The 144,179-nt window shown below is 41.0% G+C and overlaps 1 protein-coding gene across 2 annotated transcripts; it reads right to left on the bottom strand.

Moving 5' to 3' along the window:
• Positions 1-18,149: 18,149 nt before the first annotated feature.
• On the bottom strand, positions 18,150-115,105 carry MPPED2 (metallophosphoesterase domain containing 2). Of its 2 annotated transcripts, none has more exons than XM_054171731.1 (7): positions 114,858-115,105; positions 109,539-109,780; positions 83,499-83,680; positions 64,951-65,176; positions 24,560-24,675; positions 21,571-21,684; positions 18,150-18,366 (listed from the first exon to the last, which is right to left on the bottom strand). In XM_054171731.1, exons 2-7 carry the CDS (start codon positions 109,664-109,666, stop codon positions 18,248-18,250), a joined length of 885 nt encoding a protein of 294 aa, XP_054027706.1. In that variant the 5' UTR covers positions 109,667-109,780; positions 114,858-115,105; the 3' UTR covers positions 18,150-18,247. The 2 variants fall into 2 exon arrangements, with proteins under 2 accessions (XP_054027706.1, XP_054027704.1); XM_054171729.1 differs by having other exon boundaries at positions 114,844-115,105.
• Between the last annotated feature and the right edge of the window lie 29,074 nt (positions 115,106-144,179).

Genomic DNA, 144,179 nt, shown 5'->3' on the forward strand with positions numbered 1-144,179 from the left:
TGGGAATACTGCAGGAAGGAATTTAGACTCATCAGTAACACTTACATTTGCTTGAGAAATATGCTTGCTGGAAAGAGCAGGGGGCAAAGTCAAGCCTGCTTCCCTGTGCTTAGCACTGGCACAAAGCATGTCTGGGAGCCCTGGGGAGGGAAATGAGCCACTCAGGATTTTGGTCCATCTTCTGAGAGTCTGAAATAAGAAAATGGGGCTTCTAAGCAAATTATGGACAGCATTTGATGGGGAGGGACTGCGAGTCTGGGTCTTCATGCAGTTCTGAAGACGATTGAAAGACATTGCAACCACAGGCAGTGATGAGAAAAGCAAGTGAAAAAAGGATTGGTGATGCTGGGTAGCTCTGCTTTCCTGCTTCCTAGGATTTATGTACTTATGGATGAATTTAATACTTGGTGATCAAAAGAGTTCAAATAGTGGTTGTATTAATGATTTCAGCACAACCCCTAAATCCCAGGATGGCAGTAGAAATCTTCAGCTTGGTCTTAATCTTCTGACACTCTTTATTAAAAGCTAAATTAGGTGCTGTTGCCTTATGATAAAGCAGCTTACAGGAATGTGAACTGCAGTATTGTCACTGCAGTGTGCGTACACCCTCCGCTCTGATCTCAAGTTCTAGTCAGACCAGCTAGATCTTTTCCCAAAACAAGCTACTGAAGGGAAAATCTCCCTTTTGGCTTCTGCTGTTGTTGAGAATTGGATAATTCTCACTTGGGTCTCTTTGACTCTGGCTCCAAGTTTGCAGAGTGATGCACATTATTGCCTATGTTTGTCAGGGTCTACCACTGCTACAGATATCCCCAGACAGAAGAGCCCAAGTCCATACAGGCTGTTTTGGCCCACAATTGCCACTCTTCTTCCTGTTTTTCCAATATATATTTGGTACCTGTTAAAGATCTCTGCAGGGCTCCCAGCAAAATTATTATGCGTTTTGCAGCAAAGACCTACCTTATTCTGGAGCTCAGGACAGTGTGATCTGTGTTTTGTGGACAAGGAAATATTAGTATGCCTCAAAGAAATGTGAGAATCATCTCATCATTCCTCTTTTTCTCTTCCTCCCACCTGTTCCCTAAAGTATATTGATCTTTGATGGGCTTGTTTTCTTGAGTCAATATGGGATGGAAATAGGTGATACTTGAAGCTGTTCTCAAACCTCAAGATAGTTTATTCTGGGCTTTGTTACCTCAATCCCAAAGACAACTCAGTTTCTAAGGTAGGCATAGTCTTACCTGCTAATTAAGGGTAATTTCATCCCCAAAGACCACAACTGTCAGCCCTAATCTTAATTTTTGAGCTATAAAATACCGTAAGATCTGATTCTGAGTGCCTTGACAGGGACTTTGGGGTTGACATGCTATTGTACTCCCACACATTGCTCTCTCAGGGGGGCTGATAAAGACACTCCTCTTGCAGAATCAGAGGGTAATACTGAAGGCAGATAAAAACATTTTTGTAGTTTGTTCATCTTCCTTACACTGGATGTCCCAGAACTGGATGCAGTATTGCAGATGTGGTCTAACAAGTGCCAAGGATACTTCATCTACTGGCTGTACTCTAACACGGTCCTGCTGATGTTGGGGTCCTTATCTGCTCATGTTCAGCTCACTGCCTCACCCATCACTTTTCAGCATGGCTGCTGCCTGGTACTATATCACAGGGTTAGTCCCTCCAAAGTGCAGGACTTTGTGCGTGTCCTTGCTCAGTTTTGTAGGGTTCTTGTTGGCACTCTATCCAGTCTGCTTCCATCCTTCTGAAACCCTCCAAGGTCTTTGGATCAAAGGTGAAATGCTAATGCAGTCTCAGTGTTCCCACATATGCTGTGAGGAATGCAGGATGTTATACTGGCAGTTCCTATTTCTTAAAATGTGTCTAGGATATATCCAGACAAGAAAAAAAAAGGAAGGAATGGGGTCCACAGACACAGCATATCTCTCCATGCCCTGACACCCTCCCAACCTGAGGTTAGTTGAATCCCTATTCAGTATAAGACATGTGGCAATATCTCTATGTTGTGGCCTTCAGAGAATGCAAGGTTTAAGACTTGAGGGAAAGACATCCATAAATTCTCTGAGTGATGAATGGTTGGCAGTTTCATTTGAGTACTTTCTGCTACAGATGTTTAACATTTTTTATTCCAAGGGCATATGCTGGAGAACAGAACAAGGAGAGGTCTTCATCTGAATATTTACATCTCTAGTATGAAGCAGGCATAGTCTCTGAGGGCCAGCAGAGCAAAAGCAGTTGCACATGGAGCATCCAAGTCAGGAAGAAGAATGGAAACACAACTGGATTATGCTCTTGACAGAAGTCTGACAATAACGTGACGTGCTTAGCTGGGCAAGGTGGAAGATGCGATGTTCCCAGCTGGCAACTGCTGGTGACTTAATACTCCCAGACGGAGGCTGGGGGCGAGATGATATCCCCAGTTGGTTGCCAAGGCTTGCCTCAGTGCATTCCCATTTGTACATGTAGCTTCTCAACACAATGAGAAGGGTGGGTGAAGTGTAATAAAGCAGCTGGTCTATTAGAAGCTAAGCTTCGTGGAGAACAGCACAAACATGCAGAATCCCCTTAATCTTAAACTTTATTACCCTAGATAATAGGCTTTGGTAGTGACAACAATCAGCTGAAATGCAGAATTGTCTTGGCTCCTGCAGCACCTGCCATGTCAGTCAGTCAAAAGCCATCTTCTGCTGCACAACAGAGTGGCTGCTTGGTACAAACAAGGCATAAGTTTTGTTTGTTTCCTTTGAAAAGGGAAGGGAAAGCTGGGCATCCCCCCTTTGCAGATTTTAGTGTGCACTCTGAACCTGCTGTAGGGGAAAGGCTAAAGCCATATGAAAGCCTGCTTGCTTGCTTTACCTCCAAGGAGCCAGAGAAAGGCATCTTTTGTCCACTGAAGCCCACTTGAAAGAGTAGGGCTTGTTATTCCTGCTCTGAATTAGGTCAAGCTTCCCAATACTCACCCAGCAACGAGAAAGGGAAATATCAGGAAACCTGCTCACAAAATCTTTATCTGTGTCATTTGTGCCTGACATAATTAAATTAATTTCCTATCAGAGACAGTACAATTCAGACAAAGCATCTCTCATTCTCTTTTTGGTGGAAAGCTTGGACCCTAAAGCCAAATGCACACATGAGATACCCACTCCTCTAAGTGCGCAGAAAAAGACCTTGCAGTTTGTCTTGGCTTTATGAAGTTTTCAATGTTCGTTTTGTTTGGGTTTTGTTTTGTTTTGAATTAAGTTTTAGTCACAGTCCTAGAATCAAAAGATGGGGGGGGGGGGGGAGGGAAAGGAAATCTGCTTACCATAAGCTGTTCTTTGGTTAGAATGTCTAGGTTTAATGTCTAGTATTTTACTACCTCCTCCTCTGAAGAAAGTGATGAGTTGAGAATAAAAAGAAATAAATGGAACCCATCAGTGTATTTTGACTTGCAGAACTACAGAAAGACAATAGAAGGTGCAGTGAAACCTGCCTGAAGGTAGAAGCAATCAAACCTGAAGCAAGGCAGCAATGACCTGCCAGCTGCACACAGTGAGTGGTGGAAAACCATCATCACAGGAGAGCAGAAGCCATCAAGCAAACTGGCAGACAAGAAGTGAGAAACAAGGAAGCCTGAAAGAGGAGCTTAATACCATCTCAGCAGAGCTTTAGAAGAAACAGTGCTTCGAGTCTGACTTAACCTTACCTGAGTTGAATTTGGAACTCACATCTGGTCCGAGCAATCTGAGAACTCCCACTAGCTCACAAGCTTTATCTCCCTCCTGCCTCAGAGGGACCAAACTCCCTTCCTTCGGCTGGTTCCAATTCCCCTGGCAGACGCAACCGAGACACCTCAGCTTCCTCTGTGATGCTGTATTGATTTCTGGCAGTCTCTCTTTCCCCAAGGAATTGATTTCACTAGATCAAATTAAGAACAATCTGAGCATTTAATGGGGCTCCTTCAATACGATGAAGTTTGATTGCTTGAAGTTGAAGTTCATGATAATTATTTATGCTGACGGCAGCCTCAGAGCCAATAAAGACTGACCTGTGCCTGAGGGCCTCAGTCTCTCCATCAGGGAATGAATTTGATCCTGCTGTGCTCACCCAATACACATACATTTTGTTATTAAATATGGCAATGATGACCAGAGAATAAAATGTATTTCCACCAAAAGCCAGTATCAGAATTCCAGCTTTGTTTCTATTCTGTTACCAAATTAAAGTCTTGTGCCTGACTAGCAGCAGCTAGTCAGCTTCATAAAGTCATAGAATCATGTGGTTACATGGGACCTCCAAAGGTCATCTAGTCAAATCCCCCTGCTAGCAATCAGGGACATCCCCAACTAGATCAGATTGCTCAGAGCCCCATCAAATCTGACCTTGAACATCTCCAGGGATGGGGCCTGGACCTCCCTCCTGGGCAACCTGTTTTCTAGTTTAAAATCATTGCCCCTTGTTCTAGTGCTACATGCCTTTGTAAACAGTCCCTCCCCAGCTTTCTTGTAGGCTTCTTTCCCTTGAGCAGCCAGCCCAGATCCCTGCTCCTTCAGTCACATTCTTCTCCCCAGTGCAGATTTCTTCCTCTGTGCAAGTTCTTGGTATTAAATCTTTCAAATGCAGGAATGGCTGCCCTGCCACACACAGTAATTCACCAGTCAAGGAACGGAATAGAAAAACGACTCTCTTAGCTGGTCTAAATGTAAAAATGATGTTATTTAAGAAAAGAGTTTGTGTAATAGTTAGAAAATGTGAAAACTAAAACGAATCTGCATGGAGGCAGCAGGCTCTCCCTGGGACAAGACCACAGCAGTGCCACACATGCTGGAGCAGCATGACTCCAAACCCACTGCTTTGGCCAGGCAGAAAAGGTGCAGTCATAAGCAGGCAGCTGATGAAAGGGTGATAAAGCACATTTGAGAGGTTCCCTCAGATGGTTCTGTTTGTTTCCTGGTTTGGCTTTCAGTTGCTGTAACTTTGTATATATTTTGGTTAAGCTATTTTAAACCCTGTCAAAGGAGACCTTGTCTCAGCAGGTTGCTCTGAAACCTAACAAAATCCTTGAGGGGCCAGGCAAAAGGAGGAATGGAGCTGCCCCCCAGTACTGGTCAGGATTTGCATTTGGGGAGGGAAGTTGGACACTTGCAGCAAGGAGGGGATTTTTGGCAGTAGGGCTTGGCCCAATTAAAGCAAAGGGTTCAAACCTGCTTCTCATTTAAAGGTAAATTAAAAAGTAGAAGGAATTAGTTCGGGAGGCAATAGAAAGCTGCTCTGCTCTGCTGAGCTGCCCAGGCCAGTCACAGCCCTGCTGTTAAGTTCTTCAATAACACTGAACTTGGGGTGACCCTCACAGACAAGAATTGCTTTAGCATAGGTTTGACAACAGCAGCAAGAAACTCTCCAAAAATAAGCACAAGCTTTAAATAAATGTCACCCGTGGAGACCTGCTCATGTAAAGAATCCTGTGCATCTCCCGTGTTTTCCATGATTAGCATCACAGCTCTTGGCAGCTTGAAAAATGACAGTTTTCAAGGGATTTCCAATGCTCCCTGCTCCAGTTTCTAACTTGGCAGGGAGCCAGCCAGGACAGACAACAGGTGGCCTTCAAAGAAACCTCACAGGGCAGCTCTGGGCCAGCATCTCTGCTCATTCACCCCAGTGTCTAGCTTGTTTAAAGGTGGCAGATGAAGCCAAATGGAATTGCAGTGCCTGGAATAAACATCTTTTCTTGCCTTGAAGCTGTAACATGATTCATTTAAGATAGCTACAGCATACCTTGCAATGCTGAGTACCCAAAAGCCCACCAAAAACTCAGTTCATTACCCTTGTGAGGGGAGAATGAGACAACTTTCTGCTCGTCAGCAGGAAAAGGGGAAATCTCAGCTGCAAGTGCTGGAAGAATTACATGTTCTTGAAGAGGTGCCCACAAGACACATACAGTGTTCAGAGTTCCAGAGCACTTTTAGAGGATTTTCCATTACAATTAACCACCTGGAAATTAGCCCTTATCCTGCTATGGTGTTAAGAATAGGATAGGATAGGATAGGATAGGATAGGATAGGATAGGATAGGATAGGATAGGATAGGATAGGATAGGATAGGATAGACCAGACCAGACCAGGTTGGAAGAGACCTTCAAGATGATCGCGTCCAACCTATCATCCAACACCACCTAATCAACTAAACCATGGCACCAAGCACCCCATCAAGTCCCCTCCTAAACACCTCCAATGATGGTGACTCTACCACCTCCCCGGGCAGCCCATTCCAATGGGCAATCACTCTCTCTGTGTAGAACTTCCTCCTAACCTCCAGCCTAAACCTCCCCTAGTGCAGCCTGAGACTGTGTCCTCGTGTTCTGGTGCTGGCTGCCCGCCTCTCTACAACCTCCCTTCAGGTAGTTGTAGAGAGCAAGAAGGTCTCCCCTGAGCCTCCTCTTCTCCTGGCTAAACCACCCCAGCTCCCTCAGCCTCTCCTCACAGGGCCTGTGCTCCAAACCCCTCACCAGATTTGTTGCCCTTCTCTGGACACCTTCCAGCATCTCAACATCTTTCCTAAGCTGAGGGGCCCAGAACTGGACACAGTGACACAACCCTTGCTGCTGCGCTGAATCTGAGATCCAGAAATCCCCAACATTCACTGGATTTGATGGGAAGTAATTCTTCTTTTGGTAGGGAAGAAGAAAGCCTTTTATTTAAACAGGCTGAACTTTGCTTCTCCTAGCTCATTCAGTGGCAGCCTACAAAGGAATCCTCTCAAAGGCTGAGGACCAGGAGCTGGTGAAGGCTGTCAGCTGTGCTGTGTGGACCACAGGATGACTTTTGATTTGGTGGGTAATGGAGAGTGGCTCTTTCGAAGGACATTTCTCAGCTGACAGGTTGACATCTTGCAGGCAGCTGTCTCACAATATGAACTACTGACAGTTAGAATGTGCCTGTCCACCTTGCATACCTCCTCTTTAATTAGTGTTTTAGAGACTGGTATGTTTTAAAAGGGCTGCTTTGGCCATTGGAGATGAACAATAAGCACATACATGGAATTGCACGTGGCAGGCAGTGAGCAGTCCAGGCTCCTGTGGTTTATCCTCATAGGAAGACTTCAAGTATTTGAAGAATTAGTATCAAGTTTCAACAAATATATAGAAAAAAAAAATGTTTGAGCTTTAAATACCAGTTGGTTCCAGAGAAAGCAGACATGCTTTCTCTGCATACTGTTGTCTGTAAACTGGGTTCTCCCCCCCATACACCCCCTCTCTCAGACAAAAGTTAGTTAGATCCCAACTGTAAACTGAAATACTCACCTGAAAGCAGATACTCACATAACCCAGGTAATCCTAACACAGCACTTTCTCCTGTGACAAACTAGAGAACTGACTTCTCAGAAACATAAAAAGGAAAAAGTCTACATTCTTCACTTGTTTCCTGATTAAATACACTTCTGCTCTACCATCACTGATGGGGTCAGTTTGGTCCAGTGACTTTTGATGAGACAAAGTGGTGGGCTTGCTGTTGGCTTTTTTTAAGTGCCTACATCTTAGGAAAAAAATTGGCTATATCAGCTCACTGAATAACAAAACTCGTGAAATTGCTTATTTTAGTCATTATTTGAACTAGTAGCAATTATGCCTGTAATAGGAAAAATGAGGTTTTAATGCTGATTAATGAAACTGCTAAACTGTCAAGACTACTATGGGTCTCTGGAGACTGTCCCCTAAAATAGTTGCCATCGTATGTGTAATATGGCTTTTTTTGTAGGACCAGATGTGAAGCATATGGTGACCTATTACAGTAGGGATGAGCCATAAGTCCTGTTTGAATTATACTGGGCAAACTACCCAAATGGAAAGATAACATCCAGTAATTATTATAGGATCAGAGCAGCTTTTTAGAGTGTATGGGACGATGATGGACTTGGGAAGTTGCCTAGCTCTGTTAATCGTTCCTGCCTGAGAAGAGTAACACTTACTCTTCTATACTTATTCATATCCTAGAGGAACACCATGCTGCTAGCTGTGCAAACATACTGTAAAATACACTGTGACTTCCTACCACTTGTCCACTCTCCTGCCCATTTCAGGTACCCACTATTCCCACTGCTGAAAGGAAGTCCTGTGGGGTGGTGAGTGCTGGTGAGGGAAGCCTGTGGTGCTCCCCATGATAGCTGGCAGGAGCAAACCTCGGAGGCACTGCAGCAGAGGAGGAAATGTGCTGTGTGACTGAAAGGATACTCTGCTGTCCAGATCACAAAGCAGGCAGGAACGAAAAGCCTATGCAATGATGCTCATTGATCTTCTATGGTGAGACTTCACCTGGAGCACTGTGTCCAGTTCTGGAGCCCCTATTACAGGAAGGCTCTGGACGTGCTGGAATGTGTAGAGAGAAGGACCATGGGGATGATTAGAGGGCTGGAGCACCTCTCCTATGAGGACAGACTGAGAGAGTTGGGGCTGTTCAGTCTGCAGAAGGCTCCAAGGAGACCAAATTGTGGCCTTCCAGTATCTTAAGGGGGGCTACAAGAAAGCTGTCAGGTAGTGACAGGACTAGGGGAAATGGAACAAAAAAACTGAAGAGAGTAGATTCAGATTGGATGTTAGGAAAAAAATTCTTCACCATAAGGGTGGTGAGACACTGGAAGAGGTTGCCCAGGGAAGTGGTGGAAGCCACATCCCTGGAGGTTTTCAAGGCCAGGCTGGATGTGGCTCTGAGGAACCTGACCTAGTGTGAGGTATCCCTGCCCATGGCAGGGGGTTTGGAACTAGATGATCCTTGAGGTCCCTTCCAACCCTAGCCCTAACCCTAACCCTATGATTCTGTGACACAGTCATAGTAATACTGGGCACGTTTTACTTCTTTCTGGCTATTAAATCACTTGGGCAGGGTCCTCACTCACAGTAAATTGGTAAGTGGCTGCACTGAGCTCCGGAGGGCTGTCAGGAGAGTGCTCGTGCACCGCACTGGGAGGGATGAGGGCAATATTCTTTTCTGACCAACCATACCCATTAATTTGATTGCTATCCAATGCTGTACTCAGTCTTCAGCATGTTGGCAGGTACTAGCCACACAGAATATAATGGACTGCTTTTCAGGTTTGCTGCTGCCATGTTGTATTACTCCTTGGTATGAGTCTGCCAATTTATGAACAGTTTAACCTATTTACTCATGTGTAAATGAACAGTGGTTGAAGATTAGAGAGGCTTCATTTGCTATGAAGAGCCACTATCTTGTCTCAAAGGAGAAAGAACCAGCTGATGAGAGGTCATCTACTTCCTGCCATGGATGTAGCAAATCATCATCACAGTGTCAGCCTACACTTAGAGTAACAAATACACAACAGCAGGGCTATACACTGAGTTTGAGAGGCCAGAACACTGTAGAGAGCTATTTCAGTAACTGAGTATGTGAATAAATATGCAGGATGATTCAAATTCTCACACACTTGCATTGTGTTTCATATCCATTTCTGCAATCACTGCTGTCTGGCCAAGCTTACTTTGGACAAGATGTTCCTGTTGAATGTTTGTTTGGAGGAAGGAGTAAATTTTGTGTTATCTCCTCCTAAACACATTTCCAGTATTTTTTCTATCACCATATTCTTGGGCTTTAAGATTGTTCCATCAGATTAAAGTCCTCTCCTTATAACCTGTGAATTTTTGCTGTTTCACAGCACCCAGTCCTACATCCCTAACTCACACAAGCAGCATCACCAGCTTCATAAAAATCAGAGCTACAGAAATGCTGAAACCGTTTCCTGCGATTCTGTAACCATACAAGGCTGATCTATTGCAGAAAAAGTCCTCTTCAAATGGTCTGGCAACAGAAACTGAGGTATTTTCTTCATATGGCCAAGCTTTCTGTGACAAATAATGCTACCACAGGTTAACTGGCATTTATACAGATATTCAGGCCTGTAAATTATACTAGTGAAAGCCACAGCTACAGCCAGGGTTGTCTGCATATGGTTACTACACTCCAGACAGATAATTCCTTCCTTGGAAAAGTCTGCTTTCATAGTAACCTGGTTACAAAGCAGTCTCTCAAGTGCCACTGTGTGGGTAAAGCACATCACAGACAGAAGGTAATGACTGCTGACACCAGAGCAGCTTGCCTCTTGTTCCATATAAAAGCCAGCAAACTCTAAATCATCAGTGCAACCATGCTGCTTACCTGCCCCCATTGTCCAAGTACCTCTTTGCAGCAGAGAGCTAAATCTATCAGAACATAGTGTAAGGAAAAAAAAAATTACTGCATGGCATATAGAAGCCTGACTGGCTGGGCTGAAAAAAATTAAACAGAGATTAAGATCTCAACAAAGAGCACTTCCTCCCCAAGGATTAGTGAACTACTTCACACACACAAAACCAACAACCAAACAACACTCCACCCTCCAGCCCAAACAACGGCAAAAAAAGCTGAGGTGGGATGCTCCTGTCCTGGGCACTTTGGCACACAGCCTGGCAAGCTTTGTCAGAAGGGAGAGTTCAGTAAGCAAGTCACCAAATTCTGTTTGTCTAACACTTGCCTGCTCACTTAAGCCTGGAACATCCAGTATAGCTGTAGAATGCCCTGTCTAGTAGCTATTTGTTAGCACTGGCTCCATTTCACAGCTCGAATGTGAGAAGTTTTGAGGGCTTTTCCTCTGTTTTGATTCTCCCAGTTAGGAAAGTGGCTCATTCTCGTTGTAAGATCTTCCCAGATCAAAAGCTGTGGGGAACCAAGCAGCAGTGAGATGTCAGAGCAGGAAATAAGAGTTCATTTCACTCATTTGTCACAGCTGTGACTGTAGCTGATGGCCTTGATTTTTGTCTCATGGCTGTTCCAACTATAAAAATACCAGTTGCTGGCAATTTGCTTTCTCCAGTTACTTGACTTGAGCTACACACTAAAAGGACTCTTACCAAGTTGGACAGGCAGCATCAAGAAGGTCTTAGCCTTGCTGTGGAGTGCCACTCTCATGCAAATGAGAGCTTTTCCAAGCAGGTATTTGCATAGCCAATTGTTTGCTCTAAGAGTGAATGCTAACTGCAACTATCCACTGTGCTCGAGTCTAACTGCTAACTGGAGTAGATCCAAAGGAATGCTGGAACAACAGGTAAGATGTTTTATATAGGACATGTCACGAAACTGGAAGGTTTCTTTTTTATAACATACTTCTAGATACCATAAGGACATTAAAGTATTGGGGTATCCAATAGGAGTTGGATGTTCCTGGAACTGTAAAGTTATATGAAAAACTGCCTTCAGCTTGATAGTAGAAACCCAAATCAAAAATTAGAATAAACCACTTGAATTTCATTTTAAGCTGATACTAGCTATTGAATTTCAAAGTTTTATAGCTGGTATAACTGATTATGAATAATGAGCCTATGTATGTTGTCCACAGTAAATTCAACAGCACTTTGTATGAGAAGTTGTTCTGTTGATTAGGAGACCTTAATCAATACAATGTAGCTCCTCTTAGGAACCACTACTCTTCCAGCCTGAGCTGGGCTTGAGCCAGGTGCCTTGCAGTGTCAATACAATGCTCAAATATGCTGTCTCCAAAATTCTCTAGATACCTCATAACATGAAGCCAATAACAAGGTGGTGCTGCTGGCAGAGCTCCAGTCCGTATCTTACAGTAATGTAAAGATTTTGTACCTGCTTCAAACCTTTTAAAGAATCTATGACAGTGATCATCTTCAGAGTTTGGACTAAGCTTATTCATCACTTACTTGCCTGCTGAAGAAAAAAATAAATAAATATGTACTTTTAAGATGACTGAAAAAGCTTTGGCTGTGTGTTCTAGCAGAAATTGCTTGTTCTGTTACCAAGAGCTTGATTTTATCTGTTTATCCTATTCCAATTTAATTAAACATGCAGGAATTAGCTTTGATTTTTGTTTTCTGTCTATCTGGAAGTATTCCCTGGCACAAGCCAGCACCTGTGTTCCAGGATCCCGGGATGATTTTCTTGGGGTAACAAAGGAATTGTTTTCTCCATCTATTTGAGAAGGAAAGCTGTAATTAAAAAGCTATTAACATTTCTCAGGAAATGCAGATTCAGTTCTTAGGATTGTGAGATCTCCTGTGTGATCAGTCAGTCACCTTTCAATATGTTCACTCAAGAGACTCCCTTTCTCCTATCTGTTCAGTTTCCTGTCCCTTTGGACTCAGCTTCACATGAGAGATCCCTTGTTTTGTGCATCATGAGCTCCAGAACCGACCACATCCGTGATGACTTTGTGCAGTATTATCTATATTGACAATTAATCACCAAAAAGTTACACTCTTCCTCCAAGTGCTGTGCCTCTCAGCAGCCTGAAATACTCACATGGCAGGGATGTTGAAAATGCTTGTACACAGTATGCAGAAAACCTTCAATCTGTTGTGCTGTTCCTTCTCTGACACTCCCATCACTGAAAGCCCTTGCAACAGAATGATGTTTGAGACACAGTAGTAGTAACAGCAATACAAAAATATTTTTTAATGGGATTTGAGGAAGACTTTAAATCTTCATTTTATACTTTCAAGTCTACTTTTGAATCTTTTGTAGTTTATCTAAATTCCTAGGGCTTTTGCAGTCCTAGCTCTTCAGTTCATAAAGCTGACAAGTCCTATTGTACCCTTGGGCCATCTACCCTGATAAATACTGCCCCCTGTTTGAGGACGAGATGAATGCAAGCCATTCATTCAGTTATCCTAAACTGAGATACATGTTTTTGTTAGCCCCTCCCTCATGAATGTAAACCTTAGGAACAAAGTAAGTTACTAAATTGTGTAATGACAATTGCAGGGAAGTGCTGCCCCCAAAAAATATTTAAGGACTCCTCTTTCTTATGTGTAATTAACAAATCCCAAATTGAGCCTGAGGAAACCTTCCTCAGAAAAAACCTAGCAGTAAACTAAAATGAGATGTGTCCTTATAACCATATCCTAATTGAATCACTACCAAACTGGCTGGCTCAGGCTGAAGATAGAGGTATGGAAAGCCATAACTAGATGGTGGGGGGGGGGGGGGGGGAGAAATCAATATGGATGACTGAAAACTGATTTAGTGCACTAAGCTCACTCAGACTTCTCCTGCATTTCCTCTTGATTAGGCTGACAGGAACTGAAGGTGAAAATGTTAAAACATGACTTTAGTCTTCCATGCCACGCTCAGGCTGCACTCATTTATTAGAGTCCCTTTCTTTGTGCTTCTGTAGGTCAAGTGCTCTGACGGCAGGGACTTCCTGCAAAAGTGCATAGGGTGTCCCACAAGGGCTGAGAGCTGATGTGATTGTCCAAGCCTTACCATAAGATGATGTGATCTGAGTAACATGTGAATGCAAAGTAGCAATGATGATGGTGCACAAAAGACTGGTTACTACAAATGAGGAATCTGCAAAGAAGATGGGATCTACAACTCAAAGAAGAGAAAGACAAAAATGCACAGCTTTGTGTTGCAGGCTTTGCTCCCTGCAGTTTTTACAATGCATTGCTTTTTCCAGTAAGAAGTTACCATGCTGGGCAGGGGAATTCAGGATCCCTGCCTGCCTATAACTGCTAAAAAAAAATCAAGTTCAAAACAAAACAAAACAAACCCCAAGAGGTGGAGGAGAAAAGGAAGGATGAAAATTCCAGAAATGTAATTCACTAAGGTGTGGTCAAACATAAGGTCTCAAAGAAATCCCCTGGATCAATTTAACACAGAAGGACAAGAGGGTTTGGAAGTCACCCTGTGACTAAATTACAGATAGTTTCCAGGAGTTTCCTTAATAAAATTTGTCTAGGGAGAAAATATTGGTGTCAGTGAGGGGAAAAAAATCTGATTCACGGAAAATGGAAAAGAGAAAGGCAGCTTCAACCAGGAGTTAGTCATCGATCTATTTCTTAGACAGAGTCTTGGCAACACCCATTCTCGTGGTAGAACTTGCCTGGAGTAGACCAGATTGATTTGACAGTCTCTTAGCCTAATAAATGCTTGACCTCAAGGTCTGCTGAATTCACTAAATTCACTATGCAGAGAGAATTGGGAACCAATCACCTCTGGGGAACATCCTGTTGTGCAGCCCTCCCCTGATAAAGGCCTTGACTGCTTTCAGCCTTATCGAGACGACTAGATGAGAGCTGCTCTCAGAAGAAGAAAGGTTAATCGACTATGCTGCTGTTAATCAATCACTTGGAAAGATTCAGCACTTACAATAGGTAGGTCCCTCTTCCTGCCAAGAGGTTCTTGCATGTTAACCAGGGACCATCTCCTCCAGTTTGAAGGATGAGTAATAGACAGAAACACAATCCAAATAGATGCCAGGTGTCTGAGCCAAAGCCAGCTGAAGTCAATGAAAGACTCCCAGTGAGTTCAATGGGCTTGGATCAGACACTGGAGGAAGACTTATTATCCAAGGTATATTCTGCATATAGAGATTGAGTTACATGTAGTAGTGAAAGATCCTTGAAAAAGGCAGATTCATCACACTTCTGCCTCCCTGAGAAATCAAACTTCTTCAAACCATACTGTGTCCCATTTACCCTGATTGCTAGCTACAGCTGACATCCAGCAAAGGCAAACTACCTGCCTGTGACAGCACAGACAGACATGTGCGCACTGCACAATCTCTACAAAGAAAAGAAAGAAAAAATACCAAGCTGCTTAATGTTTTCCTGGCCTTTTTGTAATTGCCTCTAGCCAAAATGATAGCTTTCTCAGAAGAGGAAAAGCTAGATCAGTTTCTGAAAGGACAAAGGAAAATTGAGGGAATCGAATTAAAAGATCTTGCCATGGACAAGCTCAGCGTCAAACAACCGGTTGTATGCAAGGTGATGCTGAGAGCTAGAGAGAAAAGAAATACAGCAGAAAACACCCACTTAGAAAGTACTTCTAAAGAGCAGGTATTTCTCTAAATTAACAGCTGTATTCAGCTGATCACAAAGTGCTGACTATCCTTGATGTCTGTCCAGCAGGGAGTCTCAGCCTCTTCTTACAGATCCAAGCCCTCACATCCCTTTGCAGAACCACTCAATAACATACCTGCCTCACCACACAGCCAAAAAAGCCATATGGCAAACAGCTGAACCCAAAAGATACACACCTTTAGGACAGTTACAGATACCAGCTTACTGCAGTCTGGTCCAGGCTTCTGCTTCTTCGAGGCATTGTATCTGGTATTTTCCCACCACCAGTCTTACCCAATGCAGACTCCTGGCTGAGTTTACGCCAGCCTTTGCTCAACTGGCTTAATATGCTGCCAGAATGTTTCAGGCTGCTCAAAACCTAGAATAAAGCTGCTGATTTGAAATTTTACTTTAGGAATAACCCAGTTTTCCCTAGAGGCAAATACCCAAGAATGACAGACTGGTGCCATGAACTGTACCTGGGAAGAGGCTAGTGAAGAGGCACCAGGTTCTTCAAAAGGCTGGAAAGCAACCCAGATGCAGTGGCTATTCTCTGCTCACCTGGAGGTTCACAGCACTATAAGGCATCCCAGGCAATGGCTACTTCCTCCTTATGCAGTGATAACAAGCAGGGATCAGTGAAAGAGAATGCTCTAAGGTGCACTGTGTCTGTGATTTCTGTGTGCTCCAAGAAAATGCTCTGAGGAAGGACAGAGATCTTAAATGTAGTCATGTTCTTCACCATTAAACAGCTGTGGATGCCAAAACCAATTCCTTAATCTTCCCATTGCTGGCTGAAAAAAAAAAAAATCCCTAGGAGATATTGCTGCATCTACATACAGAAGGACTGATACTTGGTGACATTTTTCCCTTTGGCTCAATTGATAAAATAACCATCACTGCAAGCAAAGCAGGGCAGGTATCACTAGAGCGAAGGTGCCTGTCTGCTGTGTAGGCAAACCTGACAAGCAATTCCACAAACAAAACTAGAACTTGATTTAAGAGGTTCAGCAGCTTCCTCCTTAAAGGAGGTTTTGGTATAGCAGCCTTATAAATGTGGAAGTTCCAGCCAGGCTCCATAGCTATGTGTAACATGCATCAAAGCCACAAGCAGCAGTCCTCTAGGCAGCACTCTAAGAGCCTAGAATTTGTTATCAATAACCTTTCTAGCAAAATAAAGTTAACAACCTGCTAAGATAAATGGGACTACTCTGTGGCTATCCAGGTCTTGTTTCATGTTACTGCAGATGCAGATTCATGAAAACAGTCTTACCTCTTCATGTCTGAAACTGGATTTTCACAGCCATCACTCATATTTTTGAGCAAGACTCTGTTATTATGTACTTAACTGTATTGCAGCGATGCCAGCAGGTCCTGCTGTGTTTGCCATTCTACTGGCATACACTGATCCCACACTCCCCTGCAATTCTCTTGCCAGTGGTGGATCCTGCTGTGGCCACCAAACTGAGAAGAGATCCAGATAAAAAGTGATATATTTCATCTATGACTATTCATTTCTTAACCCATAGTGGATGAGCACAAGACACCTGCAGCTCGATACTAATGACCAAGAGAGGAAGTAAAAAGGTTACTGCCTAATCAATTTTCCTCATGTCATCTGGAATAGTATCCTACAAGGCTTAACTGCACAAACTTGGTTGCACTGAATCACAAGATCTGAAGACAAAATCTCTTCTGTCTAAAAGGAACACAAAAGATGGATGACAGAGAAACGGAAGGAAAAGTCCATTGAGTGCTTTATCGACCCCACTCGCATCTTATGAACAGCAAGCAATAAAAGTTTATTGAGAAATAGAAAGTTCTTACTTACCCTTATCATTGCCCTGCCTCCCCCCACCCCACCCTGTTAATGGCAGAGGAAAAGAAAACAAAGGCAAAATCCCCTCAAACCACATATTTAAAAATCTTGCAATTTTATTTGCATATAAAGGCCACTAGATATAATATCACAATAAATTTAAAGAAAACAACTGCTTCTCTAAATTCCATTAACAAGGTAACATAAAACAGAACAAAGCTCAACAGCATTTACAGTGGTAGAACAGAAATAGCTACCTGCAACAATATTTTGTGCTAGCGAGATTGCATTTACACACAGTGCAAAATAAGAAAAAGGAAATAATAACAATAATAATAATAATAATAAAAAAAAGACAGGAAGAATATTTAAATATAAAGGACAACTAAGCCTTATTTTAGTTAGGCTTGATTGTATCCATTTGACTCTATACATGCCTGGACTACGACAAAGATTTAACTCGGGCTCTTGAAGGCCTCGAGCAGTTGGAAAACGTGTCACATCCCTTCATAATTTAGATGTGTTGGTACAGCATAATTTTGCAGATGCTATACTGGCAATATTAAATCCTAGCTTACTTATAATGCACAAAAAATACATATATATATAAATTCATATTTAAAAGGAGTCCACATTTACATTTTTTTTTTCTTCTTCTTCTTTTTCTTTTTCATTTTCTTTTTTTTTTACTGCATGAAATACCTGCTCTTTGCAGCTTTCACCCCCAGTCTTTTAAAGCTAAAATAATTTAAAAACAAACAACAGAAGGCAGAGATCACATACAGGCTGTGGCTATTCTACATCAGTCTTTAACATAATGATGCAGGGAGAGGCAAACACCTCAGAGGTCTGCTCTCCCCTTGACGCATTCCGCTGTTAAGAGAAACAAGTCCCAGCACGCACGCACACACACACACACACACATATCAAGAGGTAAATGGACCCCAAAATATTGTTTGTGCTATTAAAAAGAAATTAAAAAAAAAAACAACAAAGAAATTGAGATAAATGGAGCTGAAAAGCTAACATCTAGACCTAGGGAAAAAGAAGACACTTAAAAAAACCCGCCGACAATAACGTAAGTTGTGCAAATTTGGGTGGTTTTAAATGCTGCCTATTTTTTTTCATTCTTTAGCTTATAATATAATATTAAAATAAGGTCTCTCACTTATTAAAAGAAAGCTTGGCTGTCCTTTTGAGAACACTATAACAATTTACAATGGCAAATTTATTGAGAAGAAGAACAACAACAACCAAAAAAAAACCTGCATTTTACAAATTCACAATGCTTCATCAATTTAAAATGAATGCTGCACAACCTCTAACTTTTCTCTTTTTTTGTTGTTTTGTGTTTTGTTTTTTTTTTTTTTGCCTTTTGTACCAGCAATTTACAAAAAAACAATCCCAACCTCCCCCAAAACCCACCCCAAACCAAAAAAAAGCCACCCCACCCCCACGGTTCCCCTCACATTCCCCCTCCCCCACCCGATTTTGAAATAAACATGTAAGAGAATGTAGGTTTTAGAATTAGAAAATGGCAGTTTATGGACCTTCCCCGGTTCCAAATGTGCAGTAGTGCTTCATGATCCTTGAGGGGTTGGAAGGTCAAATATAATTGGAGGGTTGGTTGGTTGGAAGCTGACTGTACACGTTGAAGCGTTGATGTAGGTTGTGTAACCGTCTGTCATGATGCCGTAACCTGTAGGGAGAATGTATCACACTTACTGGAACACAAACAGACGACACCGCCCCTGGGCAGCTGCACTGAGAGCTCCCTTCTGGGATCAATGCTTTTGGAGTCAAATTAAACTAATCCCCTCAAAATGATACAAGCTCTTGAGAGTTGCTGAAAAGGCTTGGAAAAAAAAAGAAGATAATAAAAAGTACTATGTCCTGTAGCTGAAATAATAACTGATGCTTTGGGTTTGTGCACAAACTTCTTGTCCCACCCCATGGAAAATCCTCTGTTGCAATTGGATACAGCAGAAACAGAGGCGAAACCACTTCTAATTCCTTGCTTCATGAGCTGTGGTTTGCATGCCTGTAATGCCTGTCATAAAAAAAAGGCTAAATAGGAGAAAAGCTTTAGTTTGGTTTTGCCTACAAAAACTCCTCTCTGGGCAATGAACCAAACCTGGTGAGCTTCCCCTCTGCTAACCCAAATCATATTACAGTAAGGGTTGGAAGGGACCTCTGGTGATCACCAAGTCCAAACCCCCTGCCAAAGCAGGATCATGTAGGGCAGGTCACACAGGAATGCTCCTCATCATAGGACTCCCAAGCTGGTGTTCAAAATGGGCATAGAATAGAATAGAATAGAATAGAAGTAGTAGAATAGAATTAATCAGGTTGGAAAAGACCTTTGAGATCATCCACATCCAGCCTAAACCTCCCCTGGTGCAGCTTGAGATTGTGTCCTCTTGTTCTGGTGCTGGGTGCCTGGGAGAAGAGACCAGCCCCTGCCTGTCTACAACCTCCCTTCAGGTAGTTGTAGACAGCAATAAGGTCTCCCCTGAGCCTCCTCTTCTCCAGGCTAAGCAACCCCAGCTCACTCAGCCTCTCCTCACAGGGCTTGTGCTCCAAACCCCTCACCAACTTTGTTGCCCTTCTCTGGACACATTCCGGCAAGTCACCATCTTTCCTAAACTGAGGGGCCCAGAACTGGACACAGGACTCAAGGTGCGGCCTAACCAGTCCAGTGTACAGGGGCAGAATGACCTCTCTGCTTCTGCTGGCCACCCTGTTCCTGATATAGGCCAGGATGCCACCGGCCTTCTTGGCCCCCTGGGCACACTGCAGGCTCATGTTCAGCCTACTGTCAACCAGTACCCCCAGGTCCCCCTCTGCCTAGCTGCTCTCCAGCCACTCTGACCCCAGCCTGTAGCACTGCATGGGGTTGCTGTGGCCAATTTTGGGCTAGTGGAGAAAGCTACAGCAACCCATGGACTGAGCCACACCTGATAACTTCACTCAGCAAATGTGATGTGACAAATGTCTGGTAACTGAAGCACTTTTCAGCTGACATCCACTAAAAGCTAACAAAGTAGTTAAAAAAAAAACAAAAAAAAAAAATCAAGGAAGAGTTTGGCACCAAGAGTTTGTAAAAAATAAAACCCCAAAATAAAAAGATAAGCAGTTTCATGGAGCAAGAGAACTTCCCATCTCAAACCCAGAGGGGGAAAATGTTTCTTTTAAACCATTATGATACAGTACAGATCACTGCTCCCTGAAAGCTACGATAAACACAGCTACCCACAGTGTCTATCAGAAAGAATAATCACTTCAGAATTGCTGCACTGTCCACCTCTATTACTTTATTTATTTAGACTGGCAATTTTGATTTAGATCATCTCATGGTGGGAAAACTCTTGTTTGTGGTCGTTCTTGCTTATCAACTGGGGAAAAAAAAGCCTGCATCACCAAAATGTGTGTATTGCCTCTGTTGATTTAATGGGATGTGGTACATGTTCAGCTCAGCTGGAGTTGGATGAGAATTAATTGCACTGTAAGATGATGCTCTTAACACTGGGCTATTTCTTTCTGTACTGAAACAAGCTGTCCTTATGCTTTCTGTGGAAGAATTACACTTTTAGTCGCCTTGTAAGAATTTATTTGAACAGGCACTTTTGATGCATGCTGCCACCTTCCTATGAGATTTAGATCTAAGGTGCTGCATATGGTTCCCTGGTGCTTTCCCATAATAATGATCTTGTACATTAAAGTACTTTCCTCTCCCATGACTTAACACTGTTACAACGAGCAGTTTCCTCACCCAATGTGCCTACAAAGGCTGCAGAAAATATACATGTTTTAGCTGGAAGTCTTGCTGTATTCACTCACTCTAAATGGGCAAGGATGAGTACTCATACAAAACATCCCATTTTTTCCTGGGTGCATTAAAAGACTGCTATTCATGCCACAATAATTAAGGTCATCAGTATTTCAAACTCTTATTTACAGATAGCAGGCATGAAACTCATTGTGTGAAGTCACAAGGGCTTCCAAAAAACCAACACCACTAGCTGAGAAAGCGAGCTTTTTTTCACTTTTTCTTTAAGAAGTCCTCCAAATCTTGAAAGCCTATGGAGAACCTAGTTAGGATTAATGGAGAAACCTCCAGGGGAGACAATATAAAGCATTTAATGTGTAATTTTGAGTTCCAGGGTCACAAAGTCCTACATTCTCTCTCAGGCAGAACTCCTGGTGTATGCCTCTCAGCCACATGAAAGCTACAAAACTGTATTAAATATTTAAGTAGCTCCAAAATGTATTTAATATCTCAGTCCTCTCCACTGCCACAAACTGAGCTTATTGTTTCTGAAGGCTCACACTCTGCCTGACCTGGTACTGACACTGGGGAAATCTGAACTATGAGACTGCTGGAAGGTAACATATACAGTACAATCTGTGTTACAGAATGCTTTTAGAAACGTATGCAAAGTGAGTTCTGGCAATCTCCCTTCCCCATGTCTGACTCAAGATGCCCTCCTTTCCTTACACACTGAGGGAGATGAGCTGAGACAGTAAGTTGTCTTCCATTTTCTTTTTTTTTTCTAGCACCTTTCTTGGCTCCCATGCTTGGAATAATGGGGATAAGTTTCATTTTGGCTTGCAAGTGTGGGAAATCTCATCTGTTTCTCTAACTAAGTTTGTCAGAATTTGAACTGCTTTGAAATAACCTGTGTAGAACAACCTTTGCACAGTGAAGGATGTAGGTGGCTAAATGCAGCACACGTTTCTGAAACAGACTGTGTTAATTCTGGTGCATGCAGTCACTTCCCTCAATTCCCTCCTCACTTGAGACCAATATGCCATTATCCAAACTTTGCAACGCACCACCAGAATGTGCTGCTTTGAAATCAGCCTGAGATCAAAGAGAGGAGGGAGTAGTGCTGCTCCTTACCTTCATGAATCCCCCCGAAGACATGGAGTTTCGGCCTTACTCGCCTCTGCACCGTGTTCAACAGCTCCACACAACCCACTCTCTGCAGCTCCTTTGGAACCCAGTCTCGAAAACCTGGAAGGCAAAATGCAATCAATACTCTTAATTTTCTCTATTCAGGCAAGGTTTCACGTAGTCTTTCAGGAAGTAATAATTCACAGAAAGTTTATTACATTATCTGTAGTCATAACCTCTCCATTAAAGCACACAATGGCTTTTAAGAAATGCTTCACTGTCACTTAGTCTTCCTTAAGATTTCCTCCCTCCCTCTGCATTAATGTTTTTCTGGATGTGATTTGTTTTGTTAAACTGTAGGTTTAAACTCATCTTCCACCTTGAAACCCTGGGACATTTATTCCCAGCACTGCCGCCAATTTTTCTTCCAGCAGTCAGCTTCCCAATCCTGCTTACTCCAGAAATGAAACACCTCAGGAGGACCAGCTGGTCTATGACCTGATACCTCTGCCACCCCAAAGATTTTTTTTTTAGAGGACACAGTCTCAAGCTGCACCAGGGGAGGTTCGGACTGGATGTTAGGAAGAAGTTTTTCACAGAGAGAGTGATTGCCCATTGGAATGCGCTGCCTGGGGAGGTGGTGGAGTCACCATCACTGGGGGTGTTTAGGAGGAGATTTGATGGGGTGCTTGGTGCCATGGTTAATTATTAGGTGGTGTTGGATGATGGGTTGGACACGATGATCTTGAAGGTCTCTTCCAACCTGGTTTGTTCTATTCTATGTTCTATTCTATTTAAAATAGTCTCCCACAACTTCCAGAGGACCACGGTCTGCAAGTGTCAGCTTAATTCTGAGCCCTCGGTCACCACCAACAAGCGATGTAGCAAAACAGCTTCCACTAAACTAGTGCTAACTGACTGTGCTGCCACTCAGTCCTAGGGATAATAGGGGAAAATGCACAAAACTTGACATCACTTATTACAGAAGCATGCTGCCAGGACTAGTGCTGATGAGGACCAGCAGGGCAGGATGAATGAGGAGGAGCAAAAGGGAAATTGGGAGCCACATCCAACTGTAGCAGTTGTCTACTGACTTTAGGATAATAACGTACCGTGCCAAGTTCATCCCAGGTACTAAAAACATGTTGTGACATGAACTTGACTGGCTGTTGGAGCCAGAAGAGTCCAGTTACAGCTCTACCTCCCTTAATATTTACATAATTGAAAAAGCAGCATTTTGTCAATATTATCATGCAGGCTGAGACTAGACCTCCTCCTTTTGAGCACATTACTAACGCCTAATCTGTGTCTGCAATTAAAATACGGTGCCAACTTTTGGAAATTTAACTTCATTATCTCAATCAAATGGAAACTGAAGTGTGTTTAGTCAATTAAAGCACTCATTGGTGTCTGTCTGCAGCATCACAGTGTTTCTGTAGGAACCCAATTCAGAGCAGATGGATTAGCAACCCATTGCAAATAGCACCCATGAAGCATTATCAACATGCTTGTGGGGGGTTTTGGTTCTTTGGGAAAATAAACAGATTAAGAGTGCTATTCAACGTGTGGGTTTTCAATACCCAGTGCACTCCACTGTCAGTGGATGGTGCTTCACTGCTTTATCCAGCATGCTGGTAGCACTAGTAAGATTAAAGAGAATTTGCAGATCATCTTACAACATTCTCTAAGTAGCATTAAAAGGGTAACCAGGATATAAAAGGAGCACTAAGTGCGTTACGAGTCAAAAACATTCTGGACTTCATTTTCCTTAGCTCTGCTTAGATTGCTTACTCCTAACTTAATTGTGATAGAAAATGGAAGCACACATTAATTCCTGACTCCACAATCCCTGACAAGCTCCAAGAGCAGTAAGCCAGCCTGGTAGCACTCACATCTTATAATCACTTCTCACCCTGCAATTGTGAGAAGTACTTTTTGTATTCACTGCCGTCTCAAAAGTCAGTGACTTCGTGTGATGATCTGAAGAGCTTACTAGAACACGACACCATCACAATCTATTAACAATAATGAAGACACTTCTTACCCTGATAAGTCAGATTTATAAAAGGCAGATGATCATTGTTGTAGAACCAACTGAAATATTTAAAATATGGTCCTAGGCTGCTTGCCATATGTGTCAAAGGAAAGCAGTAAGTAACATGTGAGCACTAAGTATCTCATGGGCTCTAAGACAGGGAAATGACAATGGGAATTTTCAAATAGTTTTTAGTGTGGGCTTTAATGACTTTAGCTATACCAAAACTGGGTACAGCTAAACTACCTCTGCTGAACGACCATTCTAGTGTCTTCTTGAGCCCATCAGAACTTACTTTAGAATTGCTCACATTTACAAGGTAAGCAAAATGTAAATGAAAAACTTCCAACTGCTCAGTGAAAAAACAAATTGTGCATTCATAGACTTGTGCTCACCTGTCATCAGTCTGAGTAAGGAACAAGTATCTGAGAACATAGCTTTATCCCATCACAAATTTGCTATAAGCCAATTAGTAGCTTTAAAATTACTGTTACATATTCTAAGTTTACAAGAACATCATCAAGGAGAGTATGTGACTGCACACTCCTGAACTCTTGACTATGTATTCTAAAACCATAAGGTAACATGTCACTGCAGTAGAAAAATGTTGTAAAACTTTTAGTCAGTCCCTGAAAAATAGAAAGTGTTTGTCAGATGAATCACAGAATACTGTTCTTAAATAGAATGTCAACCTACAAAGGCTGTGGAGTCAGGCATTTGATCTTCCCTAGCTTATATTTAACAAGAAATTTAGTTTTTAGTGAAAAAAAACCACCTGGAAACCCATCAGATCTGCTAAGCCTAAGCAGCACTTTACACTCCTTCCAAATAGGCATTTTAATTCATAGTTTTTAAGCAAGGTATGATTACAGTAGAGAATAATACAGACTTATTAATTTTGCTCATTTTGACAGTAAAATTCTCATGCAAAATATCACACACAGCTTTTGTTTCACTTACCAAGGGGAGGTCCGTGTGTCATTAGTATATCAATTCCCTCAGGAATAAGGTTCCACTTGTCTAGCAAAGACTGACCTCTAGGTAGGTTAAAGCCCCATCCATTAAACCAGGGTGTCCTTTGGGGGAAAATGAGAACAACTGCATCAGTGTAAAATAAAAATTTCTCTCCTTGTCCAATTTTTCTGAGTTAAAACAACTTCTCTGCTTCACAGACAACTTGCAGGCAGCCTTTTTGAAGGGGATGCCTCTAAAACCAACTGGTTCAAATACAAACATTCATACACTAGTCTAGATGTTTGAATTTAGGTTAATATCATTTGCTCTTTTTGTGCTTCAAGACTATTCAGCCCTAGGGGTGTTTACTCACTGGGGAGAAAGGAAAAAAGTTAAAAGGTTAAAATAACACAGTCTAAATTTAAAGCTTTTCTTTCTGTTTTTTTTTTTTCCCCCCTTCAAAAATTGGGGCTGTTCAAGCATAAGAACTCCTTCTGTATGTTACCTACTAAAATAAACAAAAAAATTCCAAAGTTTCTTTTGGAGGCAAGAGTCAAATTCTCCCAGCCCAGGGCAACTGGTGGGTAACAGCTCAAGAGGAAGGCTAGATGATACAGTGGTTGTAAGCACTCCACCAAACTCCAGCTTGCTACATTCAGCACCTTCAACACTGTCACATAATTTGACTTGGAATCATAGAATTGTCAGGGCGGGAAGGAACCTCAAGGATTGTCTAGTTCAAAGCCCCCTGCCATGGGCAGGGACACCTCACACTAGATCAGGTTGCGCAGAGCCACGATCAGCCTGGCCTTGAAAACCTCCAGGGATGTGGCTTCTAACACCTCCCTGGGCAACCTGTTCCAGCGTCTCACCACCTTCATGGTGAAGAACTTCTTCCTAACATCCAATCTGAATCTACCCATTTCTGGTTTTGCTCCATTCCCTCTAGTCCTATCATTACCTGACACCCTAAAAAGTCCCTCACCAGCTTTCTGTAAGCCCCTTCAGATACTGGAAGGCCACAATCAGGTCTCCTTAGCCTTCTCTTCTCCAGATTGAACAGCCCCAACTCTCTCAGTCTCGTGTGTGTGTGTACCCTTTAAGTATTAGTTCAGCAGGATGACATGGGCTATGTCCATTATTTGTTAGTCAGGCACTTTGACCTTCAGAGCCTCCTAGAGGTCTTGCTCACAGGGTTATTTCCCCTCATAATGACTTTTTTAAAAGGTATTATCATTTAAAATTCATTTAGCATTTTGTAAGGAAAACCTAGATCCTCAGCCTCCTCCACCACAGCACGGTGTTGCTCCCAGACACCAGCTTATCCATCAACTCAAGCATGTAATGGTGAAAAGTAGAAATTCCAGTAGTATTTTTTCCACGTGTAACAGCCAAATTGAAGAGTTTTGATGCAGGTATATACCAATAAAGCCTTTCCATATCAGGTAGGTACACAGAACAATTGTTCTGTAGAGATACCACAGGATTTACACCTGTTACTAACAACTTGTTATGTAGCTGTTAGTATTGTACTCAGTTTAAGAACTTTCATCCATGTGTGTTTCCTAAAGCTCAGGCAATAGATTCAGACTTCATTTTCTGGGAAGGATATTCCTGTCCTAGCTCTAATCATTTGGGGGTATCTTTCTGAGAGTTCAAGCTGCTCCTGAATTCCTTCTGTGCACTGCAGCTCTCTAAAGAATATACAGAAATTTCAGGGACACACACACACCAATCACAATCCAATCTTAAAGAAAAGCATACCTGTTAAAAAGAGAGACCATTAAGAGTTGTACAACATTTCATTATATAATCTACCTCCTGTACCCTCTAAATTATGCTCTTTTTTTCAGCCTCTAGTATGCATTTATGTGGAGATTTCCTGCTGAGATTACCCTTCTGGGTTTGTTGATTTTTTTGTTGGGTTCCCCCCCCCCCCCAATTATTTTATTTTGCAGAAACAACAAGAAGACCAAATGAAGATTACATCCTTTTATGAGTGTGGTCTGAATTCCTGACAGTATGGGAAAACAGCAGGTACTACCAATACTAGAGCAGGAAGGTCACTGGTGCCTGAGTGACAAATAATAGACATAGCCCATGTAGTCCTACTGAACCAATACTTCAGGGTACACACACATAGGAACTTGTTCAGCCTAGCAGACTTCCTGGTTGCTGGATGAATAATAACAAAAGATAGGGAAATGAGATTATTACTTAAAACATTTTAAGTGAGCTATGAATTCCTCATGTGCATAGCCACAAAACTTCACCTCTCACTACTGGCTTATTCTGCACCTCCTGAAAGACCTAAGAAAGTTTCCATATTGTGAAGTAAGGTCAGTGTACCTCACTCACAGGAGGTCTGTATCCAGACCGAAGCATGTGTCTTAGCTTTACCTAAATCTCAAGTTCCTGCTTTTCGACGGTTGACCTTTCTGAAATATGTAACTAAACTTCCTTTCCCATCATGTTCTTGGGCTTTAACACATCAAGATTCTTGTAACCTTCAGGGCTGCAGCTAAAAGTTAAAATACAGTTTGGCTAAACATTCAGCTGCTTAAAAAAAAAACAACAAATGCATAGTACAGAGGTTGAACTTTTCACTGTCAATTAATGATTCTTTCCCCACTTGCATTTCTCCTGCAGATAATACTGTAGTTACTACACCATAGTTAAACCTGAAATGTGAAACCACATCTGTGATCTCTCTGGGGCTCTTCAGAGACTGCAACCACAGAAAAACCTGGATTTGTCTGCAGGTTTTTTGATTTTATTTTCTTCTGAAGCACTAGGGGAGGAGGAGGGGAACCCGAGCTCCTATATATTCTTCATTCAGCAGCCTCTGTAATTAGCTGTGACTAACAGGCACCACGTGGGAATCCACTTGTAAGAAAACTTGTGAGAAACCTCCTCCATTATGCAGCATGTGCAAAAATAAAAATAATTTTAAAAGATGGTCAAGTATTTTTCTAATATACTAAGTAGTTTCATACAGAATTAATAAATTGAGGAGAAGAGCAGGCATGACTGGAAGAACACCTGGATTACAGATTGAAGTTCCAGGAATTTAAAGCACAACCCTGCCTTCCATATTCAGCACAAGCACTGCACCCTGACTAGGCAAAACAAGAGCCCCATGGTTTCTGAGGGGGTTTGGCCTCACCAAAAAAGCCAAGGGGACATGTTTGGAACCCCTGCCAAGAAGCAAACCAGCTTCCTGGCACAGATTCAGGTTTAGATGAGATCTCAAGGAAGGTCCCCCAATGTTTGCACTATGCAGTGTTACAGTGCAGATGAAATGGAGTTGATGTAGTGTGAATCCCACGAGGGGACAGATGAATAGCTGGTACCCCCAGGAAACTTTATATGTCTGCAGGACAGACAAAGCCTGCACCATAGGTAGGCAGCATCCCATCAAGGGCTATTGGATTGGGATATTTTACCTCCTGTTAGTGCTCTTTTATGCATATGTAAGAGTTAAATGGAGTCGCTCTCAACTTCTAAATAAAGCAGAGGGGGAAAAGTTGTGCATACAGCTGTGTGCCTTCTGCAACCTCTTCCAAGCTGACTCCTTACTGGGAGAAACCAACTCCTATCTAGGAAGAAATTTCTATCTTGAACTTTGGCTGCACCCACCTGTGGTAAATTGCAATCAGGTACAAATAATTAGTAAAGGCTACTCAGTCATTAGTAACCATATTTAAGATATGACCTATTTTCCTTTCCTATGAAGCTCCAAGTAAAAGATTTCAGTTAACTCCTAAACCCATTAATAGTGTAACTCATTTTTAAGTAGCTGTCGAGACAAGAACGCTATCAGCTGTTGAATAATGCCACAGGGGAGGTGCAGATGGAAAACCACCAGAGTTAGTAGTGAGAGATTACAAATGATCTTGTCCTTTCACATTTGGCAGGCCAAAACACTTCTTCATACCCAATGCCCAGCCTGACACAGTTCCCACTTTCTTGGCAAGTCAGCCCACGTCCTGGAGAGCCTAACTGAGCTTCCACTCATCAGAACCATGCCACACTTCACAGCATCCTTCATGTGCCATCAAATCCTCACAGTAATTCTTGATCCCCAGCTCACCTGACAGCTCAGCCCTCCCCTGACTGCAAAGCTTCCTCATCATTTAGGGCCAGCAGTTATGCTGGCACCAGATGTGACACAGGGAATATCCTCTTGGAAGGCAGACACCTGGCCCATCATTACTCTCTTCAGTTCTTCATTTTTACATAGGAATCCCCACGGATTCCCTCTCCACCTGGCATTTTGGAAGTTACATTTTCTGCAATTAAAAGAATGCTTATGCAGTAGGCTGTGTATCATCTTCACACCCTGTGCTGCAGGAGACACAGATATCACTTGACAGAATACCAACAAGGAGGAGATCTTAAGCTTCAGAACAAAACTCAACCTCCTCTTGCAGGTGCATTGGGAGAATCCCCTGACAAGATGCACAAACCCATCTGCTTTTAATGGCAGAGAGCTGCCTCTTCAGCAGGTGACTAGATCTCCCTTCTCCCAAGTAATTTTGTATCCTTCTGCTATTACATTATAAAAAAGCAGTGCAGTGCTGGAGCATTATTTTATGACACAAAATCAGAGCCACTCCTTGGTGTGTACGCCTCAGAAGCAACCTTGTCACATGAAGACACAAGGCCACGGCCAAGTTCATCCGGGCAATACAGAAATTTCAATCTCCTACTACCTACTTCCATCTCTTCCTCAGGCTCATGAATTTAATTACTTTATCCTCAGAGTTCAACAACTCAAAAGGTAAATGTACAATGAGACCTTTTAGAGACAGGTTTTCCTTTTACCTCCACCAGAAAATCCATTTATTCCAATAGTTACTTCCAAACAGAATTAGAAAAAAAAAAAATTAATGACCTGACAGGTTTTTAATCCTGTGCATTCAGTCTTTCTTAAGGCTTCCCAGTCTTTTAGGAAAGCCTTAATTTTATCCTTAATCCAATGAGCAAAGTGCACAGGAGGCAAAAAATTGGAGCATTTCCTTCCACAGGATAACAGCCGAGTGGGCGTCTAAAAGCATGGCAGCAGGAAGCACTTCTACACAGCTAATAACAATAATGAACTACTCTTCATTTGTGCCAGCATTTGAACAGAACACATAGACCTGGCTCACGAGGCAGCGAGACAATGCAGTCAGCAGAAAGCAACTGGTGGGACAGGACACCGATACACGCTCCTGGACTTGCTCAGTTACAGGACTAGCCAAACAAACACGTCCCCGAAGTATCTCTTTACAGTCCCAGATGAAAGCTGCAGCGGTGCAGCAGACTAGCTGAGAACAAACTGCAGAGGGGGGGAAAAAAAAGTGACCTTTGTGCAGAGCAAAGAAAAGCCTTTCAATCCTCCTCCCTCCGCCCCAACGCCGCACACGAACGTTTGCCAGGGCAGAGCAGCACACACGTGCCCCTCTCCATTCAGTCAATGGACAGAGTGTGCCTAGTGGGAATACACAAAAAGGGACTGGAGCATGGGGAGAGGGAGAAGGAGAAGGAGGAGAGCGTGTGTAATCATGGAAACAAAAGGCTGAGTAGGGCAAGTGCACAGTGTATTAAGGAAGCACATTTTACAAGATAGGAGCTTCTCTAAAGGCTCTGAAATTTGCCTTTGCTGCTACAAAAGCATTTTTTCAGTTAAGGTCTTCCTTACAGTAAATATTCAAATACTTTTTCATAATGTAACAACCACCAGGAAATCTTCAAGGCTAAATGATTTCCTAAACGTGCTTTTTATATGTAATGTTGTGATACCAGTAAAAGGCACAGTCTGGTGGCTCAAGCTGTATTTCATTCCCACTAGCATTTACCTGCTGTGCCTCAGTGTCCCATTTAGAAACCAAGGACAATAATATACAACTGAAAGATGTGTCATGGGGTCTGGTTCCTTGGGATTCTGCTTACCCTGCATCTTTAAACAGCTGAAGCTCTAGCAAAAGCAGGTTACCAGCACTGTGCCTGCATTAGCCATGTTACAGAAGTGTACCTCTAGTCATGCATATAACTGGAAAATAGTAGGTGAAAACTATTCCCTCCAGCATCTTGCAGATGTTCTCTCACTCTGTGCATCTCTGCCTCCAGACTGCCCCAGCTAACTAAGCTCTGGTCCCCAAATCTAAAATCTGCCTCGTAGATCTTTAAATATTTGGTTTCTCTGATGGCACATATCAACCCCTGGCATCTTCTATCCTGTGTCTCGATAGCACACTGCATTTTGGCAGAGGAATGTCCATTCAGCTCACATGTTTTGTGTTAACAATACCAGAGCACTACAGACAGAATTTAAGACCGTAAGTCATCTTCTGGGGGAGGGGAGGGTGCATTCTTTAAAAAGCAGAAGGGCACTGAGTAAAGAAACATGAAAAATACACCAGGGTTTAAGAAACATGAAAGCAAAGGAGCAGAGAGGGAGGAGGTTAAGTTACTAATGTCACAGAGGATCACAAGACACAGAGGACAGCAGGATGCAGAACACAGGGCTCCCTGAGGACAGGGGTAAAGAACTCACAAAGGAGAGGAGAGGGCAACACCAGCATGTTAGTGGATACTGGAAAGAAGAGAAAGGGAGTAGATGGATTTCTGAAGTTTAGGACTCGGACAACCTCTGTTTAACTATCTGAATTGCTCATCAAACAGGAAATTTCCTCCAAACCTTCTGAGGTTTTCCAATCCCTAATTGTATTGCAATTATTTTATTTAGGGCTTTACTTAATGAGATCTGGGAGATATTTTAATATCCCCAAAATATGAAAATAATTCAAACTTGACTCAAGGGCTTATTTCATTCTACTTTTAAAAAGAGCAGCATAACAAAGGCCTAGTAATAGAACCAAGTATCAGATCTTGCCTAGTTCTGTACTACATGTGGTTGAGGATGGCTTGAAGGATAGACCTTATCTAAGCTAGCATCAGCCTCAGCTGGGTCCATATGTTAGGTACACTACTCTTTCCTGCATGGTGATATGAGCACTGTGGCAGCAACTCAGAAGTGCCATGCTGGGCTGATTTGCAGCACCTCATCTCACTCCAGTGAGGGCACATTTCTCCCTTCATTTCCACCCTTCATTCTTGTGCAGGGTATATGTACCCTTCAAGTGTCAAAAGATGCCTTAGAATTTAGAAGAGCTAGAATGCCTCAAACTGTTAACAGTAGAATCCTGTGAACTTGTAGAAACACAAAGATTATGATAGAGACAGAATGTCTATTTAGACCAAGGAGCTCTCTGGTCCTGCAGCTCATCACAACATAACCAAATGTTCATGCTGATGAACAGGCCAGGGAGCAAAAAGGAAATAAAAGGAAAAAAATCAGCTGGCTAAAATTTTGATTCAATTTTATTCAACAACTGTGCATGTTATAGAATGATGCCTGCATGCTTGGCTTCTTCCAGTAAATGTGATCATAGTACACTAGTTGGATTACATCTTAAATTAATTTTCTGACAAGCCTCTCATTATCCATGCAGGAAATGCAAACTGACAACACTTCTACCACAGGTATAGCTGGAAGAGGTTTTTACTAGGAGCCCTATTTCTGTGATGACAACACCTATTAGAGCAAAAGCAAAAGGGAAGTCAAGAGCTCCCTCCAACACATCCTTACTTGTGCGTATCTGTGATCCATCAGGGTCCTATGTCCTTGACACAAAAAAAACCCAAAGCCTATACAGGTGTAATTACATCCAGGCGCTTCTGTTGAATATTTTATATATTTATAAAAGTAGCATTTGGAAAATTCTAACCAAAGGATAACTGCCTTCAAACCGAGCAAGCTATGTTTCAGTGAATGGTGAAACAAATATTGCCAGATAGAAGTTCGGACAATAAACAAAACAGTGACAAGAAGTTACACATACCAGCTCTACTGGTGAATTCGGTTCTTAATCCTAAGAAACAGCCTCTAGAAACTGTGTGCTTGTGAATGTGACTTTAAACAGAATTCTTCAGCACTGATAGAGAGTCTCTGTAGTTCCTGCAAAAGGCTGTGCTGGTCAGAGAACAACATGACTGCTTACTCATTAATAAATGCTGAAGCCATGAACCAAAGGAATTCCAGACATTTATTTTTGTGCAGTGTTTCAGCACCTTTACCTAACTTTACATCTGCACCCCATGCTCTTTTGATATACACAATGACACCAACACGAAAGGTGAATCTTCCCCCAGAGGATTTGTTCTGTCTGGGGATTCCCAAAGAGCTGCAGAGGCAATGCACTGGTTCATTGCTGCCAGATTGGCCACAGTACATCCATCATCAGTCCCGTTACCAGCTCCAGTTCTTGCAGGCCCTGTCTGTTTGAATCTTGGCTAACAAAAGAGGGAGAACACTGGATGATGTCACTAATTCTATAAGCCATGGCACAAAACCCAGATAATGGAGAAAAAAGCAATAGCTGGGCTACCTGAGAAGAAGTTGCTTTTCTTACTCTGTTGCTCTCTGAAGATAAATCCTCCAAAACCAAGAGATTTGTCACTTCATGCTTACAGGAACACCTATTAAGCACCACATCTGTTTTGAAGCACCTTAGGAATTAAGCCCATCACCAGCATTCTTCATCTCTCACAGTAAAACTGTACTTAGTACACACTTAAAAAGGACTGAGGCATAAGGTCTCTAACAGTGATCTTACAGCAATGCCAAATTCAGTTCTTCTTTCTGCATTGCACTTCCATGCTCTAGAACACAGCATCAAGAAGAAAAGATTTAAGTTCTGGATATCTGGGTTGCTCTTGCTTTTCCTGATCTGATTTCCAGAGTTAACAAACCATTTTGTTGTTTCTGAAAAGTGAAAAAAAAACCAACCAAACCACCAAGACTCCACTAAGCACAAATCTACATCACAACCACAGGAAGTTGGAAGGCTTTCCAAAACACTTTTCAAGTACTTCATAGGTAATAATTAATTTAGCCCTAAAATAGTCTAGACCGAGCACAGTTTACAGAGGCACTGTGTAGAACTGGGTTCACTAGACCACAGTTACAACATTCATATATATGATTATATACATATACTCCTATACCTATAACTAAGTTGACTATACCACTAATAAATTTGCCAAACTACATGCCCAAGTAACCTGCTTACAGTGAAGCAGAAGGCAGACACAAAATGCCTCCCTCCAGGATTTTCACTATTAATCTTGACCAATAAGTCAATTATTCCTATCTACTCCAATGATTTAAAAGTCAGACACTGAGATTGCTCATTGCCAGATGGTGCTGTTTATCTATAAATACCACCACTATTTTTATTTATATTTTGCTCAAAATGTTGCCTAGCATTTTTTAAGATGAAATGGAAACTTTCCAGAATGCCAAATGGGAAAACCAAACAAGGTTCACATTTATTGATCTTCCATGCACACACTGCACACTGTAGGAATTCATAACATAGTCTGAAACTTTACAGAAAAGAATGGAAACAGTCAGATCTAATAAGTCCACAGGATACTCCCAGCATGTCTTGTTTGTTTAAGCCTGTGCTGCCTTCCACTTCAGCTTATTCTTGAAGCTGGATGCAAAGTCACCTTTGCTAACCAGATGAAAGCAGCCAAAACAACCCAAGTGTCCAGGCTCACAATAGATACTTACTTGGCATTTAGTTACACTATAAAATAGCACGTCTGGGCTTAAATAGTAAACCAGTATTGTTGCTTAGTTTTAGGGCATGTCATTTAGTTAAAAGATAAGCAGCTTTGCTTCATTTTCTTTATTTATGACAGCTTTTGCTTTGTGCAGAAATTTAACATCTGGCCTATTCAAAGTTTCACCTTTGCTCAACACTGTGATCCTACTTTTGGAGTCTGCAGGAAGGGAAAGTTAGCAACTCCTGTCCAATCTTCATAAAAAAACCAACACTGTTACTTTACTTGTCAAATTCTGTCAACTATAAAAGTTCTCTGGGGAAGGGGGTGATTATGGATCTCTAAATGCATATCACACCTCCTCCTTTGCTCAGGAGACCTCAAGAGACTTGTATGCAAACAAAGTTCACACATACAGAAATCCTGTGCCCTATATTACACGCATACACCATGTGGGAATATATATATATATATATAAAAGCACATTTATCTCCTGTTGCTCTGCATGTGACAATGAGCCCAACAAAAAAAAACAAACCCTGAAGAAACGGTTCAAGGCAACTCCCAAACCAATGAAAACTGCAACCGCTCAAGCATGATCCCAGTAACATAAGCTAATATTTTCAGGTTATTACCTGGAGGAGCTGTCTTTATGTATAAGCCAATTTAGCAAATCAATTAAAGTAATGCAGTTAACTTGATCAACAGTTGAACAAAAAGAAAAAAGAATGGCAGAAGAGACTAAAGGAAAAAAAGAGGGTTATAAAGGAAGCAGAAGCTGCTGAAAGACTGCAGAGAACACTTGGCTTCACAGAGGTAAAAGGAGCATTATTTTAATTGAAAAGAATCTATTTAAGCATGGGTCACTTGCTTTTGTTGGCTTCAAGACCATTAAACAAGGATCTCAGATTACATGTGGGTCAATTTACACAACATTTCATTTTAGGCTCACCCACCTTCATGTTGTCCCTTCAAAGAGATTTGTGGGAGACACAGATTACCACAGACTGAATGAGTGTTAATTTGACTCTTCTAGTGAAAAAAAACCAACATGAAAACTTCATCTAGAAACAAACACTATTTTTACTTCAGTATCAGTGACTCCACCTGACCAACAAAATATTACTCATCCTCTTGTCAGTTCTCACCTCAATGGAGAGCAAGGATTTTAACCTCCCTGTCTCCCGGGGGCCACATGCAACACCTACTTCTCCTCAAAAGAGTGTAAATGGAACATAATGAAGTGCAAGCAAGCAGCAGGTAGGGAAAATGTATTTCCCATTGACCACCAGTTTTACAGTAAGCTTGAGTTGTCTTCCAGTTGGATAGCAACAGAGTTCAAAAACCTCAACTCAGCTGGCTGACCGAATTGCTTCTCCTAGAACTGCAAAGCACCTGCTCCAGTCTGGGGGCCCCCGTGCTGGCATGGTCTGATGTTTCTGGTGCTGCAAATGCTGTGCTATAGTTTCACAATGACATACTCAGCCCCTGGGATCACATACACTTGCAGTTTTTCAAAATACACTACCAAAGAAAAGTTGTAAGCTCATAGTGCAAGTTCTCACCTGAGGTAAATTTTTAACTGATAGTTACAAGCTTATGAACTGGTGGTTTATAACAGAAAGGCAGACTGACATTTAAATAGAGTGGCACTAGAATAATGGCTTTACATTAGTATTTTATGGGAGGCTGAATAACCACAGAGTTAACACACTGTATTTTCTGGCAATAAAAAAATCTGTGGAAAACAAAAGGTCATTTTATTAGATGATGTAAACGAATTAGATTGGTACTGTATGGTCAAGAGAGCACAGGAAAGATTAATCCTTACAGAAGTAGTCAATATATCAGGATGGCTGGGACTGGTTTGGTTTTCATTCTTTAACCATGCTGTAAAGCCTGTGGTTCACAGCCCACAGCTGTATATTGCTATACCCTGTAGGTTTTAATACAGGCCCCGGACTTCAGTCTCATCCGATAAAAATCTGAAACTTGCAGTAGGCCATTATGTGGGCAAACTATTCATTTTATATTCACCTCCTTGTCGTGTCAGTGAAGAGGTCATCTAAAGAGGAGGCCTAATTAATCAAACTGTCAGAGCCAATGAGGAGGAGCATGTTAATAGGACTTTTATTTCACCCAGGAAAGCAGTGGTCTGACAGGAACCAGAAAATATGGCCTTGATGTTGCTGTTTATTAGCAATGCTGAGATCAGTGGTAATAGGTGCCAAGCAGCCTGTGTTTGATAAAGCACTGAATGTCAAGAATCTGCACCAACTAGAAATTAGACTGACAAGAGGCAAGAATCTCAGCATATTGATAGCTACTGGAGAGCAGGATCAGTTTAGATGTGATAACGAAACCAAAACCTGCACAGGACTCATTCTTGTTTCTGCAAAGTAAAACAAAGAAGAAAACAAAACAAAAGCCCCAAAGCACATCACACACCAGTGCCAAAATCTACCAGGTGTTTTCTTGCACTTAAAGGCAAGGCTTTGCAATATTAAACTCTGATTTGGCACATATAGGCAACTAGCACAGAAAAGCCCTAAAAACTGGATACAACAGTGCTGAACTTAAGGACTGCGTTGATGTGGTGTAAGGCCAGCACACCAGCGTGGCCCTGTATCTCCATTAGCCTCTGAGAGAACTGGCAGGACTGTAAAGGGTCTCAGGCTGATTTAACAGCTGACACACTGACCCACATCAGTGCAGAAGCTGACCTAGATGAAGAAAGCATGGCACAGGTAGCAGTTCCACCTGTGTACCTGCTGCCTGTGTTACACTGGGCACTCAACGAGTTAAACCCTGGCCCCACAAACACAATGATAATGCTAAAATAAATGCAGTGAAGATTTCATTTCCTATTCAAAGCCTTTCCACATAATTGATGTTCTTAACACAAAGTGCATGCCCATAGTAAAGAAGAAAACAAGCCTATCTAAAAGGGAGTGAGTGAGTGGGAGACAGAAGAGATGCTCACAGTTTCTGAAGGGCACTGGACTCATTTTAGCAGCAGCCATGGCATTTGCTGTGTGGGTGATATATGTAAAATTTTAAATTAATTATTTTAGTAATGCACCCCTACGTGATTTCTCAGTCTGCAATGTATTTTATACTTCAGGCCATGGTAGGCTTTATAATTAACTACTTTCTGAAGCCATTTTAATTAATTTTTTTTTTTCCCCCCAACACCATTATTTCCAAATGAATAGAGAGCTAACATTAAATAGCCTTCTAAATAGAGAGCTGCAGGAATCTGGTCTAGTAGGAGAAAGCACTCAGAATCATGCCCCTAGCAATGCCCCCGGAAAGGTTTAAGCAAAGAATGAGGCGGCTGAAAGGAAATGAGTTGCCAAAGGGGAACCTGGGACACTGACAGAGTATGCAAGTCCCTGGCTAAGTCAAATTTTTTCTTGGTGGAAGTGGAAAGCTGTTATGTTTATGGCTGCTGCCATGGATCCAAATATCCTCATCCTGAATGATCTTTTTTTTCTCTTTCTGCAAATGCTCTATTGTCTGGATCTTCCTCTGAACACTAGCAATACCAAAATGGAATCTAACAATGCAGACCTGAGTTCTGTGTCTCCTAGGCAGTCATGCTCCATCCTGGAGCTGACAGGAGGCTGTTGGAAAGGCAGGAGCCCAGGGTAGCCCTGCTTTCTGCACTGTGGACAGCTGTCTCTTGCAAGTGGACGAGCACAGATTGATCTACAAATGTTAGAGGGAGATGCCTCCAGTTAAGGTATTTTTCTCTGGCAGCAAAACCACTTGGAAAGCTTCCTGCCTCTCTCCTGAGCCTTCTCTGCTCTCCAATGCCACAGGCACTGCTCCCTGCTGGTGGTACTGACGAGACTAAGATTGGGTAACTGTTGTCATCAGTGTTTAAAAAAAAAAAAGTAGAAGTACTTTTGGGCTATTTGGTTTTACAGGACTTAAATCTTCAACACTAAAAATATGGGACTGGAAAACAGTAGCACTGGGCTCAGGATTGGTTATTCTCGGCAGGAACTGCTTTCACTAGCGGCAAAATTCACTTAAAGCTTTACCATCAAACTACAGCTTTACAGATAAAAATGCACCCCTACCATAAAAGAAACACGTGAAGGATAATTACGAGTGCTCTTCCCTTCCTAATCTTCTGCTGTTGACAATGTCCTTTCAAATGGTTAAAATTACATTTATTTGCCCTTGCAGTCTCCTACTTCCTAATATAAACATAAGGCACGCCCCTACACTTCACAGAAAAGATGGCAGATTGAAAATAAATGCAGAAAGCTAAAGTGTGGTCCAAATGACTACCTTTTGGAGCTTTAGATGGCTGTTTTCACAGCTACAAGAAAAAGAAATGTTGGTGGGTAAAACCTTAAAGGTTACGAGCTGCATTTTTACATTTCTCAGTGGCAGCAGTGTTAAAACCATGTATTAAAGTCAGTTCACCATTAGCATATGAAGTAGCACCAAAATTTGGAACCATGCTAAGTACCTCTTAAAAAAGCACTGCAGAGGGTTTCTCTGCCATTGATAATGTATTACTTTTAGCCATTAATGTAGTATTTTATTAGTGTTAGGATTTTATTATCTACATTGTACTATTGGTTTACTGGGGGGAGATGGAGGTGTTTGTAATTTTTAATCATTGCACCTTCACTTACCAGCATTGTGTAGCTATGACCAAGCACCTATTTCTTCAAAGACTTTGCAGAAGGGCATTCAAAATTGCTTGCCTAACTCCAAAGAGATATTACTTTTCTTTTGGAACAAAAGAAAATCTGCATCTTAATCCCAATGACATTTCTATAGGAACCCTATTTACAGTATGAGAAAAAAAAAAAAGAAGTTCCTTTCTTACAGCCTCATTAAATCTAAGCCTCATTTAACTAGTAGGATATTTTTACAATGGCTTTACTGACTTACTATGATAAATGTCTGTACAACATCCTTCAACAATAGCCCCAACTATAGCCATAACCACAATGTGTATAAACACTGCACCAGTTTTAACAATGCGCCGTCCTGAATAGTAGGAAGTGAGGTAACACTAAACACATTTTTACTAACCCCCACATCTCCAAACCTGTGTTTTGCTTTAGGCTTTTTCGCCCGTTTCTGTTTGGTTTTGGGGAGCTGCTTTGTTTTGTCTTCTCAGTGGGAAATGAAACATTCCCCTTAAAATTATGAGCAGTAAGATGCTAAACTTTTAAAATATTACAGGATCCCTTTGAGACTTTGACCTAGGCAGAAAGGTTTCCTGAAATTTGATTCTTTTGAGATAAAAGGGTTGGCAGTAGGATGAAAGCAGCCCTACCCTTTTTTTCCATGTCAGAGAAATGAATGGAATGGCTTATGAATACATGTAACTCGCCCATTCAGGAGCCACGCTGGTGCCTATTTGTCCTGAAGTATCAGTGTTAGGTTACTATGCAAAGCGAAATAGCTGTTAGGCAGCATGAACTCAATCCACAAGAACAATGAGGGCCAGAAAAGGTCTTTAGAGAATTAAACTTTTTAAACTTTGAGGTAATGCAAGGAATTAGAAAACATTTCTGTGAGAATCATGCTTTCAAAACACCTTTATAAACAGCCAGCCATCGTAACTCACCCTTGCAAGGAACACAGATCAGCAGTACCAAAACTGTACAACTAACTAAAAGTGAGCAGGCTTGACTGCTCTCCTGTTCATGGCTGGCCTCTGATTTAATTTCACATCAAATGATATTGCAAAGCTGGACATGGTAAACCTACAGTATTTTCACTGGAGACTAGGGTCTGACATTCTGTCTAAACAAAATTTCCCAGTTGTCCCAAACACTTTTTATCTTATTTCCACACTAGCAGTTTGAAATGTCGCTACGTATCGCCACAGTGACAGGTGAGCAAAGGCACAAGAAAGCAACAGAGCTGGTTTCTCTGGTGAACCACGCCTGACAAATGTGGAAAACCATTTTTGTCCCTGGCTCCTGGTGGAAAACCATTTTTGTCCCTGGCTCCTGGTCCACTCCCAGATAGTGATGATGACAGGGGTAAGATCTGCAACACGACTTCATACAGGCTGAAATATAGAGCATGGGTTAAGAAAACTTTGTGTGCATCTATGTATGTATGTATATACATACACACGTTACTAGAAAACATCACAAATGGCCAAATCCTGCAAGTACTTTTCCTTCAGTACCACAAGTTATCTCACTGACGTTAGTGAGAAACTGACAGCTATGAATAGAATAGAATAGAACAGAACAGGTTGGAAAAGACCTTTGAGATCATTGAGTCCAACCTATCATCCAATACTATCTGATCAACTAAACCATGGCACCAAGCGCCTCATCCAATCTCTTCTTAAACACCTCCAGTGATGGCGACTCATGAACTTCCTGCAATACAGAGGATTAAGTTGTGTGGCCATAATATTATTTTACATGGAATAGAAGATTTGGCCTTGGGCAGTATTGATAAGACTGGAAAATATCCTCCAGAAAACTTCTGCTTGTGAGCTAATGCCTCTTGCTCACCTGGATTTCAGAAGCTGCAAAGACTTCCTTTCAGTCACAGTGGGGAGAAGACCATGGCAACATTTATCATTACCTTAACTCAGATGGGCATTTCTATTAACTACAATTAATTGTTCTAAGGACAACTTAGAGATCAAACCCTGTGCTTGAGTTTCCCTTTTCTGAATCTTTTCCTTTCTGCCTTTAAGAGGCAATTTCATTGTATAGGCTTGCTCACGTCATAGAGCTGGTAACCACTAGAAGAAAAATAGATGGGTTTATATTACCAATTAACACCTAGATATTGCTTACTCTCCCTCTTCCATTTGAGTAACTGTCCACTGTGAATAACCCTCTGGTTTCCCTTACCTCAATGAGATAGGAGACTTGACACTTACAACAATGACTCCTTCTGAGCAATGCCAAAAATAGAGCAGTAAGAATTTGTATGCAGCAACCTCTCTCTAGAAACCCAGCACCCGTATCAATGTGTGTGAAATGCTGGTCTCATCAGAGTCAATGCTCAAAATTTCACCCATGATTTATTTTCCAATAAGTCATCTCTCACTGTTCTGCTCTTTGATATTGCTTTCCTTCTGAGAGTGCAGAAGATATGAAAAGGTGCATTTCTATTAGCAACATCCACTTCAAAATCTCACGTTCTACCCTCTTTATGAGGTTCTGCACTCTCTGATACAAGCTATTATTAAGCCTTCACCTGCCTTTGTCCTCAGAAGAAATAATTTTGACTGTCACAGTATCTTATATGTAAAAACTCCAGGCATCATCAGGGCCTGTCTTACAAGCAAAGGAAATAGACTTTTGAGTAGTAAGACATGGGGTTCTGCACCACATTTTGGCTAGTTTCACCCGAAGATGAAAATCTACTATACAACTTTTGTCTTCAATAGTACACAACTGAGGCCACAAGTGATCAAAATCTTCCACAACTGAGATGTTATGAGTGAAATATACCATATTTTAAGGGTATATTTTTTCAGAGCTCAGTAGAGGGATGTATCTGAAAGCTCCCTCTTCCAGGGATGCAGGAGATTACCTGCCCTCAGGAGACCCATAGCTGAAGCCATTTCCTTAGTTTACCATTCCTTTGCTACAGCTGGGAGCAAGGAGGGAAGCAGAAAGCTGTAGATGGACTCTTCGGTTTATTTACTACTCCAGTGGTTAAAACACTTCCTCACAGTCCTCATCATGCAGGAGAAATGAATTAAATACTCTAAAAATAACAATCAAATAGATAAACAGCCTCACCATCCTTTACAGGCAAGGACAGTAACCCTACACATATGCACACACACATATAAAATATATTCCAGACATAATAGATTTCATGTATTTTAATACATGATCAAGATCTGCAGTACTGCATCCAATGTAATTATAATCAAGTATAAACAGTGCACAGAAAATAAGCATGATTTGCCATGTTAGTTTGACATACTTGCATGTGAAAACATACAAGTCCTTATCAAACTTTGTCCATCAAATGTCAGAGGAGTTCCACTTCTACCTATAAATCTGAATTTTCAAAAGGGAGAGCAGAATTTGACTTTCTGTTTCAGTGTGCTGAGCTGCATTCAGATAGATGAATTAGCAGCGTTTCAAATCCAAGCTATTGCTGGCTGTCACCAGGAATGAGTTTTCCACAGTGCTTAACTCTCTTCCACGCTTCTACCCTTGTCACAATATCCTTAACTGAGGTGAGCTTATTCCTGCTGTAGCTTTATCTCTTACAATGCATCAGGAACAAATATGGCCTGTTATAATTAGGTACAGTGAAAGCAAGTTTAGTAATACTAGTCCTTGTCAGCTACATTTAACCATTGAAAAGTCCAATGTTTGCTATGAGCTAGTTTGCTGGGCTGCTTTACAGACAAGGGAGAGAGATAATCCCTTGACAACGGTACAAGCTGTCCACAGATTGATGTTTAAAGTAGCTGGGATGGACAGCAGGGGTTTAAAAAGGAAGCTGAGGAACTCACGCTTAGTTTCAACACTCGGATTAAATAAAGTGGCGGGGGGGAGGGGAGGCATCAAACCTCCAATCCTGAGAAACAATGACAAAAAATTTTACTATACCTTAAGGACCACCATGCATTATATAAAATAAAGCTTCTGCAAAAACGTGGTGAGAAAGGTATTTGTTCACATGAGCATGCATGTATATTTAGAGCACATAAAATGTGACACCTAAAAAATATATATACCAACTTCTGGCAATATTGAAAACCCTTCAGCATGTTTCTTCTTTGAAAGTGTGCAATGCTTATAAGAAGGCAACTGTGATACTGCTTTTAAGCTATTTTAGTAAGGGCCCTTGACAAGCTTCACATAAAATATTCAGCATTGATGCTTTCAAGTCCACACAATTCAACTTGAAAAGCTCTCTGTCTTCAGCCCACATTAGAAATAGGGTTATTATAAAGGTGGTGTGTGGATTAGATGCTTTCCCTTCTCCTTCCCATCTGCCTTTCCAAAGTGTGATAGCATTGGATTGCATCACAAACACAGGCAAAAATCAAAATCTTTTTTTTTTTTAAATGAAAATTATTTAGTGAAAGTTTTAGTAGCTCTAAAGAAAATTCACACACTTTTCCAAATAGTAATTGTTACATCTTCAACAAGTAACAGTAAGCAGAAAAGCAGTTGGAATTCTAAGGGTCCTCTATGTCTTTAGTCCTCTAGTATGAAACTATGTTAGTTATGCCTTTAATTGGGAAGCCTTCTGTCTTCTGAATTAACTTTTGAAACAAAAGCTTGCCTTTACAAAACTGAAGAGCTAATGCTAGAGATGAAAGCCAACTCCCTCTGAAATCACTAATCTTTTATTTTAATCTGCACATCGAAGCGATACACTTTGTCGTGCAGATTGAAACAAACTTCTGCACTGGAAAGCGCAGCATCCACATAACTTTTCAGACTATAGCTGCAATGTAGGACTCTGCAGGCATGAAGGAAAGGCCATTTACACATTCTTTTAGATCTGCAGAGTTCTGTCTTTCTATGCTATTTAGATGCCAAAGCCGGCATCAAGATGGAGATATGGTTAAGCCCGTATGCTGAATTTCACAATGGAAATCTGCAGCCTTCAATCAGGCAGAATTCCAAGTACAGTATTCAAATTTTTCTCATCTGTTGTCTAAGAACTTCAGGATCAAGCAGATCACTTAAAGCCTACTGAGATCAGTGGCAAAAATCCTACTGGCTTCAATGAGCTTTGGATCAGACTCAGAGGACCGGAGTCAGAAACCTGCACCTGTGAGTTGCAACCAGTGAGATTTCCAAAGAACTGCTGCAGCCTTCCCACAGATGCTGAAGACTCTTCCATGACTGAGGGCTCTCCTCGTGGATTTTGAGAACAAACAGATTCTTACTTGAACTATGCTTAATTTTGCTAGCTCAGCATACAAACCCTTAGTTATCCTAGTTTTCCTCTCATCTTCTCTACATTCCTGTCACAAACTATACTAACCAGGCATTCTCTTCATTCTTTGTTTCTTTGGAAATACAGCACTGCTTTTTCACTTTCCTTCTCCCCCTTCCTCTCTGCAAATTTTACCCTTGACAATGGAACTTCATGATAGAACAGAAACTAATAACACTTTTAACTTCTACTCACGTTATGCAAAGATATTTTAACTTCTATTGAACTCAAGCTATAGGAAATGGTGATTTCAAGCTGGACTGGATACATTATATGGACACTGAGATATTTCCTATAAATATTTTAGATGATAATTTGAGATCATAATTCTGTTCTTCCCAAAGAGAGAATGACTTAATTATCAGGGCCTTTTGCTCACACTATTCATGGAAACAGATATACTTTTTTAGCATATTTAAAGATGTTAAATTATGAATGACAGTTCACACAGGGTAACTATCAGAGATAATTACTTAATAGCTCATTATGATGACTACAGAAGATTTAGTTATAATAAGCATCACGTTTGATACCATGGTACCAAAATCACATACTACTTCAGAACACAAAAAGCCTCCTTTGGCAATAGCAGACTGAAAAATGACTGCGACCTGTTAGTCCAGTCCTGTTATAATCTTGGCAACACCACTATTGCATGGTCAATGCAATCGATTTCCTTGTCCAAACCACCCAGGTCAGACTCCTGCCTTTACAAGAGCTACCTATGCACATGGCCATTATGATTTGCCATTTTCTGTGTTTTATAATCTACCATTTAACCGTTAAACATATGTTTACCACAGCCCCCACAAGCACAATGTCTTATTTTAGCTGGAGAATATGAGGCATACAGTGCCAGGTTTGCACAGCAACCTCTGTTTGGCTGCAAATTTTGAATTCTGAACACTTCAAAGTGCTGTTTATCTGGCCACAGAATAGCAGCATGAGATGGATCTTCCCTTCCGAGCCAGGGGACCTCCCTGTGCTGCTCAGCTGCCTTTAGGGTGGCTGTTTTTAAGAATCACCTCAGTAATGAAAAAAATCTAGTTGCTGGACAAGATTATCAAGAAGGAGCAGTTTCTCTACCTTTCCAAGTTTGCCCTTTCTTGCCAGTTTTTGCTGGAGTAAAACAAATTTACCTGAAATAAAACCCTCAGAGTGGGGTGAGAGGGAGCTGCAATAAAATTAGAAGTATTACATGAAAGCTGTGATATGAATGTCACAACCTGCTCCGCCCCCACCATGTATTGCAACTAGAATAACATCTTATGCTCACACCAATATTTACCTCCTTGTCATCCAAGGAGGAAAAAAAAAAAAGTCAAATCAACTTTTAAATTAACTTACATCTCATGCCTCCAGAAACAATTAATACTTCTAAAAGGATGGTTAAGAGCAGCAATAAAAGAAAAACCCTGGAATACAGCAAATGTGTAGCATTTATTCTTGAACTAAAGCCTATTCCTGAAACACTAAGATTTAATTGCTCGTGCTGTAAGGTTAGCTAAGATTTTTAATGCACAGTTCAGCAGGACACTTCTGAATGAAAGGCCAGTGCTTTTAATAGGTAGGCTGAAAAACACAAGGAACATCCATTACAGAAACAAAAAATGGAAACGAGAAAACCTGGGAGAGTTCCCTGGAGAAGACTTACCTGCAGTGCTTGCTTGTTTATCAGTCCTGATGGACTGAATCCATCAGCAAAAGCACCACACATCCCCAGGAGCTTCTCCAGACTTTGTGAAGAGCGCTACAGCTCTCCAGAAGCTGAGGCTGTTTCCCAAGCTTATCAAGCTCATCTCAGCTTGTGTTAGATGTGTTTCAGAAAGCATCACACAACTCCAGAAGAAATAGTGTAGCTTAGCTTACTGGGTCTTTAGTTTTAGCTTCCAATGACTGGGAGGGCTGCTTGTTATTTGTTGCTAGTTTTCACTATTCATGATGAAAGAATGCTGATGCCTTCACCCTTTCATTGCTTGCACCAGGCACTCCCTCTCCAAACATATTTTTGCCTTCACTGATTTGTTGCTTTCTTTCACAATTTAAATAAGTTTCTACGGGAAAGGATATTTTGCAATGGGTAATTTGAATAATTAACACCTAAAATTAAACTGAAGCCATGGTAGAACACCATTCAAAATCTTCAGCAGACTGTTAGCATAACCTTCTCTTATTGTGCAACTAAACATAAAACCAAGTGTCAGGAGCAGCTGCAAGGCCTAGCACAATAGGCGGGGGGAGAAAGACTACTAAGCAGAAAGGTCCTTTGACATGTGGCTTCTCTGCTCTCTTCAGCAGGTTTATCACAGACTTGCAGCAAAAATTACTGATTCAAACAACAAATGGTAGCAGGGAGACAAGCTTCCATTTCTGATTTCATTAACACGGATTTTCATTTGGAGTTTTTTACATAATGGATTCCAGCTTATATTAAGTACATGATTACTTTTTTGGACAGTTCATTATTTTTACCATTTACCCTCAGTTTGGAACTACCCACACAAAGACTATACTTAAAGTAATATAGCAAACCCATGAATATTCTAAAACAAAACAAAACACCAAAAAAGCAACGTTTAATTGTTCCTGAAGCTAAAAGCCAAGCCACTGAACTGACACAAGTCTACAAATAAGATCTTAGAATTACAGCTTGCTGGAAAAGATTTTTACTGCATTAGTGTCTGCCTTTGGAGAAGATAATGTATTTTTTTCTTTTAGCCCATACAAGCCGTTCATATAAATGTTTGATTTAAATGAAAACCAAACAAACTGGGAATCAGAAAAGCTAAAGGTACCACCCAGAACTTATTAATAAAAACCAAGTGGGTAAGACTAAGCCTGCAATCTTTGCAATCCTGAAAGACTAACTTAACCAGGAACAATGTATCAGTTTAGAAGCTGTGACAAAGGTAATTCTTTGTCTTGCAAGACAAAATCTGCTGTCATTAACTTAGTTTTTCCTTTATGGATTTATAAGTTCTAAGACAGTGGTAAAAGAATAATTTTTAACTGTTTCCTGTGTTCACTCAAATTAATTCTCATCATTTACATTCAAAGACAGCTTGAATCAATAACACAACAAACAAGTTTGAAAAGCAGAATTCATCACTTTAAAACCAGGAAAAAAATTTAATTACATATGTACAAAGTGTAAAAAGGTAAAATGTAATGACAGTAATGTACAATAAGCTACACTGTTATTTAAACCAATCAGCAGCAAACTGTCCAAAGCTAACAAGTATGAAATGTTGCCAGTCAGTAACAATCAACTTTCTTTAAATAAATAATCACTCCTGCATTTTTAAGGAGCACAACAGCAAACCCAAGAGTAAAAATATTTATACAAATCACTCAAACCAGTGCACTGTAGAAACTGAAAGCATTCTTTTATGAATGGGTAACTTGGCAAGCAGTAGCTTTTCTCTTCCATCTGCTCCTGATTTTCCATATAAGTAACACCATCTACCTAATCTTTCTGCAGCTCCTTTATGGTGCCATCCAATGCTCTACTTCCCACAGCGTGCCCTTGCTCTGCACCTCGCCCCTGTTTATCCACCTTATCAGCTCAGGAAGAAATTTTGGCAAAACTCTTCCTCCGGTCACCGATATCTCTGGGAACCAAACCCATTAAGATATTTCTGACCCCTACTCATGCTATTTTAACTGTCTGTTGTACAGGAAGGAACTGATAAAAATAGGATTACAATGCCCTTACAGATGAACTGGCAGGAGGCTTGATTGTGATTGATGCCTGAATAAATATACAATAACAGGCCCTACATTTCAACACTGCTTTTGATAGAAGGTAAGAAGAGGTGTCAGTTTTCACTGCCTGGACTGCAGGACTCTTTTCTCAAATACCTGGAAAGTGCCTCTGATTGAAGATTGAATCTTCTACTTTTAGTCTGATTTTAGCTAAAGAGCAGGAGGTGGTTATTAGTAGAAATGAATATGTCTTATTTTGTGAGGTACAAAGGTTTGTTTCTTCCCACAGGTGCTTATGTGTGGCCCACCCCCACGTTTAAATGAAGGTCTAAACTCCTTTGATGTCTAAATACCTTCCCTACAGACACTCGGTGACACAGGTCTGTTGAAAAACTAAGCAACATCCCAACAGCTCCATGGAAAACTAACAGGCTGGAATTTTGGGTAGGGAGAGGAGAGCCGGGATTGCCCAATTTAATAACTCATTGCTTGCTTGGGAGCAGTTTTCAACAGGCATTGGGGTACAGACTTAGTCTGGGGAAGGGTTTACATAGTAAAGGCTGGGCTTCAATAGCCACAAGAGAGCATAGTATTTCCAGCAATCAATTTCAGATGGTTTTCCCTGACTCCACTGTGCTGCAGTACAGACTGAAGCCTGTCTGCATTCTTTTAATCCTTCCTAATAAACTAATTATTAATGAGTAATGAATTTACCATCCCAAACAAATTTCAGGAAGTAAACTCAGTGCACAGTTGTTATTAACCTTCCTCTTTTTGGAAAAGAGGGCTTCAAGTGTCCTGAAATCACACATTATCAGTTCCCACTTCAAGTAACACAACTATCTATTCCACTTCAGCAGTATCTCAAATACGCCTCCCTTCTTATCCTGCAAAAAATAGACACCTACTTAGCTTTCCAGTGCAATGATGCAGCCAAGTACTTAGGCAAGTACACAAACTTCAAGCAGGCAAACAGTCCTGCTGGCTCCTTTGAAATAATTTATGGAAGCAAATCTGCATCTGCTTAGTACCTGGCTGCATCATCTTGCTAAAAATAGCTTAAAAGTAATACTTGGCTCTTGCACACCCCTTCACATGCTGAAACTACTGTCCAAATGGCAAGCAGTGAGGAAAGCATGTAATATTATAAGCCTCATTTTGTAGCTGAGGAAATTAAAGAAACCAGCTACTTCCTGCTCCTTGTATGGTGAGACCATGTCGGAGCCGGGACTCCCCTTCCCCATTTCCTTGCCCATATGCTCCATCCTTCTGGCATCCATGAGACTGTAAGTGCAGTCAGCACACGCAGCAGCTGCCTAGCAGTCTGCAAACAAACTTTAGAAAGTCAGTTCCATGGCTTACCACAGTCTGCAGCAATTAATACAGATCAGATACTATAATTAAAAATAGCCAGATCATTAAACTGTGATAGATACCAGCACAGTATCATTCAAGAAGCAGATGGGCCAGATCTCCTTGAAGATACATGTTCTACTGGTGTAGTAACTGTGCTAGCTATTAATTATGGAAGACATTTCTGACAAGTATATGTGACCAGCTCTCACAAACTACACCTTTCTAGAGTACACTTTCTCCCCTACACCTACAGAACTCATGATCCAACACTTGCCTCCTGTAGAAATGACTTCCTTTATTTTACCTGCCTCTTCCCTGCTTATCTTTCTGAAATGTGTCTGAATTAAAACTATTTCTCACTGGTCACCAATGTGCAATTGCCTCTCACATACATGCACAAGGGTAAATCACATGGCTTTCTGAAGGGAGGGTAGAATAACTTTCTAATGGATTTCTCCTCCAGGGTTGAACACACTAAGAACATACACCAGCTAAGTAGCATGGTGGAAAACATATCATGGCCACTTTCCATGATCTGCTCTATACAAAGCACTTTAATTCAAATGGGACACCGTTCAATTGATAGAAGTACAAAGATACACACCAAACCTGTCACTACATCTCTCAGTGTTCAAGATCAGCAGATCCCACTGAAGTACTAAATCTGCTCTGAAGTCATCATTCAACAAGAGAATAAATCCCATTTTAGGGTACGCAGCGTACCCCAACCCAAAGCACCATAGCAACAATTTACAAAGCATATACCCAGTATAAGCTTGGCCAGTTCAACATTTAGAACATAATTGCAGGAATAACTGTGTCCCTCCTGTAGGCAGCACACACTCCTTACATTATGCTCTGAGGGATGAATCAGAAATCCAGCTGACTTGGAGGCAGCCTGTATTAACAGAGCTCAGACCCAGTACTACTGACTGTGGAACGGAGCTTAAGCCGCCTCTCAGCCTCCCTTCCCTTCCCCAGTTTCAGTGGGGTTTAAATGCTTGTAGAGTGACATCAAAATTACTGTGTTTAAAGTAATTTAGTACAGCATCTCACTACTTAGTGTCACTGGAGAAGTTGCCCTCTTCAGCAGGGAAAAGCAAGAAATCCCAGCTCAGAGCAGTCAGCAATGCATGAGTTCTGTGCTTGCCACAAGTGATTTCCTTTGCAGTACTCCCCAGTCCTAACCAACTAAACGTAGTATCGAATGCTCTGGGTTTATCTCACTATAGCTTGGGGTTAGCACAGTCATAAATCGGTCCTGCTACCCACATTGTAAAACCTTTTCTTCTCCCTCTTCTGATGATTCAGCTGTGAACAGTGTGCCCTTCCAACCAAGCTGTGACAAATACCCTCCATGCTACACTTCAGAATGTAATAACTGAGTTTGCACAGAGCTTGTAAACACAACCCAAACTTACATAAAAGAAACTGAAATTTCCCCAGATTGTTTTTAGGCAGTTGTTGATGACACAAATTGTTACTCAAGTTCATGGAGATGCGCATAGTGTAAGTGGGAAAGGCCGTGAAGCAAAAGATTTTTTTTTTTTCCTGTTGCAATTTAAAATCTCTCTGGATTGGAATGAAATATAAATTCAGTGGGCTGCTAAGCAAATGATACATACCCCCAAGCTGCACAGCAAGGAAGCACTTAAACCCATGGTGAACTTAAGCAAACATATAAATCTTATACATTTCGCAAGGATGAAAGAGTGCACTTAAAATTAAGGCAAGAATTTACTGTTGCTTTTGCAAACAGGTGAATCCAATTTCAAATCTCTATTACACTACATAAAAATACACTTCAGATATATGTAAAAAGGGAAAAAATGAGGCTCTGCCCATGCTGACTGCTGACAAACAAGAAATAGACAAATCAAGCTTGAAATGGTAACAGCAAAATTCTATATGGAGTACTTTTGCTTTTAAGCTCAGATCCTGCAGAAGCAGTGAGAAATGTGGTGCTGATCACTATGAATTAAGGAGTGATACTCAGAATTATCTCCTAGTAAGTTTAAATTCAGCACAGAATAAAATTACAGTGTAATTGGGGTGGGGGTGGGTGGGGGTGGAGGAGGTGTAATTGCTGTAAGAAAGAATTACAGCTACTCAGCTGCTAAGATTTCAAAGTGCTCCAAAGGCATAGAGCTATTTCATCTTATTTGATTTTTGTAAATATATTAAATTCAGTCATGTCAGTAGATAAAAATTATATAGTAGATTGTATCATGCCAGGCTTAGGCAAAATGTGATACAATCCCCTTTTGCAAAAACCTGAAGCTGGCTTGCCTGTGAGGACTATCATACAAGTGAATAGTGGCTAAAGGGCTGTAAACAACTAGACTGCAGCATCACAAGGGAGGTGGCTAGTCAACTGCCACAGGGATTGGTACTAGGATCAGTTTTATTTAACATCTTTATTAATGATCTGGAAGAACGGGTAAACAGTACATTAATTAAATTCACAGATATCAGCGTAGTGAGAGGTGTTATAAACATGACAGTAGGGGAAGAAATTATGCAAAAGGAGGTTGTAAACACTCAGAGAAATAAGAAATAGAGATTCTTTCTGGGGAAAAAAAAAAGGCAAGCCAAAACATCTGAGATGAATTAAAACCCATAAATAATCAGTGAGAGGAAGAAACCCAAAAGAGGCTAAGCTAAAACAAAAGACCTGGGGGCAGCAGCTGACAGCAAATTATGTATGAGCTTGCAACATGAATGGGAAAAAGAATAAAATTATCTGGGCTAAAGACATGAATGTAGCATAAGACATCAAAAAGACAGCTTGACCCAAGCCTGGACATTCTGCAGAAGCAGGGAAACATATGGTAACTACACTACATCATTATTTCAACTAGCCATGCATCTCCACTCACCACACAGTGACATCCACGCAGAATACCAGGGCTTGGGTCTGAGTTGTTGTTGGTTTTTGGTTTGTTTGTTTTTTTTTAAATAAACATTTCCAGCCAAGCAACCAAAAAACAATAACCAGAAATAAAATTTAAAAAAAAACAAACACCAAACAAACAACAACAAAAAAAAAAAAACCCAACCCACATCATCAGACATAAGAAAGTAAAAAAAGAAAAACTGGAAAGGATTTCACACCGAGTCTGTAATGTAATTGACACTGAGCCCAAAAGGTACAAGAATATGAACATCTTGAAAGGTGTAAGAAACCTTTAGGGTCATCTCATCACAATAGGTACAATTTGGATTTGGTTTAAAATTAAGTGAACATAAGAAGAAAATAAGCAGAATATTAATTACCACTGGTAACACCTACTATGCGAAGGAACAATCTTCAAAGGAATTAACTAAAACTCCTTCTCCCCCCCCCCCTTCATTCATTAAAAACAGGCAAAACATTAAAAAAAAAAATAGAGGAGACAATCCTGCTGTTGTAGAATGACTTAATAGGTCTTTCCTATCTCTTACTTCAGTGATTCCATAAGAGACAATAAGCAGAGAGACAACCCTCTGCAAAATTAAATCACTGGGAATCAACCAGAGAATGAAAATTAAATCAGAGTAAAGTATTTTCTTCTTTGTGAGCATTAGCATTAATCACATGCAAAAGTAAAATATTAGTTAATTTGATTCTCTCTGCCTTCCAGACTCTGGTCAAAATGAATCAATGCAGAAAGAGTGATTTCTCTGATAACTGAGCAAATGATAAGGAGGGAGGAGAAATGAAGAAAGAAGAAAAAAAAAAATCCTGGTATAAATACCTGGTGAAAATGGAACTAGCAAAAGGGGACTAGAAAAAAAAACAACAACGTGTTGGGAGGCTCTCTCTTTTGAATCCCCAATAAGAACAATGCATTTAAAATTTCACTATAGTGGGCTTTGAAAGAGTACTATCCCAAGGTGACTAGAAATAGAAAGAAAATCATCCTGGACAGCACAAACTAGTAGTAATTTAAGTGACTGTGCTTACTAGCATGAAAAATCTCTGAAAAATGGCTTTCAGATGGTCTGCCCTCTGTAACACCTCCAGTGAGAAGGTGGTGGTAACCCAGAGTCCCAGCTGCTCCTCAACCAGTACAATAATGAATTTTCAAGGCACAATACATTTGAGAACCTCTTCTCCTCAAGTGCTGTGAAACAGGTTAGGTGGGTGTGCGTAAGCCGCTCACTCGGCTGTCAGCGATAAGGCACAACCCAAGGCGTCGCATCCACGCTGCCTCAGCTCAGCAGGGAGGGAGGGAGGTGTCTTGCTGGCACTTCACGCTGCTCTTTAGGACATGAAAGGTCAAACTGGACAAACCACAGCCTAATGAAGTGGTTTGTAGGTGGGGATGAGGCAGCACAAAGCCTTTCAATTAGCAGTTAAAGGACAGCAGGAAGAGGTATGGACCCCGTTTTCTGAGCAAACAAGAATTCAGGTTGGACTTCACTGGAAGACAAGACTGGGCCAGTTTGGTAAAGGCTGGAAATTTCAGCTTGTGCACTGGAGAAACTGAGGCATGTGCCATGGGAATATTGGAAAAACAGGCACGAACACAGTGAGAGGCAAGCACTGCAGCTGAGACAAACCCTGGTGCCCGGGGCCAGGGCTTTTTCCAGACAGCAGCCCAAGTTCTTTAGCTCAGTGACAGATTTTATTGAGCTGGCAAAGAAATGAGTAATCAACCTAACAAAAACTTTTTAAACCAATAAACTCGAAAGAACAGCATAGAAAAAGTAACTGGGGGTCTGGTTTCTTTCTTCTGATACATTTTAAAAACAGATACTTTCCTCCTACAGAGAGGAAATACTGTATTTAATTAGATGCATAAATCATTATGCTTTTATAGTTAGCAATATCTTCCATAATGAAACTAGATTAGTTTCTCACTACAAATGCTGTTCACTGTTCAAATTTTATGATAAGGTCTAATAATGGAGGTGTTACAAAACAGCTCAGTTTGAGGGTTTGTTTTTGTTTGTATTCCAACCAACTCTTACATTATTTTTGTGTTATATACATCAGTGGAAATCTGTCTGGCTTTCTACCTACTGCAGAAAAATATATGTTGTCTTCAATGACCCTCTGAATGTCATGGGGATAGATTTATCTTTAAAACTCAATACTTAGACCTCTAGCTGTGCTCAAAGCCTGAATTTTAATCCTCACATTTAAAGATGATGCAGATTCTTCTCACCCAAAATGCACCTAACAAGCAGTTCTGCTGTGACAGGATCCATCCTGCAGCTCTCTATCAATCTGCAGCCACGAATGTCACTAACTTCAACAATTTTCTTTTACAGGACTGCAATTATTGTCCTCTTTTTATTTTCCCCATCCTACAGCAACACAAGATGTAAACACAAAGAGAGTGTAGCAGACACATCACTGATTTCATTGCCATTTAAGACAACCCTAGCAGCTCTGTGCCATGGACTGATGAGGAAAGCACATTAAGCACTTGCAACAGAACATCCAAGCAGACCTGTTTTGCAGCCTGATTAATAGAAACAACCTCTAAGGACTAATCACAAGTCGAGCCCTGTTTTGTAGATTAATAGAACAAAGGCACAAGAGAATAGGGAAGGTTACAGGACTGGAATATAAATAAGACAAGGTGCACACTCTAGGTAGTTTGACTGCTAGTAATTATCAGCTAAAGGTACATCCTTACAACTAGGTCTCGCTGCTCTGTGCTAAAGCAGCTCACTTCCAGATGGACAATCAGTTTCTGCATCTCTAAATATTTTATCTGGATTTTAACTCCAAAATGTATGAAACAAACTCCTCCTCTGAAACCAAGTATACTTCCCCTCACACTAGGATTGGTATTATACTACTATAAAATTTGCAGGAACTATATTTTCCAGTTAACCACACATGGATCAGCAAACACAGTATTGGCATATAATGAATGACTGCTACTCAAAAATCTGCTGCTACTGCAATACAGTAGCAGATACCAAGACCCAGGAGAAATTTCCCAAATCCCATCTGATGCTGTCAGTTGTGCTGCTTGTGCTGTACAACCCTTCTCAGTGGATTTTGCTGGCCCTGAGCAAGATTCCACCACATGAGGAAAAGGTAGTAAGTCAGAAAGTCCTACAAATAAACCCCTCTGGAATTAAATACAAGCTAGCATACATCAAGCTAGCATACATTTTGTCCTGACCTGAGTTTTGCAAATGTTCAACAACTAGAAATTAAGCATAAACTTATGAACAAGTATCATACAGAAAGTGACAGAACCTTTTCTGAAGAAAACTACTACTCTGCTTTCCAAAGTATTCAGTTTGCTCTAGTAAAATATAGTGAACATAATGGCAACACAGAAAGCTGCATCTGTGCTTGCTTCAGAGTTCAAGAACAGATAAAACTTAGAGCCAGAGTTCTACTAAACATGTACAATCTGCTGTCCAAAATCCTAAATGAAGAAGTTGTCCTAACTTCAGGCAGGATGGATTTAATCCTTTATGAGAAAGAGTATCCCTTTAGAGATTAAATAGATTCATATTTTCAGAGAGATTCATTATGTCCAATAATAGGACAAGGGGCAATGGGTACAGCCTGCAGCAGAGGAGGTTCAATGTGAACATAAGGAAAAACTTTTTCACTCTGAGGGTGACCAAACACTGGAGCAGGCTGCCCAGAGGTTGTAGAGGATCCTTCTCTGGAGACATTCAGAACCTATCTGGATATGTGCCTGTGTGACCTACTCTAGGAGATCCTGTTCTGAGATGGGGGCTGGACCAGAAGATCTTTTGAGGTCACTTCCAACTCCTAACATTCTGTGATTCCATGATTTTCCAAGTTTTCCCAAAAGCCAATACTATACACACAGGAACACAAGCAATGTCATTCTTGAACCTTGCAAATCTAGGATTTTATAAAAATTGATCTTGAGGTTGGGCAATGGAAGACACTCTTACTTAAAATGGAAATTTCTAGCTTTCTCAACTAATACAAAACCTGTGTAACACTCACAAAGAGAAGAGGAAGACAAACTTACTAATAACTGAACCCTGGGATTACAGTATACTGGGCCATCCCATGTTATAAATGCCACTACAGCTTTCAGACCAGCATTTAGTTTGCCTTTCTCTTCCATGAAAGTTTCCCAAGGAGCCCAGATGGAACAACAGTAGAGGTGTTAAAGAGAACACCTTTCTTGCAGTTCCTTTTTATTACATTCCCAGTTTGGGAAGCAAAATGCATTAAAAATCTGTGCCAGGAAAAGGAGATTGAAAGATTCACCTTTCCTTCTTACATAAAGCTGTCTTACAGAGTTTGAGGCAATCCACAATCTGCAAGTATATTCCCAGGGTGGAAACCCATAAACCTTAAGAGAGTAACACAGTTAAACAGCAAAGACTAGCTTTTCTTTCTTTTTTTTTTTTTTTTAAAGTAAGGTACAGTGATTCATATTTGTACAGAAATAAACTGCCTTTTTGAAGAACTAAACCACACAACATTCTTGTCAGTACTACTCATCCAGCAAATGTTGCTGAAGCATCAAAAAGTAGCTGAGAGCTCTCCAGAAGCAGAGGACAGACAGATTGGCTGATGTGCAGCTACCACACTCAAGTACTCACAACATTACTTACATAATGAATACAATGACACGGTTGTCAGGTGATTTCAAATCATCACAAGCTCATTTCTAGGAAGTTCTATTTCCTTCATCAAGTAGCCATAGGCAGCATGACATGCATATCAGTATGTAAGACAAACAGCACACAGAATAAAGGATGCTGTGTTCAGTGTTTATCTAAAACACTAAAAAGAGGAGCAGAGAATAGTTACTTGGTGGTAACTCCCATGACTTTCTCCCAGGTACACCATGCATGCAGGATGTAAAATAATGCCTCTGCCTGTACAAAATTAATAGAAGAAGTGGCCAGGCATGACAGCTTGTGGGGCCTTCTGTACTGACTCAAAGGTGTATGCAACACAGCCATATCTATAAAGGCACAACCACAAGCTGCTGATACCTTCCTGCTTGTAAATCACTGCTTAACCCTTCTCTCTGTGTGCACATGGCTCTCAGCCATATTAAGATTTTGATCCTTAACCAGTAGAGTCAGAAATGTCAGCAACTCTCTTATTTCAGATGCACATAAACCATAATATAGACGAGCACCTAAACATTTTAGAGGTGGCTATAAATACCCAGCAGTCTCATTGATTTCCAGCTGAACCCGTAAGTGTTGACCACTTCTGAAATAAGGTGCCAGATCTATTCTGCTGAACGGATCCTCATGAAAATCTGAAGAATGTAGCTGTCACTATTGACCTTTATGTCTATGCTTAGATGCATGATTAGTGTTCTCTTATTTGAAGTGCTTTGTGCAATTTTGGGTTTATTTCATAACCTCTGTGAATTACTTTAAGCATTTTATACACATGCTAGGGTAAAGTTAGCTTTCTGATCAATAAGTATTACATAAAGATGACCCAAATCATCTTGAAGACAGTCATGATAAATCTTACCCTTCACCGGGAGCTGACTTGCTACTTGACTTACTTTTGTATTACAGCCAAACCCAGGTTTTTTAGACATAATTTGCCCTCCACTTCAATTGTATTTTATCACCGTAACATCACATGGGCTTTATCATCAGGTCTACCTGAAGCAATGTAAAGTTGTCCCATTTTTTTCAGCTGTCTCAAATAGATGAACCATGGAGCAAATCAGCTGTAGACTACATCTGTTTGACACATCTAGCAGTACCCAGGACAAGACCTACCGTCCTTCTGCCCTGGCACCCCTCCACCCCAACCTCATTCACTGTACCACGTCTTGCAAAGACGCTTGAAAATATCCCTGTTTCTCCAATTACAACATACCTCAGCAAAGCTGTTAAAATGTGTATCTCTAATTAACTGATAATTACAAATTTAATTAAAGTTCATTACAAATCTCATTGAGCAATGAAACTACCCATGTCTCAAACTTAGCATATTTAAGGTGCCTTGTTGAAGTAGGAGGTTTTTCCTATGTGTTTCTGGTGTGGTTTGACATCACACCATGAAGGTATTGGCCCATATACTCTCCTCTCACTATCAATCACATCTCCCAACTTAGAAGTTATTCATGCACCCAGAGCCTCTAAAGCAGCAGCATAGCTGGTAATTTCTCCACCAAAAGCACTGATGTGTTGCTTGGAGCTAAATCTCCAGTTGGAAACACATACAACATAATGATGCACATTGGGCTGGATAGGCAAAGTCTTGAACTTCCACTTAGTTCCTTAGTGGAGTCCTGGTTTCTCTGGCTAACCAGCTCCTCCAAAAGGCCCTGAACCTCCTCTTTCTCTGTGCTCCAGCAGCCAGGCCCTAGCTTGCACTCATCCACACATCTTCCAACTGCCTCTTTGCCTGTCACTCAAAGCATCCAACAGTTCCTTAACTCTTCTTGCTTAGGGTATAGGGCAATGAAGGAAAGAAAGTAACAGAGCTTGAAGAACACCATCCAATGCAGAATCTGTTCTGATGCCAGCTCATGAAAGCTTGAGCCCCTCTCTCACTTTTCCACCCTCCTGCTGTGAAGATGTTTGTCCTCAGGTTAAGTAATTTTTCAGTTAACCTTCACAGCATGGCATTTTCAGCTCTGCCTTTCTCCCCCTTCTGCACTCGACCACCGCAAAGAGGTATGGTGCACAAACAGAAAAGCAGGAATCCTGAAGTACAGAAGCTGCGTGGAAGAATTTATCCAAGCAAGCATCAACACAGCACTGAGTGCAGTCCTGTAGGGAAGAGCCTATCTCCACATTTCGGTTAACTCTCACCTTCCCCTCTCTTTTCCCAGCTCCCATTCTTTAATGGGCTTCAGACCTCCACTCAAGATGAGGTCTGTTAGCAGTCAAGTTGAAAATTTCAAGAGCTAAGTAGAATTCCAGTTAATCCCTACTCTTCCTAACTCTTCACTAACTTCTCACTGGGTGCAAATGCTTTCAGCATTATGTTCAGTGCACACAAATGCCACACTGACCACTGCTGTCATTCCAGTGTTCAGAGACAGGAAAGCAAACTCCTTGCTGGCAAGTGAAAAACACAAAACCAAAGCAAAACTACAAACAGAAGCACGACTTGTGGATATTGTATGCACAACTTATAGATCATAATGATGTTGCTCTTGAGCAAACCACACTTCAACCTATGAACAGGAAACCACCATAAATAATTAGCCCCTTAACAGCACAGCTCATTATCGTTATGGCTCTTTGCTTTTTTGTGCGGCACCTACTGAACTCTGGGAAAATGGAGCAGGAATTAGAGAGAGTGAGAGCAGATTCCCAAAATCATCCACTTTTTATTTTATTTTTAAAATAGGGGGGGAAGCTTTTGAAAGTAAACCGGATAATATTTTTTACTTAGAAGTGAATCTGGTATCAAGGAGACGGATGAAAAATCAGCAACATTCCCAGCAAGGCAAAAACTGTAAGCAAAGCGCTGCAGTTGCAGGCCAAGGGGAATGCATTCTTTGATCCTAAAATGAGAGACCTGAAGGACAAATGCCAAGAAAAATGAAACAGAAGCCTGCACCTTTAAACACAACCAGGCTACAGTGGCGGTGTGTTTGTTTAACACACAGACAGAAGACTTCAGTCTCTGCCAAAGTTTTTCTCAGTTGCTGACTTCCACTGCATAAATGCCAGAATTCCTGAAAACCTGCTACAACACCAACAGTTTTGTCCAGATTCCTCCAGGTTTCCTCTCTACTAAATAACAATGAAGAACTTTATTGCTGAGTAGTCCAAATTCTATTCCTTGCTCTTGTTTTTTGTTTTTTTTTTTTTAAGGCACAAGCTAATTGCCAACTAGGACTATGAAAATAAAAGAAATGAGATCCATTCCAACCCATCAGTGTAGCTGAATCCCATCATGTGAGTTGCCAATTGGTTTTCCACTCCTCACACTCAATATCTGCTGTTAATTTGCTCGCTATTTCGAGAACTTGAAGACTGTCAGCAAAATCCATGATGCATCACAAAACTTATAATTGAACAGAAAAAAAACCACACAACATCTGATTCTTTTCTGACACGATAAACACAATGTCTGGTAACACTGATCAGAATAAGGGAGAGGTATTAACTTAGAGCTACTTGTATTAAAATACGATGGCAAACAGAGCAGGGAAAGAAAGAGAGTTATAAAAATAATTTCAAACTGATGCAAAATCATTTATGAAACCCCCCCCCAGATTTATACCAGGCTAAGAGGAAAAGCACAAACCACTATTTTTAAAGGAGATGGCTGAACCTGGCTACGCGTTCTTAAGGCTGCATTATCTATGCCAATTAAAATTTTGCTGCTGAAAAAAAGAGTTCAGGCACTTCCTCTAGAGTTACTAAAAAAAGCAAATGAAAGCCTTGGCTTTGTAGAGGTGAGCAATAGTGAGCTATTTGTTCTTGACCTCTGGATCACCCTACAGATCAAATTCTTGGACATAGGAAAAACCCACTAGTATTCATTAAAAGCAACTGGGAGGCCAGCTTTGTGCTTCTGTTCTTGAGACCTGAACAAGCTACAACTTGACAAATGTGCAGGATACTGCTGAACAATGCTGCTGTTCCTGTCAGAAGGGAAGAGCTTTATTCCCGGCTTCATTCAGGATGAATTGATTTTCATCACAATGATGCAAATCACAGATTTCAGTCACTATTTAAATAATCAATTTTAATCTTTCACATTTGCCTTCCTCAGTTATCTCCACAAAGTTGATTCTGTTAACCATCAGAATGCATTGATTTATAGTGAATTAATTTTATACTGAACAGCCTCTTCCCTCAAAAAGATTCCTCTGTCTGTAGTTACCTAAACAAATACATATCCTGAAAGTCCTGGATCTTCAGCTTTACCTTTTATGAGTGGAACTGGCTCATGTATTTTAATAGCTGAAAATAATATAAATGATTGCTTTATTAGATTATTTTTTCTGGCTCGTGACATTTTTCAGTAGAATTTTTATGGAGAACAGAATTTAAAACCCACAAGTAAGCCCTACTGCCTTGTTATTCATGAAATTAACTCCCATAAATTTCCCCCCACACACAGTTTATCAGAGCAGGTTTTCATTTCTATGTTTTTTTGCCTCTTTTGAATTAAAAAATAAAATAAAAAGAGGCAGCTACCTGTAGAGCTGAACAGCAGAACAAAATAAAACCAGAGAAAAAAAATATTCTCCCTGAACAATTATTTCTGTCAAAACGTGGTTTAAACAAATTCTGGCTTCAGTTAACGGCAGTTCTCTGGTGGTTTGAATGCTTTTAAAGCTTCATTAGAAAACAGGCATTGCTGGAATATTTGTATTCAAACGTCTGTAGGATCCTGCAGCATAATTCAGCCCTTGGCATGGATGAACAATTTCAAATATAATTTTGCAATACACACATATTTTAAAATAACAACATCTGAATTTAAATAACACTCATATGTATTCAGTTATCCATATTCAGCACCTGAAGCTGCAGTGAAACCAGACAGTCTCTCCTCACCCTTTCACAGATCCATCAGTATGAATTATGGTTACGGATACTTCACAGAGGGAGTTTAACAGCTTAAAAATTCATATATCCATTACTGTTCATACTTCTTTGTTCTGTTCAGTAAGTAGTCTTAATCTCCAACTTCCAAAGGTGTAAATGTTTCCATTGGAATCTTTTAAGAGTTCTGACTGCATAAAGTATCAATTATTTTCCCACCAAACGAGCCAGGTTCATAGGGCAGTTAGAAGGAAGAGAAAGGAGGGAAATGTATTTGTGGATTGTTATCTATAGACCAAATAGAGAATCTTCAGCCATTTTGCTCCTTCAAGGTACATCAAAGAATCTCCTATTTAAAGGTGTGAAAATGTCAGCTGCATTCTCCACCTCTGAAAATGAGTAGAGCTCTGAACATGATTCATGTCCCACCCCTGTTCTTTTCTCTTTTAGGGGTTTACACTCTTGTTTTCAACTCCCCTCCAGCTAATGCCATTTAATACTCTCAGAACCATCAGGCTAAATTCAAATTCTCTGCTCCTTAGAGGCTGTTGATATGCACCACCGCACATTCCAATTGCAAATACACATGAATGCTCCCGTGTATTGTAAGTTATTTTCTACATACAAATTCTACTAAATTGTAAGTTAGGAGGCACTACTTGAATCCTCTTAGGTCTTTAGAAAGCTTTCAGACATACCATGAGTAATAACATGTAATGAATATGGACTGATATTTCTTTTCTGTAGTTACACTGAGTTGGCAATTTACATTTTCTAAATAGATAGATGACTTATAGCCAGTTTTCCCAGTATTCTGGCAATTACTTCTTAGAAACCCTTGACAGGCTGAAACCTCCAGAATCACAGCTGTTATTCTTGGTTTGATCCCTCTTTTTAAATTAAAACCAGTAGCTTTATCAGCAAATGAGATTTTTTTTTCCTTTCCCCTCTGGAAATACTGACAAAAATGCACATAAATTGAACATGCCAACTTATCTAATTTTAGGGTTGGAGCATCTTCTGGGTTAATGACCAGTGTTCCACTTCTGTGACAGAACTAATTGGGGTAAGGAGGCCATAAATATATACAAAACCCCCACAAATTCTCTTCCTTTGGGGTAATCTGAAGATTTTTAATAGTAGAGTGAGATGTAATTGGAGAAGACGGGGAAAGAAATTTAAGAAGCGCTAACAGCCTTGTCTGATCATTCTGTCTCAGTTTCCAGGCACAGAACAGATTTGGAACAGATTTTTCTAGTATCTGAAGTGACTTTTCCTTCCTCTCAAAGAGCAAAATGCAGGAAACTAGATGAATTTTCACATTTTCCAGGAACAGAGAGAATGAGGACAATCATAGCTCTATGTTCTGAACACAGAGCAGCTGATCTAAAAAGCTGTATTTAAAATGATAGCCTCAACTCCACACCAACTGGTGCTCTAAAGATGCTCAACAGCAGTCTATTACATTTGAACACAAACTAAACATTCTTCAAGAGAGAGAAGCTCAGCATGCCTTTCTAGCAATCTAGCATCACTTCCCATTGATCACCAACTGGAAAAATCCAGTTACCAATGGATTGATTATAGAGAGGAACAGTCTTCCATGACCAGGTCAGAATACATATGCTGTTCATTTGTTGCAGTTAAAACAACTCAGTTTCTTGAGGTAGCATCCCCTTAATATTTCAGAACAAACATTCTATATCCATGTGTGTATCTCCAAAATGGAAGAACTTCTAATTGCAGTTGCTGGAGTTTGTTGGAGACAAAAGGATAACAGATTGACATTATGGATTCAGGAAGCAAAAGAGGGGGAAAAAAGATCATTATATTTTGCCAGTACATATAAATGTCACACAGTTCTTCATTTCAAAATACCAAGCTCTCTCATCCCTAAATTTGGATTTTATGCTGTCTAGATCTCTCCAGCACCTCTGTAGTAAACAGAGTTCAAGAAAATCTGCCCCAAATAATTCTGAAAAGAAGCCTACGCTTTGCAACCATTGGATGCCTGCAGAATACAAGCCCTCTGAGTCCGAGACATACACATGAAAGAAACTGAACACAATCTTAATCTTAGCAGCAAATCTCAGATCCACCTTTCTCTTACCTTATGCACCCTGTCTTCTGTGTTATATGCTATTACTAAAAATGTCACTTTGAAATGTCTTTAAGAGATGATTCCTAACCTGAGCTAAGATCATCTTTCCCAGTTAGCTGATACTGCAGGATTTAGAGGTTGTTCAGTATTTTTTCAGCTGATTTAAACTACTAGCTAAAGGCTATAACTTGAATGTAAAAATTAGTAGCTTCAGTCAAGAATGTGAGATACAGAGCTAGATCAGACAGAGTCTTCTAGCCAGCACCAGCATACAGAATATGACCGAAACAAAGCACTGGTAGAAGCATCAATGTGTGTGGTGGGATATGAATCACCAAGTCCTGTGGGCCAAGTGAACAGTCAATAGAGATAATATGAGGGGGGAAATTTCTGTATAGGTTGGCCCCATTCTTTTGTTCAACCCCTGCCATTCCCCTTTTCTCTCCTACTTTCACCTTTAAAGTAAACTTCACATGCTACACATTTATAATAAACCCTTCTTATAGGTGTGCATAAATTAGCATTTATATACTTCAGCTGACAATTGAGAACACTAAGTAGCACAATGATTATCACTGAAGTTCAAGCTTCTGACAGAGCCTGAAAGGACTGTGGCTGTTGTAAGCCTGAGAATTTAAAAGAAGTGATACCCAAGACTCCACACAGAGAACAAGGAAGAGTTTCCTTAGTACAAAACTGGACAGCAATTTTTCTTGCTTGTACCTGGCACAGGGGTCAAATGAGATCAAAACTGACTTGAAACCCTGTTATCACAACTTTACATGCAAATGAAAACAATTCCTAGAACTGATTAGAAGTAACGCTTAAAGCACCTGCTGCCCTGTACCTTGTGCTGTGTGGATGTTAAATGGTATCGTACTCATCTGCTAGCACCACAGACATAAATACCTAAACAGCACACAACATCACAGAGCTTCCCTGTTACACACTGAGATGACACTGCAGTAAATCCACCATACAGGGTGGATACTGAGTCCGCAATTTTTTAAAGTCATTCAGCAGGCAGAAGAGAAATAATTACAATTCCTTTTGTCTTACTTCACACATGTGGCTAAATATAGCCTATTCACCCACAAAAAAAACATGTGGTGTTTCACAGCTACACTTGACACTGTTCTGAAGGGCAACGCAACAAAGCAGCTTCATGCATTTCCAACAGGAATGATTCCTGCTGTGGTTCAAGTAATAAACAGCAAAGAAAGTTTAAATTGAGACTTACCACGGGGCACCGTATATTCGGAATCCTTTAACTGTTACCTCTGAATCTTGTAAGTAAATACTATTTGTCAGGAGTGACTGAACATTGTCAAAGTCCTCTGGTTTCAATTTGGACACAGAGGGAAAGCGGTAGTAATCTTGTTTAACAAGGTCTGCCATGAATTCCTTATCAAATGTCAGTTCATGATTCCCAGCAATCACTATTTTATATTCATATGGTAGGTTTCCTGAAATAACAAAAAAGAGGACTTAATTAGCACATTTTCCTCCCACACCAGCATTGCCGGCACAATAAGTAGACAGCTAGCAGTGACAGAATGAAATACCCAAGATCTGTATGCGTCTCCATGCCGAGCAGAAGTTATTAATGCTGCTTCTCTTCCGCTGAATGAAACTATGTCAAACTGTAAAATAATGCCACACAAAGTAACGTCATAATAGAAAGTGTGCGCTGCAGAGTTAAACAAAACAAGCTGGCAGCCATCAAACCAGCTCCAAAGGTGGCAGAAACCACCACTGCTCCTTTCAGCTAATGACAAACTGATTTGGATTAGCCAGAGATGTGACACTCAGTCCTACCACTTAATTTATGAGACTGGGTCAGTCAGCAATCCTGAGTCCCAGTATACTGGAGTGACTGTCAGTGATACCTTGCATGGCCAGACCAGAGACCACAGAATGCGTCACAAGTATGTGGTGAGGGTACCAGGCACAGGGTACAGAATTAGGCTCATAGTGCCATTGTTGTTTGGTTTTTTTCAATTAATCTGTTATACAATCATAAAATAGTTTGGGTTGGAAGGGACCTCCAAAGGCCATGCAGTCCAACCTCCCTAATTTGTGTTCGTGGCATTTATTGCAGACCTAGGCTGTTTTCCAAAGCTTCGATTCACTTCCAACAGACTTTTCCAGTTTATTGCAGCATATCATTTCTGTAAGAAGCACACATGTAGAAGAAACCATGAAACTCAGGCAAATAAGACAAAAGGTAGGAAAAAAGGAAACGTAGTTAATTCATTTGCTGTGAGGGTCAGAATACAGGTTTCATCATCCAAATTCAGGGCAGCTTTTCCCATTGCTTGGAAGAAGGCATGGATCAGGCCCACCAGGAGCCAGATTTTTTGAGTTCAGAGACAGATTTTGAAGCACTTGGTACCAGGGATGAGTGTCATATCAACCAACTAAATATACTGGGTACTGAGCTCCCTTGAAAATATGGTCCCATACTGTTGTGTCTTCACAAAAGTTAGGTTCCTCTACAAAACCTGTCACACATCTAGGTTTGCATCTAAGCTAACTTCTACTGCCTTCACCAAAAGCCTGATTTCTTAGTCTTACACCAAATCACTTATTTGGGTATTTGTTCCCAATAATCATTTAGAAAAGGTTGGCTTCACCATGTTTTGTTTTTATGAGTTTTTTCCCCAGTTGGTTGGTTTTTGTTTGGAGGTTGTTTTTTCTTCACAAAGGCAGCAAACTGTATGTGGAAACCTATGGGTCCATTTTCCAGTACTGGTACTCCAGAGGAATACAGCATCAGGATGCTGTGTATTTCTTGTGAATAAAGTTCTCCTAGCTTAAAAACTGTCTTTCAGCTTTCAAAACTGTTTGGGTTTGTGGATTTCATTAAAAAAAAAATAAAAATATAAAGTTTCAAAGTAAAGCTGTAAGTATTTAACAAAAGATTAACTCTCCCCTAAACATGCCTTGTGGAGAACCAGTCAAAACCCTCTGCTTTTCAGTATTTACAGCACAGAAACAGGAATTGCACAAGATGTGTTTACAAACATAACCTTTGTAAAATTAGTCAATTCTGGATAGAAAAACAAAAAGCTACAAAACCTTTGAAAAAACCAAGCAGCCTCTTCATAGGCACCTCACACGTGAACAAATTACAGGTCACACAGATTCATAACTCTCTGCAGCTCTGAATTAGATTAAAAGCTTAGGGAGATGCAATAAATGTTCCTGTAGAGTTTATGCCTTGTTCTTTTCCCTCTTTCCTTCCTCTCCCCATCTCTACACTCCGCTCTGCAGTTCATTTTTACTTAAAAACTCCATCTGGCAGGTACCTACAATTCCTACTCTCTGTGACTCCTGGGCACAAAGTAAAAATTGCTATTATCTCAGGATATGTAAAAGATACTACCAGCATGAAATTTGATACACTTGTCCCCCCAAAACAAGCTACATGTGATAAAATTTTCAGAGAAGTTGAATGGAGAAGTTAGATTCAGGTTTCTGCCAAGTTATCAATATCTGCCAGTTTTAAATGAGAGCAGTTCTCATCTTACTGGGCAAATGTCCAAACTTTACACTTTCTTCCATTGAGTGTGGTAGACTCGAAAATCAGTGCATTTTGCTGGCACTGTGTCCAATTAAGTCTGGGATATTTTTGCTTGAAGTCAATGGGTTTTTAATCCTGATATTTTGAAAAAGAGTGCTTACTTTGAAGACACACAGGAAACAACAAGACAAACCAGTTGTGGCATCAGTGATTATTTAAACATTTACATGTTCTATAAGCACTTGAAATCACTAGGAAAAAACAAACAGCGGCAACTGCTGTCAAGACAGATGTTGAATTTATTAAGGCCATAGAGACTCTTGAGATCCAGGAAGGCACTGAGGAGCCCTGGGAGCAAACAGCCTCTCCCTGGTGCTGCTGGAAAGTTCAGGAAATGGCCCCACAAAACTTAAGGACCAACACCAGGTAAAAGATGCCCCAGAGGAGCAACCCAGCTGGGACCAAAGTCTGTAAACAACTACCAACACAATCTGGCTCTGTGCTACTGCACACCCCATGGCCTGTAAGCCAGAGAGTAACCACTGTGGGCTGCAGATCCAGGTTCCTCAACCAGCAATTAGACAAGATGTGCTTCTCCCCAGATTTGTATATACTTTACTATAGGATGGACACCAAGGCCTGACCTAGCTCCTCACTGAATTCTCCAACTTCACAGGAAGTCACATTTTCCTTTTCTTTTCTGGAGTTGGCTTGGGAGCAAAAGATGAGCCACAACACTGAGCAAAATGCACACACACCAAAAGTCAGGCCGAAGGAAAAGGGAGCAGCAAGGGGAGGTCTCACCCATTTGTTTCCTCTTCCCTGAGAAAGAACTATAAAGCACTAATCACAGTAATAAAGTCCCTGCAATCAGATTAGCTATTTATTCATTGCATACAGGTTTTCCCTTCCTGAAAAGCCCTGTGGCAATGCACATTCTCTCCAATACAATTTATGAAATATTTTGGCAAGTTTTCTTTTGGCAGTCCTGTCCTCGGTCTATAACCTGCTGACCTTCTGCGTTTAATATGGAAGCATAAACAGTCACACACAAAATCTCCTACTCCATGGTGGTTCAGTTTCCTCTTGAACAGACTAATCTTTGCCTATGTACGTCCCTGCTGTCTGTACCCAGAGAGGGATGCTGTAGCACAATACACAGGTTGAAAGGCATTTCCTCATTTTCCTTCACTAAATTTGTTGCCTACATTTGGTCTTGATTACTCCAATTTCCTAACTACTAACTTTTCCATTATGCATCAGTCATACTTTTCATTCTAATTTATACTGTGAATCTAGAAAAGAGGCTGAAGAATCACCTTCCAAAGTAGGAAAAGTTTGTTCTGTATGCTGCCATGAGCACTTCAGAAACACTAATTGTCAATTCTCAGGGTAAAAACTGAGTTTAAAGTTCTTAAATGTTTAACAGTTGAGAGCAAAAGGCTAAAATTACAACTACCAAAAATTACTAGGGCACCAGGTCTGTGAAGCAGTTACTTGTACTGAAGTGTTTGAAATCTTGTATCTTTATATATACACAAGGGGTGCATGTGTGTCTTCAATATATATTTGTATCATTTTGGCCAAGATGTTTTTAAATCTGCCCTCATCAGAAGAGCAGTAAGGATGCAATGTAAATGTTGGATAAGAAAATGCTGCAATTGGACAAGTTATTCTTGTCTGGAAGACAAAAGGTCAGCATCAGTCCTGCTCAGACAAAGGCAAAGATAGTTACCAGTGAACTTGTAAAAGCTTAGCTTTTTGTAGCAAATAGAATAATATAGAAGCTTCAGAAGACTTCTGTGATTTCTCATTTAACAAGTACAGTCCCAAATATCTTTGTCTCTCAAGCATTCATCCTCACTGCTGTGGCACCACACCTCTGCTAACACAAGGGTTTGGTGGCCACAGAACACAGCAGATCAGGAAATGGATCCAACCGCAAACTGATGGAGCACAAAAGGAATGAGGCTCTGCACAGGCTGGCAACACAGGTCTTCTTTTGCTTGCCTGCAACCACTTACATCACTTCTAAGTGCTAGCTGAAAAACAGGCTGACTTTTAATGTACTTATTACACAGGATGAAGGGGGGAGCTAGTGGGGGGGCTGTTGGTTTTTTGTAACCTATGTAAGTAGGTGTTTCAGTGGCTTTTTTAAGTTCACCTAAAGTACTTGATCCCAGGAGTCCTTAATCTGTTGAACAACCATTCCGATTTTAATGGCATGCTTTATATGAGTACAACCCAAGTTCTGTGGAGCTGCCAGACATGAAAAGGAGTCTGGCAATGAATGTTAACTGCTGAGCCCCTATAAAAATAGAAAATCACATTATTTTTTGACTACTGTTACCTACAAAATCCACAGGGAAGTAAGGGAATGAGAAATAATGTGATAGTAGCTGTCTGCGTGGTGGTAGAAACCTGTATTTACACACAAATGCTACACAAATGCTTTTGATGTGAAGCTCTGAATATGCAAACATATACATTAACTATTCAAACCACACAAAACTTCCATGAAATGTAAAGCATTTTCATGCCCATTTCCTTGCCTCATAGACCCTTTGGCCATATGTGCTGAGAAACCTTGAAGTACAAATCACAGTCCCTTCAAAAAGAGGGAAAATCTGTACAAGTGCGATACCTGTGCAAGCCAATCATCTGGTCTTTATGATTTATCATTTATTCTTCAAAAGAGCAAAACTGGTCATAGAGCAGTCACCATAACCAACTACATAAGTGTCCTGAAGTAAACACTACAGGAGCAGATTCTGTGTTGTTGCTATGAACTGCCAAGTCCCCACAGCTGCCCAGGTTACTATCAGTTGGCCACAGCTGCCCAAGCAGCAAGTCAGGGCAACCAGCAGAAGCTGGTGCTGGTCAGCAGCTCTGTCACTCGTCACAGAGGTTTCCCAGGGAAAGCTCACTGTACGTCAGGGCCATGGTTACTCCCTTCCCAGCATTTACAGTACGATCACAACCCTCACAGCCCCCTTTCAGCTTTTTAAATGACAGTATCTTGAAGGCTCAGATTTGTCCTTCAGCAGCAACAAATGAGCTAGACTGTGTAACTACAGTTAGAGAGACTCAAGCTTTCACACGCTAAGTTGGACTTCTCTCACCAACAACCACCTGCAGGTACTAAGATCCAAAACTCGGTAGGAAAATCAAACACCTTTTCCAGGAAAAGACTGTCCAGCTGACTGTGAAAATTTCTGGCTGTTTCAACCAAACAGCTTTCACAAAAACTCCTCAATGGAATAGCTAAACATGTCAACCAACATACTGGCTGAAAATGTAACCCATTGATTTCCATGCATTTTACCTCTCTGCGACTGGAGAAATTGACAGAATAAAACTAAAAGAAGAAAAGAAGAAAAAATAAAACAAAAAACCAAAACCAAACAAAAAAAAAGGCAAATGAAAGACAGAACATGCACAAAATCAGACCATGCTTCTAAAGAAATACAATGAACTGAAGTACAAGATCTCTCAAAATCTGGTCGATGAAAAGGATTCCACCAGCTTTTTAAACAATCGTTGGTTCAGGGGTGGCCCCCCTCTTTTAACCTCCCTTCCAAAAGAAAATTTTACAGAAGGAGAAATGAAGGCAAAACACACAAGGGCAACACAGTGAGAGGAGCAGATGAATGCAAGTTTAACTGTTTTGCCTTTATGCAAAGAAAACATTAGACCACAGCACAGGGAGATGCAAAGGCTGAGACCCTTGAATTCCTGTGATAAATCTGAAGCTTGTACATTAAAGCTCCCCTTTGTTGAAAACGCTGTTAGACACAACAAAACAGAAATGTTAGGTGAGTGCAAGCTCTGCCTCTGACCTTTCACTCTGTAACCGTCAGGCTTCATTAATTTTCACAAGGCCTGACAGCTCTAGCGTTAATACTCACACTTGCGATCGAGCCACACAGCAGGTTCAGACTGCTACCTTCTCCTCTGAAACTCATGCATTAGGATTTCTTCCATGCTGGCAATGGAAAACCAAGTCTAAGAAACATTAAACACAAAAGACTACGTTACAATAATGCCAAGGTTGAGTCATAAACCCATGAAAGCAAGGAAGTACTGAGTGAATCTTGCCTCAGCACCTAGAACTCGGCTACAGAGTGCCACTGTACCGCAGCAAATGTGGTCCTCTCTGAGCCACTGCTGGGGCGGGCACTACTTAACCTAGGCGGGCACTTAGGAGCAGGCTGATACTGCAGAATCAGCAGTACCTAGTGCCAAGTGCTTCCACTTGCTCTTTCTCCATAGGTAAATACAGTGAATTTTGTACAACACTGGGCTGTAACACCGCCAAGTGCAGTATGAGCCCCGCCACAGGGCCATATACACTCCAGAACCTAGATTAACTGTGGGTCTGATTTAACCACGCCCTGCTCTGGTAACAATTCCTTGCTTTTATGCATTTATGTCTCAACCATAACATTATTCTAATGTAACTGTTTGTGATTAATATCCTTCTCCTCTCTGTTAAACAAAAGTACGTAGCACAACATAAGCAACAATCTTTTGTTTCACTTCAATGTTCCACAGCTTCCTTAGCATTATTCCGACGTGTGTTGTGTTTTGATGCCAAAGCTGTTTGGAGTTTCACTGGGTTACTGTTATTCAAACTTTTTTTTTTATATATATATATAGTGTAAGCTTCACTAAAATTTTATCAATTAACACATGACTTTTACTTGTTTTGAAACAGGCAGGATCTGACGGTTTTGTTTAGCCTAACCTCAAAAATAAAAAAGCCTCCAGATTTTGCAGCTCACAGTGCTGCCAACTTTAAGTGTAAAAAGTCCCCCAAATTGACTTTAAAATCATGAAACCTGAAACAGAAGCAGCACCACAGACTGCTTGCTAGGCTGGAAAGGCTTTCTTTTCAGGCTTGCAATTACATAACCTAAACCATGAAACTTGCAAGAGGAAAAAAAAAAAAGACAAAATATACCCAAAAATCACCAAAAAACCAAAACAAAAGGCTAGCAGCTAAGACATTTCTCTTGGAATTTAGCAAATTCTGAAAACAATACCTTCCCTGGAAATGGCAATAGTCTTATTTTTTTCCCCTTTCATTTTTAAAACTGCCTCTTGCCGAAATGACAGCTCCCACTACTCTTTCCCATAGCAAAGCAACACATAAAGGACTACAACAACTGCAATTTCAAAGAGGTTCTTTAAGTGAAATAGCATTCACTTAGGAAAATAGATGAGGTTTTCAGGCAGTAACATCTTTTGTCTGGCTGAGCTGAGGGATATTCCTTTAAACAGAAGACTAAGCTGGTGAAGGGCCTGGAGAATAAGTCTTATGAAGAGCAGCTGAGGAAACGGGAACTGCTTAGTTTGAGGACAAAGAGGCTGAGGGGAGACCTTATTGCCCTCTACAACTACCTGAAAGAACAATAGAGAAAGGTAGGTGCTGGTCTCTTCTCACAGGTAATTAGGGATAGAACAAGAGGGAATGACCTCAAGCTGCATCAGAGGAGGTTTAAGCTAGACTGTAGGGAAAAAATTTTCACTGAAAGAGTGGTCAAGCATTGGAACAGGCTGTCCAGGGAGGTAGTTGAGTCACCATTCCTGGATGGGTTTAAAGGTCATTTAGATGTGGCACTGAGCAACGTGGCTAAGTAGCAAATTTGGTAGAGCAGTATTAATGGTTGGACCTGATGATCTCAAGGGTCTTTTCCAACCTGAATGATTCTTTTCCAACTTATGATTCCACAATTTACACTTATTGTGAGATGTGCATCTAGCCACCTGTAGTTTAAGGCGCATGTATACTGCAAATACACAGAAATACGATGGGTTTTGTCTAATAGAATTTTACATTTTCTTTTCTGATCAAGATCTTAATATACCAGGGGCTCGGTGTGCTTTCAAATGACCCAAATCTTGAATTCTGAACACCAAGGCTGACAATGGGAACATAAACTCTGCCTTCACAGTGCCAGTGGGGCTAAGTGGAAACGTTCTCCTTGAACTTGATTAAGACAAAATCGGGAAGAAACATTTTTGTTACTATTACGTTAGGCTAAAATATAGAAATGAACCCTAATACTACATAAATCTAATAAGAAAAAGCCATCTCTATTTCCAAATTTTCAAAGCATTCTCTATAAATGCATCACAGATCAATTTACATGGTACTTTTGCCAATAAGCAAAACGAAATCACAGGTTCCAATTGGCTTAACTCATATTGGAAAGTGCGAAAGCAAATGCTAGAAAATGCAATTACTGCAAACAAACTCCATTTTCTCCACTCAGGAGGGAATTTCAGGGAACATTTTATTGCCCTCAAATAATATTTCTAAAGGCATCAATACACAATTCTATTTTCTTTTCGGAGTCCCCACACTATATAACCTAATCCTCTATAAAGAAACTCAACAGATTTTGAAATAATATATTGGTTGTTGGTATTACCTTCTGCACACAAGTATTGTATCAATTTAAATTGTTTTTCCCCATGAATCTTAAAAATGTAACACCAACAGTCAATGTCTGACTGGACCTACTTCCTGTAACATATCCTTTGTCTCTGTAATTTACTATTCCAATTAAGTATTCTTTTTTTTTTTTTTTTCCTAAAATAAATGAATAAGAGCCACGAAAAAGGAGGTCATCTCGAGAAACAATTATACAGAAAGTAATTAAGCTAATCATAATTATCGCAGATGATGTCTTGGTATTTTCACGTGCATATATATTTTCGAAGTGTAAAAGGACAAGATTTTTCCACGGTAAAATCTTTACTGGAAAGAGAAAAAAGTGTGGCTATCAGTTCCTCACTACTTGCTGAAAGAAATAAGAATTATGAATACAGGACTCAGATTCTGCCCCCAAATTTTTTTGCCTTATTGGCAGGGACTGAGCAGCGAAACTTCCTTTTCCTTCATAGAATCCTATGTTTAAATTTATTATTCTAAATAAATATAAACATTCCATTACAGTCTTCCAAGATGAACTTGGATACCAGGCATCTCCTGAGTCCTCTAAGGAAGTTCCTTTTAATAACCCTGCCCACAGAGAGGTTTCTTAGCTACTAAAGGAGACAACCGAATCCCTCCAGCTGTTTCATGTTATTACAAGGAACTGAATTCCTCTTATGCAGGTTTGGGTTTTTTCTAGCCATTTAGAATTGCCTGAGCAGAATGGTGCACAGCCTCAGATACCTTCCTTGTAAGTTTAAGCACATATGGTAACCACAAACACCAAAAAAAGAAAGAGGGAAGGAAACTTTAAGCTGGATAAAGGTCTAAAGCAATAGCTATGGAAACGGGTGCCAGTGATTCCAGATCTTCCAAATCTCACCTCACTACTCACTATTTCTTGCCACTTCCTCTCTTTTCCCGGCTTTGCAGAATTTCAGTTAACTGAATTATTTGCCACAGCATCCCAGGATCTCATGACAGACAATTCACAGTTAAGTTTTTTAAAAATCCAAAGTGCTGCTCTCTGAATTTCTGCAGACAAACCACTGTGCTGAAATACCGCCTAACTGTGCTTCCCAAGAAAGGACAGCAAAACAGATGAATGAGAAATAGCGTACGCAATTTAAACTCCGTTCCACATAGCAGTTTGTGAGCTTTATTTGTGATGGAATTCAGGTCAAACTCTTATCTTTCCTACTCTTGCTACTACAAGTACATAGCCCCTCTGCTGCCACAATCTCTGCTCCTTTAGAAGGATAATAAGAACCTAATATGCGAGATTTATGGTACTTCTGTCTGTGCATTTGAATAGAATTAACCAGCTTGGAAGAGACCTTCGAGATCATCAAGTCCAACCTATCACCCAACACTATCTAATCAACTAAACTATAGCACCAAGCATCCCATCCAGTCTCTTCTTAAACACCTCCAGTGATGCTGCCTCCCTGGGCAGCCCATTCCAATAGCCAATCACTCTTTCTGTGAAGAACTTCTTCCTCACATCCAGCCTAAACCTCCCCTGGCACAGTTTGAGTCACACTTTCACAAGATGCTACAAAACCTGTGTGATGCAGCATCTGTACTCTCCTCTTGTGTACAGAAGTGCACCAATCATTCTAGTACATGAATAAATGCTTCTCTGTGATTAAACGTTATCGTTAACTGTTGGGGCATGCAGCACTTGCAATTTTTCATCTAGTGTGCTTTCTGCAGAGTAGGAGCTCTTTTGACTTACTCATTTTAGCCATACTTTCCAGACTTTTTTTTTTTTAAAAAAAGAAAATTAAGAAGAAGAAGAAAAAAAAAAGGAATTAAAAAACTGCTGTCAGAAGGCTTGATATGCAGCCCTGAAGTTTTGCAGAATAAAGTGACAACCATAGTTAACCAGGGCTGATCATTAAGACAAAGCACTGAAGGAACAGCTATTTCAGTCACTTACACAAAGGTAACACTTTATTTCTTATTTATACTCCCTCTCTGCTAAGGTTTTGCCCTTTCACCTCAAAGGCAAGCATCGTTGTTTTTACAGCTGGCTTCACGGAAGCATTTCTTTATGAATGGCTATATTGCTTCCACTCTGACTGTACACACATCCTTTCCAGCAACCTGCCCAAATGCCAGGACACATTTTAACACAGATAGAGCTGTCAGTCACCAGAGCAGTGACTCTTCCCCCTGCCCCCAGAGCAGCCCTTCAGCCATCCTTGCTCAGGCAATCCCCCCCCTCCCGGCCTTTCACACTCCAGCTAATGGCACAGGATTATAATTTACAACCAGGAGACTGCAAATGGCGAATGGCTTCTCCTACAGTGCTAGTCTGGGAATTATTTTGCATGGGGTTTTATGAGGGGATCTTGACTCTTGGGATCACTACAGCTATGTTATTTTATTTCCAGCAACCACTGAAGCCTGCAGCAGAGACAGGAGAGCAGAAGGAACACACTCCTTCCCCATAATGCTCAAGAGACATCTGCACAAAAAATGCAGGAAGCCTCATGGTTGCCTTGCAGCCTTTCTGCGCATCCTTCAGTAGCAAATGCCAAATGCTACTTAGGGAGTGGAAGCCTTAAGAGTAAAAGCACGGAGGAGGGCAGCTCAGGTAAAAGAAAGGAAATGTGAGTAACTTCTGTAATTTACAGCTCTGTTTTAAACTAAAACTCTGTGTTTCTATCACAGGTCACATTTTTTAAAAAATCAAAAAATTAATGGAAACATTGAGGAGAAAATGATCTATTACACTCTGACACCCTATCCCAGCCTGTGAGATTAAAGATTCTTGCTGTCTAGAAAAGATTTACATAACTCTGAGGTCTTCAAGGTTCACTTAACAACAGTTACAGAAAATTCAAAGTACTGAGTGTCCCTGAGTTCTTTTTTCTTAATTTTGTTAACTTGGTAACAAATGAAACTCTCAAAATCTCCACTACACTTTAGATCCTTGTGCTCTCATTTGACACACTTCTTTCAAGCCACTCTCCCTCCCCTAGTTTGATGTTATTGTGTTCCCTTTTATTTTATTGTGTTGGCTTTGTATCTTTTTGTCTCCTTACATTACTATCCCCTGTTGTGCTGCTTTGTTCCCTCTCTACTTAAGTGTACCACTAATAGTACGCAAGGGTCTGGTAACTCACCTCACAGCTGTGGTGCAGGTTGAGAAAAGAGACCAGAACAGCTCAGAGAAGTGATCTGAGCCTTGAAGTAATCTCGGATCCTGACAAATTCAGTTCCCAACTCTGTGGAAGGGCAACCAGAAGCCAGCCCACGTGTGAGCCAAACAAGACCAGCCTAGCACCACAAATCACGGCAGCAGAGTGGAGTCCTCCCAGCCTTGCACCAACCTGAGTTTAACAGAAGATGCTTGAAGTCATCCAACAGTGCTTTCTCTGCACTTCACACTGTCATGCCCAAGATAACAAAGAAAATGGCAATTCCTTTAGCTCCTGTAGAAGGAGTTCCCTTCACCCTTTCCTCCTGACCAGTGGTACCAGTGTGCCTATGAGCAGAACACCCCCATCCTTTGAAATCAGTACAGTCAATAAAGATTTCAAGCTCTTCTAACAGGTGAGACAGGGGTGGATGGGAAAGGTAGAGTTCCACAGGTCTTCCTTTTGCAGCCCTTTTGTGCCAAGAGACATCACGCAGAATTCATCTGAGCTCAAACACTCAGCTCCAGCCCACTGCAACAAGAGGGTTAATTAACAAGATACACAGGCTGGTTAAAGCCAGCAAGAAGCAACAATCTATTTTTAACAAAAAAAAGAAGTCAGTAATTCTTGGAACATTTATTAACCCCCTAGTATAGGCTATTACTACAAGATAAAGGTCTGCCAGTCTTGCATTAACAGAAAATGCTGCATCTTGCTTTTTCTACAGCACAGTAAAGTCCACAACAGTGTAAGTGCTAACATTTGACTTTAAGCTTGATTCAAGCTCCCCAGTCCAACATTTTTAGCAGGTCTTCACTCCCAGTGGCTGTTTGGACACCATAAATAAATAAATAAATAAATAGAATCACACACACCAAAAAAAAAAGCAGGGTAGCATTTCACCAAGACATCATTTTATAGCTTAGTTTAAGGTGATCTCACACATTTCCTGACATGCAGAACTGAAAAGAGGAAGGGAGGTGGGAAGCACAAAACCCAAGATTATTCCTGCTGCCTGGTAGATTCTGTAGTTGCATACAACATAAAAAAAAACAGTGGTGATAAAAAAAAATAAATAAAAGAGGCTTTGCAATAGACAAGACATTGCCAACCAGCTTTAAATTGAATTACACAGCCTGCTAATCTTTATGATGGAATAAAATATCTTTGAACACCACACATTATACTAAAATCTGCAGTGCTTTCTCGCCTCAGCCCCAACCTCTCTCTGCTCAAAGCAACTCCTCCACCCTGAAACCATTGTTCTTTTTAAGAAGGAATGTGATGCTCTAGTAACAGAAAGACAGTAATTAGATATTGTTAGTATGGGGTGTGTGATGTGAAAATTTAGGAGAGAAGTACTTTTGCACTTAGTATTTTTGATGCAGCATTAGATTTGTAAGGGGTAAAATAAATTGATGGTGTACAAAGAATACATACTTTGCTTTCCACTGAAATCATTCTCATATCATGATATGTGGCTGTGGCAGCAATGCTGGAGGAAGAACCTGATGACAATGTCTATAAAACTTTCTACTTGGGTGGCATTACTTGTTTCATGCCTGGTCAAAACAACAACCATAAATCTCTGTTCTGTTTTTAAATGGATTTATGGGAAAGAAGGAATAAAAAGGAAAAATTGCTTTGGTTATTCTGTAAATTTGGAGTTTTTTAGTTATGGTTTGTTATTTGAAAGCTTCCCCTGTGAAGACAAGAGCAGTCCAAGGAAACAGTTCCAAGATATGACTGAGTAATTATTATGATTGAAAGTCCCATCCAAGAATTGTGCAATACTTTCCAGTGCTCACTGGCTCCTTTCTTTCATTGAAAATTACCAAATGCCAAATGAATACGTTAGGTTTAAACACATAAAGAGCCACTCAATCCAGAACATTATTCTTTTTGAAAGCACATTTCACCTGAGCCAAGTCTGTAACCTCTGTCAAGTAACACCGTAACGTTTGGTTTGATTGATCATGGCAGGTAGCACACAACTAATACAGAGAGTTTCACACTCTCTCTCTATTAAGTTAGTGACTACAGCTTAAAAAAACCCAAAATGACAAACAAAGTTTCTCTGTGGGCCATTAACAGACAGTAAAAACAGTTTCTCGTGAAATTTCTTGATGAAAAGCTGCCAAGAATAACAAGAGCAAAACAAGAAATAACTGGTCAGATATGAGTAAACTGCACGCCGCTCTTCATGCACAAATTGTACTTCAGGCAGGGGAAATTTCACTATCCTGACACTCATTTCTATACAACTTCTTCTATGTTACCTTTTAAGTTACACTTCCAGGGTTCTGTTTTCTGCACAGAATCTAATATCTGACTCAGAGCAAAGGATAAATAAGAAGAAGCAACTATAATAACAACTGCATGAAAGTAGAATTTTAGACCTCTCCCCACACACATTTTTTTCCCCTCACCTTTTATTGCAGATTGCTACATCAGGAAAACATTATTCAGCTTACTACCAAAAATCCACATGGCTGTATTTTCCCAATATTTCATAAATACAATAAAATGGTGAATTTGAATTGTTAATTAAAAGGGTTTTTTTTAACATTTTGTATTATTTAACATTTGAATGTTAATTCAAATTATTTTTTTTGTTCTTCTGAGAAGAAAAGAATAATTAGTATTAATATCTCTTTTTCAAGTGTATGCAAATAAAAGCTGAGCACTCTGATTAATTTAGTCAAACCATATGGGGATTTAAAACTAAGTACAAATAAGAAGTTAAATGTGACACAGTTCAAGTTAGAATAAAAGCACAGGAAATATTCCTAAGTAGTGATACATCAATAAAACCTAAATAAACTTGGAAGAAGCTTTAAAAAACTTCACTGAAAAGAAAGTAAGATAAATAACTGAGAGAACTATGTAAAAAAAGCACCAAAAAACAACAAACCACAAAAAAAAAACCCAACAAAAAATGCCTTGAAGATTATAGATTTCATTTTCTAAATGTGTGTGGTTTTGATTGTTTAATTAAATTGTATCCACATGCTCCAAACTCCCGATATTCAGCATCTATTAACAGCTAGAATTAATAAGCAAGCAGACACAATAAAACTGTCTGTACAGACTTGCCACTGCACCTTCAGGTCTCTGTTATTCCCCACTTCAGAGCATCTCTGAAACAGGCAGGCAAACGTGGTCTGGATCACACAGAACTGCTAACGGTATCAGAGGGAGAGCAGAATGCCAACACAGCAGATGAGTAAACTGTCCTCAGCAGCCAGCTCAATCTCTTATTAAAGTGGATCCCATTCCAGTGTCTGAAGCCTAAAGAAGCTCCTCACCAGAGCCTCTCACAGAGGACGTAGCTGTTTTCAATATTAGACTAATAGATTTTCCAGGGAGCTGCTTCCTTCTCTCCCAGAACAGCTGTGCAAAACCCATACATACTCACAGGATTAAAGCTACCTCAGCATTTTCTTTCACTCGCAATAAATGCATTTTTTTTTCAAGTGCGAAGAGTTTTGTTCATCAAAATGGTATTTTATGTTTAGTCAATTATTCATTCTAGCTACAACAAGTAGAGCAATATAGGGTTCAAAATACGCTCCAGATGGTAAAAACACAAACCAGAAATAAATCAGTTTATAAAAAATAGGAAGAGATTTGGTTTTATTGCCATAATTTTACTTCCAAATATGCATAAGCTTCCTTCTGGTTCTAAATCAGTTCAGAACACTCTGAGCTAATATCCTTCTGAACTTAGAGAAACTTAGAGCTTACTGGTTTGTTTCTATTAAAAAGCGTCATGTCAGATGCTAAAATGAGTCACAGCAGAAATAAGATTTTTATGGAGAAAAAGTTCTCCAGAGCAAATAGTTTGTCAGAATGGAACTGTTTTCAGTGCATGTTAGCAAAAGAAACACACTCACACAAACCCCTAAACGAAATATGCCTGGAGAGGAGCTGAAGCCCAGATAAACCGAGGATATAACTGAGGCAAACCAGAGAGACTGAGGAAGGATATAAAAGGAATGTGACCCTGAATTTTTAAACAGCGATAAGAAGAGAGCTTGATCTTACTGCTACACCATTTTGTTGCAGGTAATATTTTTCTTTTTCTTTTTTTTCAGATTAAATGATACTGTCTTCAAGATCAAACAGTATTTTGGCAGGTGTTCAACTTACAGTTTTGAAAATTATTTCAAGTTTCTGCAGTACTAACGCAGAACTCTCAGACTGGAACCAAGTGTCTGCCCGTACCTCTGAGGGCAACACCATGTTTCCAATGCTCTTCTCATTTCGTCATCTGTTCCACGTAGCAGCCAGCAACTAGAAGCTGAAGCTGCTGCTTTCAGTAACTACACATTCGCACGAAAATGAATTTTAAAGGAACTGATGGCACCTTTCAGAGGACCACAATCATATATGCTAAGTGTAATGAGAAAAGCTCCATGTTAAAATAGTATAACCATTCTTCTCACTTTAAGTAATCTAACTGAGGAACTACACCATGGGTTGGGGGGGAGGGAAGGCTGATTTTTTATTTTAGTGCTGTCAACAATTTTTATACTAATGGTAAACATACATTACACATGAAGAAATACCTGTTCCAGTCCAAACCCATATGCATTTATTTGGCCGCTCAATCATTCACAAAAGTCCTCAAGTCATTGTCCCCCAGAAATTAAAAGAAGCATGCATTCAAAACAAAAGCAAGACATAAAAAGGAAAACATGAAACAAGTCAATTTGCTAAATCCCAGAACAACTCCAAAATCACCTAGACAAATTCTATTCAACTCCAGACATTAACCAGCACTAATTTCACCTACTGGATTTATTTGTATCTGCCAATGCAGAGTGGGTCATCCAGTAATAGGGCTTGCATTGGAAATCTTGCATGGAAAAAAAACCACAAAACCCAAAAATTAACACAGTAAGAGATAACCACCAGACTAAAAGGAACAGAACTGCCTATTTGAGAAAAAGGACTAAACCAGATGCAAATTATTCACACGAGCAGGGATATGCACAATCAAGTCCATACTAATTGAGCACAATAAACATCTCATCACTCATTAAAGATCTATCTGCCTGAATATATCTTTGCTTTCTTTTCAGTTCTTATGAGTTATTCAATCACCTCCCATCATGCAGCAAAGGAAATACTGCACAATGAAGACAAAGCTATAATTAGATAGTCCTGCATTTCATTTCCCATGTATGACTGAATTGAGAATGGATGGGAAAAATATGAACAGTGATAATAATAGCATGTTGAAACATTCAGTAAGAAATATATTGAGCATAGAGTAAGATCTTAATTCTTCCTCAGCAAATAATGCTGTGTTTACTGCAAGGTCAGTTAAGTTACTATAAGAGATTTTTAATGGAAACAATTATAAATTTAAAATAACTGTGTTTAAAGCATTTAACAGTCACAAAGGTCAAGTGATTACAGCAGTTACAAGACCCAAGGGACATGTTCACACCAAAACAAAGTGAATAAATTACCACAGCCAGTGTATGCAATCACTAAGTGACCACAGAGGTTATTCAATGTATAAGCCCAGATGACTTTCATGCAAAACCAATAATGAAAATTTGTCAGCCAAAGGGAAAAAAAAATGTAAGTAGTGAAAGTTGTGAGAAGGGCTGAGAGCCAGGAGGAGTGGGAAGGAGAGCATGATTTGGCTGTGGAGACAAGGAAGAAGGATGAATGTTAAAGAACTGGATGGACAAGATGCCGAACGTTTGCTCAGATGAGATACCTAGAGTTGGAAAGGGATGCAAGGCACACAGAAGATTGCAGGGTTGACAGAAGTGCTCTCAGTCCTGTGTAATTGGTACATACAACACCCAGCAAAGTACAAGTAAGGCTGGTGTTCAGAATTATCTTTTAAATTTTCCCCTGGTGTTATTTGCCAAGAAAATTATGGGCAGTTATTGTGCCTTAGACATCCCATTATATAAGACTGTGTAGAGGTGAGGCCCTGGGTTTTTTATCACAGAGTAGGTAAAATAAGCTGTAGAACGAAGCCTAGCCTTTTGTTACCTTCACCTCTGAGTATTTCTAGCCTAAGTGGTGACATGGCACTGCACAGGCAGCCTACCAGCAGCACTTAGAACAGGAGCATCCTGCACAAGTTCCTCTCCTTCATTTTGGCATTCTGCTGTTGCAATTTAATTGTCCTCAATTGTAAGCAATACACTATCAAGGCACTGCTATCAGACACGGCATAATATGAAAGGCAATGCCAAAGAGGCACTGAGTGCCTGCATTCAAAGTTAAAATGCCAGTACTCTCAATTCAGAAGGGCAATCATGTGAATAGCACTCCCCCAAAATTCTCCCCCTCAAAACATTATTATTGATTTTGCCATGTTATGTCAGCATAAACTAATGGGACACGGTATGCACTTGTACAAGTTGCCACCACCCAGCCAGCACACACAAGGCTACACAGTCCTTGCTGTGGAAAGACAGAATCTCTCCCCCCGCCAAGATAACACAGACACACAGCAAAGTCTCTAATTTCATCTTAATTAACAGAATCATACTGAAGCTAGAAACAGCACATCACATGAGGACAAGTGAAATAAGGGTGGGGGGGATTTTCAAGTGCTCTAATTCAATTAGGAAGCAGTGACTGACACTTGGACAGGAGAGGTTAATTGGGGTCACCAAAACGCAGTAATTCCTTACCTAACCAGTCATTAAACTTCTTAACCTCGGAGGGCAGTCCCAGCTCGGTGAAATCGCCCGTGTGGAGAAGGATGTCCCCATAAGGCATCTGGATGCCATCTGTTCTGGAGTGTGTGTCTGAGACGCAGACAAATCGCGTGTGGCCGGCTGGTTTCGGAGTGTCATATGGGATTGGGTCGACCCTAAAGCAGACACATAAAGATCTTGTAACAGTTACAAGGTTAAAACCCTCACATCTATTATTTCAGGTATCAGCACAGATCCATCTCTACAGAAGCGTGCACGCACACATCCATTCATACACACCATGCTGAAAGATGACTCTTAACACAGCGCTGCCAAAAAGCCAGAAGGGATCACAGTGCTTCTTTCAGACTTATCTGGGAAGGAAGGAAGGTTACAAAAATACACAAGATATGGCCAGCTTCTGATAAAGTTATTTTAAGCATTGGGGAAGGTGGATTTGAGAGACATTGAATTCAGGTATATTTTTCCCATCATCTGCTTTACGCATGTAGAGGTACAGAAGCCATTAAAGAACAGGTCTCACAGGTGAACAAGAACAGGCTCTCACTTGAGCTGAGCAGTTCAAGTGAGATTTTCTTCAAGGGCATAGGCACTTCTACAGATTCCAGCAGCAACACTGCCTTACACACAATCAGGTACATTCAAAGGTGCTTTGATGAAGCCTGGAGACTGCAAAACTGAGTCTAATGACAACTTCTCACCCTCATACAAAATCCTGAGCTCAGCTTCCCAAAATCTGTAAAACCAGGAAGTGATGTGGTAGAGAACTTAGCAATCAGAGATAAAACTTCCTTTTCCTATAGCAAATGATGTTTTAAAAAATACTTCTACTAGTTATTTGCAAGTTATATTTGTTAGTTTGATCTTATCAATTGTTATCACAGTATCACCAAGGTTGGAAGAGACCTCAAAGATCATCAAGTCCAACCTATGTGACACTTCATGCAAGTTTGGGTTTGAGGTATTTTGGGGTTTGTTTTTTTTTTAATTTAAGCAGAACAGAGAAAAATAATAGCAAAGAGAAGCACTCGAGAATTTTTAACAGAATAACTTAAAATACAAAAAGTCAACCCATTAGCTACTTTGGAATAGCATTTATTTCTCTGCAGTTACTATAACTTGAACTGCTCAGTCTAAACGTTTTAGTAGCACATCTGGATTGACACTGTGAAAATCCCATCTCAATTCCACAAAACTCCAACCCATTTCACTGATGTGCCACTGTGATCCTGGTTAGAGCTTAGCTTCAGCTAGAAATTTGGAGGTATTCAGGAGTGATGTTAGAATAATAGTGCATTTACTTCTCAAATCACCAGAGCAGTGAAACCAATCTCTATGTTTTAAAGCACCCAGAATAAGGCTGTCCTAGGACTTACCGGGACAAAACTCAAAAGAATTAGTGCCTGAATGTAAAATGAACCAGGTTTTATTAGCTTTGCTCTCTACACTGAATGAAAACAATTAACTAACAATTCACTGTGAATCTTAAATCCCTGTAGTTGTAATGAGATGGCCGATCAGTAATAGTGTGCACTTGCAGCCTTGAAGGCCAGTGATGTCCTAGGCTGCATCAAAAGCAGCACAGTCAGCAGATCCACAGAGGTGATTCTGCCACTTTGTTCTGGTGAGACCTCACCTGGAGTACTGCATCCAGCTCTGGAGCCCTCAACACAGGAAGGACATGGACCTGATGGAGCAAGTCTAGAGGAAGGCCAAGAAAATGCTCAGGGGGCTAGAGCACCTCTGCTACAAGGACGGGCTGAGGGAGCTGGGGCTGTTCAGCATTGAGAAGAAAAGACTCCAGGGAGACCTAATAGCAATCTTCCAGTAACTGAAGGGGGCCTACAGGAAAGCTGCAGGACTGTTTACCAAGGCCTGTAGTGATAGGACAAGAGGTGATGGTTTGAACGTAGAGGACATTTAGATTGGATGTTAGCAACAAGTTCTTTACCATGAGGGTGGTGGAACACTGCAACAGGTTGCCCAAGTAGGTAGTTGAGGCCCCATGCCTGCAAGTATTCAGTCAGGCTCAACAAGACTCTGAGCAATCTGATCTAGTGGAGGATGTCCCTGCTGACTGCAAGGGGGTTGGACTACATGACCTTCCAACCCAAACCATTCTATGATAATATATAATAAAGCATAAATTCAAAGAAAACACAGACTTTTGATGTATTCCTTTATTTATTGAACTGTGTTTGCTGTTTTCTATACAGCAAACTTCCACCAGTGCCTTTTAGCTTCTGCTCCCTACATAGGTGAGAAAGGATCAAAAGCATCCTCCTCCAGGGAGCAATTCAGCTCCCTACACCAGGGACTCTATAGTGGTTCAAGAAGTCACATGCCATATGGATACAGACTGGTCTCCAATGGAAAAATGTCCACATGAATGCACTTACTAACAAGATTTTACTGAGTCTTTTATATTCAGTAAAATGCTACTAACAGCTAAAATTTTAACATGAGGGGCAGGGTTAAAGACATTATTCCTAGGCATCAGAATTAATTATTTCCAATCAAGCTGTAGTTACCATAAATGCACCACATTTGGTTGTCATGGTCCACTGAACTAAATTGCAAAATTCAGGCTCTGCAAGATTATGTTTACTTTAATACATTCTTTATTTTAAAAACAGATTTTACTGCATGCTGGACTGGGTGGGAAAGAGCAGTTTGGGAGATAACTTGGGTTTTGTATTGCACCTCCAATTCCACCCAAAGCACCAGGAACAGAATCCCAATACAAAAATCAGAATTCCAGCTATCAGTGCATTTCTCTTCTTTGTTAGGGTCAATAATGAATAAGGTTATTACTAAAGAAGAAAAATTAATTTACCCATTGAAATTGCACCGGCAAGCTGGGCAGAACTGTAATCATAAGCCACATGCTTTTGTATTCGGTGTCTACCTTCCAGTTACGGAAAGCAAGGCAAAACTTTTTTAGTAGTATGTCACACTGTAAACACAAGGTTCTCTGAGGTAACATTTCCTCTTTCCAAGCATGTTTACTGCAGACAACACAAAAAATGAACACCAGCTTTCATAACTACCACATACCTAGCTCAGATGCCCTCTGCCTGAGCTATGACCAGCACTGCCTGTTTCCTGGGAGTCCAGTTCGGTTCATACCCAGCAGCTATGTTTTTGCTGTTCTCTGCAGTTTGCTTCCAAACAAACCCTGTTTTGCTTTAGGCAACCCCTATTAGGGTATGACACCAAAATCTGGTTTAGATTTTTCTATTCATGCAATGACTGACTTACAGAAAATTCTATAATTGAGATTCATTAAGTTCCTGACCCTTCTTTCTCCTCTTTGAAACGCTATGATGTTGCCAAGTAACCTTTTTTCTACATCTTTGCTTAATTTCTTCTCTTATTCAGTAGTGCTTGACTACCAAGTATTTGAAAGTGAGATACTGAAGGTTATTGTGTTCAGTCCATCAATTTATCTTGCTCAAAATAGCTCTTCAATAGAAACTTAATAAAAGTGGTACTATTGCCAGTCCTAAAGGCTCAAGTTTTCTTTTCATCCACAGCTACAGTATGGCAAACTGTAATGCAGGACTTTTCTTTTTCACTACATCATGAGAGGATTGGCCTCTGAACTTATGAGATCAGCTGCTGCTGTAGGCAAGGCACTGCCTTCTCAGAGCCTTTGGTGACATGCTGCTCACTAGCGGGCTTCTAGCTGAGCTGTGAATGCCATCCACTCTTCTGGTGGTCTGCTCACAACCCAACAACTGAGGATTAGACACTGACATTTCTAAAAGCACTGTAATAGTTATGCATCTGACCTTCACTGCAATTCAACAGGAGGTAAAATTATTATTTCAGCCCTGCCCACCACCAGCCTCTGCTGAATCAGGGCAGACACTGAAGAAATCCAACAACACGTGTTCTCTAACCTTTGCTCCAATCACAGTGCATCCAGCTAACTTTGATGCTTCATCACCACCAATACTTTCTTCAGTATTCCTAAACTGGCAGACTTAAGCAGTTTATAGATTATTTGCTAACTGAATTTGGAAGGGAATGCTCATGGAAAGATGCAATAAGGTTTTACTGCAGAACTTCAATGTTTTTATGTTAGAATTAGAAGAGAAGTCATGACATCAAAAGCAAGCTAACACAATAGTCAAGCATCAAAAATGAATGAGGAATGTTTTGCCATAAATGATTAAGTTATTCTGGGTAGATAACCTCCTTTACAGCCAGATATAATAGGTATTTATCCATCCTAAGATATCTCTCACCTTAGAAAATCAGGCACTTTGGGTTTTTTTCCACAAGTTTATTTAAGTCCCAGAATGAAATCCCCTAAGGCAGTTGAGCAATGACTGCATTCTAAGATCATGACAGTAATGTAAGATCTGTCACATTTAATGCATTTATGACAAGGGCTTAGGAATCAGAAGGGACAATGTAATCTTCATACACTTCCATAAGGACCTTGTTTATCAGATAATGACTTGGCTTTACTAAACTGCCCTTACCACCAGCTATTTAGAGTAAGAGTCCCTCAGGTACAAACCTCAAATCTACAGTTCCTCACACATCACTCCAGTTGAATCAAACAACAGCATAAACCAGGACTTCAGTTTGGCTTGCTCAGTTATCACTAATCAACATCTTCCTATAAACCCCTGGCTGCCATGGCACATCCAAAACAGTGGGGTGGTAGCAGTGAGCAAGGCTAATGCTGCCCCTTGCCCACAAAGGGTCCTGGCTAGGCTGCTCATGCTGCTCCTGGGGACTGCATGGGCTGAGAGTTGCCTGCTGCCCTCATCCATGGGCCAGCACATTTTGGCATGGCTTCACACTTTTAAAGCAGTGGTTAAGTAAATATACTACTATGAGCAATGCAGAAGTGATCAAGGGGATTTTGGCAGCAAGATAGGAAGGCTGATTTCAGAAAGTCATGGAGGAAAACATTGGGCCTTTCATATGCAAGGACTTGATTTAAGGTGTCAAGCTACAGAACAGACGTTAGCTGTGTATTTCAGCCCAGGCTTTGATGTCATATAAATCAGCAGCCTTAAAAAGTACCTCTGAGGAAGGGCAGTGCAGCCATTAAAGGACTCAGCTGCAGGCAGAATTACCCTGGGACCCTGTTTTCAAAGAAAATTTAGAAAAGACACAAGCACCATTTTTTAGAAAGAATTTAAAGTTTTGATTGCAAAGGATAATTCTGCATGAGTGAGTTCAAATGCTAAAAACACAAGGCTCTGGGTGGGTTGGCCAGTCCCCAGGAATTCCTGTGCTTGGAGGAACCCACACCCTTTTCACTTCCCTTCTCTCTTGGGGTTTGAGATATGAAGAACCCAGCTCCCCTCTTATAGAGCTCCCAAGAAACCAATTAATCCATGAAGATGGAATAAAAATCTTAAACATTAAGCCAGGAAGAATTTCCAGTTCCTGACATTGAATAACTCACTCAGATGAACACAGTACCTATGCTGGACAAAACACTTACAGATGATGAAAATCTCTTCCCTGCCCCAAACCAGCACTGTTACAGCATACTATAGAATCAGTCAGGGTTGGAAGGGACCACAAGCATCATCTAGTTCCAATCCCCCCACCATGGGTAGGGGCACCTCACACTAGATCAGGCTGACAGAGGTCAGCCCGCCTGGTCTTAAACACCTCCAGGGATGGGGCCTCAACCACCTCCCTGGACAACCCATTCCAGGGCTTCACCACTCTCACGGTGAAGAACTTCCTCCTCACGTCCAGTCTGAATCTCCCCACCTCCAGCTTCATTCCATTCCCCCTAGTCCTATCACTACCTGATCACTACTAAGAAGTCCCTCCTCAGCCGTCTTGTAGGCCCCCTTCAGATACTGGAAGGCCACTGCTTCTTAAGCTGGTTTCACTGGCTTTGCTACAGCACAGAAGACCACCTAATTTTACTCTTTTCCAAGCTCACCAGATGCATGAATAGTCCTGTGACACAGAGGCCTGTGTCCTTCCTAGACTGTATCACATCATACACTGCCTTTTCATCTCTTAGTAATTTCTCCATTGGGTTGTATCTGTGACTGAACTTGTGGTTTAGTTTTTAGGATATCTAAATTAGTATTCATTATAGATCCATGGAAGCACAGACTTCTAGTCTGTGTAAGAAAAACCAAGACACACCACCAACAACAAAAAAAGACCTGTGTGTTGCTGCAATTATTGATGTGGGATTCACTTGGAGACACTATTTGGCAAATATTCTACATAAAAATCATATCTATATTGCTAGCTTTTTAAAAAATACCTACTCAGACTTGCTATGAAGAGTCAACATTTTATTTATTTACAGTTTAACTTCCTCCTGCAAAATCTTCATATTCTTCCTAGAAGGAGTGTCCGAGGGAGCTGGGCTTGACCAGCCTGGAGAAGGCTCCAGGGAGACCTAATAGCAGCCTTCCAGTACCTAAAGGCAGTCTACAGGAAGGTTGCAGAAAGACTGTTTCAAAAGGCTTGTAGTGATAGGACAAGGGGCGATGGTTTGGACTTGAAGGAGATTTAGATTGAATGCTAGCAACAAGTTCTTTACCATGAGGGTGATGAAACACTGCAACATGTTGCCTAGGGAGGTAGTTGAAGCCCCATGCCTGGAAGCTCAATAAGACTCTGAGCAATCTGATCAACATTTATAACTGATTTCCTGATTTGAAAAAAGAAAGTACAAATCTTTTGTTAAAAGGGACAGGCAGGTTATCTGATCGTGTTGTACCCTCCAGTGAAAAGTGGGCAGCCTGCAGATTCTTACTGCGTAAATCCAGCACCTCATACTGACATCCAGACACACCCAAACAGAAAAATGTATATATGCAGATAGACACACAGAGCTGACTTTGTGCTGAAAGACACAAAGCCAAATACTCATTTCCTTTCAGTTAAACCAATGAATGCCATTGCTTTCATTGGCTGCTATTGGCCATTAATTATTTACATCACACGTATTAGCACTTTTGCTAACTTCCAGTACAGTCAGACACCAAGACAACATCTGGCTTCCCTGACTGGAAATAAAAAAAGGATGCAAATACCTTTCACCACTCTCACTGGTAGATCTTATTTGTACAAGCACACACACATCTAAGAACAGACTACTCCAAATTAGCTAGAAAGCCACACCTCTTCTGGCAACCTCCTTGTACACGTGTCACCCATCAAAAACCTTAGAGAGAGTTCTGGAAACTGTAAAGCAGAGGTCTGCTATTTATTTCAGAAATGGCATTAACTGTGTCTCAGTGCAAAGTGGAAAGGGGAAAAAAATTACGTTTACAAAGCCACAGGAGGATTCAGTGCACCACTCAGCAGCTTACTGCTAACGTTTCCAACAATTATAGCTGCAGGGAAATGATGGATCTTTTCATTACAGGTTTTGGAGCTGTTTCACTTCCAGTGAGATTTATGAGATTAAACAGAGAAGACCTGTATTATCCACTGTCATCATTTGGGGCAAACTTCAGAACACCCTCTTTTGTAAGGAATTTATAATAATGTATCTTCTCAGCCTGATAAACACCTCAGCTAATTACGAGTCCAAAGTCTGTTAATCCCAGATTCTGGCCAGTCATAAAACCAGAAAGAGCTAAAAAAACCCCAAATTTTCTATGATGTTCTTTGGGGGCAAATAGTCAGCCATTTGGTGAGGTTTTTTTCCTTAAGTACCTAACCTCCTTTGATATTAATGGGAATTCACAAACTGAATTGTTTGAGTGTTCTTGAAATTCCTATTCATCTTCCCTTTACAGATAAAACTTCTTTTTTAAATCAACTAAATACCTTCTAAAATTTGGGTGTAAGTAGCTTTCCAAACACTGGAGAAGAAAAACTCATGACCATCATCAGCACTAATCTAAAGCCCAGGCAAAAGTTTCCTTTAAATAATACAATAAATTGCCGTTTTTATGCTAGTATGGTTTCAATGAAAAGTCATTAAGAAGAATTTCTTCTACCTTCTTTTGTTGTTGGGGAGGGGTTGCTATAAATTATACCTTCCTCTTACCCTGAAAGAACTCATTTGCTGATAATACTCCTAGGAAGGAGTATGTCAATAAGTCATTCATACATTGATAGAATGGTTTAAGGTTAGAAGGAACTTTAAAGATCATCTAATTCCACCCCTCTGCCATGGGCAGGGACACCTTCCACTAGATCAGCTCGCTCAAGGCCTCATCCAACCTGCCCTTGAACAGCACCAGGGAGGGGGCATTCATGATTTCCCTGGACAATCTGTTCCAGGGTCTCACCACCCTCACTGTAATGAATTTCTTCCTAACCTCCAGTCTAAATCAGCGCACTTCAAGCTTCAATTCATCCCTTCTCATCCTATCATTAGAGGCACTTGTAAAAAGTCTCTTCTTGGTCTTCTTGTAGGCCCACTTCAGGTACTGGAAGGCTGCTATAAGGCCTCCCTGGAGCATTCTCTTCTCCAGGCAGAAGAGCCCCAACTTCCCCAGCCTCTCCCCATAGAGTAGGTGCTCCAGCCCTCTGATCATCTTAGTGGCCCTGCTCTGAATCTGCTCCAGCAGTTCCACGTCCCTTTATGCTGGGGGGCACCAGAACTGAACACAGCATTTGAGGTGGGGTCTCACAAGAGCAGAGTAGAGGGGCAGAATCACCTTCCCTGTCCTGTTGGCCACACTTTTGATGCAGTCCAGACACAGTTGGCCTTCTAGGCTGCAAGTGCACACTGCCAGCTCATACTGAGTTTTCACCAAGTCCTCCTCCTTGAGACTGCTCTCCAGCCACTCCTTTCAGCATACCAGCTGTAGGAACTATCTGGAGTCATTTCCATGTATGGATACTAAATCTTGGTTTTCATCTTCATAATCCTCTTAGTACTTAGAAACTTACATGGGTTTAATATGTATCCCAATAATAAAAACTTAAGGAAGGCTTCAACTACTTGAAAATTCACAGTAAACCCAACAACCTGGCAAAACCAAAATCATAAATATATGGAATATCAGGATGCACTCATCATCAGCTGTACTAACTTGGGTGGATTTCTTGGATATTTAACAATCAAACCCACTTTTGCTTTGACCAAGGATATGTGTAAAATTCCACTCACCTACCCATCTACAGTAATTTTTCTCAGTGTGCAAATAAAATGCCAGTTCTTTTCCCTGTCATCATGAGGCAGGAAAAGACACCTTCTGGGGACAGAATACAACAGAATTCCACAACAACTATGCAAGGCTATGGGGAATTGCAAATTTATTTAAGAAAAAACAATCTAAAAAACCCCTACCTTTTCTTCTAAAAAACACACTTAACATTCTGTAAAAGACATTAACTAAAACTTCAAGCATTTTGGGCAGATTTACAACTATCATCGTATTTTCTAAGTAAGGAAACAGGACAATTCAGTAAGTTGCTCAGGGAGACACAAAAAAAACCCCAACCAACAATCCAGAAAATCAACAGAAAACCAATCCACAACTGTTAAAACCAGGGAACAGCTGTCTTAACCATTTCTTCTTTTACACCTGGATCCATTTGGGGGTTGGGGGGGGGTGTGTGTAAATATATATATTTAAACATTCTGGCATTGTCACTGAAATTTCCAGTTGGGACAGCATGAAAGGCTTGTGCTTACTGAAGGCAATAAAGTCAAAGTTCACAGTGACCGTAACAGTACAGGAATGTGGGCTAAGTGAAACTATTTTGTTCACATCAATACTTTAACAGTCATCTGTATTAAACAAAATTAGCAGTTAAGATTCTTCATTCTGTAACCGAAGTGACTAATTTCCTGCAACCTTTCTCCTCCTTCCTCCCCTCCAAACGTTTTGGCAATCAAGAATGGACTTATAGACTGTTTCATAACAAATACTGACCTTAAGGGCAAAACTGGCAAGAGATTCAGACTGCTCCAGAAATCCCTTCTGCAATTGATTATTCCAGCTAGTTCTACTCTACTGGTTGGTTCAACCTACAAAATCTTGAGCTCCTTCATCTTCCACACTGTGAAGACTTGAGACTAAAGGACAAAACTGTCTCTTTCTAGCATTAAAGAGACTCTGGTAAATCTGCATTCTGGAAACCAACTGCTCTGAATTTTTCCTCAAGAATGGCTTTGTCTGCAGGCTGCTGTAGAAAGCAAACAGTAACACACTCAGTGGCTTTCCAGCAGCACTTTTGCTTGAGAAACCATCTCTAGCACTTGTTTTTTTCCATTGCTATTAACCTACAGTAACAAAGATCACATCTATTTCTTTCCTTGTCAAGTAAGATGTTACCTTTTTTTAAAATAATGATCAACTTCAGCTGATGAAGAGAATATCATGCAGTTCCAAAAAGCTATGCTCATCTCACCCACACAAATGACATTGTCTTGTCTGAAACATCACGATCTCCCCAAAGACCATTTCTCACCACATACTTTGCCATTACAGTGATTTGGAACCTGTATACCCTTTACAGTGTGTCACCAAGATAGCAGCAAATACAGCTTGCTTTAATAAGCACTTAATTTTTTGTAAAACAGTTAATGAAGTGCTGACAATCATGTCCATGTAGATCAGTGACATTTACTGTGTCATGATACCCTTCCTTATAAGTCACTCTCGCTCTGTGCACACACACCGAACATGATCCAGTAAATCACTCTGCCCTTGACCTTTGCTAAACGACCATGCCCAGAGAATAGCCTGAACTACAGACTTGGCATTGACCTATTTCTCAGCATGAGGTGACCTGCCAGGTGTACACGCCATCAGCCCCAAGATCTCACTCAGTAAGCAGGGTTATGCCTAGCTGCACTCCACTCAGACAAGCCAACTATCCAAAGGGAATCTAACCTCGCAGGAATTTAACAAGGTCTCTGACTCATGGCATGTGCCACTCACTTTTCAGTTCCCAGCCTGATGGCAAAAATGCAATTCCAGTCCAAGCGTGATAGGAACATGCTTATATGCGGAGGGACAACTGCAGTATGGTACAAAGGGAATTCAGCCCTGGGACATCCAGTATGGCCTGCCACCACTTTAACAAGATGTCAGAGCTGCACGCTGAGGATAGTAAAATGTACAGCCACTTCTGTATTTTGAAGTAACTGCAGGGAAGCACTGCTGACTGTACAAACTATGCTGTGATTTTTCACACCATTAAGCAAAACAGAGGAAAGTGTTAACCATGAAGACCTGTTGTCTCCTGGATTTTCCCTGGTGGTTCCCAGCCTGCAATTCTCTCTTTCATGAGTACATCACCAGGGTCTGATTGATGGGAGGTAACCTGCATCAAGAAGCCAGTCAAGAGGGTTGCCTCTATGATCCATCCTGTTCCCAAATCTGGTAAAGGCCATTGTTTGGAGGTAAGAGTGTAAAACACATGAACGCAGACTTGGCCCTCCTTAAAAGTCAGAGTGTAAAAAGGCTAGTCATGAACCTTTTCATGGGTACTCAGAAAAATGGGGGGGGAAGCTGTCTTCCTCTCCCACTAACCCAGAACCTATACTGAGAGCCTATAGACAGGCCACATCCTCCCAACCTTTCTGCATTTCCAGGCATGTGTTCAGTCACATCTCTTTTCAATCTCATTTACAGTGCAGCTGCACTAACAACTGTCTTCAGCCAGTATTACAAGTCAAGATTTCAGGCATCACAGCCTAGAAGGGAGTTACTCACAGGACAGCTGTGAAGACATAGGCCTAGCTGCTCTCCTCTGCCAACCTTGCCACTTCTCATGGCACAACTGCTGATTTGGACTATCCCTGGAAGCTGTGTGACCCCTCCAGGAGTCAATACAGGCAGGCAGGTGAGCTCCAGCAGAAATAAAGCAATGAGAGCACTGAGGCATGTCAGGAATGAGGGCAGTGGGCTGCTCCTTTCAGCAGAAGCTACATAAGGAATTGTCACAGCAATTTGCCTAAATGTTAGGTGGTTCAGCTTTTTCCTCTAATGAGAGTTTTCTCTGTTTCCAGACATACTCTCATCTTGCATCGTATGTTTGACTTCTAGATGACTCCTTTTGTTACAGGGAGTATTAGGCTTGGACAGGAGACAGACTTCCTAAACAGACAAATTAAAAGCAAACAAACAAAATGAAAGAAGAGAGGGAAAAAACGAGCAAAGCAATTAACTTCAATATATTGAGATAACAAGAGCCCTGACTGCAGTGTCTTTATTGTGCTAAACGGCTGTATTTCATAACCTTCTTCACACCTTTCTTTCCCAGCCTCTCAGCCCTAACCATCCATACTTTCTGTTAAGTCATTTCTTTATAGCGTCCTTAAACACAACTGTAACCTTACACAGTCTCACAGATCTGAACTACAAAAGCAGCAACTGTGGTGTATATAAAAAACAGAGTTCTGCTCTGCTCAGTTTTACAGACTTAGGCAGGGGTTGGGTTTTGTTTTTGTTTTCCTACTTCATTTTTTCCTGGGGGAGAGACTGCCATGAATGCCACATTAACTGCCAGTTCTACGAGGAGAACATTTCAATCAGCCATTACAACCAAGAATCAGACCTCTAAGCCCAATAGCCAGATGCTGTTTCATGCCCTTCCAGTAACCCTGCAGCATGGTTATCACTGCCACTTCTTATCTTATCGCCGTTTCAAACATTGTCTGCTATGGTCAGACAAAGAGCCAGACCTAAACAATGATGTTAAATGAAGACTTCCTCCCAACTCAGTCTTGAACTTCTATGAAACTGATCACTGCTTAGCAAGATAACAAACCATGTTGGGGTTTTACAGGCTTTAAAAATCAAAGTCAAGAGACCGCCTAAAGAAACAAGCTTTCGGAGAATTGCAAAGCTATGACTGCATCTAAACATTCTCGCTGGGCAATGGTAAGCACCAGCTACATGTACACACATACATACATGTCAAAACAAGTATACACCAGGTGTGGTTTTTGATTCCTTCATTTTTATCACAAAAAAACCCCAATCTGAGTAAAATTATCCTCTTGCTACACCTGATGAGCAGGAAGAAAAAAAGAAGAGGAAAAAAAAGAAAGAAGGGGGAAAAAATGAGGCTTTTTAGCTCATTAGATTTTAAAAGACAGCTGAAGCAGCTGGGAGTTTTCCAGAGTAAAGAACACTTTTAATTTCATTAAAATTCAGACAACTCTGCGCTAGAATGTCAGCCAGAGAAAATTATTTTTGCAATGTTTTTATAACAGTAAAAGATCTGATATATATGAAACAAAACAAAAAACTTAAAGCCAGGAAGGAGCAAGACTTTTGCTTGCATAGTTTCTCTCCATCTGGCTCCTTGCTGTCAGGAGCATAAGCTTTTTTACCAGCATAATCTGTGTCCTCATTAGGTGGATCTGTTACATGATTAACATTAGAACTGTAACAGCAAACTTCACTAAAATAGATTTGGCCTCTGTTCTGACTAACTGCCCTTTCTTCCAGGGGAGTCACAGGAAGGAACTCTAAATGAGGATTAAGGTTTTCAAGGAGAGAAGAACACCATGTGACAAAGACCACACACCTCATTCATCCCATCCCATCAGCACAATCTTAATCGAGGCTGTGCTGACTGCCCACAGCTCCCCACAGGCCTCAATACCAGGGAAGGTCCAGAAGTGCTGTCCTACAGTTCAAAATGGGGTCCTTCTGAATCCCTTCAAAGTTACTCACTGGGGCTGTCAACTGTCCTGCTGGTGCTGCCCAGCACTCCCTGTATGTTAAAGCACTACCATGGCCCTGCAGAAAGCCAAAATCCCACCGACCTCCACAGGTGCACTCAGGCCCTTTAGGGTGTAGAAATTGTCTCAAACTGCTCTTGTAGCTTTGAACAAGGGTGGGAAATGCTTTATATCTTGTCTGGAAACTACATGAAAGTCTCTTGTGGGTTTACTCTAGCTTTGCAGTTCACCTAACACAGTGAACTCTAAACACTACAAGACACATGAACCAACAGTTTCATAGTTATGTCTCATGAAGTACTTCTGCAAACACTGGAAAATCAGCCACACATTAAACACAAGGCCATTGCTAATCAGTGCAGGTACACAGTTGATAACCTTGACTTTCAGCAGCAGTGCCAGCCTCTGCAACTCCCAGTCCTGTCTTGCTGGGGCTGGCTCCTGCTTCAGCAGTCTCCCCTGTTGTGCCAGTACAACTGTCTGCAGGGACAGATGGAGAACAGGACTGGAGAACTGAACTGGGCTACATTATTTTTTCTCCCTTTCCCTCCAGAGGATTATTCCCAATTACATTATACATATAACACAACAAAACAGCAGTGCAAAGGAGTGAAGGCTATTCAAGTTGGCAGTACCACTACCCCCCCAAAAAAACTAGGGGGAAAAAAGCCCTTATAAAACCATGGCTTCACAAACTCCTTGTCATTATGAATTTAACAAGCAGTGGCTTGAATCAGCTCTCAAAGACCAGTGGATGTTACAAAGGATGTTAGCTTGATCAGCTTAAAGCAGCCAGGTTGTAGGTCTTTGTGAAACCCCAGTGCAGATCAGATTGCTGACCCATTCAGGACATCCGAGGGCAGCAGTAAGACTTGACTAGGTGTACAAGTGAATGCTTTGCCAGCTTGCCTTCCTAAGTGACTAAACCATATTAAAAAAGGCAGAGGTACCAACAGGGGGACAAAAAATAAAAATAGAAGCTCTATTTTGTCCTTTTTAGCAATATAACTCAATTTAGGAAAATATCCCACAATGCCTTATGGCTTCTGCAAGGACAATGAAGACAAACTCGAAAATCTAGACCCCACTAAACCTGTGACAAAACTTTCAGGCTCAGAGGTTGCACTTCACTAATTCAAAACATCTCCCCAGCAACAGTGACACAGCAGCCTTTCAAACATATATGCCAGGATATATAACTCAGTAAAAGCACAAGTTACTGAAGTTCTACTCTCATTATTTTCATCAACATTTAAGTCAAGCGCTGCAGAGCAGCATCACAGAAAGCTCCTTCATGATTCACTCCAAGACAGTGAGGAGCTGCAGGAAGCAGAAGAGTAAGAAAGCAAGTAAAGCTGTCAAAGCTTACTTTACTTTACACAGGGAGTTTCCTATATGCTATTTCTCTGTAAAAATGGAAGCACTGCAGAACCTCAGAAGTCCTTTTCAGACATTTTGTCACTACTAACAGCTAATAAAACAGGAAATTTTAAGTCAAATAGTGTATTAGCCAAAACACCACCAATAAATAGCAAAGTTGCCAGGCTTAGCGTAAAAATGAAACACACTAATGAAACAGTGCAGCTTGTTCATGCCATGTGCAGTCTAGAATCATGCATAATGTAACAGTGCAACTGCTAACAGCAGGCTCACAGAAGATAATTTACACTTGTTTTTATGGACATGAGGAACTGATCTTTGAAGTTGTCCCTAATGAGATTCTGCTTGGCCCCAGCAGCATCCTGAGAGAATGTGCTGGTTTTCTCCCCTGCTTTCGGTGCATATTTATAAAGCAGAATCCAGACCTATTTAAATTGCACATGTGGACTGGTGTCCCCCCATGCCATGGCAAAGTCAGATTCTCACAGTGGGAGAAATATCTGCTAAAATGTCTCAATTTACCTTCCAGTCATTTTTGTAATTACCCATACCACCTCTCCTAATTACCAAAAGATACACGGGGGTTAATGAATAGGTTTCTTTTTCCTTTGTAGTTAACTCCTAACTTGATTAAGCTGCCAGGTCACTGGCAGCTGTATCACACATTGCAGAGGACATGTTCAAAATGCAGTCATAAGGCTCCTCAGAGAAAACAGAGTGTAGCTTTGTAATGGATCAGAAGACTTTATTTCAAAAATACAGGCAGCAGGAGCAGTAAGACAGAAAATGTCTTTTGCTATGCTCTGTGTAGTCACTGCTTTAATACTACGCCCATCTGTTTTTAAAAGCCCTTTCAGTTATGAGATCTGCAAGAACCATTGAACCATCATCACTAAACTCTCAAGTTGCAACTAATGCACATCTCCTACAACTTGGAGATACTGTAGAACAGCCTCTGAAAACTGAGAATGAGTGAAACACAATGTTCATGGAGAAGAGACCTCAACTCCACCATGTTCAAAGAACACAGGGTTCTCATGCTTATAAATATCCAAAGAGAGGAGATATGAGGATGAGGCTGGGCTCTTTTCAGTGGTGGCCAGTGATAGGACAAGGGGCAGTGGGTACAAACTAGAACACAGGTTTCACTTGAACTGAAGGACAAACTTGTGTTTTTTTACTTTGAGGGTGCTGGAACCCTGGAACAGGCTGCCCAGAGAGGTTGTGGAGTCTTTCTCTCTGGAGACTTTTAAAACCCACCAGGACACGTTCCTGTGCAACCCGATTTAGGCGTACCTGTGTTAGCAGTTGGGATGGACTAGATAATCTCCAGAGGTCCCTTCCAACCCCTACCATTGTTGACTACCACTATTTCAGATGAAAGTATTCAAGTAAACTAGGGCTGATTTTAATTCAGAATAATATGCTGAAGTGCAAACTAAAGCAGTTTAGGAAACTCCTTCATGCTCCGTTCAGCTGTTCCTTCTGCAGGATGTCAGCCTCCAGGAGGGTGCTAACATCAGAGCGCTGGGGATGGCAGCTCCAGCAGCCACCCATGTAGCTGATACACAATATGCTAAAGTTACACCATCAGGGAATCAACATTTTAACTCCTAGCTCTCTGTCTTTTTCTGCTTGGAAAGGAGAGACCGAAAAAAACCTAAAACCAAAACCCCATAAATTCATTGAACATACTTGTCAGCACTATCCATGCAAGTATATTGCTTAAGATTAGATGACTCAGGGGATGGATAGAAGGATACCAAATTTTTCATTGTCTAATCTGACCCTAAACAAACAGAAATTCTACCCCGACAGCTGTTTAATGCTTTTAAAAAACCCCAAAACACACCAAACCACAGAGGACTCTGCTTTAGCCCCTATAAAGACCCTCATGTAACAAAGACCACCGTGGCAACTGGTGTTCTCTGAAGAAACTCTAGTTTGAATGGAGGCAGAGACTAATCTACCCTCCTGGTTCCACATGAAGTCCCTACAGGTAGAAGATGACAGTCTCTTATGAGGGAACTTATGAGGGAAGCTCTAACAGTAACTACAATAGCTCTGTGTGCATACGTGGAGAAAGAGAATTTGTTCCCAGTGCACTGTCTGACACTGCTCACAAGCACACCAAGCCTAACAAGAAATACTGCAAAGAAGGGGGGAAAAAAAGAAAAAAGAAAAGAAGTGTGTCTTTAAAGCCACTACGTTCTGGGCACAGCAGTGAAAAGTTCAAATGACCTTGCTTCAATATGTGAACGTACAACCCCTTGGTCAGCATTGCCAGATTCCCGTGTGAACAACTACAAGGTACAAGTCTGGGAGCTCAAAATCTAAAAACTCCTTTTGTTAGGAAAATAATAAAACACATACAAACCTGAAAGACAGGCTCCAATACTACTGCTGCAGCAATAATGTGCCATATTACTGCTGCGCTTCATGCTAGAGCAAGGCTGCATTTAAACACTTATGTAGACAGTAAAATCATAACAAATGAAATACAGCTACAGGAGCAAAGGGTGCTAAGAACTATACTTTAGGCCAACATCTTATCTCTGGTTATTTCTAGATGTTTGAGATCATTTGTCCACTTCTAATCTTCCATTTGTACTGTACTAGTCACCTCCAGTGCATTCTTCTTGCATTTATTGGACAAGTGTTGGCACCCTAAAGAAATTGCATTGCCTCTTTATAAATACATATCCAGAAAACTGCCACTTCTTGCACCAAGTCTTCTGTAGACCTCCATTTAATTTGAACCAATTAATAAAAAAAAACAAAACCAAAAAGCCCCCCAAACCTCTCTTATCAACCTTCTGGCTCTACGTGTTTCAGTTTAGACCTTTTAAATCTGTGCTGAATAAAATTATTCAGAAAAGGTTTTTCTCATTCTATCAGATATGTCTTCAAAATATTCTAAGAGAAATATCTTGAAGATCTCTTCCAACCTGGTCTACTCTATTCTATTCTATTCTACTGACTGAAAATAGTGACTCTTGTATGTCACAGTATTCCAAGATTATATGAACAGACTATCAAGGAAGCTAGGTGATCCAAAATACTCCTCTTAACAATCTAGGGTGAATGCAAGGATTCCCTTCAGGCAAATATGCTCTATATTAATGGTATCTAAAATGAATGAGCCTGAAAACAAAAGAAATTCCCCCTAAACACAGGTCATTTGAATTCCTTGAAACCAACACCAGGGACTACTTTTTTCCTCTGGCTGAGGGAAAATGAAGCCTCTACTTACATACATTTTAAAAACAACCTGTTTTCTTCAAGGCGTTAAATTTATGGTAGTAGATAACTAACAACAAATGATTAAAAAAATCCAAGAGTTAAAGGTCTTCATTTTGTTGCCAAGATGTATCAGATTCTAAAAGCAACAGTGTGTGTGATCCTTCCATTACCACAGCAGCAGCACACTCACAAAGCAGCAATACAAAGTAGCAGAGCAGAATATCACCAAAGGTCACAGTGAAAAAAAAACAAAACCCCAAACCCTTATATAAATATATTTACTACCCTAGAGGCTTATCATCTTCATTTTAATTTTCAGAGGGTGTCTGAAACTCATATGACAGCATTTGATCTGTGCAGCCTTGTTATACTGACAACACTTCTAGCAGAAAAACTGTCTTAAGAACTTTATGCAAACAATCCAAACACCCTCCAAAAGATCTAAGAAGTTCCAATGAGTCATAACCCAAAGTGGGTGTCCAAAATAGAAGCTTTCAAGGCACAGAATAACAATAATAGTAGAATAAGATTTGTTCTTAAGCATGCCTTCAATTCAAAGCTGCAAACATCACCGTGTAACATATAAAAGACGAGGGGAAATCAAGCTAATGTCGAGAGAGAGAGAATCAACATCAAATCAATTTCTTTTTAAAACTTTTAAGCCATTTCAAAGTTTACACCCGAGTTCTACATCTAATTTTTTTCATATGTATAATTATGTCTTGATTTAATTTATTCACCCCTTTCCACCATGAGGAAAAATGAATGCCTGGCTGACTCAAAATTTACAAAATAAATCATAAAGATGAAAAAACCTCTCTTCTTTAATGCCTGTTAATTATCATAACCTTATGTGTACATTGTTAACAACCAGAAGAAAGAAGTCCCTGAAAGAATCATAGCTTAAAAATGAGGATGTCATATCATCTGGTATTGCTAAGTGACTGGTCCTGTCCCACTGGAAGTAGTAAGTGTTACTAATCACTACATTTAATAATACAGGGCAAGGCTCCTCTTTATTGAATATGCTGGACCACACAGAATTTTAATTCTGAATACCTTCTTTCCCCAAAACTACTACTACACTAATCACAGGACAGAAAAAGACCCCCTGGTCAGTGCTGGCCAAAAGTGAATGGTGCTTTAAGAGACAAAGAAGCCTAGAGTAATTAAAAAGTAATGACTTTTTTCTTTGTGCTCTCTAACAGGAGCTTGAGGGAAGATAGACTGGACTGGCACCTTTTCCTTCCCATAAACTGATACAATAGCTAAACATTTAGGAGTAATGTGCTGACCCTGATGCTCCCAGCCACTACACTCAATTCCTTATACCAGAGAAATTGTAAACGTGGTAAATAGCAAGTTTCCTGGCTTACAAATACATCAGATAAACTCCCTCCATCATACTCCTTTCTCCTTCCCTCCCCCATTCTCTCTCCATCTGCTGCTCTCCTGGGAGGGGAGTGCTACACTTAATGGCTGTGTGCTTTTAAGTCTAATGTGCTGGATATAAGTTAATGCCCAATACAGTAAGTGGGGGACTCTGCTGTGAGGAAGCCTAAAGTACTTTTTTTTTTTCTCCTTTTTTTCTTGTCAACATCCAGTGGAATCTCTGTAGCCCTAACGTCAAGCAGCATGCAAGGAAGAGAGGGTCTGGAAATAGGAAATCTGTGACAAATACAGATCTTCCAAGACACCACTCAGCACAATCATTTAAATGATTTTTTTCATAGCAAGAGGAGAGAGATGGCATTTTTCTGTCTCTAAACACAGTGATTTGAATTTAGAAAACATATCCATTATACAATTAGGAACATAAAACCAGGGGCAAGCATTTCCCTGTTAGCAGAGTACACCAGTGAACTCTGTTGACAGCATTCTGATCTACAAGACATGAAAAAGAAGCAACATGGACTTGCTCATCAGCTTTATCAAGAGGACAACTATTTGGGGATTATGGGTTGATATACTCTCTAGCCATCCTCTCTGTCTCCACCCTGAAAGTTTCAGCAGCAGCATGCAGCACTAGTGCTCATCCACCAGCATTTTGTTTCAGCCCAGCTTCACACAACAGATCCTGCAGGACACATCCAGCTGATGTTCAGGAGAAATTTCCAGGTTTATGGAGGTCAAGACCAAGCTTTATAGTCAACTCTTTGGGATATAAATAAATTGACTCAAACTCCAGGTACCTAAAGATTATTGTTTGGAATACAGACTTGCAATTTTCTGCTCTAAGCACCTGGTACTGATCCAAGGATGTTATTGATAGGGCTTTAAACTAGGTTCAATGGGGAAAGGGGATAAAACTACTAGAGATGAGCCCTAGAGGTGGCATACCCACCTCAGGGGTGAAATCGATAGCCCAACTCAAGTGCATCTATACCAATGCATGCAGCATGGGCAACAAACAGAAGGAACCAGAAGTTATTGTGCAGCAGGACAGATCTTTATCTTCAACTCTACCTCAACCCAGAAGGGTTTTTGTGTGTGTTACTTCTCCTCCAGTCTGTGGGGGGGAGGAGGAAGGGCTTGTGAGAGAGGGCTGTGTTAACCCAGGATGCTCTCTCACACTTCAAATATTGCACAAAAGCAGAATCTGCTGCTTCCATGATATAGATGTATTTTTTAACAAAAAATAATAATAATTTTACAAGCTTCCAGTGACAACATCCTGATTGTGAAGTGTATCAGCCGGTTTTGCCTTTTTCACAACAAAGAGCTCCCTTGGTGAGCAGTCTCCCTCCAGCACATGGTACTGTGGCAGGGATCACTGCTGCAGAAAGCATTCCTGGTCAGATCCCATCACACAACTCCCACAGAATAAGAGCACACTGTATATTGTAGAAAGACATGTAAGTCAACTGTAACTATGGCTGACCACTAAATTAACTACACAGGCAATACTATAACACAGAATCAGCTCATGTATTGAAAACATCCATTTACAGCACTCAGCTACTAAAAAGGGGCCTTACAATCAAAGTACTTGTTACATGAAGGCTTCTTTACATGATTAATACAGAATAAAGAATATTAACATATTCATACAAACTAAAGTTTTTTTTCCTTTCTCTCTCTCAGGATTTACCACAGGGGTCAGACTGACTCTATATTTTAACAGCACCATTCTATCAATGAAGAATAAGGTGAAGAAATGTCTTCTGACCCTTGCCCACTGGCTGGTCTGTAAGCTCACTGCCCTCTCACCTGTGCTGACCACCCCTCCACACCCAATAATGGTAAGGCTGCACCAAGAAAGAGATCACTGCAAGCAGCTCACTGGAAAAAAAACAAACACAAAGAAACCAACCAGCAACCACGACTAAAGAGACATTTTTAACCTAGATCATTTCAGTGATATGACCTATACTGCAGCCTCACAAAAGGCTCTACCAGCACTGCTAGGGAGGTGGCAAAGCATGTGGCACACGGGTAGGGAACAAGCAGCTGGTGAGTGGCAGGTTCAGCACTTAAGTCTGCGTATCAAGAACTTTCCCCCTTCCAGCCTGGCAAGTAACCTCCAGACACAGCTTTTTACACTCAGATAACCAGTGGTAATTGCACAGGGCCGATACCTCACACTGAGGGACTGACTGATTGATTCTGAGAGGTATGGAGACTGCTCTGGCAGCCTGTTCCCACCAGCGCTGGAGGGAAAAGGTTTTTTATCACCAATTTAAACCAGACCTGGCTTCCATCTTAGGACAGGGCAATCTGGAAACACAGTAACCAACAGCACAACAGTGACACAAAAATATTTTAAAACTGGCCTATGTTTGTAATAATAACAACATTAGCACTTTGACAGCATCAGCTTTGCAGCAATGTCAGAACATTTTTTTAAAGATATGTTGGTATTATTTCTTTTTCCCCAATGACAAAAAAGAGAGGTCAGAAACTTAACAAATTTAACATAATATGACTACTCTGTACAAACATAATACAAGGGGCCTAAATCTGAGTTTTAGTTACAAAACTGCAATCCTCAAGCCATGTGTCACCACTGGACATATGTTTTATTTTTGGCATGCTCCACTCAAGCACCTCAAAATGCTTTAAATATAAATAAGTCTTCATGATCTTTTTTTATTCACTTTATATGCAGTTTAAATTTAGAACTTCTATTGTGCTCTATTTTGCAAAATCAGTAACTTACAATCATTAAAACCAGTAGAAAACTTTCATTTATTAAACTCATAGACATACACACACTCCAATAAAAGAGTTTTCTTCATGACATTTAAAATTAGCATCTTTGCAACTCATCTTCCATTGCAGAAGAACCAGGAAAAGCAATCAGTTAATGGACCTCTTTTTGACAGGGGGACTATTTATTTAGGGACAGCTGTAAAGAGTCTCACCTACAGCTGTCATCATCCTCCTAGCCTTCCTGCTGGAATCCCCAGACCGCTGCAGGGAGAGCTCAGCTGCTTCAGGGCAGCTGCTGAAGGGCTGCTGCTGTAGGCTTAAGAAAACCAGGTTTGTTTTGCTTAATGCACTGGCTTGTAAGCGGCTGCATTTCACTAGCCACCCATGCAACCACCAAGGGAAAATCATACAAAGGTAACCTGACTGGCTCTGACCCATGACCATGGTAACAATTCCTCTGTCCAAAAGTGAGGCTTGGGTTTTAACTACACTCATTCAGCGTACTCAGATTTTCACAACTAGAGCTTAAATGGAACTTGAATGTTTCAGGAAATACAGGCGGTTTATTCAATTTGTTTAGAAAAATAAGTAATGAAAAGGAACTTCAGTGGTCATAAGCTGTGTATGCTTTTGTATAAAGCAATACTAGTGGACCGAGCAACAACATCCACCTGTGATCTTTTATGCCATCAGTATCAACTGAAATAGCTTGACAGTTATGCTAGGTACGGCTAACTAGCTCAAGACTGAATCTCTGCATACTCTCAACCAATATCATTACATCTACAAACTCCACTGCTCTGTAAATGTCAAATGAGTGCCTATTCTACTAGTGCCAGCTTTAGTCCTCTCCTCCTAAATATCACAGAACTGTAGAACAGCTTAGGTTGAAAGGGACCTTGAGAGACCATCTACTCCAACATCCCCGCCATGGGCAGAGACACCGATATTGACTATCACACACAAATATCACACACCTTATAGGAAACTAAAGTTGGGAATATTGCAAGTCAGATGCATCATTCCCACTAATCTCAATTGGAGTTTATAAACCCCATTAAATACAGGTTAGATCCACACTATTTCTCAAGGTTATTAGTCCAATAAGATCTCTGGGTTTTAACAATTTAAAGCTTCACCACAGTTTAAATTTTTTCTTCTATGATTATAGAGCTGTACTTTTATATTATTATTATTATACATACACATTTCCACACAACCATACATTTAAATGCTTTATTCAACTACACATGTATGGTTCTACTAATATAAAGTATTGTTTCTACTCTTTGTTTTAAAATAAGAATATTCACATTGGGAATTACTCCAGTGCAGCAAAGGCAGTAAAATTTTATAGTTACAGATTGTTCAATGTATCTGCAAGTATGCATAATCTCATTTAGAAGACTTTTGCTCTGGCATAGAAACCTCTATCTTTCTTACTCCCCTACTGCTCAATTTAAACCACATCAGAGTTTTGCTGTGTACTCCAAGTATCCTAAAAACAAGCCACCAAGCCATTTTGGTGAGACTAGAGGAAAGGCAAAAAATGCATTTAAAAGGCTCCACCTGCAGCCCCAGCTAGTTTGTCTCCATAAAACTCCCTCACCCTTTTCAGCTGGGCCTGTAAAAATAGGCATTTTCCACAACAGATACACAAAGTTTATTTCATTCCCTCCTTTTTTGTCCTGTGAAAGTAAGTGATATGGTACCCAAACTGGTTAAAACCTAATTAAATCATTTTCCATTTAGATTCATCACATTTTCTTCTCAGCTCCTTTCCACTGGACTGAGGGGAAAATGTAATGACATGGGAAGGTTCCACAAAACCGAGCCTTAGTAATTCCTGTTAAAGTGGTCTAAAGACCCACTCATATAGCTGTTGTAAAACTGCAGTTTAAAAAAAAGGAAGAAATAAGTCTCACAGAAAAAGAGAGAACACCTTAAGCAAATGACCAATATACTTGATGAATTCAATTCTCTTCTAAGTTTAGTCATTTTTAGTTTTTTTCCTATTATTAGCTTATGATAGTAGAAATTTTCTCTATCTGCTCTACTTCGAGGCAGTGGTTTCAGAGAACAAAGCCTTCTGTGCAGCCTAACATACCTGCCTTGGGCTGCCAGCCCCTCCCACGTGTATCTATCCATTCCCCAGGCTGCATCCTACTCCTCACTGGTACTGCTGGCACCACTGACCTCCTACAGAGCATCTCAAGGGTCTAAATAGGCTTACAAGCTTGGTTTTGTTGTTTTGGTTTGTTTTTTTTAAAACCAAAAACAAACCAAAACCCAACCAACTTACAGCACTTGGCAGTGCTACTCTAAAAGAGCAAGAATTGCCTCTTCCAGTCATTAGGAAGCAAAGACAGGCACATTATAATTGTTATTATTTTGCAGCTGCCCTTTAAAGCAGGGGACTAAGGGGATGCAGTTAATTAAAACTAACTAAAAGTAAACATGACTTGTATAAAGCATTCAAATACAAACATTTTATAACATCTTCAGAAAGTAAGTGAAACCTCTGAGTGGGAGAATGGTTTCAAGAGGATAAAATATTTGGCATGGTATCTCCTTATCCAAAATAATCATACAGTAAAAATTGTCCTTAGAACACCTCGAAAAGCCACACACAGGACAGACACTCTACAGCATCCTTCCTTTAGGACGATTGTAACCACAAGAAATCCTATTAGAAGGTGCTGAACTCCTACATTGTGACTCTTCCGGCAGGCTTCTACATAACAAAAATGCAATGAAGTACCATACAACTTTGCCTCCCTTATTATGCAAAATCCTTATCAAATTCAATAGTGTGACATCGCTCAAAATCCTGACTAACAATGGCATGCAGGAGGTCAAGAGCCGTAGTCTTTGTTTTAGTTTCCACATGCTTTTCAGTCTATTAATGTTAGAAGAAAAAGAACCACAGAAATAACTGATAAAGATCAAACCTAACTAAACAATAGGAAGGAAATTCAGACTTAAAATTGGTACTTAGCTCTTAACGTTAACCATTGCGCCTAGGTGCTGTGCAGCAGAACAATACCCAGGAATAACAAGGTGAGAGAAGATACCACCTAGCTGCCCATGCTTTTGCTGGCTAGAGTTTGGGCCAGGGATGTGGTTTTAGTGGTATTTGTATTTTCTGGGAGGAAACTCCGGGGCAGCCCCCGACTCCTTTGTGCAGCGGGTTTCGAGTGGAAAGCCGCATGCGGCACACGTTCCACTCGCAACCAGAAGGACAAAGGATTCAATGATCAGGGGGCACAATTAGTCCCAATTAGGCCTATTTCACAGCTCAGTGTAAAGGCTGGGGGAAGGGAGCTTAAATTTTAAAGCAATGGGTCCCTCAGGCAAGTTAAAGTGTGGTCAGTGAAATGACAAGTTTCAGAAAACTCGCCCTATTAGCTGGGACAAGTCTCACTGCTCAGGCAGGAAAAGTCATCTCCAGCCGGTGACGGAGCAGCGTTTCTCAAACACACCGTATCAGAAATTTGATAACCATTCTGCCTGTTAGCTAGTGACTGACCAATCCCTCCAGTTTCCAATCTGCTACTCCAACAGACGTTCTCCCTTTCAGCACAGGAGCAGACACACACAGAGGCACTGGCAGCAATACTCACATATGCACGTGTGGAGGTTGAAACCTGCTCTGGTTGATGTTGTAGTGCGTAAAAGCCTGCGTCGGGTTGGAGCTGTATTCATCCACCGTTATGGTAACTTTGCCTTGTGAAGGAATTCCATGAGCCATCCTTCCTCCTTATGGACATGAGCAGCTCACAACTTCCCAAGGCGAGGAGCAGGGTAGGGCATCGTGTTCCAGGCAGCTCCCAACACCCAGCAGCTCCTCATCAACTTCACAGACCTGTGCCAGGAAAGAAAGACAGCACATGCTGCTATAAACTCAAAGGAGATGTAAACATATGCACACATATTACTTTATCCTCTCCTGATCTCCATTCAAAGATCTTTTTCTGTGTTTTTGGTGGGTTTGACATACTCACCACCCAACTGTCTAAGCATTACTATTTACCTTTTTTTTTTTTTTCTAAAATTACTTCATCTAGCCACATCACCATTAAATACATCCAAAAGATGAATGTTTAAAGTAAAGCTTTATCATCAGAAAAAATAATGCAGAAACAAGAAAAAAAATAGGAAATAAAAAAGCAGTGTTGAAAGCTCCAGTTAAATATTCTACATTCACTATTCTTCATTTTAAATAACATCTTGTGCTAATTGCAACCACAAAAATTAACAAGTGGACCCAGTTTCCTGAAGGACAAATGGCTCGCCACAAATACACACAATTGTTTTCAAGGCCCTGTTTTAGCTTTACAAAATAAGTTGTATCTCGAAGACTTAACAAGATGCTGATGCAAAGTAGGAAATTTTACAATTGCACAGCAAAAGGTATGCCCAGCTACCTCTGAATTAAGTACTCCTCTGTCCAGAGAAAGGCCAGTATCTAGACAGCAGTAACAAAGCACCCATGTTATAGTGCACTAGCAATGGAAGTGGTTTGCATTCATCACCAGACAGTAATGATTTCTCTGACAGGTTTAAGTGTGATTTTGTGCATAAATATTTCTGCATAAAATGAAAGAAGTATGCTCTTCCCTCTCTATACTTCCATATCTTTCACTTCTTCAAAGTGCTCTTAAATAAATCTTGCATTAAAACTTGAAGCATTCTAGAATGAGCAAAACCAAACAGCCAGAAACTTCCCAAATCTGATCTCCGTTAAGTTTCCCTGCACAGAATCTGAGCTTCAATTTCTTCAGTCAATAAACTGAGGATACCTCAGCTGCCTTCCTTTCAGAGGGACTTTCTGAAGATTGATCAGCTGATGTTCGAAGAATACTTTCAAAATGAGCAACTCTTTAAAAGCCCTTTTTATGCGGTAGCTCCTCAGCTGCAGCATGCTATCCTAGCGGCAAGGACTTACACAAAATCATTACACTTTGCATCAGTTGATTCCCCCAGTGCCCCCCTTTAGTTGCCACACGTAAGAGTAGATTTATCCTATCTGGTGGGTAATTTACAAAAGTAAATCAGTGCTTAGTGGGAAGACAAAGAGATAGGAAGAGAAGTGACTTGAGAGCCCTGAGCATCAAACTAAGCAGTATTTTCCCATTGTGATGTTCCTGGACTTCTCTTAGTTCGCAGACAGAAATGTGTTTGCCATGTGTAACATTAAACATTTGGAATCTTTGATTTGTATTCAAAATATAGTTTTAATACAAAGACTAATTTCCACTCTGGCACGAAGCACAACAAAAATGCCCTGAAAATGGCAGATGGCCTGCTATAGGCCATTTATTTTACTATTTTACAACCTCAGGCCTATGTAGGCTTCCATATGTTAGTTGGGTTAAGACATTCTGCAACCTTCATTCCAGTAATTGGGTTCTATCCTTCATCTCCCTTTACCATTGGAGATTAAAAAAAAACAAACAACCAAACCACCAACAAAACCCTAAGCCATAAAGTTCCTATTTAAAAACTCAGTCACTAGTGTGAGAGTAAAACTCCATAATTAAGCTTATGGTCTGATTTTTGCACTAACCCCCCCTCATAAGTGTAAAAGCAATACTTTAAGGAGTAAAAATCAGCAAGGTGAGCTTTAGCAAACCAAATCTTTGCTATGTAAGATGCATGCAACAACTGCTCATAATGTAGCGGTTACCATACCAAGTCTGCAGCTGTTTCCTTCATTTCCCTTACAATTATATTTTAGTGTTATTTTGCATAACAGTAAAACACAACACCTGCTTCAAATTGCAGTCCTGTTCCAAGTACTGTAATTCTTTTGAGATAGAAACTACAAAGAGTGTGCAACACAGAGCAGCATAATTGCCCTGCACCGAAAAGTAAATACAAATGAAAACATCTTCCTGTTAAGAGAAATGACTGTCATTAACAAGAATGCTAGCCATCAGAGCTCCTAGGAAAAAAAAATATACTCTGAATTTTTCTTTTACACAGCAAGAACTTCAGCATCTGCATAAATTAAGAAGTAGTGTGAACATTACATGTCTAAAGTGTTTTGTTGTTTTGGGGTTGGTTTTTTGGTTTTTTTTTTGCAATTAAAAGCTACAATACAGAACAACACGTTCAGCCAACAACAAAAATATGCTTGGGCTTTCAGAAAAGCTAAATCACACCATTTTCAGTTCAGTTTATATTACAGTTCACTCATGGAAAAAAATCCAATTTGTTCATGAGAGTGAATTATACATAAAGATAATAAGCATTTTTAACAAGGTTTATAACAAACCACGTTACAGAAAGAAATTACAACTGGCATAAAACAAACGATAAGAGGATACTTGAATAGCTGCATTAAATACCTTAAAGTTGACTTTCAGTAAGATTGTAAGCATATAAGCTGCAATTGCTTCCCATTGTTCCATCTTTAATCTTAAGACTAAATCTCTATACTTAAGACAAAGCTGAACGAAGCATCTTTTAAAATGAAATTTAGCAACACATGGCAGACTGGGGAGGGTGGGTAAGTAAGATTTGAAGCTGGCTCCTGTCTCAATTCTCCAGCTTCCATTTAGTCCTCCACAGAGTACTACAGCTCACCCGCCAGAAGGATCTAATTATTACCTTCTTTACTGTGAACTTCTCTGAAGAAAATATCAAAAAGGAACCGAACAATTCGAAACTTTAAAAATAAATGTATTTGAGAACAAGGCTCAAAAAAAAAAAAAAGGAAAGAAAAAAAAGGAAAGAAAGAAAAAAGGAAAGAAAGAAAAAGGCTACTCTGAATCACTACTGTCCTTTCTCCAACTGCAATCACTCTTTGAAGATTACATGCAGGAGACGAGTACAAAAGAATGAAAGTTGCAATATTTTTCTCATCCGTCCTGTCAAGCAAAACAATGTGCAATGTCTTCCACGCCTTACGTGGCGGTTTTAAGAAAGAACATCTATATTAAAAAACTAAATGAAGATTATTTGGGGTTTTTCCTTTAGCGTTTTGAGTTTTCCCAAATACAGCTGTTATCCTAGGAGCAACAAACCTTTTCCAGCGTGGATCTGTACCGGCAGTGAGGCAGGAGATGTGCCATTGTACACATCTGCTCAGTTTTACAGCTTAAACCCGGGACTTTTTCACGAAAGGGCTGACACAAACTTACACGCCGCTGATTTTACAGCGGACGAGAAACTATCGCAAAACGCGCACGGGTAAGTAATCTTAAGAGGTAACATTTCACGGAGAGCTACACACACACAAGCTGTACAGGCACACAGAGGCACGCGAAAAACGCGTTTCCCCCAAATGAAATATTTACGCCTTCCTCATCTGAATTTCAAAAATCTGCCTTCTGGCTGCTCTCGGCTTGTGAAAGAGAATTTTGAAAGGCAGGAGGCGGAAAGGGTTAATCCCGTGTCAACACCTTCTGTTGATACATCCACCATCCCGACACTGTTACAGCAACAACACGCGTTACACCCCCTCGGAGCGCGGGCACCTGCCTCCGCAACATCCCCCGCAGCCGCGGCTGCCCACAGAGCATCACCCCGCGCCTCCGGGGGAATTTACCGACTGCCCCAACAGCCCCCGTGATGCTGCGCGGCAGTCTGCGGGCAACTCCGGACTGCTGCCTACCCACCAAGTCCAAGGCGGAGGCAATTTGAGGGGGGGGCGGGGAGGCCGGACCCCGACTGCCCCCCGCCGCCTACCTCTAGTACCTGGGCTCCCAGCCGGTACCCACCTCCGCCCGCCGTCGGCTCCCGGGCCGCCCCGGCCGCGGCCCCGCGGGGCGCCGAGTTCGCCCACACCCCCCCTTCCCTCCCCCCCCCCCCGCCTCGTGATTGATGGCTCTGGGAGACCAATGGCTCCAGCGCGGTCCCATCCCGGCGTGTGCCGCAGCCCCCGCCCCGCGCCCCCTTGCCTTGCCCGGCCCCCCCGCCCCGGCCCTGGCTCTCCACGGCGAGGGCAGTGCTGCTGTAATGTGTATTCAATACGTGCCATGGTGCGCAAAGTTCACATCGCCCCCTCTCAATTGCCACAGAACTGAAATGATTTGGGGGGGAGGATGCTCGGGGGAGGGATGCAATAAACTCCACCGCGAGCTGCGGACGAGTGCGGCGGGGGCCGGGGAGATGCCCGCTGCTTTTTATTCCGGCAGTGCCAACCGCGCCGTCCCCCGCACCTCGCCCCCACCCCCGGAAGGTTTCCAAGTGCTTGAGGCCTCTGGGATCAGGGTTTCAAAGCGGGATCTCCAGTCGGCGAAAGTGGGAAAGGAAACTCCGCCGGGGAACGGCAAAGCACAACCCCGTTACTCTTACTTTTGCGGCGCAACCCCCCCTCCCCCCGCAATCCCCCTCACCCACACCCCCGTGTCCCTCCGCTCCGGCAACCCCGTTCTCGTCCCCCGCCGGCTGCTCGGCGCTGCCGCCCGCCCGCTGGCCCCAGCTAGCACAATGCTCCCCGGCCTACCCTCCCGGCCCCGCCGCGCCGCCCCCCGCCCCGACCCCGCGCCAAGAGCCGGCACGCAGCCTCTCGCCCCCAGCCCACTTCCAGAGCCGCAACCTCTCCCCCAACCCCGGCCTCCACCCCAGCCAAGGAGAGAGACGGCGGCGGCGGAGGGCAGCGGGGGCACGGCCTGGGGGAGGAGGGCAGGGCAGGCTTGGCTCAGCGCCGCCGAAAACGCCGCCTCGGCTGCGGGAAAGCGCCGCCGCACCGACCCGACCCGACCCAGCAGGCTCGCGGCGGTCACACCGTGGGAGGCAGGGAGAGCAGGCAGCCAGTTTTATCCTTATTATTGTTTGCAGAAGGCTGGCCCCGCCGCCGCCGCCGGAGCTCCTGCCCGCCCCCCCTCGCTCTCGTCCATGACACGGCACCTCTAACCCGCCGCTTTGTGCGCCGCTGCCCCCCGCCGGGCCCCGCCGCCCCGGCAGGCAGACACCGACCTGGGGCCGCTCACCTTCCCTCCACCGGCTGCCGCTGCGGGCGGGTCGGGGATGCCTTCAGCGGGGCCGCTCCATGGGGCTGCGGGGGCGCGGCCGGGGCAGAGCCTGCGCTCGACCCCGCGGCGGTGCCCAGCAGCGGCCTGGGTCCGGGTGCGGGTCCGAGTCCGGGTCTGGGTCCGGGGCGGCGGCGAGAACGGGCGCGGTGCAGTGAGCGGGACTGCCACTGGGGTCAGGGAGCAGGCACCAGGAAACACGGCGGCCACAGAGCGCTGCTCGCACACGCACACACACACACGCACAGCTCCTCCCGCTGCCTCGCACTTCACCCCCCCGGGCAGGGAGGGAGGGAGGGAGGACTCGTTGCTGCATTTCCCAAGTGCGGCACAGCCTCCCCCCGCCGAGCCGGCAGCAGAGGCCGGCAAGAGCAGCAGTTCAGCCGCCCAGCCGGGGTCAAGGCAGGGTGCCGGCTGCCACAGCTCCGGGGAGCGGGCAGGGCTATGTGCCAGGGGACCCCCACACCCCTTCGCCGCGGGGCAGCGCCAGGGAGGCCGCAGCAGGCGCCTGTCTCGCACCCCGCACACAGCCGGCCCGGCACCATGCATCGCTGCTCGGCTTGTCCTCTGCCTAAATAAATAATGAAATAAATGAATATCAACAACAGCAATACAAAAAAAAATTAAAAAAAAATAATCGAAGTAGGTTTTCTCATCCTCCACACCTTTCCACGTTAGGTATTAATGTAGTGTTCTGCTCCTTCTCTAGGTAAGCTAACCTCAGCAACCTGAAAAAAAAAACAACATAAAAGAAACGCTACCCTAGGGTTAAGCCTTTGAGGCTGAACGTTTTCTTTGGGTAATTGGGGCTTTTCTATGGAGAAGTAGAATCAGGGAGGCTGCTGCTGTCTTTTTTGTGGATTTTTTTTCTTTTTTTTTTTCTCTTTCCCCCCAAAACTCCCCCAACACGCAATTCATGGCAATTGTGTCAATAACCACAACAGTAACAAAGTAAAGGTTAAAGGTGTTTGTTCTTTTACTTCCAATACAGCAAATGGACCAGGAGACTTCCACTGCCATACACTTAAAATGGGTAGGAAAATTTAAGAAAAAAGAAAAAAAAAGGAAATCATTTGGAATAATCAAGCTGACAGAAAATAAAAGCTCCTCCTAACAGGCCTCTACGAGTAAGTAGCATCCTACAAATTTTTAAGTAATTTTGACTCTGGCCAACCTTTGGATCTGCATGGCAGCTAGGCGGGTTTTTCTTTGTTGTTGAAAACAATGAGAAGGGTCCCCAGTATTGCCAGACAGAAATCCACGAGGATGGATTGTCCTGTTCAGAAGCAAGGCAAAATAAGAAAAATCAACCTGGGAAAAAAAAAATGTTTGGATTTTTCAGTCTGTTGGGGTTTTTTTGTTGTTGTTGTTGTTTGGTGTTTTTTTTACTGCTTCATTTTTCCTTTTAATAGAAGTAAGCACTGTGGGTCACCAAGGGAAAATTCCTGTGTCAGACAAAACTGACCACGGACAAGTTGTCCTCCTCACCAAATCAAAGCAGTATTTCCAGGGAATCTTTGCCTGGGATGGAGTATTAGGCCATAGTTTCACACATAATTTAACCAACTTACTCTGCCACAGATGCAAAATAAGCAGCCCAGCATTCAGCCCGGTTGCACCACTTCTGCTCTCCTGTGAGAGCTGAAAAACCTCTCTCGCTAAACCAATCCAGTTAGCACCAGGGAGAAGCAGTCTGGTTTGTTATGGGTCAGTCTCCTGATCCATTCCACTTCACAACTGCACAAATGCTTCTGCTGGAACAAGGCAGAGAGTGAGATGAGCAACCAGGGACACCAAGAGCATAGTATAGCTTCATTGGTATTGCCAGCTGGAATATAAAAACATGGGGAAAGGTGTGGAGGTATGGGTCTGGTCCCAGACCTGCTGCATCCCTTCTCTACAGCTGCAGCAGAAGGACTTCACCTGTATTTCTGTCCTTGTACATTTAGGGTCCACCACCACTACAAAAAATATCTTGTAGCATAGAGGGGGAAACAGGGCAGAAGCCTGGAAAGGTGACTGGACCGGAAATTAGAAAGCTTAGAGACCTTCTCTCTGATACATTACATGGTGAGAGACACATCAGACATTACCCCAGTGTCTCAGTGTCCTAGTACTGAAGCATTTACCTAATCCATTAGATCTTATATAAAGCAAGGCATGTAGCTTTAAAGTCAGTGGTACTTGGGTTTTGTTCATATGAATCCAGACTGGGACCTGATCCTAAGGTCCCACCTTTTCACAAAACTAAATCACAGAATCACAGAATTGTCAGGGTTGGAAGCGACCTCAAAGATTATCCAGTTCCAATGCCCCTGCCGTGGGCAGGGACACCTCACACTAGACCGGGTTCTTCAGAGCCCCATCCAGCCTGGCCTTAAAAACTTGCAGGGATAGGGCAACAACACTAAGCTGTTATCAGGAGCACTGCTTTTAATATATAGCTTGGCAAACTAAAACATTTTCTGTCAAGAGCACATTACAAAACTATCCCCTTTTACAAACTTCTTGTTTTCTGTTTCCCTGGGAACATTATGCTTTCCAGAGATGCACCCACTTTCGAAACATGCTGGCCTTGGAGTTGCTAAAAGAAGGAAAATATTTTTCTTCAATTGACTAAACAGTTTTCTGGGGGAAAGAGTTGTGTGTTGTTGCTTTTCTTCTCTAATGCACAAAAGCAGCATCAAAATGCAGGTCTGTAAGTACATGGCGGGGGGGAGAGCAAAGCTTTTTATTTTGGCTGGAACATGGATTTGTTAATATACACTTGACAAGGGGATGTCAGAGATAAATTTGAAAACCTAAAAAGTGAAAAAGCTGTTGATTGTAGGTGTCATGGAACCAATTTTTCTAGTTGGGCAAAGTTCGAAACAATGAACCACCAACTTTTCCTTACTTCCTCTTCATAATGTTAGAAGTGTTAAGCTAAACATAAACCTATGGTTATGGTCAGAGTTTGTGCTGGATTTTGGTCTTTTCACTTTTAGAAATCTAAAGTGAACAGCATTAAATATCCAGATGCAGCAAATATCTGTTAAAAATTATAAACCACTACAGCATCACTAAAAGCGTACAGATCCTTCCAAATCTCTTACATCACCTCTAACACACTTCATAGGTACCACTACTTCCAGTTCCTGCTAACTGGGCATCTAGCAACTTTTGAGAGAGTCTGAGAGTACAGTGTGAACCATAAATACCTGTCTCACTTTGCTCTTTACTTTAGGAAAAATCTTCCCTAAGTATCTGTGAAGCAATACAAGAAAGTGTCATTTAAAATTCACCTCTGGGAACTCATTCCTTAAATAATAAGATCAAGAGATCTTTTTTTTTTTTTTACACAGTAAATTATTTAAAACAAAACCCTAGACAAAACTTAAACCTCTCACATCAGGACATTGGTCTGTGGTTACAATACTGCCCTGATACAGATCCCACCTGATTGGAACTTATCACCTCACGTGATGCATTACTGTGCTCCACATTTGGTGCATGTTGCTTGTTGAGAGTACTCTCAGAGTAAGCTCAAAGATATGAGTCCAGAGAAGGGCAACAAGGCTGGGGAGAGGCCTTGAGCACTAGCCCTACGAGGAGAGGCTGAGGGAGCTGGGATTGTTTAGCCTGGAGAAGAGGAGGCTCAGGGGAGACCTTATTACTCTCTATAATTACCTGGTTGTAGCCAGGAGGGGTTGGTCTCTTCTCCCAGACAACCAGAACAAGAGGACACAGTCTCAAACTGCACCAGGGGAAGTTTAGGCTCGAGGTGAGAAGAAAGTTCTTCACAGAGAGAGTTGTTAGCCATTGGAATGTGCTGCCCAGGGAGGTGGTAGAATCACCATCCCTGGAGGTGTTCACGAGGGGATTGGACATGGCACTTGAAGCCATGGTTAGTAGTCATGAGGTCTTGGGTGACAGGTTGGGCTTGATGATCTTTGAGGTCTTTTCCAACCTTATTGAGTCTATGATATTCCATCATCTGACCAAAGGAGGGAAAACCTGATTACAAGGCCACATGCCACTGTATAAAATGATCAACAACGCTACCTCAATGGTGCTTCCATAACTGTCCCAACTCCTCTGCCACTTACTTCCACTCACATATTTCAAGGATACAAACAACATATGAAGAACAACTCCAGTTTTTACACAAGCTTCCTTCCACAGAGGCAAAAAGGCAGAACAATTTCCCATTCTAGTCCACAGCATATGCTGGCACAATACAGAGTGCTGCAGTCTGCAGTTCTTGACCAAGACCTGCCCAGGTGTGCTACAGTTTCAGAAAACGTTAGGCCAGCCTTTTTCATCATCTTTTAGCTTGGACACAGTATCAAAGCAGTTTTGTTTAACACATGTATTTCCTGAATTTTTATCCATTTTAAGAGCAGAGCATCAAGGGTTCTCATTTCTATTGCAGACAGAATTCAGTTTCAGCCTGCAGAGATTGGGACATGCTGATACAGTACTAGACAATGCATATTTTCATTTGGTGACATTTTAAGAAAGCAGAGTTTGATCCAGTGGCCAACCACTGGTAGCAATCTACACTCAAAGTCACTGGACTCACCATATTTCAATACAGACCACTGCGGGTCTGCCAAAAACTGTTTCTTAACAGCTTGTTCCTCTCGTTAAGGTAGAAATTCCTCAGTAACTGTGCAACAGAAGACTGTGGAGCAGGAGAAAACTGCAGTAGTTTAGGCTTCATGCCCCACTGAGCAAATACTACATTCCAAATTTCTGATTATGAAGTTCTCCATTGCTCTCTTCCTCCATTTGTAGCCCAGAAATCACAGGGCATTTGGGGTGCATGCTGGACAATGATATCAAAACAACAGAAAAACACAGAATGAGATAAAATGAACAAGCAAACAAACAATAAAACCCCAGGATTCCAATTTTGAAGATACAAACTGCTTTCTTAGCTTGCAGAGCTTCTTACCCTTAACAAAATCACAGACTGGAATTAGCAGATAATTAAATCCTAAAAAAAAAAATGAATTATCAAAAGAAGAAAAAAAGCCTCTTTCCTTTTGACTTTTGTAATATGTACCATTAAGTATTTTTATCTGGCTTTTTCCTCTCACCATCATGGGCCCATTCACTAACCTGTTTCAACACTCCAGGAAACACCACATCTTCAGGAAGAATCCATGGCCTCTCATAGCTTTTAAAGAAAAAATGGCAAGTCTCAAAAGGAAGTGAAACTTGAGCCTTCTGCCAGAGTCTGCAGGCAGAGAGGAGCATTCATTGTAATGCTGACAAGGCACCAGGTAAGACAACTCAAGGAAATATCACTAGTTGTCCTTTGGGCATTCTTTTTGTATTTGATGGACCAGAACATAGTTACAGGATAATGGTTGCCTGCTGCCTTGCCCCTATTAAATTAAATTAAATATTTGATTGGAACTTTCCTCCTTGTCCTCTGTAGAAATAAAAAGTGATGTGCAAAAGCTGCAGGTGAATCATTTGCCCTTCCAGAAACTCTAAGTCAAGGTACCTAGAGAAGAAACCATTCTTATTAAATTTTGCTTGTTTTGAATATTCCACCAAAGATTCTGGGTTTTTAAGAATTGAGGAGGATGAGCTGTATTGTTTGGTGCACAGCAGTTACTGTAAAGACTTTACTGCAGGAATTCCCAGATACTGAATGGTCAGGGCACATTACAAGCAAAGGTTTTTGGTGGTCACCTTCTGGCCAATGAGCTGTGGCAGGGAACGTGCAACTGCGGGAGCCATGTGGGGTGTTCAAACATTATTTATTGCATGTCAATTTACTTGTTTAGGAGCAGGTGAATGCCTTTTTCCTCAAGTGATCATTTGAACACTTAAGTGGCCCAACGACACACTGAACCAAAACCTTCAGTTCAACTCAGATGCAGTTCAAGCACTCAGAGATCATTGTACCAAATAATTCCAAAACCTGAAGGTCTGTCAGGAAACAGACACTTAGTACTACAGTAAAGAGTATTACAAACCTCTTTTCTCCTTGACCTTTAACTTATTCAACAACTCCCTTCCCTCTTCATCACATAGATTATCTCACCCTGTGGCAGACTGTCCACACCACATTTGTGTTTCTGGATGTAAGATGAACTGTGTCCCCATGAGTTTTGAGAAGTCACAGTGATATCAGACAGCTTCCTGTCTACACTCTCCCTCTAGCCATGTCCTTCTGACTTTAGAGAGAAGATTCAGTGAAGTGGGTTTACATCACATTGAGTGCATTCTGCAAATGACAGACTCCACGAATTGAAATTCCAGCAGACAAGAGAAAAATTCTTTTCTCTGTTCCTGAGAGGGGGTCCCTGTTGCACTGGAAGTTATGTATGATATTCTCAGCATCAGTCAAAATTCCACACGGAAAGCAAATTGCAAAACTGAAATAGATCTCAGCTCACAGTGCAAGGAAAGCAATTTACATGGTGCTGCAAAAGACAGAATATTACTCAATGCTATATTGAAGGGTTTTTTGAGGGCTACAGATTTAATGGCAAATTAATCTGATGATGGTGACTGTTGCCAACAGTTACTCAGAATTAACCTCTTTACATCTAAACAAATAGAGCTTCAATTCATGCTCTGCATAATTAACTTTACACTTTTGACAGCCATTAAGAACCACAGTCTCCAGCACATCTACATCGAGTTCCAGTTTATGGACTTCAAATTACCTTTGGGTCAGGATTGTGGTCCCCTTATAGAAAATGGTAGGGAATTGTAGGATGAACCTAATGGAAAGCTTTTGAAGGGGGCAGGTGTTCCAACATGGAGATCCTTTCCAATTTGAGTTTAAAGTCAAGAGTAAGATTCCAGAAACAAAAGATTTCACAGTCACTCTCAGAAGTCTTGTCACTTTGAACATCCCCAGTAACACTGCTAATCTGAAGGTACACATACACCTAGAGCCTGAAGCCAAAGCCTTTGTTGTGTGTTAACTGTCATAATTACCAAATTCTGTTGTACAGGAAATAGAGTTTTCACCCATTCTGGGTGAAAGAATGAAGCTTGCATTTACAGTGCCCTCTAATGTAGGGCTAAGTAATGGAGTATTATTACAGTATTATTTCCGGTTAATGTTGATTTTTATCCTTTGATTTGATGTTTTAAAATCAATATTCCATAGAAGTTGTTGTCTAGATTTTTAATACATCCAAGCTGAAAACTCTTTCTAAGAACTGAGGCACTCTACACTCTTTGTCTCAGACACCTGAGGGGGGAAAAATAATCCTGTATTCCAGTTATTGTCTAGCATTTCAGTTCAGTCTTGGGTAAACTGGTCCCTGCACGTCTTTGAGGCATACAAAAACTGATGATGAAAGTGTCTGTTATAACCAGAAGTATAATTTGATGAAAACTGAAGCAGTTAACTGTGAGAAACTCTGCTTGAAAATAATGAAACAGAAATACCACTAGGACACGAGAAATGGAGGGTGAGGGCTGCGAAACCAGAGCATAAGTACAAAAATTAAGGAAACATACAAGATATAATTTTGTTATTTTTGAAACGCATGCCCCAAAATACAATACAACATTCCTGTCCAAGTTCACTTTGTGGAGACAGTGACATCATGTCTCCTCCAAATTGTTCAAGCCCAAATCTTGGCACAAGCTATCTCAATAGAATACCATGTTTGGCCTTGGCGCTCTCGCCTGTCTACCATGTGCAGAATAAGAACAGCACCGTGGCCAATGCAAATCCTTGTTATAGCTCAAGTCCCTTGGGGCAACAGAAAAAGGACCAAAATAGAAAACATTGCAGTTTTAAGGCAATAATATTGCTAAGGAAAATAAAACAAACATAACCCCAGAACTAAGATGACATTTATTGCCTAAAAGTTAACAATTCCTGAAGCTGTAAAAGTAGTCTATAAATAAGACCTGAAGATGGCAGTGAAAAGATCCTGATATTGCTTTATTCATACATTTTGAATGAAAACAAAACAAACTTACATACAAATTTGAGAGCAAGAGGATAAAGGAGGAAGATATTGTATGCTTTGTGGGTTTGCCTACACCAGTAAATGCACTCAAATTTGTAGGAAAAACCTCAACAACCAAACACATTAATGATTCTATTCACTTGCCCCCATATTTTGAGATAGCACCATGTGTATCTAGGCTCAAGAAAGGGGTATTAAGCTTGCATACTCAAAGACTTGCCAGAAAATTTGTACAAAAAGATCACAGGGAGACAGAGACAGCTGGAAAAATTTGGCTCTGATTTTCATGCCAGTGTTACACTTAATGCAAAGGGAATGCGCACGATGGGCTGCAAGCTATATGTTATTCCTTTTGCCACTTAACTGTGTGCTTGTAGAGCTGAACAATAACCAGGAAGCAACAAAACAAACACACAAAACAAAAATACCAAGAAATTGAAAGTGTGCTATTGTAAATGAAATTATATTAATGTCAGGATATTCTTTACAGCCACATCAACATTTTCATGTACAAAAGGCAATTATCAAGATAAGAACTAATTTCTCTGAAGTGTAGTCTGATTTGGAAATGTAACTGAACAGTACTCACAACCTCAACCTAGCATACACATAGCAGAAACCAGGACATGGAAAATATCTACAAACAAGCATCTCTTGAAGGTCCTATAGCATGCTTTAAAAGAATGATAATGAGAAGTTTCTGTACATGGATTTATCCAGATTAATTATCAATAAGCCTAATTAGAAAGTTGTGCTAACAAATACCTAGAAGACTTCTATTAGGGAATATAGAGAGAGGAGGCTTAGTAGAAAAAGGGTAAGTGGAATCTTGAGAGGATTTTCTGGTAATACATTCCAGTTTCTAAACTAATCTAGGCATGATTTCCATGGGTATTATATTATATTATATTATATTATATGATATTATATTTTCCCATGAGGTAGTCTCAAAACCTATGTGTTAAAAGTCATTTTCCCTGTCAGTTACTGTTAACCCAAACTATGCACTTGAGGAGCCTTCTATCAGTGTCTCCCCCTTCTCCCCAGACCTATTAACATCACAAAAGACAGAAATATGGTCATTGCTGCAAACTCAAAACTGATCTCACTGTTTAAAACAAACAAAAAAATGTCCTCTAAAAGAAAGGCAGTTTATAACATCAGTTTATAAATCTCAGTTAGAATTTAACCAGGGCACCTTCTGGTCCACCTAGGGTTCCCGTGGGTTCCTGTTGTGCATTCAGATTTGCACTCAGCATAGCCTCAGACAGTAGCTGAGAGAAACAGAGTCATAGTGTCTCTTTGCAGCACCTTCATTGTCACAGTGACCTGTCCATTGAGATGTCTCAGCTCTGAAAAGGAGAGGTGAGAAGGGAAAAACTTAAAAATACAGAAATGGTAAAATAAAAGACAAAGGAAAAAGTAGAGGATCAGGTTCCAACTTCCCACCAGCGCAGTGGCGCGTCAAGCACAGGGCTAAGCCTACCAAACTCCGTATCTTCTAAAACAAATCCAGACAAAACGTTTCCTCAGATTAGCTGATCTCTGTAACAAAATGCAGGATAAACTAATAGCCTGACAATGACTCTTTCCCATTTAGAAAAAGCTGTTAACCTCAGAAAGACAAAATCTAGAATAAACGTGGACAAATGTATATTTAAGCTTCTGCCCAAGCTTTAGACTAAAGGCTATACTTTATGTTGTTGGGACAGAGAGCAGAAGCACCTTCATCCCACTGAAATATTTGGCTTCGCTTCTGGCTAAACTGATAAAATTGAAAGGAGCAGATGTTTGGCTCTGCCTTGAGATCAGACCCTTATAGCTGAAATGTGACAATGGGGAAACATTCTTCCTGCCTGGGGATCTCGATTAAAATCAATAGTGTGAGCCAATGAACAGTAAAGGAAGAGATCACCACTATCAGCCTACATTTTAGTCCTTTCAGTTCAGAAGCTGACTCTACGCACACTCATGTTACTTTGAAACATTCTCTCTTCTTCTGACGGATTTTCCTCATTGTGCTTTTCTCCACAGATGTGTTGGATCAGAACGTCACAGTTACTTAAGTTCAATACTGCCAAATTAACAAATAAAAAACATAATCAATAATTAAAGCCCACAAGCCACAGGATTGCCAGTCTGCAAGCTGCTTGATTTCCCTCTTATTTTTTTTTAAACATTGTTCTTGTTCCATTGTTGAAAGGGTCCCTGTGCTGTTGTTCTATATTTGTATTAGAAGATGTGTGCATACAGCATGTGTACTTACAGAAAACTTTTGTGGCATCGCTGTTGAATGAGCTCTGGTCTCCCAGAGATCAGACATGACCCAAATACTGCAATTCAGTGGGAGCCCCACTGACTTTTGTCGTATATCTCTTGATAGCAAATGTTAGAGCCTCTGACAGAAGAGAACTCCAAGGTTTTGGACTCTGGGCTCTGCGTGTGTTGTAATCAAAAATTTATCTTTTTGTGTGACTCACAGGGAAAGGAGTCTAGCTCTCAGGATTTTAGAAGTCTGGGTTTAAAAATGGAAACAACAAGAAAACAGGCTCTTAAACTGTCCAAGAACTGATCCGATAGGCACTGTCTTAAAGTAACCTCTGGCCATACTGATACTGATTTATTACTATTGTTTTGTATTCCCCCAAGAGGAATGACAGGACTAGAGTCATCAGACAAGATATTTTATCTGACATCAGATAGCAATGTTTTGCAAAAACTAAACTGTAGTTGCAGAATAGGAGGAGTTAGAAGGGCTTAAAAGATAACTAAGTGCGTATTCTAGAGACCAAAATTTCTCTTTTAGACACAGGTTTCAGTGCAAGCACACTTCTTGGGTTCTCTTCAGTAGGACTGGGGCAGGGTTTTGAGAAAGATGAATTTTGATCATGTCTAGCTCCTTAAAAGCATTCCTCACAGCATCAGCCTTATCCCATCACAAAGCTTAATCTTAGATTTCTTTCCTCCTACCAAATCCCACTATTTTTTTCAGAGGCAATTCGGGATTTACAAGGAATGCAGGATCAGTTTTCTTTCAGATACCAAGTAAATATTTTAAAGTCAATCATGCTCCTACTGAAAGAATTTTAGAGGTGTTAGAGACATCCCTCAGTAATAGAGGATGTTGATAATGGTGCCATCTAGGCTGCACAAATTTATGCAGATTCTCTTTTAAATAGCAGCTGGTGCCAAATCCAAAGCTCTTGTTTGTAAGCTGAAGACAGACTCCACCAGCGCTCAATGATTTTTGCTGCCTGCTCCAGAAGCCATGCAGCTTCAGGATTTTTTTCTTTTGCTAAACTCCTCTTCACACACCAGTTTGAAAGTCTCATCCAACAGATACCAGGGGATTCCCAGTCAGCAGTTCATCAGTACAGAAGCTCCTTTACTGAAGTCAGGATTTGCATTTTCTGTTTTGAGTAAAGGCAATTGTGAGTAGGTGGACCTAGATATATTTTAACAGAAGTCTCCACGTCCAACAGCTCACTTGTCACTGTTCTTGTTTCTCATAGCATTCATTGGCTACATTTTAAATATCTACACTATAAATGAATATTAGAAAATCCTATATTGTATTTCACCTGTCAGAGGTCATCAGAAGCAGTATTTCAAGAAATCTGGAAGCATTAGATGTAGTTTGCCCAGTAGATTATTACTAAGCTGTGAACTTTCATCCTCTGCAGCAAGATTTCCATCCAACTGACACAGAACTGACATGCAGTAACACTTACAACCAGGGGGATCCAATTTAGACAGAGTTCAAATGGTTTCAAGCTACTCATAGGTCACAGAGGTAAAGTATGCATAAGAGAGCTGGCTTTAATCAAAAGGTTTTCAGTAATGTCACACCAGAAGTGATAGGCCACATTGAAAATGAACTGGATGTTAGGCTGAAATTGCCAAATATATTTAAATATTCTGAATATATTCTTTAAGACATTCCCACAAGTCCACAACAGTTTGGGGTTTGTTCTGTTTTTCAGAGCAATAAGAAAAGACACTGAATTTTGCACAAGCATAAAAAACCCCTTCCTTCCCAAGTGGCACCATATCTGTGATGTCTATCTTGGGAAGCCTTTGGGGAAGAAATGTGACCCAAAATAAAAACAAAACAGCTCCATTGTGAGTGACAGTTGGGAAAGAATCTGAAGAAAAGACTCAACATTTCCTCCATAATGGAGCATCAGAACACAGGAAAATTGAGAGGGACAGCAAGGATTACAGTGAGAGAGAGGATTTAGGGAAGGCCAATTTTAATGCAGTTATCAAATGCTGACCTACTTGTGGAACAGGCAGGTGGAATCTCCGTTTAACATTTCAGACTAAAGAACAATGTGAAAATGAGAGGACTCACTGAAAGACATGTCATTGAAAGACAATGTGTTATTCTCTTGAGACTTTTAAAGGCTATATTCCACCCAGCAACCCCTGAATCTGTCAAGTGTTCTTATTTCAAGTTCCCCTGATCAGTGTGGCTGTATCCAAATCAGCCCTGTGCCCTTCTTTTCATGTAGACAGGCTGTGAGCTTTGTCTCTATGCCGTTAGAGATGCCAGGAAGTAAACTGGGAAACAGCTCTGCAATACAATGGAAAGCATCACACCTTTTGAACAGTTATTCCTACTGGTTTGCACTCTTTAAGAGCTGCTCCTTAGCAGAAATAAAAAAGAAACTACTGCACAAAGCTGAGGAGACAAGGTATACTGAGTTTCTGAAGATTTCCATTGAGTTTTGCTATGAAAAGGGCTAAAAATCCTTACTGCTGTGCCTGTCTACAGTCTCCTCTCTGCAAAAAAAAAATAAAAAAATTCAAGTCAGCTATGAAGAGAAGGGGGAGCTCAAAATCTGTCACTAGAAATACAGTGCTGAATTTCATGTCATATTACAGCAAGTATATCTCAACTCAGATCAGCAAAGCAGAAGTGAGGAACCCGGCACAGTGGGTTCCAGGGTTTTCTCACTGAGTAATCACCCAGAAGCAGCATCATGACCAACACAATCACACCTTCGTAAGCCGTTCATTTCACTGCATCTGGTGCTGATGATTTAAAATGTATAAGCAGGAAAGAAAAAACAAGGAAATCAAACCTTTTCTTAGCATAAATTAGACCTTGGTGAGTTCCTGTTAGAAACTAGACTGTTTCCAGTATCTGGTGTGCTGATTTATCTCTAAGTCCCTCACATCACTCTAAGATGTGCAACATCACTCTAAGATGTGTAATATAGGCATAACTTTAAACATTGGACTAGCTAATGTGTCCCCATCTAGGTTAGCAAAATAAATATTTACCTTTTTTCCCCCAAACTAGGAGGCTTTTAAAGACTGATCCATCACTGCTTTCAAAGCCCATATCCATTTTAATTCCTCCTTCTGAGTGAATAAGTGGTTTACCACAGTCAGAAAATCATTCATCTTCTGAAGCTTTGTCTTTCATGTTGCTCTCTCTCACTGGCCAGACTAGTATCACAAAATCAGATGCACTGTTTCTCAGTTCTAATGATACTGCATAGTTCAATTTCCTACACGTTCTCAAGTTTGTAGGAAAAATAGCTGTACTGTATGAACAGTCCACAGAAGCCAAATATTAAGACATTCCATGTCCTCCCCACCCCACCCCCCAACCCCCCCCAGCCCCCCAGATTACCAGGTCATATAACTACTGAATTACAAAAAAAAGTAATTTTTCTTACTGTTATTTGCACCTTAACAAAACAGTAAGAACCAGGAAATGTCTAATCACTCCAAATCCATCACATAACCCATTAGACTCTTCCTCTATTGAGCACATGTAATTCTGAACCCTCATTTCCACATGTAATTCTAAGCTGATGAATTGAAGAGTATAGGGACTGCACCTAAGCAGAAGTGCAGAACACCCCTGAAATGAAAACATTTTGCCATAAAGTAAGATGTTGCTTTTCTTCATCTTCTTTGCTGGAAAACCAGTGTGCTGCTTTTTGCCTTTTAACGCATCCTAATAACTCATGGCATTCAAAATGGAGTTGAATATTTCTCTTAACACAGCTGCATATGGTTTATCTTGTAGTTTTGCCAAAATTCCCCATATACTCTCCTAACTATTACAGTCTTCCTTTTATGTTTTAACTTTTTAGTTTCCATGGCTCCATAAAATACAAGTTGCTGAATGATCTCTAAGCTCATGGCTGGAAGTATCCCTTTATTTCACTCCATAGCTCCATGGAACCATGAACAGACATTAACACCCATCCTTAAGGGCTTCTTTCCAGCAGCTGTCCGTTAGACTCTGGCCCCAGAGAGAGCCCTCCTTGCTTCCCTGAAGAGCTCCACCATTAAAACACTATCCAAGGTACTTCTACCTGCTTCCACCAGTTTTATTAGTTCTCTCCTTAGAAACGCAAAAATCCCACAGCACCTGGTGAGATTCACAGATTACCATGTTTTCCCACCAGAGAACAGCTGATGCAGCTGAGGTTTTAATCCACCTTGAAGGACTGTATTTATTCTTGAATAGAGAAAAATAATACAATGTTAGGATGCACCTCAGATCAGCCAAATGGAAAATAGGAAGCACGTTCAGTTGTACTCTTGAAATCCTTCTACCAGGCTGTCCTTATGTGGCTTCCTTCAATCTGCAGCTAAGTGACTCCATCCTATCCTGCTTGTTAACAATCTGGCTTCAGTTATTCATCTCTCTTACTAGTCCAACACATCTGGCACAAAAGTTTTCGTGCTAAAGAAAATCCAGTTAGTGCAGAATGCTTCAATACCTCCCTCTGACAATGCAAACTATCATGCTTTCACCATCACATCCTCTACTCTTGACACTGGAAAGCCTGTGAACCTTAAAGCTTTGCCTTGAACCACTCCAGTAAAACAATTCTAAAGCAAGAAGGTAAGGCTTATCTGTAAGGGAACAAATGCTTCCTTGAAGGCTGGCCTAGAATTGTGGAATGAACTGCCTTAGAAAAACAGGAATCACATCAAATCTTACCTACCATCTGCTCCAATTTCAGGGCACATTCTAGGAACTTCCTTTAAATTTAATGTTGCAAAGGAATCCACATGCCTTAAAAACAAAACAAACCCACCAAAAATAAAAGGAAAATAAACCCAAGCCCTACCCAAAGAAACATCCTACAGAGTATGTTACCTCATTGGGGATTGCCAAAAATGAAACAATCTCTTCAGCTGCTGCTGCTGCTGAAGAGGTGCTAGAACATGGACATAAGATAAATATTTTTAGCCCTCCCAAAGGGCTACCTTGGAGTGCCTCCTAAGGAGTCAAGCACAGTACTGCCCAGAGCAGTACTTCTGTTGTAGAAATAAAGCTGATGGAATCGAAATAACTATGCCTTAACATCAACATTTCATCCACACCAAACAAGGCTTCCAGATTTCTCCTCATGCTGCTTTTGATTCATTGTCTTCCCAGGTTCTGCTCAGAGCTTATGCATCTCTCCAATGAATGTTGCATCTTATTTTATGTTAGCTGAAAAAAACACAACCAAACAATCCTCATACCAATTACAAATAATGTTTGAGAAAGGGAGAAAGAGAAAGGGAGAAAGAGAAAGGGAGAAAGAGAAAGGGAGAAAGAGAAAGGGAGAAAGAGAAAGGGAGAAAGAGAAAGGGAGAAAGAGAAAGGGAGAAAGAGAAAGGGAGAAAGAGAAAGGGAGAAAGAGAAAGGGAGAAAGAGAAAGGGAGAAAGAGAAAGGGAGAAAGAGAAAGGGAGAAAGAGAAAGGGAGAAAGAGAAAGGGAGAAAGAGAAAGGGAGAAAGAGAAAGGGAGAAAGAGAAAGGGAGAAAGAGAAAGGGAGAAAGAGAAAGGGAGAAAGAGAAAGGGAGAAAGAGAAAGGGAGAAAGAGAAAGGGAGAAAGAGAAAGGGAGAAAGAGAAAGGGAGAAAGAGAAAGGGAGAAAGAGAAAGGGAGAAAGAGAAAGGGAGAAAGAGAAAGGGAGAAAGAGAAAGGGAGAAAGAGAAAGGGAGAAAGAGAAAGGGAGAAAGAGAAAGGGAGAAAGAGAAAGGGAGAAAGAGAAAGGGAGAAAGAGAAAGGGAGAAAGAGAAAGGGAGAAGGAGAAAGGGAGAAGGAGAAAGGGAGAAGGAGAAAGGGAGAAGGAGAAAGGGAGAAGGAGAAAGGGAGAAGGAGAAAGGGAGAAGGAGAAAGGGAGAAGGCACAATATCCATTCCCACCAAACTGACAGTGGATGGTACATAAGACTTGAGACGTTTCATGTCTTTCAAATGATTATCACCAAAATCTCTCACTAAAAATAGTGACAATTATAACAATTAATCCATCTCCTCTGTATGGCTGCACACCACATTAAAAAAAATAATAAATCAGCAGAGGATGTTTTGTTACAGTCCTGAATATGGTTTATCTATTGATTCTTCAGCATTCATATTTTAAGAGCCTCCAAACTGCTAAGCTACCCCAGGGGACAAATACCCCGAAATACCCTTAACTGTCTCCATTTCCAGAGTAACAGAATAAGTGGATCTGAACATTCTAGTTAGCTGGCTTACAGTGACCAAAGCGTTGATTGCCTGGGAAATGACAGAAACTATAAGGGTTAACTTGTGGGCTACCTCAAAACATGTTCTTTGCAATAAAATGCCAAACTCGACACCCATCAAATAGCGGTTGCATGAGCTGAGATTTGGAAAACCTAGATGCATTCAATTGCTTTCTCTGATTAGGTCTGCACTTATTTGGCATTACCACAGATATCTCAATCCCTAAATAATTAACCTACAACCAATATGTATGAAATTGCCTCACTAAGCTCACTATCCAGGACTGTTTGCTGTTAAATTAGTAGAATAAATAATTTACACCAAAAAAGTGTGCACAAGATAGTGCCAATAAACCTGGGGGGACTTGTTCATTATTTGCAAGAAAATTGGATGAAACACAATTCCCCAAGTACAAGCCATCCTGTAGAGTAAAAGGTGTATTAGTATTATTGCAGCATGTAGGGAACAAATGAAGTCTCATGACTGTTCTCTTCAGAGCATGCTCTCTTCATTAGCCTTTTCACCACAGCTACAAATACCTGTAAAATACTGTACATGTGAGAACACAGGAGACTGAACATTTGCACATGAAGTATTTCTTACAAGGAAAAATAAAGATAACCACAAAAAAAGTACTGTAGATTTACCATCACTCATTGCTGAATAAGCAAGGAGCTTAAAGAATAGTAGAACACTGAAATGGCAGCTGTGGATCGTTTGGAAAACCCACAAATCATCTTTTCCAGTGGCAAGGGTTACTACTGCTAACTCCAGATGCTCAAGAAAATTGCTTTGCAAAGTTGCAGCTCACAGGTTTGTGTAATTTTAAGATCACTTCAAAATGAACTGTTGATAACATTTCTCTGCTCGTGCAAAGCTCTGCATGGTCACTCACAGAGCACTTGCTGCAGCATGGAATGAATCAGTGAACGTCTTTGTGCTGATGTCACTAGGAGCTGAAACAGACCCTGCCAGCAAAGAAAAACAATACTCAGAAAACTTGTTAGAACTTCAGAAATAGTTGAAAAACAGTTATTCTAAAGGCACATTCAGAATTCCTAGCTAAAAATTGACGTTTAGAAATAATCTGCTAAGAACTGTTTGGCACAGAAACTAGTGCTGAGGCAGAGCTGATGACTTTCGCATGGGCCCATCTCCCATTAGGCTCCTGAAAGCTGCAAGTTCCTGTGCTCACAGACTGTTTGGAGTGCTCAAAGGTGCAGCAAGGTGCAAGAAAGGGAACCCCTCTGTCCACTGGGGCTTGAGCTTTTGTTACAGAACGACCACTTCCCTGTCCTCCCTGGATTACACAACCCCCTGAAGACATGCCCAGGCAGGGAATGCCCTAATCAAAAGAACCAGCTCCAAACATCCTCTGCTCTTCAAACTGTTTTTCCTATAAAAAGAAATGGTCACCAGCCTTCTGTTCTTGCTGCAGGACAGGGTCAGCGCTGCAGACACATTTACCACATCCAGTGAAGGTGCAGCAGAGCCTCTGGATGGATCCAGTCGCTTGTTTAAGTCTGAATTAAATGCTAGGTCTCAGCCCAATTCGTGGCAGTTTGTTGGTTTCTATTGTTTGATAGCAAGTATCTTGGGAAATGTTTCTTGACCTTGCTCTGCATTCATGCTGAAAACATAGCAATCCTTTTTATAAAAAAATAAACATTTCTCCCCTGATCATGAATCTTGTAATTGCGTGACCTGGCTCCCTATGCTTCCTGCAATCTGTCTTAATTCTGAAAGAAATCTTAGATATAAATGCCAGCTAACCTCTTCTAGAGAATACTACTGGGGACACCAATTTCACTCATTTTCATCCCAAAACAACAACAAAACCAACCAACCAACCAACCATAAAAGGTTATCCTGGTGGAGTAAAAGGTGTCCCAGTGTCATTGTTGCATGCAAAGATCAGATAAGCACCTGGCTTGTTCTGTCTGTGAAGACAGCTTTATCCAAATAAAGCACAGTACATTTTATCATTCTGTAATGGAAAAGACCTGTCACTCTTTGAATATCATCATATGGTCGGTGGCCAGCAGATAATGGACTGTTAAGTGTCAAGGTGACTGGCTTTGAATGTGCACAAAACTAAAAATTATAGACCTGTCATTCCATAGGCAGGCCACAATTAGCTGTCTATGCAACTTGAAATTTCCATTTTGCCAGCTGAATAATCAATTGGCTAGAGTTTCTCAATATAGATGCATTTTTAGGCTCTTTGCATGCAGGATTTTATCCTTTTTTAGTGCTTGGGTTTTTTTGTTTGTTTGTTGTTTGGTTCCCCCCCCACATAGCTGTGCAGTGCACTTAAGCAGATGGGGTTAGGAGTGAACCACACAGCTATCTCCTCCCCAAGCACATAAACAAATACATTCACCAATATTTTATAATCAACACCTTTTGTGTTAATTTCCTCTAGCTGTGCTCTACTCTGTCATGTTTCTGCCAGGAGTGGGGTGCTAAGGAACACAAGCTACACAAAATGCACAGCTTCTGATGCCCCAGCTGTTTTCTATTCACAGTGTAATCTTCTTTTTCTGTATTTTGTTACCAGTCCACCTTGATATGAGCTAACAATACAACATGACTTAGAAACAAAATCTTTTCAATGGAAACTTCAAAGAAGGGAAAGCAATTCCTTTCTGGACATTTTGGTTTGTCACTATTGCTCACTAACAAAATGTTAAGTGGTTGAGGCAGAGACCTTACTTTATGCTGCTAAAACAGCAGAGACAAATGGTGCCTGAATGTGAGAACAGCTTTACGAAACTCGGTAAGCTCTGGGTTTATAAACAATATAGCATCAGGAAAAATGCTGTCTGAATGTCTTTCTTATATATAAAGAGGTCCTTTATAGATAACTCTCCTGCAAAACTTCTTGTAATTTTTTTCATTTTTTCATTTTTAGCTGAGCCTGACTCGTGGCACATGACAGGCAGAATTCCTCTCAACTGATGTGGAAATTCCGCACACAGGTTCTCTTGAAAGACACTTGGAATAACAGAACAGACATCTGGGATTATCACTGGACTTCGAATCAGGCTGCAATACATAGCCTTCCATTTTTATAGTGTTTCATATACTGATAAAGCCTTCACATGCAGTCCTGAGAGGTACACAGTGATACCTTGGTAATCTAAAGAGGGCTGCTGATTATCAAACTCTATGACCTCTAAGATCATTGAGTCCAACTGCTGACCTGATGGGACCTGCCCTTTGTGAATCCATGCTGACTGGACCTGATGACCTTGTTTCCCTGCATAATAGTACTCAAGATGATCTGCTCCATGATCTTCCCTGGCACTAATGTCAGAGTGACAGGTCTGTAGTACCCTGGGTTCTCCTTTCAGTCCTTTTTGTAGATGGACATCATATTTGCCAATCTCCAGTCAGATGGGACCAGTGCTAGCCAGTACTGCTGGTAGATGATGCAAAGTGGCTTGGTGAAAGTGGCATATGGGCTTTAGTGATGTCTGGCTCAAGCGATAATGCCTTGAGGAGCTCCTGGTCTTCCCTCATATACCTACGCTCATTTCCTTTCCCACAGCACAATTTACTCTTCCCTTATTTGTCCTATTTAAGTGCTCCCCCACCACCACCATCCTTTTTTGATGACTTTTAACGGCAGTTATTTGAACAGCATAATTTACAGCAAGTCCTAGAAGTAGTTGTATGTACAAAGCTAAGGAGGTGGCAAATTACAGCAAGAGAGCAGGATCAAGAGGCCGGAGGGAGCAGAAAGGAAAGTTCTTAAATGCACATTGCAGAACTACACTGTTAGCCTGAATTTCCTCCCTGCCTTTTCTCCTCTCTCCCTCTAGAAATAGAAGGTTAGGTCATTAGAGAATTCAATTGGTTCCAGATGGACCCTTAACCCAGCTCTTCTAATAAAAACATTTTCCTGTTAAACAACCTGTGTCACATGGAATAGATGAAATTCATCTTTAGCATACTGCCACTGAAGCCTGGAAAGCCAAACCTGAAGCACGAGTATTTGCATCTCAAATATAAAAGAGTAATGCAGCAATGATTTACCTCACAATTAGGCAGCAGTAATTTAAAAAAGGCATCACTGTAGCAGACAAAGACAAGCTTCTAAGAAAATTTACTAAAACTCTAGCTTTTTATACAGGCAGCATTCAATTTGTGTGTTTTCTAGCAACTTCTTCAGAAAAATCAAAACATAACACTTGTCAAGTATGACTCCTAAATCATCTCCTTTATGGGTTACTGCCATTGTTAACAAAATTTGGGTTATTTTACTCCTGGGTCTTAATACGTAAAGCAGAGAGACAGTTTTGCTTGTATAGACATCAGTGCTAAAAATCTGCAAGTCTTCTAAGCAGCCATTTTTAATCTTTTTTGCACATTAGAACAAAACCTTTAGTGTTGTACGTCACCGTTTGAGGTACTTGGAAAACAAGAATAGACTGTGATGCTGCTTTCAGTAGCAGGTTGCTTAAGTAGTTCTCATCCTCCTTCCTCTCAGCCTTCGTTCCGCCCCACGTGCCAAGCGATGTTTTGGCTGGCACAGACGTTTGTGTTGCCATGTAGTCAGCATATATTTTATCTTTTACCAGCTGGATCTATTCCTTGATCAAGTTCACTGTATTGCTGTGCAAACAGTTGTGGCAGCAAACGCAAGAGCTGGGAACAACCCATGAGGAGTGAGGGTAGACGCCCAAGCTGCTTAAGCTATGACTGCTAGTGAATAAGTGCTCTCAGTATCGCAGCTTATGTAGCCTGTCTGTCTGTCCCAGGTCCTCAGAGAGCTGCTGTTTTGTTTGAATTTACTTCAAATCTGTTGATTCACACATTACCTGTGCAAGAAGTGCTGCAATTCCCAATTTACAGCTATGGAGCTGAACTGCAGCTTTTTCAAAAAGACTTTTTAAAGATACTTGAATTCTGAGTGCCTACAGTGCTTTGAAAATGAGCTTTTAATTGACCTAGATGCTTTCAAAATTATTTGCTTAAAAAAGCAGCAAAGAAATGGGTTCTAGGCTAGCATCCTAATCAGCAAGCTGCCCTGGCGCTCCTGCTTTGTACATTTCCTTCCATTTTCCCACCAGAGATGACTGTGATATAATTTATTACGATCATGAAACTGATTATGCATTCTAAAGTCAGCAGATTTACCTTAAAATAACACAGTGCCTCAGTGCAAACCATTACATGTTCACAGTGGAATCTGTCTGGGCAAATGAAAAAAAAAAAATAAAAAATAAAAATGCTACTTGCCTCAGATTCCACCCACCCTCCCCCAGCACACACACTCTCTGTTTTCTTCTGTTACTTGTTGAAAGTAAAAAAGGAAGGAGAAGAAGTTAAAAAGTGGCTTTGTCCATTCTAGAAATTAAAACTTTTACAAAGTCAGGCTTAGTGGATTTTTCCCTCCATGATTTTGGAGAGACCTAAACTCAGAACAGTTTGTTGTCTATTTGATCTTTCAGTGCTTTGCTTTGAGAAAACAGAAGAGCTGTTGCATTGCATTTGCTCGTATAGACTGAGACTGCACAGTCTGTATACTTTGCTGTATGCTAGCAGAGGTTTGAAAGGGGGGAAAAAAAAAAAATCACACCTACACCTTCTAACTTCTCTTCATCTCAGAAAACCACTGTGTTGTCTGACCATTCACAGAAGGCTGAAATACCTCTTCACCAAACTGGCCCTTGGTCCGATCAGAGTCACACAGAGATGGTTATCTGCTGCCTTGGGAGAAACACAACGTTTTTCCACTGAACAATATTTTCCTGTGGAAGTTTGTTAGCCTTGAGACAGAAGAGCCCTATGTCCCTGTAATTTCTGTTTAAGAGCACATAAAAATATTTTTGATCCTCAGTTATATGTAAACTTAGGAAAAAGGAAAAGGAGGAACTGGCAAAACGAAGACAGGACATTTGCACAAAGGGCTAGATTGCCTAATGCAGAACTGAACAAGCTTCCCACCGCCCAACTCCTCTTCTGTGCTTTTGCTTCTTCAAGTAATGCTGCAGCACTGTTTGTGATCCTTTTTCCTGTTTGTACTGGTAGGCTTTTCAAAATGGAAGGGGCAATCCTGGGATGCAAGGCATTCATCAGGGTACCCGCTACTCTTCAGTGGAACTGCAAGGAAAAGAATGGCATGGGCATCCCCCTGCTGCTGGCTGGGGTGCAATGAGATGTAGCAGCATTGGATTTTATGTACAGCTGTATGGATAGTTGGAGAAGTTACCATGACATCAATCAACCTCCTCCCTCCATTTCACTACATGCCATTTACATCTCCCTTTGAGGTGAAAACAGATAAAACAACAAATATAGCCTCAAATAAGCCTGGATCTACCCCTGCTCCACCTGGAGCTCCACCACTGGCTTCACCACAGCCCTTTACCTGCCCTAAGATCAATATAACTTTGACCAGAAACAAAACAGTATCTGTTGACTCTTGGCTTTCACACACACCTTACAGTTGAAGTCCAGCCAATTAAACACTCAAAGCAGTTAATGCTGTCAAGACACCCAGCTGCTAAATGAGGTGTGGGCAGAAGATTTTGTTTAATTTCTGAGGATGAGAAAATATTTGCTAAAAGCTACCACACTCTGAATTCTGCTATTTCACCTCCAAAGCATGAGGTCTCCAGAAGCTGAGCGCAAAAGCAATGCCATTTTCTTTCTTAAAACTGAGGGTACATTTAGACTCCACATTAAAACTGCCATAAATAATATAGTGACTGCACGCGTCAAGTTAATCTTACAAACAGGGGCTGTGTGATGCATACCAAGTAGCAACGCTCTCCATCTACATAACAAAATACCGGTGGGTTATACCGAGTGCATTCACCCCACGTTTTTGGGGAGGGGTGTGCAGTTACACTCTCTCCCAAAACCAACTCTGCCACGCCGAGGGCATGCGGCCGGCTGGGTGCCAGGGCTGCCGCCGAAGTCCCACCGGCCCGCCGGGGCCTGAGGCGGCTCCGCAGCCCTGTGCCTGCCCACGCTGCCATGCTCCATCCGCGAGCCAGGGCCCGGCGTGCTGACAGACTCCATTAGCATTACTGCTGCTCTCCTATCTCCCGGTGGCTGGCCGGTGACGGCTGCCTGCCACCGCCAACAAGGCCCAGGCCGCCAATCGGCTCCGGCTCGGCAAGGTCACCGCGCTGGCCGGGCTCGGGATTGGCTCCGGCGCCGCGGCGTGTTATTACTGTCTGATTTGATCGGAGGCAGGGGGTGGTCTCCAATCAAACAGAGAAAAGGTCCTGGAGAAGGTAATTAAATCCTGTCAGAGGCAATTATCGGTTCCAGGGCCATGACTCTGGCACTGAATGCAGATGATCTGAAGCTCTATTCTTGTAGAAATTCAAGAGGGCTTCTGGCACGGATCAGTTAGACATAAAGGAAACAGCAGGCTTTTTGCAAACAATGCGGCGCTGTATTTTGAAGCTTTTTGCACATCTTTTTTCCTCCCCGTTCTCAGAGTTTAGTTACCGCTGATCAAAAAAATATTTCCTTCTCCCTACATTCTCATTAATTTAATAGATAAGATTTACTTAGGTATTATACACATAACGACAAGCTACATAAGAGGAATTTTGTTCTGAAACGCTGCCCACTTAAAATGTCTTTCATCAAGACAAAACCGCTTCAGACAATAGAAACATATCAAATTATTGATGTTTTACTGGAAAAAACAAAAGCATCAGAATTGGATTATGTATCCAGAAGGGCAATGGCTCATCTCTAAATCCTATGGATGCCAAAAGGGAATAAATAAATTACTTCCTTCTACCACAGTATAATGATGCCAACACAAGTGTATCAGAAGTGCCCTGACATGTTGAAAAAAGGCAAACATCTCATCTCTACAAGCAACAGAGAGTTTGTTTTATAGTTCCACAAAGCACAAAATATTATTTACTAAATATTATTTTACTGGGCTGTGACAAACTGATCGGGGTGGGGGGAGAAAGAAAAGAAAGAATTTTTACCAGAGATCAAACCCACAACAAAACAAAACAATAATTTCTCTTTAACAAAAGCACTTTCCAGATTTTGCTTAAGACCTTTTTTCCCCCCTCAAGCATGCATCAATTTATTATTTCACAGTGAGATTACAAGCTCAGTTACACCACAGTAAATCTGGATTGACACCATTGAAGTACTCGGAACTCTTTCAGCTTTTACAGACAGCAGAAGCAGGGCATCTGCCTGCCTCAGCCTAGGCTGCAATTGCTGCTTGCACCCAGGCATAGGGGGTAGAAAGGAAAAAGCTGTGTGGTGAGAAAGACCATGTGGGGAAAAACACATCTACAGACAACTGCAGCTGTAGGTCTTCCTGAACAGGCTCCATGCACAAGTAACCTGTTCTGAATTAATTTTATTTGTCTCAAAATACCGCTCATTCAACAAGAATAAGCCTTAAATTTTTCACTAAACCCTTCCTTCCACTGAATTTTGATTTGCTGAATGGACTTTTTAAACAGCTGTTTAAATATAAATAAATATAAGTGTTGCTGCTGAAACATTTCACCCAGTATTAGTGGAAGTTCTCTGATGTTTCTGTGAGGACACTGGGACACTGGGTTTTTGTCTGCCTGCTTCCTTGCATTTCCCCCAACCCCCAGCCCTGTAGAGGCCATGCACTTGCATAGCATCATTTCATTTCATATGAATGCACACCTGGAGAGAGGGGATTATAGCTGCAGTTTCACGTTTCCTCATGCAGATAAGGCACTGGGCTAGTTGAAAGAAATGAATTTAAACTTTTTTTCAGCATTTCAGCCACCTCACAGTATAGCAAGAAGGTGCATGTGGTAGGTCCTATAATTACTGAGGAGGCAGCAGATTACTTCCCCTGGTGAGCAAGCACAGCCAAGGGAAAGGCCTTTCTTCCCTGGTCCTGTCACCGGGGTCCTGCTTCTGCAACCACGTGGAGTCTCATGAAGCATCTCCTTTTGAGCAGTAAGCCCACATTAAGAAAACAAGAGAAAGAAAACTGCACACAGAAACATAAAGGGAGAGACTCTACTATAAGCCCAAGAGAGCTAAGGCTCAAATTCCATGAATCTTTATAAATCCATATGGATTCTTTCAACTGGAAAGAGAAGGGCCAGTACAGCTTCAGTAGCAAAGGAACTTCTAAACCTCGAATTCATTCATTCTTGAATTTCTGGGCAAAGGCTATGCAGTTGGTGACAACGACCACAGTGCTTTCTGAAATTCAAAGCATTTGTCAACTAAGAGTTGAATGAAGCATGAATTTGGTTTACACAACTATCAAACAGCCAACAATTCTGGCCTCTCCCAGCCTTCCTCCTTCCCCGTATTGATCAGTTTGAATTAGTAGCTTTTTTCCAGTTAACCCTTTTGGAAAAGGAAAATTTTACATCTGACAAGTGTCTGTAAGGGCAACTACTGCCGTTCCTGGCTTCAAAGAGTAATTTTTGAGCAAAAAATGGCAAAAATCCAGGTGTCACATAATACCGACTCTGGCTTTACAGTGCCATCTCTGTCACTGTGCTGTGACAATGCAGACCCTCATCCACCTCACTTTAGATTCTTAGCCTTGTCAGCGTAAAAATATTACATGCATATTCCTGGACCATTTTATAAAGGCTTTAGAGAATCTGAAAGAAAAAATTTACTGATGGTTTACTTGGAATCGAACAATATTGTTGAGAGAACAAGCTGTCTTACAGAAGCTCATTTGCACTGTCATTATCACGTACTCTAGTATTCTCTACAAAGGCACATCAAAAACAAAGACTGAGGTAGCTCCCTGTACCGTAGCTGTCAAAGCTGACTTCAAGATTCCATAGATTTCTTGTGAAGCTGATAGGATCCTGATTATGCAAATGCCTGGCTATTAGAAGATAAGCATAAAGCCTTAAATTCTTATCTGTATCTTAAAACATGCTCACTCATCATTTGACTCTCCTCATACATAAATGTGTGTTTGTGATAGAGGAAATATTTCTCTATGTTCATTCATACTTCAGCCTCGTGAAGGTTATTGAGCAGTAATTAGGGAAATAATATTAGTAATTCGTACACCAAAATTGATTTCTGATTCACATGCAGTTGTGTAAGTAGTTCTTGTTTCTATAAAAGTGAATCTTAATCGTCAAAGCAAACTCAGTATTTTGTTTATGATGCAAGCGTGCTTGGTTTCATGGATGCTCTACAGCACTTGGTTCAAATATACAATTTCACTTGCCAGAAAATTTGAGCAAGCACTCCAACAAAACTTGAAAAAAGCAGAAACAGTGAATATCAACTTGATTACAAATTAATGCTTGTTGAGCTTTTTTGCAGCAGTTGTTTGTGTGTCATTAGTATGAATATTTTTTAAAACATAAAACCAGAAAGGTCAGTAAACCAGTAGATTCAAACCAGTAGATTCCACCAACCATGAAGGGCTAGATTCTCCGAGATAATCCACAGTCATCACATTACATACGTAAATTTCAAGGAGCCAATATCCAATTTTCTGTGGTTTCTTTCTTCCTACACATGTCACACTTCAAATTCGTTTTGACAACTAAACAATGTTTCCTTTATTTCATTATAATTCCCTTATCTAGAGTCAAAGCTTCATGACAATTTTGTAGAAGGAAACATGAAAAGACTTTCTGGTAGATAGGTTCCTTATTTTAAAGATTCCTCACAAAGATACGTTGGTAAACAATCCAGCTGCATGGCATTTGCAGGCAGTATGTGACCCTTACCCCTACCTCACAAACACCACTGTAGGTCCAGTTCTCATGATGAAAATTCAATCTTCTAAAAAACCCACAACAACTAAAACAAAAACCCCACATTAGATTATTCTTTATACTGAATTTGTGGGTGGGGTTTTTTGTTTTGCTTTGCTTTGTTTTTCCTCTTGAGGCTGAAGTATCTGTGTTAATACCCTACCATCAGGATATATGTTTTTAATTTAGTAAAGAGAGAACGGAGAAGGAGAGAACGGAGAAGGAGAGAACGGAGAAGGAGAGAACGGAGAAGGAGAGAACGGAGAAGGAGAGAACGGAGAAGGAGAGAACGGAGAAGGAGAGAACGGAGAAGGTTCCTACCATCCTGTGACTGCAGAAAGCTTACCAGAAGAAAACTGCAAAAAGGAGCTGGCAGCACGACAGCTTTTTGATTATGGGACCAAGTCTTCATGCCAGACTTGAGTCTGAGCATGTCTCAGAGCCACAGAACAGCCCAGGTGTGGTTCACAAAAGGGAAGCCTGATCTTGCACTGATCAGTGAAGCTCAAGGCACTTTAGTCATTGCTCTCTGACTCCCACATCCCCTCCTGCAGTGCCAGAGGTATTAGGAAGGCTTGTAGGGTACAAACCCATTGTAGCCTGGAGGTGTCTTTCAACCCCTAACATTCTGTGATACTTTCTCTTTGCATTAAGAACTGTGTTTCTCCCTTGACAACCTCAACAGCACCTGACTCCAACTGGTTAGGCCAAAACAAGATCGTTCTCAGGCTACATCTCATTTATATCAAATACAAGTCTGACTTTCTCTTACCACCTTCTTTTCTTTAAAAATACAGATAAGAAACTACTTACCATTGGTTTGCATTCAATTTTTTTCTGAAGTCTAAGACATCTTGACTTTGGCACTTGTCATATCATAACGTACAAGACAGTTTTCCTAACTGTGACAGATCTCTTTTTCTGTTCTTTGGCATGCTTCCTAATTCCTAGTGGGATTGTTAGTCTTAAGAATCTTTTAGATGGTTGCCCATCTTGACAATACAAATTTGGACCTCAAAAATCTTTCATACAAGTTTATTCCCTCTTGATTAAGATCTAAATTTCAAACACTTTTTAAACCAAAAGCAGAGAGTAATTCCATGTCCTGAGTTCTAAGTCCAAGTGACTTCACTGAACAGCTCTTTGCTTTGATTTCTTGAAGTCATTTCTTCAAAACCAGTCTGAGATATATTTCTATTTAATTTTATATTAATCAAAAGATCATCTGAGCCAAGGCTTTTCTTTGTGAACAGCTTCTTATTATGTATTCACGGCTTACCATAGCAGAGGATCACCTTTTATTTCTCCTGTAACAACTTGATAAAGAAACTCATCTCACACTGAATTCAATTCAGGTCCTACCATCAATTTTCCAGTTTTTCACTCACTTTTACATGGAATGTTAAGCCATTCCAGCACAACACCATATAAGGTTCTTTACTCTCAACTTAAACTTAACCTGGTAGTATATGACTCACCAATAATTTTCCGTTAGGTTACTGCTACAATTAACATGGAACTATTCCAGTTCCAAACCTCTTGTTTTAGCCATTCTGGTTTTTGGTATTACTTTACAGATTAATTAGCACAAATATTTCCCTATCACTTTAGTTTCTATCTTTCCTAAATACCCTTTGACAGTCACATTTCAGACAGCACTGCTAACCCATCTTGTTTTTAGACTCTCTATAGTTTCTGGTGTCCAGTCCATGCAAGTGTGTCTGTTCATCTCACCGTTGAGGTCCTTGGCATTGCATAGCCCATAGACACTTCAGATGTTCCTCATGGCATCTGCCAGTTTTCTAATCAGATTAGACAGTTCATTCACTTACCTTGCCACATACCTGACTTGTTACCACCACCATTATGCCTTTCCTGATTAATGTTCATAATGAATGTCACAAGGCTACAGTGAGCTAGGGGAATTGTCATAAAAGAAAATGAATCTTCAGAAGAATTTAATGATGGATTAGTATACTTTTCATCTCCTTTGTTTCCACTTAAAGGATAAAATTATTTTACACAATTATCAATAGTTCTTTATACTAACACACTCAAGTAAGCTGCTGTTCTTGTCCCAGAGATTTTCTTTATATCATTTTCCTTT

The sequence above is a fragment of the Dryobates pubescens genome, chromosome 22, assembly GCF_014839835.1.
Source record: "Dryobates pubescens isolate bDryPub1 chromosome 22, bDryPub1.pri, whole genome shotgun sequence".
In the NCBI taxonomy this organism is placed as follows: domain Eukaryota; kingdom Metazoa; phylum Chordata; class Aves; order Piciformes; family Picidae; genus Dryobates; species Dryobates pubescens.

Bases quoted from the DNA above. Each gene is read 5' to 3' on its own strand.
- MPPED2 (XM_054171731.1), bottom strand. From the start codon at position 109,666: ATGGCTCATGGAATTCCTTCACAAGGCAAAGTTACCATAACGGTGGAT. The intron at 83,681-109,538 runs GTGAGTATTGCT...TGTCTGCTTTAG, and splicing joins CAACCTCCACACGTGCATAT to GGTCGACCCAATCCCATATG. The intron at 18,367-21,570 runs GTAAGGAGCAGC...TTCTCCCTACAG, and splicing joins CTTCGGGGGGATTCATGAAG to GTTACGGCATCATGACAGAC.